The sequence below is a fragment of the Adiantum capillus-veneris genome, chromosome 25 (genome assembly GCF_014529385.1).
Source record: "Adiantum capillus-veneris isolate H3 chromosome 25, ASM1452938v2, whole genome shotgun sequence".
Taxonomy (NCBI): domain Eukaryota; kingdom Viridiplantae; phylum Streptophyta; class Polypodiopsida; order Polypodiales; family Pteridaceae; genus Adiantum; species Adiantum capillus-veneris.
This window is the reverse complement of record NC_140955.1, coordinates 97,998,564-98,142,742: the sequence shown is the minus strand read 5'-3', so window position 1 is coordinate 98,142,742 and position 144,179 is coordinate 97,998,564. Positions and strand designations below refer to the sequence as shown.

At 43.0% G+C, this 144,179-nt stretch overlaps 1 protein-coding gene across 1 annotated transcript; it reads right to left on the bottom strand.

Annotated features, from left to right (window-relative positions):
* Positions 1-29,882: 29,882 nt before the first annotated feature.
* LOC147425355 (aquaporin SIP1-2-like) lies at positions 29,883-92,069 on the bottom strand. Its single transcript, XM_086499834.1, has 4 exons — positions 91,569-92,069; positions 90,780-91,052; positions 90,443-90,664; positions 29,883-30,229 (listed from the first exon to the last, which is right to left on the bottom strand). The coding sequence occupies exons 1-3, from the start codon at positions 91,911-91,913 to the stop codon at positions 90,515-90,517; spliced, it is 768 nt and encodes a 255-aa protein (XP_086355960.1). The 5' UTR covers positions 91,914-92,069; the 3' UTR covers positions 29,883-30,229; positions 90,443-90,514.
* Between the last annotated feature and the right edge of the window lie 52,110 nt (positions 92,070-144,179).

Genomic DNA, 144,179 nt, shown 5'->3' with positions numbered 1-144,179 from the left:
TCTTAAGCCTATCCTTCTGTTGGCTTCTTTGGTGTCTGGCTTGGCAGCTACATCATAAATCTCCTTTGGTAGCATTTGCAGTTCTACTTTGTGTCCTTCTTTGCTCTTCAATCTGCCCCTGAAAACAGTGGTGTTGTTTTCTTCAAGCTGCTCTCTTGACAAGTAAGTTGCCTTTGCCGTCTTCACTGAACTTGGATCTAATTGGTAAGTTAGCAACTCTTGTAGATTTTCTTTCTGGGACACACTTTTATTTGCCTTCTTGGCAGCTTGCATTGCTCCTGTTAGGTGAATACAGTGTCAAAGTTAGAAAATTTTGTGAATTCCGCTCCGAAATGCCCTCAGTCTGAATTGCTAACAAATGATGTCCATTTTGTTTCAAATCAATTTTGGAGCATGCATAAATGCATAAAAACATGTAAAGAACAAAATCATACAGTTTAGAAAAAAATTACAACAAAAGTAAATAATCACGATTATTTACAACTGGGAATTTTTTTCAACTTTTTGCAATTTTTGATATCATAGGCTTGAAACATATGGCATTTAGGTGCTCTAAGTGATGTGTGGGCTCATTTGAGTGCACTAGGTGGGAATTGTGCCAGATTTAGGTTTTCAGGCTCTGAAACAGTAAATATAAAGAGATTTTGAGTTTTTGAGATCCAAATTTGCTCAAACTTGATCAGTGGACTTGGGACATTATGTTCTTTGGTCCCATAAGGTCAAAGTTGCAAATTTCGCCCATTTTAGGAAGAAAGAAAATAATCACGAATATTAACTTTTTCATCGAAATGTATAGTTTTTGTTACAACTTGGTTCTAAGCATGATGTAGACTCTGTGTATGAGATATGGGGTGATTTGAATCAAAAAAATGTAACAGATAACTCAAAAATTGGATTGAAAAGACTTTGGTACGTTTTTTTTTTTTTCAATTTCTAAGTTTTTCTTGATCATTTTGGCTCATACTTGAAATGTGGCATGTAATAGATGTGTACAAGTGATAGGTGAAGTAAAGAGATCATTTTCAAGCCAAACAAGCACAAAAGTAAATAATCGTGATTATTTACAGCAATCAATTTTTTTTGTAAGACTTGACAATTTGATGACCTAGACATGTTCAATACATCTAAAACAAGTCCTAAAATGAATTTGGTGAAGTTTTGTCTTGTCACTTCCCTCAAACATAAAGGGGAGAAGTCCAAACATGGTACTTCAACTACCTACTAGACTAGCTATCAATCTTCAAATCATTGTTCAAAGCATTTTTTTAGCATTTCAAGGATGAGAAGACTGATGACAGTCAGCTAGGAATAATTAAATAGATAAATAAGCATGTCAGACAGTTTGTGGAGGAAATTAAATATTTAGCCAAACAATTGTTTTCACCAGGACACAAGAGTCTTAGGGCTTGGTTCCTCAACGAAACATCAATGAAAGAGGTGGCGAACTCAAAAATCACCAATTTTATGTGCACTTTTGAAGAGTTAGTACAAAGATCTATAAAGATGGAGCAAAAAGAGGCAAAGAAGTAAAAAAAGATACAGTTCAAGTGACTCTAGCAGCTTGGAGGATACTAGGAGTTCAAAGGACGAACCGGCTAACAAACATTCCAAGACAAAGGACTGGGAGAAGGAACTTAAAAGACTCAGAAGGTAGAGGAGATGTCAGGAGTACAAACGAAGATGCCGAAGGAGGAGGGATCATGGTGTATCCATTGTTGGGCGAGCAATCATACAACCAGCAAGTGCATAAAGTGTGACAACTGTGAGCACAAAGGACATGAATCCCCTAGGAAATTTAAGTGCTCAAGGTGTGCCAGGAAAGAGGGCCACTTTTCTAGAGAATGCATGGAGTTGTTGTCTCCTCAGTAACCTAACAATCCCATCATATAGGGAAAAATAACAACATAAAAGAAAACTAGTACAACGATCTAGTCTGATCCATTGCTAGTGAGTGAGGTGAGTGGATGCGTGTGTCATCACTCAGGTAGGTAGACCAACTTGATTTCATACAACTATAGTATCACTAGCAAAGATATGTGTATCCGCCAAGGTGTGGCGATGATGATGATTGTCGATGATAGTCATCCAAGGGTCGTACATGTTGAGCTCGACATGTCAAAACTTTTCTTCAAGCTCAATGTCATCTCATATATGCCAAGAATTGCTCAAAATTGTCGTAGCTTCTCCATTCCAAGGGTTTTCATGAAGGTATTTGCAACCTGCTCATCTGTCGCCACGTTCTCAAGGTTGATGTCACTTGCTAGGTTGTCACAATAGATGACAATCGGCCTCTGTACCTATACTCCAAAGTCCTAAAGTAGCAATCCTAACCATGATACCTCACATACTACCATTGCAGTACCCCTATATTTTGCCTCTATACTTGATAGAGAAAATGTAGGTTCCTTCTTGCTGCTCCATGTGATAGCAGCACTCCCAAGTGAAGCCATGAGTCCTTCGATAGACATGCGATCGTATGTGCTACCAACCCAATCCGCATTTGTGTAAACATAGAGCTGCAAATCCACATCAACCCTATTAAAGAGTACATAATCCAAAGTAGCACTCACATATCACAATGTGCACCTCACTATATCCAAGTGTGATATCTTTGGAGACTGCATAAACTGACTTACCAATATAGCTATGTAGCTCAAGTCTAGATGTGAGATAGTCAGGTAGATCAAGCTACCCACAATCTTCCTATAAATGGTAGCATTCATAAGTACTTGATTTAAATCATTCTCGAGCTTCAAGTTTTTTTCTAAGGGCATTGCAATTGGCTTACAATCATCCATACCATACTTTTTCAACATGTCCAAAGCATATTATCTTTGTGAAAACCATACACCCTCTTCTATGCAAACAATTTCAATGCCCAAGAAATACCACAAGTCTCCCAAGTGTTTCATCTAAAACTCCTGCATAAGTAGAGCTTGTACACCCTCTACTTTAGCCACGTTATTGCCTCCAACAATCAATTCTTCCACATAGATGTATATCAACAAATTCATGTCTCATTCTTTTGCTCATACAATGAATGATCTGCATCACATATCTCAAAGCCCAAAGAAATGAGAAATGCCACAATCCTCTCATACCAAGCTCCATGTGCTTGCTTCAGTCCATACAATGCTTTTCTTAAACCTACATACAAGGTCATGTAATGATCATATTCTCATAACCTTGTGTCTGCTCTATATACACAACTTCCTCCAAGTATCCACTCAAGAAAGCATTCTTTACATCCATTTGTTTCAACACCCATCTTAAAGTTGCAGCCACTGCAATAAGCACACGAATGATAGTTATCTTAAAGTTGCAACCACTGCAATAAGCACACGAACGATAGTTATCTTGGCTATGGGGATGAATGTCTCCTAATAATCAATCCCATAAGTCTATGCATTTAACTTTTTTCCACAAACCTGATCTTGTACCTTCTCAAACTACCATTAGCATTATGATTTATTTTGTACACGCATTTACATCCAATCGCCTTCTTTCCCTTTAGTAATGGCACCAACTCCCAGGTTCCATTTTCATCAAGATAGCCATCTCTTCATCCATAGCTTGCCACCGTTTTTCATCTTTAACAACATTCTCAAAACATGTGGTTTGAAACTCTAAACATCATTTTTATTGATGATGGAAGAGCATGTACAATAGCGATATTGAGATATGGCCTCGAGGGGGGTCATTATCTACTAGGGAAGGTGTTTCACTTTTATGTGGACCATTAGGCACTTTTCTTTGTAATTAACAAAATGGTTTTGCTGAAGTTTGAATTTAAATCTTCCATGAGCTAGGTAAAACTCACTGTGATGCTGCAGAAGCATTAAGGAAATTTGAGCTACATCAACAAGAGATGAACTAGTAGATGCTAAAAAAATTTAGAGTATGGCAACAAATGGGCCCGATCTAAAATGGCAAGATGTATATGATTTTCTCCAATATGGAGATTTTCTAGAGGATTGGTCTAAGTCTAGTAAATAGGCTCTGATTATTAAAAGCTTGAATCACTATCATAGTTGGATTCCTACACAAGTTAAGAATTGATGGAGGTCTCAAAAGATCTGTGCCAATACAAGGCAGAATGCAAGTCATTATTGAAGCTCATAGTGGAAGCGCTAGAGGGAAATTTTCCATTGATACCACTTATAAGAAATTTTACATGCAAGATTATGGTGAGAAATCATGATGTCAGATTTTTGCAAACTATGTGATATTTGCCAAACAATGGACAGACCAACACTAGGAATCAAGACACTTCTAACCACAATACAACCATTTTGAATTTTCATGAAATGGGGTTTGGAATTTATGGGACTTTTGAGAAGGTTACTCCCAAAAAGAACATATATATAGTCATGGCAACCTGTTATGCCAGAAAATGGGTGGAAGCCAAAGAAGTTTCTAATAATACTGTCAATTCCACAACTTGCTTTCCATATGAGCACATCATATGTCAATATGGTTGTATAATTGAGATAGTTTCAGATCAAGGAACCCATTTCATCAATGAAACAATTCAAATTTTGAATGAAATCTTCTCAGTTCTAGCTGAAATCTTCTTGATCAAGCATTGGAAATATACACCATATTGTCCCAGGTGCAACGGAAAGGCTGAAAGTAGAACAAGACCATCACTGACAAGATCATTCTAAAAAAGATAGTCCAAATTGAACCCCACGTTTGGGATGAGAGGCTTTAGATGGAACAAGAAAGGCTGAAAGTAGAACAAGACCATCACTGACAAGATCATTCTGAAAAAGATAGTCCAGATTGAACTCCACATTTGGAATGAGAAGCTTCAGATGAAAATATACACCATATTATCCCAGGCGCAACGGAAAGGCTGAAACTATAACAAGACCATCACTGACAAGATCATTCTGAAAAAGATATTCTAGATTGAACCCCACATTTGGGATGAGAAGCTTCAGATGGCATTCTGGGCCTATAGAACAACTCACAAGATCACAAATGGTGTGTCACCATTCAGAATGGTGTAAGGAACTAAAGCAATGGTACCAATGAATCTGCAATCCCCAGCCTTAGAATGGCCATTGAGCATGATGTGGATTATAATTCAGCACTGAAGCAAAGATGAGATGAACTAATGAAGCTAGAAGAAATTACACAAAGAGCAATGCTAGAGCAAGAAGTTGTACAACATTTAATAAAAAAAAGGCATGATAGCAAGTTGAAAGTTAGGGAGTTCAAAAAGGGGGGCTTGGTTTCGCTATATTAGTCAAAGTTACGCCCAAACAAGCCCAATCTTAAGATTGCATGGTCAAGACCATACAAAGTAGATTGGGTATTCTATAATGGCACAAAAAGTTGAAGGATTTATTTGGACTAATGCTACTAGGGGTCTATTGTCAGGACACTGGCAAGGCCGGACTAGAGAAGGTCAAGGCCGGGCTAGGCAGTGTGGAAAGGGAGTCCAACTAGGGCAAAGGGCCAGGGGCCATGCTATATAGTGGGTGGTTGGGAGGTGGACTACTAGCTTCTAGTTCCCCTTGTCTAACATTGGTAACAAGAGCTTGGTTCTTTTTTTGGACATGAGCTTTTGCATGTCAGGGCCAAGGGAGCGTGGAACACACCTCCTGTGAGGAGGACGACAGGCCGAAGCCGTGGGCAACTACCCTTGCAAGGAGAAGCCATCGAGGCGGGACCTGCACCAAACGGTGCCCTTGCGGGCTCTACAGCATCACGCCGACGGGGGGAGTTTTTCCCGTGCCTATAGCAAGCGGAGAAAAGCAACGCATGAGGCGAGGGGAGCTTGGCTTGACCCCTTGCGCTGTCTACAAGCGGCCATAGCCGGTGAGCTTGTCTCTCTACACACTCGACGGGCGCCCAACCCCTTGGGGGTTAGTGGCCAAAGCCTTTTTTTTTTCAAACACAAGGGACGGTACCCACAGTGGGGTACCCCCCCCCCCCCCCTCCTTGTGCGGATTCGGCAAGGCTCGACAAGGCTCAGCATATCGACACGGCCGGCAAGCACTTCAACACACATATTTTTGGTGTATTATCGGCAAAAACTCAGAAATTTAATCAAAGCATCTCGACGGGAGTTCAAAGTGACATTATATATCGAAATCAATTAACGGTTGCACGCATAATTGATTCGGCTACAAGGGATTAAGTAATTCCCTATACGGCGGACGTTCCAAAGCGATTTCCACTTGGATACTATCGACTTTGATGGAATTATATAGCAAGGCTAATTACAATTTGCAAGTGCTCTCAATCTCATGTATTTTTTTGACTATTCCTTGCACCACACTGTGTCGCCATGGATTCAGATATCAATATGACTTTTGATTTTGAGCAAAGTACGCCTGATCCTGCCCATGATGGCCCACGGTCGGGATCCTCTCAAGGAGAGTACCCGCGACGCTACGGCAGGTGATGACACTTATGAATTGCTCAACATTCAAGAATTTCATGCACTTCAAACACGCATGTCAGTCATGGATGAAAATTTTAAGGCTTTAAATGCAAATGCCACTAAACTATCCACATTAGTGATTCAATTAATGCAATAGCAGTCCAAGGGTCGTGCTGACACACACATGCATGAGCATGTTGCTACACAAGGGCAAGATCCAGGGCAAGGCCCAACTGTTGATACTTTGCACACTCTAACTACAAAAGAGGTGGATGAGCTGTTGAAAAACACCAAGCTAGCGACTTTTAAGGGAGAAGACCGACACCACAATAAGGATGCAGTGAATATCTTTCTCAGCTAGTGGAATGGAATTCACGCCTTACGGCGTACTCCAGACGCAGTCAGAGCTCTGCAAACGAGCTTAACTCTGGAAGGCAAGCCCTACCAAAGGTGGATGTCTCTTGAGGAGAAGAATATCATACCACAGAGTTGGGCAGCTTTTGAAGCTATGTTTAGCTAATAATTTTTGCCTACAAATGAAGCAGATCAGAATTGGACGGCTTGGGACACATGTTCCATGCGCCAATACCCATCATTGCTTGAATATATATCTCACTATCGAGATGTTATCCTCAAGTTAGAAGGCTTAGATAACTTTCAATAAGTATGGGGTTTTATACGTGGTCTGACACCAGAGCTTAAGAAGTACGTCAAGACCCAAGACCCTAAAACACTTGAGGAAGCCATAGTGAAAGCACATATTCACGATGATCCAGATGAAAAGAAAGCACATAATATTCACGTGCCTGCTAATATAGATGGTAATACACGCACTCAGTATGGGCACAATCAAAGAAAATTTATAGTATCCAATTCAGAAGCATCTAAAAAACCCAAGGGGTCCATAGGTCCTCTCTCTCCTGAGGACTTTGATAAAGCTAAAAAAGAGAAATTATGTTTTCAATGTTTAGGAAGCGGTCATGGCAAAAAGGATTGTCCCAAGGGGAAATCTGCTGGTCATGGCAGGGAGAAAGCAGTGCACACGGTGCAACTGCTGCCTCTTGAGTCTTCCTCACGATTCTTTACAGTGGAAGTAACACACACCGAGGTGGTGCATGCATGCTGTCTCACAGCTTCCATGTGGCAACAAATATTTGGACCACATGAGTTAGTCCGTATGCACGGATCTAAGCAAGGGCACAAGGTGCGCATCTTGGTAGATGACGGTGCTACTCACAATTTCATCAATTAGGGATTGGTGAAAAAACTCAAATTGCCTCAAACCCCGAGTATCCAACCACCGCTACAAGGTAGCAATGATGAATGAACATGATACCAAAATCTGGGATACCCAATGCCGAGCTGTTCCGTTGGAAGTACAAGGTTACTCCACATGCTTGGATTTTCAGGTTATGAACATGGAGAGGGCAGACGTGCTCCTTGGTAGAGAGTGGTTGCATAGCCTAGGACCATCACTGAAGTGTAGCTATGAGCACAACAGCTTGATGTTTGAATCCCATGGCGCACATGTGTTGTTGTTAGGAGAGAAGGATGTACCTTCTTCACCATTGATTTGTACAGCTGAGCTTATGCAGCTCGTTTCTGATAATGAAATAGATCAAGTTTTCTTGTGTTACTCACTGTCTCATTTTCTCTCTAACATTGAATCTGTTGAACATTCCTCAACGCCACATGCTTCTCTCTCATCTCTTCCACCAATGGCTACTTCCAAACAAGCAAACGTTGCTATTGAGTTACATAAATTATTAAAGGAATTTCAAGATGTTTTTCCTAATGATTTTCCACCAAGATTTCCGCCGACATGATCGGTGCAAATAGTATCGATGTGGTTGTAGGCTGTAAACCTGTCAGTAAATCGCCCTACCGTATGAGTTACTCTGAAGCTTCTTAGGTGGAAGGTCAGCTTCCTGACTACCTTAGCAGAGGGTTTATACAACCCAATTCTTCACCATGGGCTTCTCCTATCCTATTAGTGAAGAAAAAAGACGACAGTATGCGCATGTGCGTACAGTGGCTTAAATGCGGTTACGGTTAAGAACAAGTACCCATTGCCACGAGTGGATAAGTTGTTCAATAAACTCACTCATGCTCGCATTTTTACAAAAATAGACTTGTGGTCAAGTTATCACCAAGTCCGTATGCGACTTGCTGATATACCCAAATCTGCATTCCGAACAAGGTTTGGACACTACGAGTTTTTAGTGATGCCCTTCAGGTTAACCAATGCGCCCGCAACATTCATGACACTTATGAATCGTGTCTTGAAGCCGTACTTGGACAAATTTGTCATCGTTTTTTTCGATGACATTCTAGTCTACAGTGCTTCTGAAGAAGAATACTTACAACATCTCAGGTAGGTGTTCGAGTTGTTGCGAACAAACAAATTATATGCCAAGGAATCTAAGTGTGATTTTTTGAAAAAAGAAATTCACTATTTAGGGCATGTTATTTTAGCTAATGGGCTATATGTGGATCAATCCAAAGTGGATACCATCCAGAAATGGCCTTCTCCTAAAAATCTGGAAGAGTTACAGATTTTTAAAGGATTTGTAGGTTTTTACCGAAGGTTCGTTAAAAACTATGCTAATATTGTTGTTCCCATGACGGATTAACTGAAAGGCAAAGGCAAAGCTTTTCAGTGGGGACCCGCTCAACAACACAGTTTCGATATACTAAAGGATGCATTAGCTACAACTCCCATACTAGCTATTGTAGATCCTTTGAAACCATTCGTTTTGGAAACGGATGCCAGTGACCGTGTTATTGAAGCAGTCCTGTTACAAGACGGACAACCAATTGCATTTGAAAGCAAGAAGCTTGATGCAGCTCATCAAAACTACTCTGCTTATGAGCACGAACTCTATGCAATAGTGTCTGCCTTAAAAACATGGCGGCATTATGTGTATGGTGCTCAGTTTAAGATTATGTTTGACCATGAAAGCATCAAAAGGTTTACACATCAAAAGGATTTGAAGAGTCGGAAAGCCAGGTGAGTCGAGATTCTTCAGGAATATGACGCCAAGCTCATGTATCGTAAAGGTCGATACAATGTGGTGGGTGACGCTCCAAGTCATATACCGGAGATCAATTCTCGCTTGTTCATGAAACTTCGTAGTGAATTTTTGGATTCTCTCAAAGGCAAATATGAGCATGATGAAGCATATTCCAAAGTGTGGAGTCATGTACAAATGAGGGATCCTTCTCACTCCGATGATGGTAGTGTAATGTTAACCTCCACACCTAGTTCTCCTCTATCGAGTGATGAACTACAACGATGGAAGCATTTCACTATCGACAATGGGTACCTACTCCATAAGGGGAGAGTTTGTGTACCGACGGACACAGACATTCGGCGCCAAATTCTTTATGAATGTCATGATAGTCCAAGTGCAGAACACCAGGGTATTAGAAAAACTTATGCTCTCGTACGACGACAGTTTTACTGACCAAGTATACATGGCTTTGTTTCAATCTTATAGTTTGCATTGCAAAAAATGTCAAGTTAACAAACCAAAGTGCCTGAAAGCAAGAGGACTCTTACATCCTTTAGAGATTCTCAATGAAAAATGGAAAAGCATCTCTATGGACTTTATTGTGGGTTTACCAACCACTGTACGAGGTCATGACTCGGTATGGGTGGTCATAGACCGGTTGACTAAACTATATAAGTTTATTCCAACCAAATCAACGGTTAAGACACCAGAACTAGCCAAGTTATTTGTCGACAATCTATACAAGTTGTATGGTTTTCCAAGTAACATTGTGAGTGACTGTGATCCCAAGTTTAATAGCCACTTCTGAAGGGCTGTGTTTAAACGATTGGGTACACATCTAAACCTCAGTACAACCGATCATTCAAAAAGAGATGGTCAAACTAAACGAGTTAACCAAGTGCTAGAGGATATGCTAAGAGCATACATCAGTAAAAAACTGTCAGACTGGGAAGAATACTTACCTATTCTCGAATTTGTCTACAACAGTGCTAAGCATGTTACAACTGGATTTAGTCCTTTCATGCTCATGTATGGGTTTCAACGTAGGTCACCTGTTACGGTGGGGTTGGCAACCGAAAAGCTCCAACAGATTAAGGATTTTCTCTAAGACCACATGGATATGCTGAAATATTTTGTCATATTGTAAAAATGAATTCCATTTGATTTGTTTTAACTCTTATGGCTGCTCAAGACTTGAATCTTGAGTAAATGGATGTAAATATGTCATTCCCTTCACGGCGACTTGGAGGATGAGACTTGAATGATTCAACCAAAGGGGTATGAAGAAAAGGGCATAGAGAAAATAGTATGCATATTAAGAAAGATCTAGCTTGTATGGTTTAAACCAAGCAACAAGACAGCGGTACTAAAATTTGACCAATGGATTCAAACAATGCAAGTCAAATCACAGTGTATACACAAAGAATTTGAAGGATGGGAAATTTATAATCCTAATGTTGTATATTAGTGCAAGTGCTAACATGCAGGATGTAAAAGATCTAAATAGAGAGTTGTTAAATATTTTTCAATGAAACATTTAGATGTTGCAAAATGAAAACTTGGGTATGAAAATATCAAGGGACACGTTGAAGAAGACACTAATACTAACTCTAGAGGATTACATCAAGAAGGTACTAGAAAGGTTTGGGATGCAAAATGTAAAACCATTTTCTACACCTTTGACTAATCACTTTAAACTAGATAAGGATATGTGTCCAAAGACACAAGAGGGGATATTTTATATTTCTAAAGTTCCATTTGCGATAGCAATAGGCTCTCTAATGTATGCTATGGTCTCGACAAGGTCAGATATTGCACTTGTCGGCAGTGGAAGTTATGAGTAGAATCCTAGAGAATCCAAGTAAAGAAATCTGGCAAGCTGTGAAATGGATACTTAGGTATCTAAAAGAGACAACAACAAATGCTTTATGTGCGAAGGTATTGATATTTTCATGCAAGGATATTATAATGCAGATATGGCATGTGATAAAGATACTCAAAGAACCATTATTGGATATGTCTTCACCATTGGAGGCACAATAGTAATCTGGGCTTAAAAATTGCAAAAAGTGGTTTCGTTATCTACCACAAAATCTTTTCAAAGAGGGAGAATTAAAGCTTGGAGAGGTGCACACACTACAATACGTTGCACAAAAATCATCATGGATATTGACGGGTTAAAGTTTGTTTTAAAAATAGAAAACCATGGTATAAGCATCGGTACAAACCTGAAAATTTGCCTATGTCCCATGTCACTGCACAAGTTCATCAAGCCGTTTTGAAACTCAAACGGAATCCAATTGCTAGGAAACTTTAGGAGGAGGTCTAAGACAACTAAGGGCACAATCCTACCAAGCTTAGTCACAATCTGATGAGGTACCAAAATCATGATCCATCATGCGTAAGGTCCTAAAATTGCAACAAAACATATCAGAAAGGTCACCCTATGGAGAAAGAGGACTTCTTTATCTCTCCTCTCTAACAATGCATCTTTGGTAGTGACCTTGTAGAAGCGACAACTTGCCTTGAAAGTCCAAGAGACAAACCAAAATGATGAGACTAAGAAGAGCAGAAAGTTATCAATGTACTGTCTTGAAGCGATTTTCTCTCTTAAACGATTTAAAGCTGAGTGTGAATTACTTAGGTGATAACAAGAGCCCACACAAGAGATCTATAAAGTTTCTCATTTACATTTACAATACCTACGATAAGTCACAATTAAGAAAATAACATTATAATTTCTAAATTTATTTACACAAAAATATAAAAAACTAATTATAAAATAACATAAATCAAAATAAATATTTCTTTAAGGATCAAAGGTCGTTATTTTTCTTTGTTAATGATGATTTTTAATTAATATTATTTATAAAATAACAAAGGTTATATTTTCTTTCTTTTTCTGTGTGTGTCGTATATAGTGTGTTTATATTGTTTAATGTTCATTTTTGTTACTTGCATGCATGCTTATGTGAATGTGTGTGTATGTGTGTGTGTGTGTGTGTGTGTGTGTGTGTGTGTGTGTGTGTGTGTGTGTGTGTGTGTGTGTGTGTGTATGCGACAAAAGAGAATGATGGAGCACTCACATGCGGCCTATTTGAGCAAGAAACACTTGAAGAAATGTTGCCAAACCTGCAAAAAAAAAAACACACACACACACACACTATGTTACTCACATACACAAAAAAAACAACAAATTTACTATGAATCTTGAAAAGAAGCTTACCTTGTTGATAGGCAGCAGCGTATAAGTGAAAATTCAAGTCCAACAAGCCATGTGGCAGCAGATCTGCAACAAGTGAGGAGGAAGGTAAGAGAGGAAGAGAAAAACGAGTGAAATGAGCAGGAGAAACATGGAGCTTAATTTTGCAGATTCCATCGCCGTCGGTACAGGCGTCGGTATACTCATCAAAATGCACGCCGAAATAAGCCTCAGTATAAGCATCAAGATCAGCGCCACTTTACGCACCGATATCTACGTCGGAAATTTGAATTTTTAAAAAAAAATTGATCTCTCTATAGATTTACATACACATATACCGACGCCCGCCATTCACGTCGATAATCTGACGTCGAACTAAGCGATCTCTTGTAGTGACACAATCCAAAATCATGTTGACATGTTGAAAAAAGTGGTTAACAAGGAAAAGCTTTTACTCATCTTCGGTTGACATTCAAGGGTAAGAAGCAAGAACGGAAATCAATTATAGGTTTGGTGGAGATTTGTCTCCAAGTGGAAGATTTTTAAGTATGGAGCTTGATTTATCCTAGTATTTTTAATTATAGAAATGCACATTTGTAAGGCCCCCGTTATGAGGAGAAGACATCACACGTAAGAAAAATCACTCGACGAAAAACAAAAAATTCATACTCGACCTTGACCTTTGCTCAAGACAAAAATCCACCCAAAATATCATGGTCAAACAATGGTCAAAGATCAAAAAACAATCGGCAGACACATGACCAATGGTTGGTGGTCTATAGCCGGTGTTTGGTAGCATCGGAAGGTCACTTAATAATTATGTGATTGTCATGTGAGTGCAATAAAAGATGTTATTAATTTTGTTTTTCTCACTTTTACACATATAGAAGGGTATTGTAAAATGGAATTGAATTTATAGATTGAATAGGACAAGGGTGTATTATAGTTTTCAAAAACCCATAGATATTCCTTAAACGCACATGATATACACAATTTATATATAGTGACCTCACCCCCCCCCCCCCCCCCCTCAGCAAGCCGGTGGCCAAAATTCAATGGACGGTGGATAGTGTTCAAAGGTCAGCGGCCAAGTTTTAGGTAGACTTGTCTAGACATGGCGCATCTACACATGGACGTGTTGGGGTATAAAGCCCAATGTGGCCGCCCAGGTAAGTGGGCGGGCCGCCAGGTATGTACACATATTCTTTTGTAAAAACTTAATAAGAACTCACTATGCTCTACACATTACAGTAGAGCAAGTTCACCATATCGTCGTGCTCTTCTTCTCGCACTCTCTCTCGCGTCGCACTTCCGCTCGTACTCCTTCAACTGGTATTAGAGCTCAGATCGAGGCTCGGGGCAGCACTGCAGGAGGCTAGAGTCACCAGCTCATATTGGAGTGAAATTCGACAGGCGAAGACACGGCCCCAAATCCTAAGGGAAGACCCGAAGGGCTCGGTGTTCTCAGATTTTCATTCTGAGGTCATCTCGGCCACCATTCGGCTTCGACAAAGGTCTACGCAGGCCATTTTCGACTACGTGGTCTTGGCAGGTGCAAATCCGACTCTGCAAATTTGGGGTTTTCGGCCTACGACTTCAAGTGTTGAGGATATCAACACTCCCAGAGTGTTGATTTGTGGCTGTCTACACATCGAAGGATGGCTCACAGTTCTTGGAGGCGTGTCACATACGACACGGGCGCATCTACACACAGTCTGTAGGCGACATCCACTAGTTCATCAGGTAGCTTGTGTTTGCTGCTTGATATTCCAGATTTCATCCTGACATTGCAGGTACTTCCACATGGGATATATTGTCAGAGATGATGTATATCTGTTGAGGGTTTGCTGGCTGTGAGTCACGCAGCAAACAACCGTCGCAGCGGTTACAACATACAGTGGGAAATTTGTGGATGTATGACTTTGTGGGAAGTCTATATACTATCAGATCTACTGCAGCCTTTGTTGAGGGTCGAGTGAGGTTTTATTGAGCTGGGGGATTCTCGAATGTTGAGATCCTTTCGGTGATACAGGTCTTGGAGCGATCCCTCGAGCACCCTTAGATAGGCAGCTAGGATGTATTGACTGTGAGTTAGACAGTTGGGATTGCATCTTTGCTTTACTGCCGTTGAGGCATTGTCGCAGTCTATGCTTACAGGACAGTGACAGGACAGTCAGAGACAGTACAGGTGCAGGACAGGTTTACCCGCAGCTTACAGTGTCAGAGAGACAATGTTTTTGAGTTGTTTTTTGGTCTGTTTTTGAGTACACCGGAGCCATTTTACAAAGGAGACTCTGCCGAAATTTATGCAGAATCTGAAGCTTTTTTGGTTCATTTGACAGGTTGATATTGGTTCAGAGGTCAGTTTACAGGGGAAACTCTGCCGGATTTTTCCCAGGAAAGTAAACCATTGTGAAGCGTAGCTATGGCTGGATCACAGGACACTGCTCTTTACAATATCAAGAAGCTGGATGGAACCAATTTCCCATTGTGGAAGAAGCAGATTTGGCACGTGTTGGTACAAAAGAAGCAGATAAAACCTATAAAGCTCAAAGGGATAAAACCAGAAGATATGGACGAAGATGAATGGAGCGAAATGGATGAATTGGCACTTTCTACCATTATGCTGACTTTGGCAGAAAGCGTTTACTTCAATGTAGCAGACGAGATGTCGGCTTATCAAGCATGGATAAAGCTGAGTGATCTTTATGAGAAGCAGAGTGCAGCTTCACAGGTATACTGGCTTAAGAAGCTTGTTGATTTGAAGATGAAAGAAGGGACACCTATGTCCAATCATCTGAATGAATTCAACACAATCTACAGTCAGTTGTCAGCTCAAGGTGTCAAGTTTGATGAAACTGTTAGAGCTATGTTCCTGTTGATCACATTGCCGGAAAGTTGGGACACTTTTCGCACAGCTTTGAGTAATTCTGCACCTCCAGATAGCAAGTGTAGAAGGAAGTCTGCTTACTGAAGAAACCAATAGAAAGACAATGGACAAAGGCAAAGGAACAGCCTTAGTTATCAGGGGAAGGACCAAAGAAAAGTACAAAGGTGGAAAGAGGAATCAGTCTCGTAGCAAGTCCCGCAGTGCTAAAGGCAAGAGTGACATAGAATGCTACCATTGTGGCAAGAAGGGTCACATGAAAAGAGACTGCAGTGAATGGAAGCAGAAAAAGGCAAAGAGAAAGCTGAAGACCATGGTGAGAAGAACAAGTCCTCAGTGAAGATTCAAGAAATAAATGTGACAAACACTGTTGCAGAGGATGACAGTCTAGTGTCAGGAGTCATCTACTTCTTGAAGAATACAATGGACTCAGCTCTTCTTACAGCATCTGATGGAAATGCACTGAGTGACTGGATTATAGACTCACGGGCATCACTTCATGTGTCTCCAAACAAGGAGTGGTTTACTTCTTATGTGACCACTAAAGATCATGTTCGGCTAGGCAATGGGCAGACATGTGAGATCTTAGGTGTTGGAGATGTTCAATTGAAGTTTCAGAATGGCTCTTCTTTCACGCTAAAGAATGTGAGACATGTTCCCGCAATTACAAAGAGCTTGATCAGCACAGGTTTACTTGATGATGCTGGCTACGTCACCACTTTTGGACAGAACATGTGGAAGATATCCAAGGGTTCTATGACAGTAGCACATGGAGTAAAGTCTGGAGGACTTTACATGATTTATGTATCAAATGTCTCTAAAAATGTAATCAATGTAACCGAGCAGCCGAACATTTCTTTGTGGCATAGCCGGTTAGGACATATGTCCAAGAAGGGAATGGAAATCTTGTCTCGTTTTGGTTATTTGCCTGGCTTTTCATTTAATGATTTTGAATTCTGTGAACATTGTCTGTATGGTAAGCAAACACAGCAGCCACATAAGCATAGAAGCAGTAGAAGAGATACACAGTTGGCACTTGTTCATAGTGATTTGTGTGGACCTATGCCTAACCTATCTCTAGGGGGAGCTTCTTACTTTATGACATTTATAGATGATTACTCGAGGAAAGTATGGGTTTACTTTCTCAAGCACAAGGATGAAGCGTTTAGTGTTTTCAAAACGTTTGTGACACTTGTGGAGAATCAGAGTGGCAAGAAGCTTAAATGCTTACGCACTGACAATGGTGGAGAGTATGTTTCAAAGGCCTTTCAGGACTTTTGTGAGTCAAAAGGTATAAAACGTGAACTTACTGCTCCTTACAATCCTCCTCAAAATGGTGTTGCTGAGAGGATGAATAGGACCATACAAGAGAAGGTCAGAAGTATGTTGTCTAATGCACAGCTGCCAAATGGGTTTTGGGCTGAAGCTGTATCAATAGCTGTTCATCTTGTAAATAGATCTCCTAGCAAGGTTTTGCAGAAGGATTCAGTGCCAGAGATGGTATGGTCAGGCAAGGTGCCCTCATACAAGCATCTCAGAGTCTTTGGCTGTGAGGCATATACTCACGTTGCAAAGGAATTTAGGAACAAACTTGAGCCAAAGAGTAGAAAGTGCATCTTTCTAGGCTATGGTAATTCTAGTGAGATGGGGTACAGACTTTGGGATCCCGAATCCAGAAAGGTTGTTCGCAGCAATGATGTTCACTTTAATGAATCCAAATATCATTCTAAACCAGAGAGGGTTGAGGAGATTAGAAGAGTTGTCTTCCAAGAAGATGGACCTGAACGTGCAAGACAAAATGTCAGGGCTCAAGAGGAGCAAGGACATGATAGAGTGGAACCACAGGTTGTGGCTGAGCCTGAGCCACCTATTGTGCGTAGATCTGGACGTGTCACGCGACGCTCTGATAGGTTTGTTCCATCTATGAACTATGTCATGTTGACTGATTGCAATGAGCCTTCATGTTACAAGGAAGCAGTGCAAATGAAGGACTCCGGGAATTGGCAATTGGCCATGCAGTCAGAGATGACAGCTCTGCATAAAAACCAGACATGGAAGCTAGTTAAATTACCACGGGGCAAAAAGGCTCTACCCTGTAAATGGGTTTACAGGTATAAGATCACCGCTCATGATAGTCAGCCAAAGTACAAAGCAAGGCTTGTTGCCAAGGGCTTTAAGCAAGAACAAGGCATTGACTTTGATGAAGTCTTCTCTCCGGTGGTCAAGATGACTACATTGAGATGCTTTCTTGCATTGGTTGCCATATTATATTTGGTGTTGCACCAAATGGATGTCAAGACAGCGTTCTTGCATGGTGATTTAGATGTGGAAATTTACATGCAGCAGCTAGAAGGGTTTGTTGAGAAAGGCAAGGAAGATTGGGTATGCCAGTTGTTAAAGAGTCTTTATGGCTTAAAACAATCACCGAGGGCATGGTACCATAAATTCCACAAGTATATGCTTTCTCAAGTCTACAAACGTAGTGAGTTCGATCACTGTCTATATACAAAGAAGGCTAAGGATGGCAGTTGGTTCTTAAAGGAGGCTAAGGATGAAAGCTTTGTATAGTAGCTTCTCTCACACTTAAAGTACCACATTGGAATTTAAGTGGGAGGTTGTTGGGGTATAAATCCCAATGTGGTCGCCCACATAAGTGGGCGGGCCGCCAGGTATGTACACATATTCTTTTGTAAAAACCTAATAAGAACTCACTATGCTCTACACATTACAATAGAGCGAGTTCACCATATCGTCATGCTCTTCTTCTCGCACTCTCTCTCGCGTCGCACTTCCGCTCGTACTCCTTCAGGACGAAAGCCTCTCATGAGAGTGGGTAGCCCATAGAGACTCATTTACATATATAAAAGGAGGCCTCTTCTACACACAAAAATGTGGTGGAAGAGAGTGGAGCAAGGAAAAGCGAGAAGAAGCAAGAAGTGCAAAGTAGAGAGAGAATGAGACGGGATGAGGGTCATAAGGGTTTTAAGCGCTTTGTAAACTACTTCAAGTTTGAAGGGTAAAGCCATTGAGTAGCGGCTTTCCCATGGATGTAGTCCACACATGGGTGAACCATGTACATCTTATGTGCTCTCTCTCTCTCTCTCTCTCTCTCTCTCTCTCTCTCTCTCTCTCTCTCTCTCTCTCTCGTGTATGTCATATATTTCTCCATTAAGTACACCACTCTAATTTCTACTTAGTACACCATAATCCTAACAATTTTCACAACTTACATCCAAAGGACTCAATTTTGAGATGAAATCTCTTTTCTTTTTATGTTCTTTCTCTGTATCATGGGATGCATTTAATAGTGTCGCTTGTTTTCAATGATGTTACTAATACTTTGCTCAAAAAAGAGATTAGATATTAGTTTCTTGACACTATTGGGCATGGTGATGCATATATGGTTGGTGATGGTCGTCCCAGGCAAAGAGGTCATAGTCCTCATAGTCAATCACAGAATTCCAAGAATGCTTGTAGCAAGAGTTATGAACATGACTAGTGCAATGTGGAATGCTATCATTGCCACAAGAAGGGCCATTTGAAGAAATATTGTCACATTTTGCAATGTGAAAAGGGTAAATCCATTGTCTCCCAAAAGCAGTGTGAAGGTTAAAGAGCTCAATGTAGTTGAGTCTCCGTCAACTGAGATTGTTCCTAATGTGCCAAAATTGTCAGAAGTCTTGATCGCTTCTAATTTGAGTCCGTATGCATTGTTAAATATTGATGAATGTGAACAACTGGATCATTGATTTGTGCCAATTTCCATGCTATTCTCCATAGAGAATTATGCTTCTATGCATGGCCGGGTCAATCTTGGCGACTCGTATTAGCTTGACATTTGTGGCTCTTGGATGATTTGAAAATAGAATTTGGTCATCTTGAAAGGCCAAAATTCTAGCTCATTGTACTCTTTCTATGTCTCTAGTGTGAAAGAAAATTCCATCTATGTTGTCAAGTTGCCTTCTACTGAGTTGTGGCATAGACGTCTTGGCCATATAACTCAGAAAAGGAATGAAACAACTTTAGTATCTGGGCTACTCACCTATCTTAAACTATTCTAATTCTAGTTTGTGTGAGAATTTCATATATGGCAAACATACTAGGGTTACCAATCTACCATTGAATAGAGAATTGGGGAATCCTCTATTTGGTACAGAGTGATCTATGTCTCATGTCTCTAGAGGAGGAATTATATTTCCTAATATTTAAAGACGACTTACTTGAGAGGTGTTGGTCTACCTCTTGAAGAGGAAAGACAAAGCTTTTTTTGTGTTTTCAAAATTCCTTGCAATGGTAGAGAATTAGTCATGCAAGAAGTTGAAGGCTTTACAAAATGAGGGAAAAAATACATCTCCATTGAGTTCAATGATTTTTGTATCAAAAGAGGCATTAGACAACACTTTATTGTGCTATACACACGTGCTCAAAATGGCATTGCTAAGTATATGAATAGGAAAATTCAAGAGAGAGTCACGGCCATGTTTTTTATGGAAAACTTATCTCTAGAGTTTTAGGAAGAGGCTGTTGTTACAATAATTTCCATCATCAATCAATCGCTTAGTACACCATTAAACTATAAGATTCCATAGGAGATGTGAACTCCAGTAAGAAGCCAAACTATGATGGATTACGCATATTTGGGTGAGGCATTACAACATGTCCCTAAAGAGCTATGTAATAAGCTCAATCCCAAATCACACAAATGCATCTCAATTGGATATGGTACAGATGGAGAGATGGGCTATCTTCTTTGGCACTTGAAATCTAGAAAATCATTTACAACTCAAGAGTTATCTTCAATGAGTCAAAGATGCATAGACAATCTTCCAACGATGTTGAGTATCACAAGGTCAGATTCAAGGGTATAGCCTCAGATGGAGAGATGGGCTATCATCTTTGGCACTTGAAATCTAGAAAAGTCATTTACAACTCAAGACTTATCTTCAATGAGTCAATGATGCATAGACAATCTTCCAACGATGTTGAGTATCACAAGGTCAGATTCAAGGGAATAGCCTCAAGTAAAATCAAACAAACAGCTCAATCTACTAAAGCCATTCCTACCAGTAGTAGTGCTCCATAGAGAATAGAGTCTAGTCATCACGTAGTGAGGAGATCTATGCAAGGCTCTTGTGTCCGTGGGAATTTTCATCTAGGATTAGACTATTTGTTGGTCACTGACTACGAAGATCCTAATTACTACCAAGAGGCTATTCAAATGGAAGATAGCATGAAGTGGATTAGGCTATGCAATCGAGATGCAATTTAAGTACAGCTCAATTATGGAAGATGAGACTTGGAAAGTGCCAGAGTTGCCAGAGTTGTGTCCGTGGGAATTTTCATCTAGGATTAGACTATTTGTTGGTCACTGACTACAAAGATCCTAATTACTACCAAGAGGCTATTCAAATGGAAGATAGCATGAAGTGGATTAGGCTATGCAATCAAGATGCAATTTAAGTATAGCTCAATTATGGAAGATGAGACTTGGAAAGTGCCAGAGTTGCCAAAGGACAAACAAGCCTTGCCTTGTAAGAAGAAATACACCACAAAAGATCCTGAGCCTAAATATAAGGCTAGATTGGTCCCTAAGGAATTCAAGTAGAAAAAAGGTGCGGACTTTTATCTCTCTAATAGTCAAGGTGACTACATTGCATCTTGTGCTTGGACTAGTAGACACTTAGGACATGGAACTTATGTAGATGGACGTGAAGACGGCTTTCCTTCATGGGGATCTAGAAGAAGACGTCTACATGAAATAGCCAAAGAGTTTTGAAGTTGAACCTCAAAAAACTATGAGGGTTGAACTAGTGTGTAGATTGTGTAAGGCATTGTATGGCCTAAAGCAAGTCTCAAGGGAGTGGTACTAGAAATTTGACAAGTATGTAAGATCCCCGATTTTTGGGTCTCTTTTTTTAATTTTTTAAAAAAATATTCTAATGTTTGTTTCGTAATATTTTGGTTTTGAATGCTTATTTGGCAATGTTGTAAGGTTCTAAAAATAAAAGCAAGGTCGTTTTCATGTTTCGGTAGTTAGACGAATGTTTGGTTCAATTTTTTTTAAAAAAATATTTTTTTTAGCTTTTTCATGCTTTTTCTGCTTTCAATGCTTTTTTGCAAAAAGCAAGGCCAGATCCTTAATCTACGAGTCCCAAGGAGCTATGGTTCAATTTTGCAAAAATCTGCTTTCGGATGCTTTTAACACTATTTTTTGCTTTCATGATTTTTCATACTTTTTAGTGAAAAGCAAGTCCATTTTCTTATTCCGGTAGACGAGGGGAACCCGTGATTCAATTTTACACAAAAAAAAAAATCTTTCCTTTTTATGTCATTTTTAGATTTTTGTGCTTTTCAGGGTTTTTAAAAAGCGACGTGCTTCTTAGGATACCATAAACATAAAAATATTATTTTTAGTCACCGTCGGATCTAAAAACAATCACCTGAAGAAAAAAGGGATTAAATGGGATTTTTATGAGAATTATCAATATAAAAATGACACCGTAAATACGTCGGAATGGTACAAGAAAGTTATAATTAGGACGGGGCATCACAATGCAGCATAGTCTAGGCACGGTCACAATAGTTGTAAGGATACTGTCCCATTAGTTAGTTTTTACTGTAAAAATTGAATGGTAAGTCGGAGAGCTGAATGCCAAAAGATGTGCTATGTTTTTAGCAAAGTGTTCAAAAGCATGCAGCTATTCCTAGCAAAGAAGGTAGTGCAACTTGTTTGCCTTGGGCATCACTCTGGCTTGGCAAAACACTTATAAATTGACCTACAGGTCTCAATTTTCAGTGTCGACAATTGCGTCTACTATCGCACGGCAATACGTAACCACTATACGGAGCGATGCAAACTCTCCATCTCCATCTCCATAAGATCTTCTCTCTTTTTTGCAGGAAGAAGAAGAAGAAGAACATTCTCTCTCTACTTATTATCTTCTCTTCTCTTTTCTCGGTGTATACGCTCTTCAATGGCTTCATGGTGAAAACCTCTACATAGCTCTCATCACCACTCTCTTGCAGCAAAGCAAGAAGCCTCTCGACATCCATGATCAATCCTAAAGCACGGTAAGAAGCTCTAAACTCCATAGCCGTCGTCTCTTTCTCTCTCTACGTCGTTTTTTGAGTAGCTACCCTCTCAGTGGTTTCTTTTTCGTGTACGAGGGCATGCATGGACTTGTCGGGTGTGTATGAGGCTGCTCCATGGTGTGTTTAGCACACTGATTTATGCACACGATGTGTTTATGGTCACGTGTGTACATTAAAAGTGCTTTTCATTTCACGTCATGTAGGCGATAGGAACACTATTTTGGTCATATTTCACAAACCGCTATGAATCAAGTCAAACCCTTCAAACTAGTCATAAAAAACCTCATTTAGAACATTTTCTCTCTTGGGCATCATGTGGAATTCCGCACAAGCTACTAGTTATGGTAAAAAACCAGCTTGTTGTCCACTGCACAGTCAAAATTTTAGACCCGAGGCTCCTTAGAGAACCACTATTGACTCATCAAATGAACGAAACCACTTAGCCCAAATGAAACCTTGATTAAAATCGCTGAAAAATGTATTTATACCTCTAAGATCACTTCATGAGTGTGAGTTATTAACTATACTATGTACGGGTTTACCTACGCATGTAGGAGTGCTACCAAGGGAGGGTACCATATGGCGTCGTGAGTTGGACGAGTTGTTCATATATGATTTATGGGTTTTCTTAATGAGTTTACTGAAAGTGTTTGATGTAAATAAACTTATATGGGAATATATGGTTATTCAACCCGAACTGTATATGCAAATATGAATAAAGTGGCTTTCTTTTCGTATTTGCATGAGTCTCATATGGGCAAAGTGATGTGATAAGGTGTTAGTATATATTATGGGTCTGAGCTTGATTCATTGGATTTAGGTCAAATACGTTCATTTACGTGTTATGCATGCGCCCAAAAATGACAAAAAAGTTGTTTTTTGCATATATGTGATGTTATGGTTTATGGTTGATCAAAGTGACGAGGCTGTTTTGCATCATGTCAAGTGATATATGGAACCTCATGGATGGATGTGGACATATCGTGTGCATATGTATGTTGTTTTTCACCCTTCTAGGTCAAAACTAGCTCTATGTGCTAGCGGGTGAGATGCAGTCATAGTGCATCATTTATGCATGATTGGGTGTTGTCAAAATTGGATTTTGATATCATATTTATTTTATGGTCAAACTTATTTTATTCATAAAAAGTTCATGTCTCAAGGGCCATGTGTGTGGGCTCAATTTGATTGTAGTGGATATTGCAAACTCCAAGTGTGGGAGTCGGTTCAATATGGAATATGGTTTATGGTCAAGGGCTGAGATCCCTCATGAATTATGGTTTTGATTTTGATTGTGAAAGCCAGTGTGGCTCTTGGAACTTCTTTTTGGGATATGGTTGTGCTGCCGAAATTTTTGCAACCATGTTATGTGCTAAAGTAGTTTTGTAGGATTGGATGTGCATCACCCTGAATTGGGTGGAGAGCTCACCCATGTGATGTGATTGGATTCTGGTTTATGGTTTTTGAGATTGGATCAAGAAGTGGTTTTGGATATACATTGAAGAGGCATGGCGATAAATTTGTATGGTTGGTGTTGATACCTACCACCTGTTGATATTTGGAATTATTTCAGAGCTCGCGTTCATGGAGGGAGGTGAAGCAGTTGGCTCAGGTAGGTTGGAGGTGTTCTTGGCTCGCTCCCGACAAAGTGAAATTCTCGTTGTCCGTAGTAGAGCGAAAGTGGATGGGTGGACCGGTCGATTCCTACACATGTGCTTTGCTAGTCCTTTTATATTTTTGATGTTATGGTATACCTAGATTTTGTTATTGCATTAATGCATGATTGCCTATTTCATTTAGATGGGGCATTTAAAGATTCTTTTTTTTCATCCTTTTGTGTCTCTGTGCACTCTATTTTACCCTCCACTATTCTCAAAATAGTCCTTAAAATTACCAAATGAATAAAAATGCAGCAAAAGTACCATGGATTGTGTCAACGTAGCACCCAAGACAAAACCGCAAATACCTTAAGACTCAAAATTTAGTAATAAGAAAGTACCAAATTAGTTTAAGAAAGTACCAAATTAAATAAAGAAACAATATAAAGTACCAAGGAAAGTACCTGGATAGCATCTAGTGTTAACCAAAGTACAAAAATAGTAAGAGAAAGAAGCAAAACAGTTCAAGAAAGTCCCAAAAACACCTAAAAATGTCAGCAAATAAACCACTCAAGAAGGGGGTTTTTTGGGCCACTCCTGGCAAAGTGAGATCCTATATGTATGTAGTAGGAGTTGACGGATGGGTAGAGTAGTTGATCCCATGCAAGGTTCGATGCTCTTATAAATCATTTTTGGTTTGAGGTTATGATGTACTCAATGTTGATAGGATAAATTCATGGTTCTGTGTGTTTTAGTTTAGTTGGACATTGAAAGTTCTCTCATATATCATCTTATAAGTGAAAATGTATACAAGAATATGCCATTTGAGCTATAACATAAGTGCACAACCTTTATGAAAAATTCCATTTGATTATTGTTATCTTGCAAATCAAGTGTAAAGTCAAACTTCATTTGTCCATACATGTAAATTAAACTTAATTTTTCCATACATGTTTACATTTGGCGTGATGCGCAAGACTCACGAAAACATCAAAAAACACAAGAGAAGAAGCATCACCCTAACCTCATTTTCTTGGTATCTTTGGCTTACACTTGTTGGACATTGATACTCCCTCTTGACTTTTGGAAAAGTCTCCTTGTCAACCTCAATGAGATCTATCTTGATAGGACTTTCCTCAGGGATGAAATCCCTACACCAATAGCAAAAGGAAGCTATCTCATACTGAGGTGTTTCAATATATCAAATCATGCACTGAGGTGTTGCAGCAGTTCCATATTGTACGTGGGTGGAACAATGAGAGATCCCAAGGTGACACCTATAATTAGGGGCCATTAATCTCATTTTGGGGACCATTAAGTGATCATTTGTGATCATTGTATTCCATTTGTATCACTTTGAGCTTGAGCTTGATCCCGAGTTGTCAGTCAATCCCATTCAGAGTCTCTTATCCATTGTATCATTGAGTATGAGTGTGAGTATGAATTAGTTTAAATTCATTTGTGCTCATCATTGTAATTAGAATCATGTTATTATCATCATTGTGATTTGAATCATGATGTTATCATCATTGTAATTAGTATCATGCTTTTAATTGGATCCTATTTAGTGACTCTATAATGCGAACTCGTCCAGGTAGTCGATTCAAGTAATTAGTCTATTTTGGTATTCTATGCTCTAGTCATGAGTTCCACTAGTCTCTACAGTCTCACGTCTGACTCTTTTGAATTTGTATATCCAGTAGCTAAATTTATGCCTTGTCTGATTTTGTCTCATCTGGCCGTCTGATAATTAAGGGTCTGAACCTCTATTAGATCTTAACAATTTACGTGATATTCAAAATTTATAACTAGTCACTCTGATCCTATCTTTGGAAGAGTTGTTAAGCTCTAGTTCTTTCCATTTTGCCAATCACGGTGGTGAGCTGATGGTTCTTAACAACATCCAATCTCCCACTTGTGACACACTAGAATTCACATACCTCCAGACACACTACCAGGAAAGGCAAGTCAAAGTAAGCAATTGAAACTAGTGAATCTACAAAAGCAACATGTTGTTCTTAATAATATCAAAGAAGAAAATTGGGTAGATTATTTTCCTCAAACACTAAAGGATCCATCCTACCACAACCTAATAAGTAAGTTGAAATCTTATTCTAAATTAAAGAAGGCCTGCATCCTTGAATACAATGAGAATAGAGGAGATGAGGACGTCTTATGTGAATTAGAAAAATTACAACAAGGAAAATTATTAATAAGAATCTACATAGAGGAAATTAAGGACCTCACCAAGAAACTTACATGAACTACCATCAAAGAAGAGAATGAGAGCTTGGTTTTTGAATGGCAACGAAACTAAGAAGCTAAGGAAGCAGGAAGTGCCAACTTCAACAAAGAAGTTCAATAAAAATTGGAATAGCAACCTAAGAAAGAAAAGACAAAGAGACAAGTCCAATTCTAGTTACAATGGAAGTTCTTCAAAAGAAACATCATCAACTTCTAGTTTATAAAAAATTAAGAGCTTTAAAGATTAAGGAGTGTCTCATAGGAAAAAAAGAAATAGGATTGGACTAGGAAGATTGAAGAATTGTCCAAGCAAATTCATAAAATTTTGAAGACTAGACCATCCTTAGCAAAGTATAGACCTAGTGTGTTGGGAGCCTATTTTTTGCGAGCTCCTAATTTAGATCTTTTTTTTATCATCATGCTAGGTTTCCATTGTGATTGCAATCAATGCACTATTGATCATTATACACTGATACACTTGGATTCAAGACAAAAACCTTAATCTACTCTCTATTATTTTTTTGATAGAAAACCATTTTAAAGTAAACTCTAATATATACAAAGGATAGGCATAGCTAGTGATTATGATTAGCAATTAAATGCCACAAACCATTGTTCTAAGGGCTCCTCAAGAGGCTTATGTAGTATACTTTGTTAAATTAGTATTTAGAAGGCCAAGATGCTACCTTTTCACTAAGCAAGAGAAAAATAGTAAAATTCAAAGAAATTATGATCTTCATATGCATCTACCAACGTAGAAGGAGAACACCTTGGACTTCACAACTTGTAGTAGCCTAAATGGTGCCTCTATTGTGTCTTTTACAACCAAACTCTTCTTCTATACTGCCGAAGTTCAATTTATGTTCTTCATGTTACGCACTGAGTTGTGAGTGTATTAAACGAAGCTACATTGTTAGAAACTACTATGTGAAGGGAGTGTAAATGGTGTCTCTATTGTGTCATTCACAACCAAACTCTTCTTCTATATTATGAAAGTTCACTTTAAGTTCTTCATGATCTACACTAGGTTGTGAGCGTACTAAACAAAGCTACATTGTTAGGAATTACTATATAAATGGAACTATTGACTTTAGAGATAAGCACCCAGAATTGTGAGGAGAGAGAAAACACTAGGTTGGTAACCTAACAAGACATAGTGTTCTTTCAAGGTTTGGGAAAAAACTTACAATACCATAGGAGATCTATAAAAAAAAAAAATCCTCTCTTAAGCTTATAGTTCAAGGACCACTACATAGGCAAAAAATGAGTAACTTGTAAAATATCTCACATACTAGCCATGGCAAGTCTCCAAAGTGCATGTACCACTGCATTTCGCTCACAATAGCCATTTCTTGAAATCTATCGCATACTAAGAAGACTTGGGATTTAAATTGCCCATGAGATAATGAGATAAATTTTCCCACAAACTTTTATGGGTTGGTCATTAAGAGAAATTTGGACTCAATTTTGGGCCATGTAAGAAATGTCAACTCACCATAGAGAGAGGTAATCCTAGAAAATACAAAATAGTTTTTTGGAATTATATTTCTCATAGTACATACATAAAAGTTTACTTGATCACTTAAATGCATGGTCGTATAAAATGTTTTTCGAGAGCTCAACTTAAGTGTACACAAAAATCCATGTCCGTGAATCGTAATGAGTGATGTGATGTGAAATAAGAGAAAAGACATGAGAGATGTTTTCAAAATATAAACATAATGCCATATATACATCTGGAATGTCCAAAAATCTTAGAATAGCACTTTAAAACGTTGAAATCTGACTTCTCTAGCTCAAGATATAGCATTTAAGCTTAGAGTCTCATGAGGTCAGAACCAAGCGAATAGAGGCTCAAGACACCGCTCATGGGCCTCTATTTGCTTGGTTCTTAGCCCTTCATAGTTTTAAATAGTACCTATCAATCGCTATCAAGTACGATACGTTCAAATTTGGATTGCGAGTAGCTCATAAAAAGGTGATTGATGCTTATGCGAAATGCATACGTACAAGTACCTCACTTTATAGGATAGCAACAGAGGTTCATAAAAAGGCGCTCAACGCTTGTGCAAGATGTCACTATCAAGCGCCTTACTTTTCTAATAACAGTGACAATTTCACCAAAATGGTTTTCATAAACATTTTCAAAAATGAAAAAAAAAAGTTTTTTCTACATAACATTATCCTTCTTCCTATTGGCTAAGGAGCATTCTCTCACTAGAGCTAAAAGGTCCGAAAATGAGTCCATTTCTTTCCAAATGCATCAAAACTTATGGTTCTCTTAGACTCACCATATTTTTTAAGGACATAGAATTAAGTACAAAAAAGTAGCATTTTTTCCATTATGTAGATATATCGTCAAAGTTTATATTGCCATGCTCAATATTGTCAATATCTACATGCTCTTTTTTAATATAAAGATCCCCGAAGAAATACCATTCATAACAGAGAAATAGTATAGCCACAACCAAAGGCATTGCCAAAGATGTCAAATTGAGCTAATCCACAAAAAAAAAAGAAAAAAAACTAGTCAATTACAAAAAATAAGAAACACTTTGCAGATACGGATGATTACAAGCACGCACACTACTGTCTTTCCATGGTTTCCAATGGACTAATTATCAGCGGGGAAGAGGCCTTGGCAAGTGCCTTGGACAAAGTATCACACGACTTTGTGTCTAACTAGTACTTCCAAAGAATTTTTTTGGTTTAATGCTTGCCCCATTTCTATAAAAATGTTTGATAGGTGCGATTAATATTAGGTAGAGCATGTATTTTCCATAAAACAAGTGGACCACCATAGTGACCTTAGTAAGAACTAAGGCCTCGTTCAACCTGCACAAGAAGCTTTTCACGCAATCTACAACACTACAAATGAGAGGCATGTGGGATATACATTCTTCAAAAATGATGCAAGGAACTGAGGATGAATGGCATTCACAAGCTTCTTTTGACATGCTTTTTGGCTTGCAGAAGGCATTTGTAGACTCCTAAACTTTTGGGAGCAATTGTAGATCATTAGATTGGGCCGTTTGTGAATATTGTGGACCATTCGATGAAGGTTCTTAAATAGGGCCACATAGAAACGTCAATTATATTTTTCATTTTTGTTAAGAGAGGCACTGATTGGGTGGGTACCACTCTCTCTCTCTCTCTCTCTCTCTCTCTCTCTCTCTCTCTCTCTCTCTCTCTCTCTCATCATCTTAATTTGTTTTGGGAGCAATTCTAGACCATTGGATTAAGCCCTTTTGTGGACCATTGGAGTAAGCTTCTGGAATAGGAACAGATGGCAAAGTCAATGCTAAGATACTTAGAGGACATAGCTGCCTTTAAAGATCAAGGGAAGAAGTTTATCATCAGGAAGATGTAAATATCTAACAAAGATTTTTTCACACACAGAGAGAGAGAGAGAGAGAGAGAGAGAGAGAGAGAGAGAGAGAGACCTCTGTTGGTGCTAATGTACATTCAGGTTTCAACTAGGTACATTAGGTTTTCAATTAGCTAATGTTGGCAAAAGGATGGGTTTATTGAGGCGTGTATCACCGCCAACTATAATCTCCATAGGAGAACATGTGCTTGATGAATCCATATACACCTGGCTAATTATTGGCAGGCATAATTGCCTTCAATAACCAAAAAAAAAGGCCATCCAGAGCACACATTCCAAGAGGCTAAGGAGTATTAACCACCCTCCACTCTCCAATTTAAGAAATGAACTTCTAAGCACACAATCTGTGCCTCCTCAATATTCAGACAATGCTATAAATGTAGACAACCGCTTGCTCCATTGATAATCTGCAAGCAAGAAAGAGAGCATCCAATAAAACTTAGTATGTCCAAAGCCATTCAAAGAGACTTTTTTGTTTTTGTTTTCAGGGCACGCCCGACCGCTCCCCTCATACACCAAAAAAGTATACAAGAAGAACGACCAGGACTATGCACCCAGAAACCGAAGGCAGACACTTTTGAGCCATTCCAAGACGCTAGAGTCTCCCTGAATATAATCAAGCTCTCTCTCTCTCTCTCTCTCTCTCTCTCTCTCTCTCTCTCTCTCAAACAGAGCATACACAAGTAACACAATATTTTCACAAACAAACCTGAAAGCTAGTACATGAAAATACAATACCCAAGATTCACTTTACGGCCACATAACCTGCTTTAAAGAAATCGCCCACTAATGTTTGCAGACGCAGGAAAATGCCAAGCATGGTGCAAATGTTTGCACACATTTGCATGACCATGCAAGTGAGTTTCTAAGTAACTATGTTTTGCGCTTTAATCCGAGCGGAAGAGACATCCCACAAGCCAATCAAGCCAATAATCATCCTTTGCAACAGGTGATATATTGAAGAAGAAGGAACGAAAATGGGAAATGGCCATTCACTATCATTATATATTGGCATCTAATGGGCATGGAATAGGAAACAAACAGCCATTTTCAGACCACCTTCCACTTTTGGTGTGGTGTTAGATTTTGCTGGTCTTCCCCAGAATCTCCCTGCTGTGGAGCTGAATTGCAAAGAAGTTCTCACAATCTAATTCAATTTCGCCTTGTTTAGTATGAAAATCAATATAGTAAACCCTTCGTACTAGTGACATTACCTGCATCTCCATAGCCCAAAAGATTCTTAAGAAGATGCTCAAATGCCTTGCACCAACCACTTCAATGGGATTTCATAGTGGTGGTTTCATAAGAACATAAAAAATCCTCACTTTTAATAGGGAAACCGAGTGGGCCCAAGCTGTAAGGCCTCCACTCGCCAATCTCCTCCTCAAAACCGAGAAGGACAGAACACGAGAGAGAGAGAGAGAGAGAGAGAGAGAGAGAGAGAGAGAGAGAGAGAGAGAGATTCACAGAGGTCAGATATGACCTATGGACCAAAAGCAAAACACAAAGCATTACGGAGGGTTCCTTCAAAGTAGAGGAGTTGTGAGATACATCTCAATTAAGGGCCGACGGTCCAAAGATGGGTAAAAAGGAAAAAAGAACTAAACCTAAGGAGGGGCAGGTGGGAAGGGGAGCCGGTTTGGGAGTTCGAGACTCTTAGATAATGCCTTTATCTCCTCCATATACTGCCCATTTCCCTGCTGTGCACGCTTCTTTTGGAGTTCTACATTTTTTTTGTTTGAGTTGGGTGGGTGTAAGATCTTTTGCAAACCAAAGCTTAGTGCCTCTGAGAAGCCTAGATTGCTCAAGGAGTTTGATTTGGTCTTGAGAGTGACGGTCGCATGGTTGGTGCGATGTTCGAGTCTAAGAGTGGTGATTGTTGTTTGATCCCATCGTACCATGGGGATTGTTGTTTAAATTCGGGATTGAACTTGAGGTCGTCCCCCCCTTTCCAATCGTTAGGAAGCCCACCAATGCCAACATTGAGGGCGATATCTTCTTGTCGTTATCATCGTTCACCTAGCGCGGATGCCACCCGATCTTCAACCTTGCTGGAGACAACCCCCTGTAGTTGAGTATTGACCTCCTTTGTGAGTGTGGTCTCTACCTCCACCCTGGCTTTAGAAAACATGGCTTCCATCTATTCCTTTCCTTCATTCATGAATTTCTCCAGTGTGGTGAGACAAGCCTCGACTGCAGCAACTCGCCGTTCTCCTTGAAGAGTCTCTCGACTCCATTATGAAGGCAAGCGTTGTTATCAAGCTTTGGGGGTGTTGCCACGACCCCAGCGAAGGTGCAATTGCCTCGAGATGAGGCCCAAGTGGCCATGGCCTCGCCGGTGGAAGCGGGTTCTGTTGGAGCTCAGATGTCGCAGCCTTGAAGTGGGCACCTACTGAGGTCGGCCCCCCAACATTGAGGGCGATAACTTCTTGTCGTTGTCGTCGTTGTCGTTTACATAGCGCGGATGCCACCTGATCTTCAATCTTGCTGGAGACAACCTCCTGTAGTTGAGTCTTGACCTCCTTTGTGAGTGTGGTCTCTACCTCCACCCTGGCTTTAGAAAACATGGCTTCCATCTATTCCTTTTCTTCATTCATGAATTTCTCCAATGTGGTGAGACAAGCCTCGACTGCAGCGAGTCTCTGTTCTCCTTGCAGAGTCTCTCGACTCCATTTGAAGGCAAGCGCTGTTATCGAGCTTTGGGGGTGTTGCCACAACCCCAGCGAAGGTGCACTTGCCTCGAGATGAGGCCCGAGTGGCCATGGCCTCACTGATGGAAGAGGGCTTTGTTAGAGCTCAGATGTCGCAGCGTTGAAGTGGGCAAAGTCGGGCTTAGTAGTTTGACAAGGCAACGAGCTGGGCGCGAGTGGAATGACAAAGTCAATGAAGTGGGGATACTTAGCTTTCAAAGCTCTAACCGATACCCTAGTAGCTAACCTTTCAGATTGACCCTTCAATTTAATTAAGTACTCATCATAAGCTTTTTAGCGCAAATGACTATTACGATGATCTAGAACGGCCTCTCGTTTTTGAGGAATATACTCAGTTTGCACATCTTGCCATGCATTTTCCTCGATACGCACAACAATGTCAGCTTCGCCTAACTTTTCTTTAAGGCGGCTGACATGAAACACTGGATGCACACTAACATCCAAAGGAAGAGCCAGTTTATAGGCAACCTGGCCAATTTTCTTTGTGATCAAGAATGGACCACAAAATCTAGCTAAAAGCTTATAATGCTTTCCAATTCGCATAGTCTTAAAATCCTTGGGTATCTTCAAATAGACCCATTGTCCTACCCTTGGAGATCTCTTTTGATTAACATAAGTAGTAACTCAATCACGAGCCGTCCTTATACTATCCTTAGCCAATCCGAGCATTTTCTGCATATCATACAAGAAATCTTGAGTCTGGCGATCTTTGACTTTCTCTAAGCCAATAGCAAATAGAGAATTTAGGCTCAAATCCATACATCATCATGAATGGGCTAAATCCAGTAGCCGAATGCTTGCTACTATTATAGGCAAGCTCTAATTGTGGAAGATACCTTTCCCAATCAGATTGCCTGTGAGAGACATAAACTCTCAACATGTCCTCTAATGTCTGATTCATCCTTTCAATCTGTCCATCGGACTCGGGATGGTCAGAGGATGACATACTCAACCTTGTCCGAAGGTGAGCGAACGCATCTTGCCAAAATGGCCCAGTGAACTTAGTATCTCGATCACTGACGATATCCTCTGGCAGACCATACAGCTTATAAAGCTAATCGACAAATTAAACTGCTAACTCATGGCTTTTTACTGTCGACTTCGTTGATAAAAACTTCACCATTTTTGTGAGTCTGTAACAGACTTGGACACTCCAAGTCGAGAATCTACCGCAACACCGCAAATAGTCACTTCAAAACAGTTCACAGTTCACAATTGATTCGACATTGGCCCGGCGGAGTTCCGTGCCTAGAGATATTGGCCCCAAAGATTGGCGCCCCTTTCGATATTTCTTTTTGTACTAATCTGTGTTCAAAGTACAAGAGTGTAGGTAGGCGCTCACACTCAGACTCTGCATCCGAGTTGTGAAGCCCTGCCCACATATTTAAAGATTACAAGGGATGCTAAAAGCAGAGCCCCAAAAGCTGAAAATCAAAGCTTTTTAAAAATAAAGAAAAATCTCTTCAATAATAAAGCAAGATAGGCTTCTCTCTCTCTCTGAATCCTCTTGCGTGGAATAAGCAGCCACGCAAAAGCTAGCCAAAAATCCTGCCGCAAAAAGTGCCGCGATTTGCGGACGTCCGTATAGCTGTCCACATGGCAAGTCTTCCGCCATTTCCGAGCAGCCAGCCACGTCAGCATTTAAAGATCTCCCAAGGTTCCCACACGGCAGAGTGTGTACTGGGCAGCCACGTCACAGTTTGTGACATACCCCCCTCTTGAAAGCATTGTAATCGCCCTCAATTACACCTGCAAAACAGACAGAAGCCATAAACTGTCTTACCAAACACTGACTGTTAGTACCGACGCACTAGGAACACACATCTAGCACATGTACCAATTGACAATCACATCACAAGACATCACTTGACATCACAGGACATCACATGACAAATCACATTCAAAATTCATTCGGATCTCAGACCATGATTTATCGGCACTGCAATTAGCAATTGCATCTAGATCCATCAGGACCTCCTAGATGCCCGATTGACTAATCCCTATTGCAACCATGTCTATCGAGATCATTCATACCAAAATGCTGCAGTCATTTCGTCTATCAGTTCCTGGACTTAAAAACAAGTCAAGAACAAATCACACGACATCACAAGACATCACTTGACATCACATGACAAATCACATTCAAAATTCATTCGGATCTCAGACCATGATTTATCGGCAATGCAATTAGCAATCGCCATCAGGACCTCCTAGATGCCCAATTGACTAATCCCTATTGCAACCATGTCTATCGAGATCATTCATACCAAAATGTTGCAGTCATTTCATCTATCAGTTCCTGCACTTAAAAACAAGTCAAGAACAAATCAGTTTCATATTTTCCGGAATTCCATTTCATAAAGTCATACAGCAGAATACTGTCAGCTCTCGGTATCCCTGAAGCTCAAAGAGACATCAGTGACTCTAGTATTAAAAAATCAAGACATCTGTTGACAAAGGAGTGGAGTAACTCCCCTCTTGTGCAACCCACTGCACCAGATCTACGGCCAAGCTGAATTCGGGGTTCCATTTGGAGTAGACTATGCTAAACCAAAAGCTTCGAGGTAAAGTTTCACAATCTGAGGAGTATCTGCTAGGTCCTCCTCCTCCATCCACTTCGCAATGCAGGATAGTGTCTGAATTTAACCAAGAACTCGTGTTGTTGTAGGAAAATTCCACCAAACTTTTGTTGGGAAACTGGGTAGAGCAATTTGACAAGCAAGTATGTAAGGAAACCTACCGCTAGCACTTTCTCGTAGAAGAGGCAGCAGGGGCTTGTGTCCAACAGTGCACCTTCTCAAGCAAGACCCCGGTAGTCAACCTAGCGTTTTCAGCCATCACCAAGAACCAGCGCTTTCATGCAATTGCAGAGCAGCCAAGCATTTTGCAACTTGCAGATCAACCTGGCAACAGCAGGACACATCAGATCACTAGCGTTTTTGCATCAGGCATAGATTTAGCCCTAGCGTTTTTGGAGCAGCACATCAGCCCAGCGTTTTGCAATTCCTTCGTGACAGAACCCCCAGAAGAATCAGCGTTTTCAGTTTTCAGCAGTCAGACTCCGCAGTAGAGCCCCCAAACCTCGCAGATCTCACCTTCCCGCAACAAATCCTCGCCGCACGGTCAGATCAGCCATAGTTTGCAGTTTCAGCCCGGAAAACGCAAATTTCAACATCTGCGTTTTCAGCGCGTCGTCGTCGCATCGCCGTCGTCACCGACATAGAGTCAAAGTTCAGCACATAAAGATTTGCAGATTTCAGCCATTAGCGTTTTCAGATTTCAGCCCGTCTCGTCGTCGTCCTCATCATCGTCGACATCGTCGGCAAGTCCATTGCATTGTAGAGATTTGTGCAATCAATAGTAGACCTATTAGGTGCAGCGGAATGAATGTTGTATTTCTCAAGATTAGTGATCTTTATTGCTCAAGGTTCCTTTTAGTTCTTAGGGAAAGAGAGAGCTTTCCGTCTTATGGAGAGTGCTATGATCACGAACAAAGTGAATGGATATTGTGCGTGCAAGTGAATGAGACTGAGAGAAGGAGAGACAAGAGATACGACACCGAGAGGTTGTAAAACCCTCCTCCGAAGGCCCCACTCTCGTCGGCGAGAGTGGTCTACTTTGATTGCACAAAGGTGTACAATGCGCATGCAATGGACTGATGCAAGTTGGACTATGCCGATGACGACGACGATGATGATGACGACAAGGTGGCTGAAATCTGTGATCTTCTATATGCTGAATTTCTTGGACTGTTTCGGGGCTGAAATGGATTGCTTTACTGCTGTGCTTATGGCTGAAAACTGCTAGTATCTAACTACTGAATTCTGCATTTTGAGTTTGCGTTTTTACATGGCTGAAAAACGCTGGTTGTAGTAGGTCTATTCCATGCTGAAAATGGCTAATCTGTTGCAGATGCCTAGCGTTAGTAAAAACGCTGAATAGGCCAGGCTGTTGGTGAGCAAAATCGCTACAAGGCTAATGGGGCTGGCGATGATGCAAGGGGGAAATGCTGGGGATATGGTGTTGCCCGCGGTAACTGCAAGAGGACACGCCGGGCTGATGTCTGTATCCAAAACGCTAGGGCTTTGATGGTGTAGGTGAGGTGGGAACTCCAAAACGCCAAGTGATGGAGGTACTACTGAGAAGTTGCCTGTTGAGCGGGAAGCTCCTGCTGTCTCTTCTGCCAGAAAGTGCTGACTTGGGTTTTCTTATATATTGACTTAGCAAAATTGCCCTACCTACTTTTGTTGGAAAATCACTTAAAAATAATAAGTGAAAATAACCAAAAATAGGAAAATAGGCTAAATGCACTGGAAAATTCCCCTAACTGATGCTAATGGATTCTGATGGGAATTCCGATGATCATGTTGTGTGCAACCGGAGGATAATCATCTATGCTAAGTGACTGGGCATGCACGGTCTACAAATAGACTCACAAAGTGCCAGATCACTACTAATCCAGATACCTGTTGACTTGAGTGCGTGAAAGTGAACTCCGAGTATTGGCTTCTCCTGATCACTTGCAAGTTTCCGCCGCTAGTTCTCCTTGCTGCTAGCATTGGGGCTTCTGGGAAACTGAGAGAGAGGGGGTTGCTTTTATAGGCTCCCGCACCCGACAGGAATAGCCGGTGAGGAGCTGGTCAAGTGTTCTTTCTTTCAGCAAGCACTGGGTTTTTTTAGAGGGCTTGGTTTTATTTAAAGAGGGCTGCTATTATTAAGTGGGCGGCCAGTCACTTTTAAAAAATATATGAACCTGGACAAAACTCAATAAAATTGAGTGAGCTGAAAATTGATGCTATACAATCACATTCTAGGCGTCCCCAGATGCAAATCTCAGGCACAGATGCAATGCAAACATAAATTCCTCACGAGAAAGCGTTTGCTCTTCTCGGAAAATACTTAAAGAAATACTCCGCTTTTTAGAAAAAGCTTCTCAAAACCCATCTTTATTCTTGTGCTTGCATCTTTACGCGTATTCCTTTTTCCGGTTCGGATTACCTGCCATATCATGGAATATTCCCTTTCCAATGCTCCCGCACCCATCACGTGACGCATCAGGCATACCCGTTTCCCGATCTCTCCAATAAAACTAAGGTACAACCCCTTCACGATGCTTAATGTCACCCATCATATGACACATCAAAGTTGTTCGTTCCAGATGCCTTTTAATAATTCCAATAGATCTAAGGTTCCTAACCTTACGGTTCAAGTACACATATTTAAATATCCTAATTTCAATAAGAAGAAATTACTTTGAAAAATAAGAAAATAGTCCATTTAGCAACATGTAGGCACTGGGGATTGTCTCCATACAAAAGCATTAGTACCCGGCCTCGGTAGTATTTGCCAATCTCTTTGCGTAGACCACAACAAAACCGCTCAACCTACTGCTTGAAGGTAATTTTCTTGAAAAGAAGAGACTGATAGAAAAGTATCCCGAAACCTTTGGTAGTAAGTGCCTCAAGGTATCTTCTTCAGTCATCCACAGATGATGCCAAGCCGTGATGACATCCTCTTCATATTCCTCTAGAGGTAAGCCATACCGAAGTAAAGACGTGTTTGAATTTGAACCATTTTGTAGGTGCTTCCCTACGCAACAGACTACAGTAGAGTAGTCCACCATGCCTAGGCGTTACTCTTCAGATAAGACGCCCCTCTTCGTACTTTAGAGTGTTCTGAGAAACAACCTCCCAGAAAGACGATGTCAAACTGCTATATGAATGCAAGGGCTCGATGGGTGTCTTTGTAGCCTAAAAACGTATCAAACTTGAGTGCCCACCCTCCTTGAAATCTTTGGTCATCTTGCCCTTTTTCTCGAGATGGTTAAACTAATTCAACTTGCATTTGCTTGCTTCCTCGAAAGTAGACTTCCGACCAACCCAAATAGCTAGGATAGTCTGTTGTACAGCTCTTCTTTTGAGAGGTCTTAATAGTCTTTATCGGTTTATGGACCTTATGCTCAAGAGCATTATCAAATTCTTCTTGCCAGTACAGCTTTTGCTTGTCTACACTAGGCTTTGCTTTCTGCTTCATAGTAGACTTGAGAGGCGACTGGATGGCAGCACGCTATCTTGAATGAACCTCGTTAAGTGGATGATTCTTCGAAAACTTTGCATATTGTAGATCCTTGTGTTAGAGTTACACCACCGTTGCTTCGCCATTTTGTATGGCTAGTGATTGTCCCGGGTTGGCCACCCATTGCACATCATGTAGATTGCATGGGCAGACACTTTTAGCACGTGTCCAGCCGGTCATTTCTGAGCCTAGCTGGGTGCACATTTTTAGCCATTTTTGGGCTTTTATGTTTTTTGCACCAGTTACACATTTTTGCCCTACCTCAACCTAAGATTCCATAAATAGAATGCTTAGGGTCTTGTAGTCATTCAGAGATTGTGTATTGAGAGTATCATTTGCAGAGCACTTGTATTTTCTCTCTCTCTCTCTCTCCCTCCAACGTTTTCGGCGCGCGTGTCTCACTCTTTCCGCAACTCACTCTCACATGGTATCAGTCGCCAAGAACGGAGAATTTGCATTGATCTCTCCTCCAGAGGCTAGCGCTTGCAATTCTAGCTCCTTCCATCGCGGAAAACTGCAAAATTTCAGCCTAGCGTTTTTCAACAACCTAGCATTTTTCCAGATTCAGCCAGCGTTTTTGCACTTGCGGCCTTGATCTACATCCCTCTCCCTAGCGCTTCCCTCCTGCAGCACAATCGCACCAAGCCTGGCACCAAAAATTTGCTAGCATTTTTGCAACACCTAGCGTTTTTGGACAGATATGCGTTTTGCAGATCTTGCTGCGTTTCTTCCGTGCTTTGTTGGCGTTTTTGGTGATTTGCCACGTTTTACACAAAAAGCTGATCTTGTGCACCTATGGGAGCGGCCAAGGAACACCTAGAAGTCTTCTACACTGCCTGGAACTTGCAGATCTACACCTTGGACAGGTATCTACACCCAATCGGCACCATTTTCGGTACTTATTACTTGCTGTTTTTTCTCTGTTTTCAACCCCTCGACGGTTGAAAAGTGTGCGAACCCTCTCCTCTGACACTCTGCGACGCTCCCGCACCGACCGGTGGCATACAGGCACGCTGAAATCTCTATTACAACAGCGTTTTCAGCACCCTTCGCAGCGTTTTTTGGGATAACGGCACGCTGAATTTTTACCTTTTGTGCGGTTGAACCATCCCTTGCTCGTCAGGACACCATCCGGTGGTTGTCCGTGCAGTTATCTTGGACTGCTCCAGCCTTGGGAACAGTACCTTCATCAACAACTTGCGATCTTATCGATCTACCTTTGGGACTTCTCTCTAAGCACGCGACATGTCGACTCCAAAGCAGAAGGGACAACAACAGTCCCAGAAGGGGGCCACTATGTCTTTTGCGACTACGGCCACTTCCACTTCTACGACTACATCGGCATCTGCCAACGCTACATCCAACAATTATGTCCTCACCCAGTTTGCTAAGGAGAAGAAGTTGGATTTACACAACTATTTTGTGTGAAGGACACGAGTCCGCACAATTATTGCCTACCATCGACTCTGGGAATGGTTGAATGATTTCACCCATTCGGCTACTCAGCCTTCCCTTCCCACCGCCACTCAGGCCCAGATCGACGAGTGGGTGGATTGGGACATATGAGTCTTCACCTTTCTTATGATAACCTCTCAGACCGCATCACGAAGAAAGTTTCCAAAGAGGACCGTGCACATCCATTGTGGAGATGGATTCTTGACCAGTTTGAGGAGACCTCGTTTGCTAGACAGACCACACTTGAACGGGAGTTGTACAACCTCGGAAGAAGTTGGATTTACACAACTATTTTGTGTGAAGGACACAAGTCCGCACAATTATTGCCTCCGATCGACTCTGGGAATGGTTGAATGATTTCACCCATTCGGCTACTCCCCACCGCCACTCAGGCCCAGATCGACGAATGGGTGGATTGGGACATATGAGTCTTCACCTTTCTTATGATGAACCTATCACGAAGGAAGTTTCCAAAGAGGACCATGCACATCCATTGTGGAGACGGATTCTTAACCAATTTGAGGTGACCTCGGTTGCCAGACAGACCACACTTGAACGGGAGTTGTACAACCTCGAGCTCAAGGATTTCCACTCACTTGATTGGTTGACCCACCGCATGCAGGAACTCTAGGACGATCTTGTCTCTGCCGGAGGCGACATCACCTCGACATGTGTGGCTAGCCTCTTACTATTAAAGCTTCCCCCACGCTTTGATCCCTACTTTCAGAGTTTGCTCACATCTGGATGTACCTCTTTTCCCACTTGGGACGAGATTCTCCCTTCCCTTAGATAGATTGAGGGGTGTTACCATATACATGTGGTAGTGATGTGTGTAAACACACTAGGACCGCCGGGGCATTTTTTCCCTCTTTAGGAGGTTTTTTCCCCCGTGCATTGTATATACGCCCATCACTCTAGGGCTATCTATCTTTCCATTGCACACTAAGTAGCACACTCTCTATTGTGTGCCTTGAGCTTCCTTCGTCTTCTCAGAATTTTGATTTGGGCTCATTTCGGCCTCCGTTTCCACTACAGGCAGTATTGCACAGGCTATTTCGTCATTTTGTGCAGAATTTCTGTCAGTGCCATTTTCTGCATAACAGGTGCCATATAGTCTTCTACGGTTTGTGCTATATAGCACAGGTTGTTCCCGCTCCGTTTCTCCTATTTTCGGGCAGTTTTCACATCAGGTACAGCATTTACCATGGCTGACAACAACAACACAGCTGTGTTCAAGATGTTTGCTGCTGAGGACAGGTTGGATGGGGACAACTACTCTATGTGGGCTTATATGATGCAACATGTTCTTGTGTCAAAGGGTGTCTGGAACATTGTGCAGGGCATTGATGTACGTCTTGGTTCTGAGGATGTAGGCGATGTTGAGGATGTTGCAGGTCTTGCTGCAGGGATTGCAGCTATTAGAGTTGTTTTGCCTACGGCAGAACAAGCTCGTTGGGATGTTAAGGATGCGCAGGCTCATGCATTGATTGCGTTGACTGTGAAGCGCACCATTGTTCCTCACATCCGTTCAGCAAAATCTACAAAACAAGCTTGGGATATTCTAGCAGGTCTTTATGCAAGCCGCAATGAGGCTAAAATTGCTTTTTGCTACGTAAAGAGCTAGAGTCCAAGATTATGCATGAGGAAGATGATATGGACACTTTCCTTGCTAGTGTCAACGATATCAATGAGCAACTTATTTCTGCAGGTGAAGTTATTTCAGACAATTCCCTTGTGCAGACTGTTCTTGATGCCTTACCAGATTCTTACCAAACTTTTGCTAGTACTTGGAGACTTATAACCCAAGGAGATCCAGAAGTTGTCAAGTTTGATGCATTATGCACATTGTAGTTGCGTGCAGTTGAACAGGCTTTTATTGCTTCTCAAAGAAAGGGTGGTAACAGCAATGCAGCCACTTCTTATGGTTCTGCTGCGAGTGGAAAAAATTATGTTCCGAATGCTTCTGCTGGCAGCAATTCGTCTGGAAATTCTGGTGATAAGGGCAAAAAGAAGATGCGTTGCCATTATTGTAAAGCCAATGATCACTTGATCAAGTCGTGTCCTAAGTTGAAGGCCAAAGAGGCTAAGAAGAAAGAGGGTGGTTCCACTACAAATGCTGGTTCCACTACAAATGCAGCCATTGTTGAGTCTTCTGTGAAAGAAGACTGTGTTGTTGATGTTGATGCAGAATGGGCTTTTAGCGCAGAGTGCACTTACAATCCTGCTGTCCACGATGCATGCTTGTCAATTGCTGCAGATTCACATGTGTGGTATTTCGACAGTGGTGCCACAAAGCACATTACCTCACATCGTGAATTGTTTACTTCTCTCGAGTCTGTCCCTCATGGGAATTCAGTCACTTGTGCCAACAATGCCTCTTATCCAGTTCAGGGAGTTGGAAAGATTGTGCTCACTGCTGCTAATGGCAGTTCCTTCACACTTGTTGATGCACTTTATGTACCTGGGATCAAGAAGAATCTCTTGTCTGTATCCGCACTTGCTAGACTTGGACTTGTAGTCAAATTTGTGGATGACAAATGTACAGTTCATGATCTCAGTTTTGGTGATGAAATTGTTGCATCTGGGCTTTTGTGCCGTGGGCTGTATAAGCTCACTTTGTATGACAAGTGTGGACAAAATTTTACAAATGCTGTTGCAGATTCAAGGGCTATTTCAGATGCAAAACTTTGGCATGCACCTTTTGGTCATCTGAATTTTGCCAGTTTGCTGCGTTTGCAGAAATCTGATATGGTTGCTTCTTTGCTGTCTCTTGAAGCACCTGTCAAACATGTTTGTGAAGGCTGTATTTTGGGTAAGATGCAGTGTTCTAAATTTCCAAAATATGGTTCAGTTCGGGCCACATGCAGGTTGCAGCTTATGCATAGTGATGTTTGTGGGCCCATGCAAACTCCGTCCTTGGGCAATTACCTGTACTTCGTGACTTTCATTGATGATTACTCCAGGCATGCATGGGTATTTCCGCTTAAAGAGAAGTCCAAAGTTTTTATGTGCTTCAAACAATTTCTGGCTATGGCTGAAAATGTCTCGAAATGTACTATGGGCACCCTCCGTTCCGATCGAGGGGGGGAGTATATGTCTCATTAATTTAATGCATTTCTGGCTAGTCGTGGGATAAAACACCAATGTACAGTGCCTTATACACCTCAGCAAAATGTGTTGCTGAGAGGAAAAATAGGTCACTGACGGAAATGGCACGATGTATGGTCAAAAGTCAAGCTTTGCCGCATTCTTTTTGGCTTGAGGCCATCATGTGTGCCACTTATATACTTAACATGTGTCCTACGAAAGCTTTGCAGTCTATTACTCCATATGAAGCATGGCATGATAGAAAGCCTTCTATTGAGCACATGGGTGTTTTTGGTTGTTTGGCATATGCTTTGGTGCCACAAGTGCAGCGCAGAAAATTGGATGATAAGGCTGTCAAATATATTTTTGTTGGTTTTAGTGCTGAAAGCAAAGGTTACAGGTTGTATCATCCGCAAACAAAACGTATTCTGGTTTCTCGGGATGTAGTGTTTGTGGAAGATTCTGTTCAGCCCTTGCTGTCATGTACTAGAGATAGTAATGTAAGCTCACAGGACATTTATGACACTTTGTTGCCTCTTTTCAGTGGTGGAAATACGAATGTAAGTTCCAATGAGGCAAATGTACAACCTATGGGGGTTTCTGAAAATGTTTTAGATCAGCCTATTACTGATGTAGATGTACATGATGTACTTGATGAGGAAAGGGCTGAAAATGAGAAGGCTAGAGGTATGCCAAAATGGTTGGTGCACACTTTGCGTGAATTGGATGCACCTTTGTTTAGTCGTACTCGTTCAGGCTCTCGCCATGCATCTTATGCATCAGATTGTTATGCTTTGGCTGTGTCTAGCTTACATGACGTTGAGGAGCCTCTGTCTTTTGATGAAGCACAGAATTCAAAAAATTGGATGGCTGCCATGCAATCAGAATATGATGCACTTATAAAAAATGACACGTGGACTTTATGTGATTTGCCTCCTGGCAAAAAGGCCATTGGTCTGAAGTGGGTTTACAAGTTGAAACGCAAGCCGGATGGTGAGATCGATCACCATAAGGCTCGACTTGTTGCAAAAGGTTAAGCACAACAAAAAGGCATAGATTATGAAAAGACTTTTGCTCCCACTTGTCGTATGACTACTATACGTTTTCTATGTGCATTGGCAGCTCATTTTGGTTGGGATGTACATCAATCAGACATTGTTACTGCTTTCTTGAATGGTGACATATTTGAGGAAGTTTATGTAACGCAGCCTCGCGGTTTTGTCATAAAAGGACAAGAGGACAAAGTGTGCAGATGTAAGAAGGCTTTGTATGGGTTGAAGCAATCTCCTCATGCTTGGTATGAGAAAGCTGACACTCATTTGGTTAAACGAGGCTTTCGTAACAGTCCAACAGAAAGCACATTGTATGTAAAGCGTGAGGGTGATGTACTTCTCATTGTGGTTCTTTATGTTGATGATTTGCTGATCACTAGACCAAATGAGAGACATATTGCTGAATTTAAGGCTGATTTGAATGCTACTTTCAAGATGAAAGATTTGGGGCTGTTGCATCATTATTTGGGTATACAGTTTAAGCAGTGTAATGGTGTATTGCCTTGTGTCAGAAAAGTTACATAGAGACATTGCTATGTAAGTTTGGACTTGAGGATTGCAAACCTATTGCCACTCCCATGGAAACAGGTTTGAAGTTGAGTCTACATGATGCTGGCGATCCTGCTGATGTCACTCTTTACCAAACTGTTGTTGGCTGCCTCATTTATGTATGCAACACGAGGCCGGATATTCAGTTTGCAGTCTCACAGGTCAGCAGATTTACGCATAGCCCAGGATCTAAGCATTGGCAGGCTGTCAAGAGGATTTTCCGCTACCTTAGTGGCACTTTACATCTTGGCTTGTTTTATCCAAAGGGGGGATCATTGCCACCAGACTTACATGCTTTTTCGGACTCAGATTGGGCGAGTGTCCACAAGTGGTTTTTGTTTCATGCTTGGCAGTTCATGTATATCATGGTTGAGAAAAAAGAAACCTACTGTGGCCACTTCAAGTTGTGAGACTGAGTACAGGGCAGTCTTCACAGCTACGGTTGAGTGTGTATGGCTCAAACGCCTTATGGCTGATTTGGGTGTTGGACAGGACATTGCCAACACTATCTACACTGACAGTCAGAGCGCATTGGCAGTTGCGATGAAACCAGTTTTTCATGCTCGCACAAAGCACATTGAGGTGCATTACCACTATGTCAGGGAGAGGCTCTCAGCAGGAGAGATCAGCTTGGCTTATGTGCCAACACAGGACAACCTTGCAGATCTTTTCACAAAGGCATTGTCTCGTGAGAAGCTTGAAGCTTTCCGCAAAGCTTTGGGCTTACTCCCCTTTGTGGACTGATCCTGTCCTCAGGGCATGGCACTTCCCTTTACTTATGTGCCAGCTCTCCTTCACCGCATCACTCCAGGGGGGATTTGTTACCATATACATGTGGTAGTGATGTGTGTGAACACACTAGGACCGCCGGGGCATTTTTTCCCTCTTTAGGAGGTTTTTTCCCCCGTGCATTGTATATACGCCCATCACTCTAGGGCTATCTATCTTTCCATTGCACACGAAGTAGCACACTCTCTATTGTGTGCCTTGAGCTTCCTTCGTCTTCTCCAAGCTGTGTGTGTTTCTCTGCAACCCTAATTCCAACATGGGGCACTCTACATTCCGAGCGAGAGGTGCTGTTGATACAGAAGGAGCTTTGATAGCTCAAGGAGGTAACAAGAAAGGTAAAGGTAAGAAGAAGAAGAAGAACAAGGACATTGAATGTTACCATTGCCACAAGAAAGGGCACAGAGAATCAGAATGCAGAAAGAAGAAGCGAGACGAGGCCAACAAGGAGAAACAGACAGCCTCGATTGCAGTAGTAGCCTCTCACGAGACGACGGGGACAGCTCTTGTCGAGACAACAGACCACGCTCTTGCTACATCGCAATCAGGTACTTGGGTTGTTGACAATGGAGCCACCACTCACATGACTCCCCAACAGTCATGGTTTAGCTCTCTCATGGAGACTCATGGGCAGACCGTCACTATGGGTGACAATCATGAGATTCCAGTGTCTGGCACAAGCCAGATTACCCTCTTACGTTCTACCTCAGACCCGAAGTTCAGTCCGGTGGAGGCGCTTTACGTTCCGGACATGGCCTTCAACCTCCTCTCTATGTCGAGTTTGGACTCTCAGGGAGCTGCCATACACTTTGGGAGAGACACAGTCACCATTTCTGATTCTACGACAGGTACAATCCTTGCACGCGGTGAGCGCGATGGTTCCCTATATCGCCTCACTGCTCTTTTGTCTAGGACCACGGAGTCTTCTTCTCTATGGCATGCACGATTTGGACATCTATGTTATCAGCAGCTTCAGCAGGCTGCTAGGACCTCTACGGTGGAGGGTTTACCAGCGATACGCTCCTCATCAGGCGTATGCGAGGCTTGCCAGGTGGGCAAGCAACACAGGGTTGCTTTTCCGAAGCAGGCATCCAGCAGAGCTTCGGCACCACTTACACTAGTTCACACTCATCTATGTGGCCCAATGAGCACTCATTCATTTTCTGGCTCACAGTTTTTGCGTGTGCTTGTGGATGATTTCAGCAGGTATACTTGGGCTTGGTTCCTAAAGCTCAAGTCGGAGGCTTTCAGATTCGTTCGAAATTGGAAGACGATGGTTGAAAAGGAGGAGAACTTGCACATCAAATGTATTCGCTCAGACAGAGGGGGTGAGTTCACCTCGAAGGTGTCACGTGACACATCCAACCCTATGTGTCAGTGGACAAGCTACAGCATGACCAGGGTTCAGTTCAGTCAAGTCAGCCTAGAATAGGAAGTGATCTGGCACTTTTGTGAGTCTGCTCGCAGACTGTGCATGACCAGGCACTTAGATTAGATGCATATCCTCCGATTGCCACAGCATAATCATCAGCATTCCCATCAGAATCCATCAGGGAAATTTTCCAATACATTAAACCTATTTTCCCTATTTTTGACATTTTTCACTTATTATTTTTAAGTGACTTTTGTTGGAAACTATGTAGGGCAACTTTGCTAAGATAAAATATAAGCAACCCAAGGCTAGCACTATCTGGCAGAAGAAGAAGAGCATCCGGCACTCAAGTGCAGCAGGCCTCTGGAGACCCTTCTCAAGCAAGACCTCCCGAACCAAGCTGGCGTTTTCTCTCCAGCAAGCATCAACGTTTTCAGACCTTAAGCCTTGGCGTTTTCCTCAACGAGAACCCCCAGCACATTCCCAGCATTTTCTTCAACCAAACGCTGAGGCAAGCTTTTCCATGCATGGGAACCCCCCATATTTTTTTTCTCTTTTACCAAAAATATTTCCTATTATATAAGTTACTTTTGATTTTTTCTTCCCTTTTTCACAAACGTTTTAGCCTTTATTAAATAAATAAGACTTATGCTAATCAATCACAATGTAGCATAAATAAGTAAGCTTTCTTTGTTGATCTCTCTTTTGACCTTAAATATTAAATATATATATTCTAAATTACATTATATATTTTAGTATTTTCTAATATATTTTTCATGTATGTATATTATTTCACCCTACCAAATATTTTATTCACTAGTTTTCATTTTCAAACCTCAACCCCACTTTCAAATTTCAATAATACCTCCATCTAGATGATTGTCAATCTTTTCAAAACTCTAGGTCATGTTTTCATACACATGAAGGAGCTCACACTTGAAGGCAAGAGAGAAGTCCACTCAAAGGGGACCACCAAAAGACCTTTGCAGCCACAAATAATACATTATTTGGCTGAATTTTTTAAGTAGAGAAGAACCCCGAATCTGAAGGAGCGTTCAACATGAAAGATGTAGCTCGTGATCTCAACTTTTAGCTCAATTTTTTTCAGAATTTTTGGAGTTATGAACACGGAGATATGATTTTTGTAGTGGACCCCAGTTTTCAGTTTTCTCGTGTAATGGTGACACAGACCATCCCCAATTTTCTTCCCTCTAGAATGGCTATGGTTCTACAAGTCTTCAAGCATGATTACAAGAGACAAGGCTCTTTTAATGAGGTCTTGGCAAGTCTAGAGTGATTCTATCACCATTTTTGGAGGATCCATCCTCATCAACAACTATCCACCTTTGACAATCTCTCTTGTAAATTTCTTACCTCTCTCTTCTCTCCCTAATAAGCTTATGTCTAGCCAAAGCTAGACTATTGTAAATATCTCCTATCCTCTACATCCTACCCACATTCTCTCATCTTCTCTCTCTATTGACTCTGGTATTGTAAATAATGAGGAGACAAGATGGGAGCCACAGTCACATGCACCCCATTTTCCTAGTCACCAAAGAGGGACACTCACCTCAAATAGAAATATTGCTAAATCCTCCCCTCCTTCCCTATATAAGAAGGCCATGAGAGCTCACTAAGGGGGAGAACACACACACACACACACACACCTATCCATACACACTCTTGTGCTACATGCTTGTAGCATGAACCCTAATCACATAATCACAACACCATCACCATGCACAAAAGATGAGCACCACACCTCCACACCACTTGTAATTAAGGGTTGAAGGCACAATTTCAAGAAGAAGAAGGGTGGACACACTCATGATATTCCTCGCCATCAACTCCCATCTCTCCATTATGCCTCCTACGATCTTGTCCCCTTCTCATTTTCCTGCCATACGCTACCTATTGTATTCATCTTTTGCAAGCAATCAACACACTCCATCTTGGTGCCATGCTTTGTGTCGCTTTGGATACATCTCATTGTGAGTATGGTATATGCTTGTTCCTTGCCTTTTTTTTTTCTGCTTATGTAAAGGTGTGCGGATTCGCCACCATACACACACACTCTCTCTCTCCCTCTCATATTCCTATCATCTTGCTACTTCCATCTTGAGGTGTGCAGATTCGCCACCTCTTGTATGATAAGTGAGCATACTCGCAAGTTTCCCCTACCTCATTATCTTCCTTACTAACATGCACGAGTAGCAATCCCATTCTCACTCATTCACCACTCCTCTCACCTTATTCTCCGACCACCCCATTCCACATTTGGGCGTGGATCTTGAAATTGTTTTCCATGGCATGCTTCATTGTGTATATGTATACGTCCTAGCCCCATATCTTGCTAGGTGGTGTCCTTATTGTGTATCCCCCATGATGAGGCCATTGTGCATAGTCTTGGTGTAGAGGCCACCGGGTCTATTTTTCACTTCCGCCTCTCAACACCAACACATCAATAGCGTTTTCAGCCTCAATAGACCAGTGTTTTCAGCTTCAGTAGACCAACATTTTCAGCCAGCGTTTTCAGCCTCAAAAAACTAGCATTTCAGCAACCCTTAGCCAGCGTTTCCAGCCCCATTTGGACAGCGATTTCAGCCATAGATAGCTGTCCAAAACAGCCATCAAATCCATCGACTTTCAGCCGTCAGATTCAGTTTTCAGCCATAGTCTCGTCCTCGTCGTCCACCCCGTCGGCATCGACATAGCCATTAGACTTGCATCAGCATCATTGTATCAGATTATGCAATCAATAGTAGACCACTCTCGCCATCGAGAGTGGGGCCCTTGGAGGAGGATTTTACAACGTCTCTGGTGTCATATTCTCTTCTCTCTCTCTCAGTCTCATGCACTTCCATTCACAGTGTCCATTCACTTTGTTTGTCCATTGCACTCTCTCACTAAAGGAACGGAAGGCTCTCCCTTCCATAAGTAAAAGGAGCCTTGAGCACAGTTTGGAGCACTGATCTTGAGCAAAGTTCAACATTCACTTCCGCTGCATCTTACAGAAGGACTTTGCACAGTGGTGCAAGTCAGAGGGCATCCAGTGTCGGCTGACTACTCCTTCCAAGACGGAGTTGTTGAGCAGAAGAATCGAACTATCATGGAGATGGCTCGTGCGATGCTTGCGCATGCTTCTTTGCCCCGGGTTTACTGGGCAGAGGCATGCAACCGACGGTTTACATCCAGAACCGTTCTCCTACCCCATGCTTTGCAGGATATGACTCCTTATCAGGCTTACTATGGGTGCAAACCCTCGGTCTCACACTTTCGAGTTTTTTGGGTGTCCGTCCTTTGTCCATGTGCCAAAGGAGAAGCGCCAGAAGTTAGACTTCAAGGCAAAGAAGCTTGTCACAAACCTGTGACGTGACGTACCCACAACACACACACATACACTCTCTGTTGCAGGCTGACGTGGCTGCCCATACCACACGCAAGAAATGATGACGTGGTTGGCTGGCTAAAGTGATGGCGTGGCTGCACAGTACGGTCAGGCCCGCAGTTTGCGGCGTAAATCCCAGAAGGCAACATACAGATAAGCTGGTGCGTGGAGAGTTGTACGGCAGGTTCTTTCTATGCGAGTGCTGGCTGTTTTTTGTTATGCAAACGTTGGCTGAAAGTCTACGCAAAGCTTTTGTTGCTTTATTTTCTACGTAATTGCAAGAGAGAGAGAAAGGGCTTTTAATTTTTAAAGAAGCTTTAAAAATTGAAAGCCTAAGGGTAGAATTTTATGGCAAGCTTTTTAAATAAGCTTTTGGGGCTCTGCTTTTGGCATCCTTTGTACCTTTAAATAAGCTAGCAGGGCTTCTCACAACTCAGAGTATCTGGACGCAGAGTCTAAGTGTGAGCGCCTGCCCGCACTCTTGTACTTTGAACTCAGATTAATATAAAAAGAAATACCGAAAGGGGCGCCAGTCTTTGGGGCCAATATCTCTAGGCACAGAACTCCGCCGGGCCAGTGTCGAATAAATTGTGAACTGTGAACTGTTAAGAAGTGGTTATTTGGTGCTGTCGCGGTAGATTCTTGACTTGGAGTGTCCAAGTCTGTTACAGTGGTATCAGAGCACGGCTGATTTCTCTTCTACAGGAAATCCGATCCCAATTTTTTTTCCATGGCACCTATGGCTTCAGGCAAAGATTAGTCGACTCCCTCTGCATCCGAAATGCGGGAAGGGATCACAATGAAGATTCAGGCAAAGAGTATGGCCCGCCTCAACCTCCTCAGGCGGACCGTCGAGAGATGGAGCGTCAACGATTGATCGACGACGCAACAAAGATAATGCTTAATTTTGCCAAGGACCCGAAAATGTAGTATATATGAGCAAGACCTCTCTGGAGGAGGTGCACATGCAGTGGCAGAAAACCACAACACCACCCTCAAAACCCGTTCTCAAGAAACCTCCTGCTCCCGAAGAAGTATTCAGAGAAGGAATTAGAAGAGGTGGTTGATGCACGAATTGCTCAGCTTTTTGACGCGCAAAACAAAGCTCAAAAGCACGGCAAAAAGCAGAAGAAAGGCACTAACTTCCCGGGCTATTTGGGTCGTCAGTCAACTTTTGAAAAGGCAAAGAAACAGAAGAAGCGTGTTCGATTTGAAGGAGTACCCAGTTCTTCTTCTTCTTCTTCTTCTTCTTCTTCTTCTTCTGACAGTTCTTCTAGCTCATTTGACTCGAGCGAAGAAGACCGACAAGGCAAAAAGCGAAGCAAGAAACAACGCTTCGGAAAGGGCAAGAAAAAGGCAAAGAAGTCTAAATCTCACCCAATGAGTGACAGTTCTACAGAGGGCTCGTCTACAGACAGTTCAGACTCTGGCGACAACAACTTTTATGCAAAGGAGAAGAATTTTTACAGAGCCAACCAGTATGACTTTCTGGAAGACAAAAGCAAGAAAGTCCAAGAGTTTAAGGAAGTGGGCAGTCAATTGACACGTTTTCGGGATATAGAGATGCTTCAAAGGCTTTTGTCTTTTGTACAGCAGTTTGACATCGCTTTCGTGGGAGGACGTTACTCAGAGCACTCTAAGATTCGGAGAGCTGCCTCTTACTTTAAGCACGGTGGACGAGAGTACAGAACTTTGCCGAGCTTGGGACAAAGTGAAAGAGCAAGAAGCCCTGATCTTCTTTGATGGAGGAGCCAAGGCCAACTTCATTTCACTGGAATTGGCGGCGTGGCTCGAGATCACTCCCGATCGGATGGGACCACTTGCGGAGGCAATTCTAGCGGCACACGACAGGGACGTAGCCATTACACCTGTCATTGGCAAACTTCATTTACATAATGCTTTTGGAAGGTTGTGATGTTCTCTTGGGAATTCCCTGGTACCACAAGAACAACGCCGTGGTCGACTATCGGGCAAGGAAAGCGACATTGACTACAGAGAAGGGCAAAAGCATTGTACTTGACATTAAACTTTAGGGCGAGTCTGTTCCTATTGTATCGGCTTCGGCCATTTCAAAGTTAATGAAATCCAGTCTCTTTGTTTACTCGATCTTTTTGAAAGAGTTGAGTGATGAGGATAGGACAAATATGTCTCAACTTGATAAAGAACGCCAAGATTTTCTCCACTCTCATGCTGATTGCTTCTCAAAGGGCCTGCCAGGCGAGTTACCACCTGCTCGTCCTGAAGATCGTACCATTGATTTGATTCCTGGAAGCACACCACCGAACCAGCCACTTACCGTGTGAGGCGAGCACAGAACGAAGAGATTATGAACCAAGTGAAAGACCTCTTGGAAAAGGGTCTTGTCCAGCCTAGTACTTCACCGTATTGCTCTTCAGTGTTGTTGGTTTTGAAGAAAGACGGATCTTGGAGAATGTGCATCGATTATAGAGCTCTCAACAAAATCACCATCAAGAATAGATTTCCAATCCTAGGATCGATAATATACTCTACAGATTACAGGGATCCTCGTGTTTTAGCAGGATTGATTTGAAGAGTGGATATCATCAAATCCGAATCGCACCGGGAGACGTCTACAAGATAGCCTTTTGAACGACTTTTGGGTTATTTGAGTTTTTGGTGATGCCTTTTGGCTTAACCAATGGTCCTGCGACATTTAACCGGATGATGGACAGGATTTTTCGAGAGCACAGGCTGTTTGTTGGCACTTTCTTTGATGATATCATTATTTTCTCCAAGAATGAGGAAAAACATAGAGATCATATAAAAGCTGACAATGATGCTAAACAGATTAGTGCTTTCTACTATGTGCTTGGAGACTTCTACAGAGCCCGTTGTAAAGCTTAATACAGAACCTGGTTCTTAAGATTTCGCTAAAGCCACTGGACGCGCTCGTTGTTGCTGTGCTAACCCCATCGCTCCCACCCTCCCCCCAGCGTTGCAGCTGCCCCCCCCCCCCCCCCGCGCACGCTACCCTCCTCAGCTGGCTGCCTCCCCACCCCCCCCCCCCCCGCCTGCCCTCAGTCCCCTGCTGCCCCCCCTCGCGCTGCCATTATCCCTGTCCGCCCGCTCGCCCCCAGCCCAGCTGCCGCCTCAGTCCCCCGCTGCCCCCCCTCGCGCTACCCTTATCCATACCTACCCGTTGCACCAACCCCCCCCCCCCCCCCCCCCTCGGCCTTGGCCCGCTAGCCCGCCCATGGGGTTCCTCCGCATCGACAACTCTCTGCAAATCGACACCTTCGGCACCTGTTTCATTTCTTTGGAGCAGTGGTTGGCGCGCCGAATTGCACCGCCCTCCCGTCGTCGCCACCTTCTTACGCCACAGCAGTAGACACAGATGGAGACTCCAGCTTCACCACAGAGGGACTCGCCAGAAGCCCCCTCGCCCGACCCCACCGAGTCCACCATTCGACTTGCTCTATCGCCTACAGAGCAAGCGAGCCTTGTCGCAAAGGTAGAGAGATTGCAGGCGACTTCGGTCATCTGCAAGGTTCTCGGCACCCGACCTAGCAGAGGAGAGCTGCGAGACCTTCTCCAGGCCCGCCTTCTCGCAGAGGTGGGCAAGATCGTGGATGTCCAGATTCTCGGACGGGGGTACTACCAGATCGAGTTCGAGACCTCCAAGATGGCTTCCAAGGTCATTGCTATGAGTCCACTGGCCATCCGAGCATCACGCGCCCACTTTCGACAGTGGCGACATGGTTTTGACCCGACTTCGGACGTGCTAGTAGAGGAGGCAGACATCCCCATCTCAGTCTGCTTTCCGGGTTTACGGAGGGAGTACCTACCACTTCTCTCCAGGATTGGCTCCGCCATCGGGACTGTCCTGGAGTCACCTCGCACGGCGGCATCAGTAGCTGCCAAGGCGGCTGGCATTCCCTCAGTTCGAGTTTTGGTCAGAGATACCCACACGCTCCCGAAGGCCATCCTTCTGCCTCGGGTGAGTGGGGGTTGGTTTAGACAGAGTGTTGAGTACTCGGGTCTCCCGAACCAGTGCTTCATTAACAAACAGATGGGTCACTTAGCGAAGGCCTGTCCACGGAGGAGGCCTCGACCTACACCTCAGCCTCAGCCTCAGCCCTAGCCTGCCAAGGCTGGGCCGCAGCCACAGCCAGCGGCGCAGCACACAGATTCAGAGCCACCCTCCGAGCCTGGGGCTCCAGCGGAGGAGGGGTGGCAGCAGGCCCGTGGCAGTCGACGCCAGGGGCCACAGCGACAGCCTGGCCCTCAGAGTGGCCCGCAGGTGCCTACTCAGCAGCAGTGGGTTCCCACGGGGAACCGTTTTGGCCCTCTTGAGCAGGAGGAGCCCCCTACGCCAGCCTCCACCTCCACTTCACCCTCGCCAGCTGCCCCACCTTCAGAGTTCCCCTCATCCTCCCCCCCACCATCTGCTCCCGCCCACTCCCCTCCTCGCCCTTCTACTTCTACCGCCCCACTCCGCTTCTCTTTCCCTCCACCCCCCCCCTGCTCCTTCTCCCCTCCTCGCCCTTCTACTTCTACCGCCCCACTCCGCTTCTCTTTCCCTCCACCCCCCCCTGCTCCTTCTCCCCCCCCCTCCTGCTCCAGTTCCACAGTCGACTCGGGAGACTGGTCCCTTGCCGGCGGCTAGGAGATCTCTTGGCAGCGCCTTTACCACGAGTCGCCTAGCGAGAGAGGGTCTGCCCTTCTTGCGACCCCCTCTGCAGATTCAGACTTCTTCCCTTACAGCCATCCCCCGTGGTCTGACGAGCATTGACCTCCGACGCCGCTGGGATTTCTTCGACTACGGGTTCACTCGCTTTCTCGGCGATTCCGCAGCAGACCACGAGGCAACCTGCTTCAGGGTCCACGCTTTGTTCCTCGCAGCTAGGGGGGCAGAGGCCTTGGACTCAGCAATTGGTTTCTCCTTCCCCCTCTGTGGTAGGACCGAGACAGAGTGGTCCCTCGACTCAGTGGTGGGATGGTTGCATACACAGGTTCTCGAGTTCTCTCACCACATGGGTGAACTTGGAGTTACAGATTTGTTGCAGACTTTGTGGCCACTGGCCAAGTTTGCGGTGACACCCCCAGACTCAGCAGGATGTAGGCACATTGTGGTGTACTTTTTTGCTGATACGCAGTGTTTGCCTTGCTATGTATACATTCATGAGGACTCCTGGACAGAGGAGGTTGCTTTACGCACGGCTCGCTCTACCTGGGCTTGGGCTAGGCACTCACTGCAGTCTCGCCTATCTAGAGGACGCTCGGATGCGGATTACTCCCCATCCAAGCCAGCCTCGAAGATATCCCGTCTTGCTGCTGCGGCAGCATCTGTTCTCTCTCGTTCCCCATGAGGATCGTCTCGTGGAACGTGCAGGGACTAGGTGGGCCCAAGTTTCAGCGACAGCGGGGCCGATTGCGTCAGGAGCTTCAGCGCTGCCTTGTGGGTGGAGAGATTGATCTCCTCATGCTTCAGGAGCACCATTTGTCTGAGAGCCGCATTCGGCGTTGTGGTCAGATTTTGCGTGGACGATATGACACCTTTTGGTCAGCTGCTTTTGGACCTGGAGGTATCCAGGGTGGGGTATATATGACTATTGCGGACTCATTGCAGCAGGCCATTGTGGCCAAAGGGATTATTGTGCCAGGCAGGGCTCAGTGGATCACTATGCAGGTTCAGGGTGGCCTTGTGGGCTTCCTGAACATCTATGAGCCCAATGCGGCGAGTGCTCGTGCAGAGTTTTGGTCGCAGATTGTTGAGTCTTTGCCACAAGCTGACCATTGGTGTGTAGGAGGGGACTTCAACATGTTGGAGGACCCTTCTGACAGGATTGGAGGCAGCCATGCTACTGTGCATGGAGTGGAGTTAGCAGCTTGGGAGAGGTTTTGTTTGACTTTGAGGGTCTCGGATACATGGCAGCACTCTGGCTTTGTGAGGCCTCCAGAGAGTCTTGCTTTCTCTAGATCGGACCGCAGAGTGGGAGGAGTAAATCTATCGCGGATAGATCGCTTCTACACTAGTGATCACTTCAGTGACTTGGGGGGATCAGTGGGCATCCTGGCAAGGACATCCTTCTCGGACCATGCACCCGTGATCCTCACAGTGGCAGACAGGCAGAGGAGTGGGAGCACGATGCTTCGCATCCCAGAGCGGGTCTTGTTGGACTCAGCACTCAGAGAGCGGGTAGAGGCTCTCTGGACAGAGGGCATGGACAGCGAGGCTCTTCCTGCAGACAGAGTGGCCTCAGGCCTAGCTCAACTTAGCCATTTTTTTCTCCAGGAGTCTTTGGCTCGACGGGCTGTAGTGAGAGAGGAGCAGCAGCGTCTCAGACAAGGCATTGCTTCACTACAGAGGATGCAGGAGCAGCATCCAGACAATCCATGGTTGGAGGAGCAGTTACAGCAAGCTCGACAGGAGCTTGCTTGCACAGAGGAGAGGCGTCATGAGTTTGCCTTTCACCGACAGGCATCTCAGTGGACTCAGGTGGGTGACAGAGTGACAGGTGCTTTCTTTGAGACAGTGGGACCTCGGCACTCGCATGCCAAGGTCAATCAGTTGAGGAGACCTGATGGGTCAGTCGTTTGTGAGCCCGAGGATATGCGTGCAATTGCTACTGACTTTTACCGTGAGTTACTGCCGGCTGAGCCCCAGTCAGAGCGGCAGGATGCATGCAGGGAGCAAGTTTGGGCACAGATGCCTTGTCTTGTGACAGAGGAGATGCGCCAGAGGCTAGAGCTGCCACTTCACCTTGAGGAGCTGCACACGGCTCTTAGGGACCTTCCTCGTGGTAGCTGTCCAGGTGAGGATGGGTTGACTCCCAGCTTTTTCTTGGAGTACTGGGACCTGCTTGGCCCAGATCTTTGCAGTGCCTTTCAATACATTTTGCACACAAGAGTGATGCCTAATAGCATGAGTGAGGGCCTGATTTACCTCATTCCTAAGGAGGGTGGCTCCTTGGATGAGATTCGACAGTGGCGCCCCATCACCATCCTCAACTCAGCCTACAAAATTCTTGCCAAGGCTCTGAGTTTGAGGATTCAGCCACTTTTGGAGAGCCTTATACATGGGACTCAGACAGGTTTTGTCAAGAAACGCAGTATCCTTGACAACATCTTCACTTTTTGGGAGGCTTCTGCCTTGGCACGGCTCCGTGGGGAGGACCTTGTGATTCTTCTTCTCGATTTTGAGAAGGCATACGAAAGAGTTGACTGGGACTTTCTAGAGGGCACTTTACGCAGGATGGGCTTCTCTGATGCTTGGATCAGAGGGGTGTCAACTTTGTACAGACAGGCTCACAGTCAGGTGCTTTTGGCAGGAGGTAGAGGTGAGCGTTTCATGCTCACACGATCGGTCAGACAGGGTTGTCCTCTTGCCCCCTTCCTCTTTCTGTTCTATGCGGAGGCGATGAGCAGATCTTTGGTGTCACAGCAGGTTGGTCTGAGGGGCTTAGCACTCCCTATACGGGGAGATGAGCTTCTGGACGCTGAGTTTGCCGACGATTCAGCCTTGTACTTAGAGGGCCAGGAGGCCAATCTTCACAGATGTGAGCAGGCTTTAAAGACCTTCTGTTGTGCATCGGGCGCACTGATCAACTAGAGAAAGACAGTGGCTTTCTCAGTTGGCAGTGCTCCTGTGCCAGATTGGATGCCAGGAGAGGGTTTTAGATGGATTCCCCCAGGGACTGCAGTTCGATACTTGGGTTGTCAGGTTAGCCTAGACTTGTCCCCCGAGCAGCAGATTGCTCCACTTCTCCTGTCCATCAGGAGAAAGCTGTTACATTGGAGCTCAGCACGCCTTTCGCTGGCTGGCAGAGTAGTAGTTGCCAATCAGGTGCTGTTGGCGATTATGTGGTACATCACTTTGTGCTGGATCTTCTCGAGTTCTTGTATCAGCCAGGTAGAGAGGCTGATCAGGAACTTCCTTTGGTCAAGTCATGACACCCAGATTGCCCGAGCCAAGGTGGCTTGGTCAGTCATCACACTTCCTTGTTCTCAGGGAGGGCTTGGGATCATTGATCCAGCACAGCAGAGCAGAGCCCTTCTTGGGAAGTTCGTTGTCAGAGGACTTCTTCCAGGCGAGGAGCCCTGAAAGGAGTTCTTGCTGCAGAGGCTTCGTGCCAGGGTGCCTCAGTCAGGAGGCCCTTGGCAACCTTCGACCAGATGGATCTTTACAGAGATGCGCCGAGTTGGTTTGAGCAGGAGACTGGAGGACCGCTTCGCTGTGAGTTTGCTTCGATCTTGGGAGCTCCTACGGCGTGGCCTAGAGCAGAGATAGCCGACGTGCATGGAGGTGCGCCTACGACAGCCCCTCGTCTGGAACCCCATGGTTAGCACTCAGAGAGGCCACTTGGTTGGGAGTCGGCCTCATGTTTCTTGGGGTCCCATGGCAGGTCCAGCGCGCTCTCTAGGTGACTGGCTAGAGTTCACAGACTTGTCAGAGGAGGTGCAGGGTCTCCAACTGCAGGGCATGAGAGGGGTGCAGAGCATGTGTCAGGACATCTCAGAGTCAGTTCCAACTGAGTGGCTCACGCCTCTCGAGCCAGTAGCACCCAGGTGGATGGGAGCCTTCACTCGACTGGAGGTTCTCATTTCAGTCAGAGCCTGCTCAGAGACTGTCCCAGCCCTGTTCTTTGAGCTCCAGAGTGGGGGACGATTACAGCGAGTTGCAGTAGAGGCCCCGCAGGTAGCAGAGTGCTGTTTCCAGAGGATTCGAGTTGTGGGCATCTGTGGGAGGACTTGCGTCATAGACCCTGACCCAGTAGCTCTTGAGACTGGACACTGGAGGCTATGGGCTTGGGAGTGTTGTCCACTAGCACGAGTACAGTGGGATCCTGGTGAGTGGCTATGGAGGGACCCCTTCTCTTCTGTAGACCGCCCAGGAGTCCCTTTCTTTCAGTACACTGTTCGGCTTGGACGTCATATACTTGCCGCACAGAGAGAGGCTCGCCCCGCTGCAGCACGTCATTGGCAGGAGGAGGGCCTCACAGTCGATTTCTTGGCAGCCTTTTGGCAGAGGCTGTGGGACTCCAGATAGCCGAGGCGCGTCACTTTGTTTCAGTGGCTGGTTGCACACAGAGCCACAGCAGTAGGGAGCTGGCTTGTACATAGTGGTCTCTCGGCCTCATGTGCAGCCTGTGACCAGTTGGTGGAGAGTCAGCGGCATTGTCTTTGGGACTGTCCCTCGGCCCAGCAGGTGTGGCTACGAGTTCTTCGGCTGATGCCTGCCCTCTCCACGGCTCGACAGTACACTTGGGGGGCAGCGGCTTGGTCCACCCTCACGGGCCCGGCACTCCAGTTTGAGCTATCTTCCACCAGCAGGATGATAGCAATGCAGGGGGGGCGACCTACACTCCATCCTGCTACAGAGCTTACTCCACAGGAGTGGTGCAGTGAGAGAGATGAGTGTTGGGAGCTCATCAATGACCTGACTCTTTGGTTCATCTGGCGGGCCCGCTGTTTTTGCATCTTTGAGGCTCGCCCTGTACCACCAGCAGAGACTGTTCGTGACTTTTGGCTAGAGCTGATCCATACTCTCAGAGGACAGCTTGAGGGACTACAGGGTAGCTCCGACCGCATGCGAGAGCGCCGCGAGGCTTTCCTTGGACTCTGGCGCCCGGGCCTTTCTTCACCATAGTCCAGGGGGTGCTCAGATGGCACTACTGTCCACCTGTGTGGCTCTTCCCTCCTCCCATTTCTTGATTTAGCCTCATTGTACATATGCTGCTTTTTTTCACTGGGAGAGTCTCCCATCATTCTTGTTGTAGCCCTCTCTTGGAGAGGTGGATGTAGCCCTACAGGCAGTTCTCATTAACTAATAGAAGGATCTTTTTCTCGGGAAAAAAAAAAAAACATAGAGATCATCTGCTTCAGGTCTTTCGGGCATTACGAGATCACAAGTTAGTGATTAATGCGAAGAAAAGTGAATTCTTCCTACCAGAGATACACATTTTAAGACACATTGTGTCAGCAGATGGATCCGGCCAAGATAGAGACTATCCGTGATTGGCCTGTTTTGAAGAATGTCCATGAAGTTAGAAGCTTCTTGGGATTGTGTTCGTACTACACGCGGTTCATTCGAAAGTTTGCAGAGGTTGCTTCCCCTTTGCATATCTTGATACAAAAAGGAGTCCCTTTCTCATGGGGACCCACAAAGGTGACTGCCTTTCATACTTTGAAAGAGAATTTGACTATGGGACCAGTTTTGACTTTGCCGGACTTGCAGAAGTCATTTGAAATATATTGTGATGCTTGTGGTCGTAGTCTGGGTGCCATGTCATTGCTTACGAGAGCCGATTGTTCTCAAGGCCGGAATTGACAGTACAGATTTATGAGAAAGAGCTTTTGGCGGTTATCCATGCTCTTACTCAATGGTGGCACTACCTACTCGGAGTGAATTTTACTGTCTTTACAGACCATCAGGGTTTACGCTACTTCTTGTCACAGAAGCAACTATTGGAAAAGCAGATGCGGTGGGCGAACATCTTGTCATATTTTCACTTCCGGATTGTCCATGTTCAAGGACAGAAGAATTAGGTGGCAGATGCTTTGTCTCGGAAGCCGTTGGTTCTGGCTATTTCTGTGATACATCATAGGAGCTTCGAGGATATGGTCGACCAGTATGCCACAGATCCAGATTTTGCAGACGTTTTTGCACGGATACAGGATGGGGAGACAGTAGCGGGATATTCCATTTGCGATGGCTACTTGATGAGGAAAACCATGTTGTGCGTTACACAGCCGTTGAGGGAAAAGGTTATGACTAAATGCTGATGTCCGCCTTTTTCGGGTCACCACGGCATTGATACCACCATGAAAGGGATAGAGAGATACTTCTTTTGGCCGAGACTCGGGAAGGATGTGGACGAGTTTGTGCGTAGGTGCTTGGTATGCCAGGAGGTCAAGTTTGACAGGCATAAAACACAGGGATTGTTACAGCCTTTGCCCATACCACCCGCCCCTGGGAAAGTATTGCAATGGATTTCATTTTTGATCTCCCGAGAACACAGAGTGGTTACGATGGTATCTGGACTATCATTGATAGATTTAGCAAACAGGCTCATTTCATTCCAATGAAGAAGACAATCAAGCCGGATCACTTAGCGAGACTGTTCGTGGCCCAGATTTTCAGATTACATGGCATGCTTGAGACGATTGTCTCCGATAGGGACCCCAGATTTACGAGTTTGTTTTGTAAGGCAATTTGGAAGAACATTGGCACGCGGTTGCAGTTCTCGTCATCTCTCCACCCGCAGACTGACGAGCAATCTGAGATTGTCAATTCAGTGGTTTTAGATTTATTGAAGTCTTATACCTCAGATCAGAAGAATCAATGGGAAAAGTATCTACCTTTGGTGGAATTTGCCTACAATAACACGATACACTCTTCGACGGGGAAGGCGTCATTTGAGATTGTTGAAGGTGTTGCGAAGGTTCCACCCTTCTTAAGCACGAAAGATAAGATTTTTGAAGCGGATGAATACACGCGCGACTTAGATACGGCTTTTGCCAAAGTCCGCAAGGCTTTGCAGAAATCTCAAGAACGAAAGAAAAAGGCAGCGGATCGCCATCGACGCGATTTGAAATTGAAGGAGGATAATTGGGTGCTCTTACGTTTTGAGAAGGCACGCCTGAGAAAGAAAAAGGGAAAGGAGAGGCTTTTTCCAAAGCTTAGTATGCGATACTACGGACCTTTCCAGATCTCTGAAAAGATAAATGATGTCTCCTTCCGACTGAAACTGCCTGACACTTGGAGGATTCACAATGCGTTTCATGTCAGTCTCTTGAAACCTTTCAAAGGTGATGTGCCTGATGATGGGGAGCCCGATGAGCAACCCGAAGTGGAGGAAAACGAGAAGATCCTTGTTCCTGAACAGATTTTGGCACATAAGGACACAAAGAATAAGGGTAAAGTAAGAAGGCAGTTCTTGGTTAAGTTCAAGAACTATCCTGCATTGGATGCGAAGTGGATAGAGGAGGAGGACCTAGCAGATACTCCTCAGATTGTGAACTTTTACCTTGAAGCTTTTGGTTTAGCATAGTCTACTCCAAATGGAACCCAGAATTCAGCTTGGCCGCAGATCTGCTGCAGTGGGATGCACAAGAGGGGAGTTACTTCGCTCCTTTGTCAACAGATGCCTTGATTTTTAGAATAATAGAGTCACTAATGTCTCTTTGAGCTTCAGGGATACTTAGAGCTGACAGTATTCTGCTGTATGACTTTATGAAATGAAATTTCGGAATATGAAACTGATTTGTTCTTGACCTGTTTTTAAGTGCAGGAACTGATAGACGAAATGACTGCAACATTTTGGTCTAAATGATCTCGAATAGACATGGTTGCAATAGGGGTTAGTTAATTGGGCATCTATATCTATGAGGTCCCGATTGGATCTAGATGTGATTGCTAGCTACATTGCCGCCTAAGATCCGAAAGAATGTTGAATGTCATGTGATGTCCTATGATGTCGTGTGATGTGACTGTCGCTTGGTACATGTGCTAGATGTGTGTTCCTAGTGCGTAGGTACTAACAGTCAATGTCTGCTAAGGCAGTTTATCGTTTCTGTCTGTTTTGCAGGCGTAATCGAGGGCGATTACAATGCTTTCAAGAGGGGGGTATGTCACAAACCTGTGACGTGGCGTGCCCACAACACACACACATACACTCTCTGTTGCAGGCTGACGTGGCTGCCCATACCACACGCAAGAAATGATGACGTGGTTGGCTGGCTGAAGTGATGACGTAGTTGCACAGTACGGTCAGGCCCACAATTTGCGGCGTAAATCCGGGAAGGCAACATACGGATAAGCTGGTACGTGGAGAGTTGTACGGCAGGTTCTTTCTACGCGAGTGCTGGCTGTTTTTTATTACGCAAACGTTGGCTGAAAGTCTACACAAAGCTTTTGTTGCTTTATTTTCTACGTAATTGAAAGAGAGAGAGAAAGGGCTTTTAATTTTTAAAGAAGCTTTAAAATTGAAAGCCTAAGGGCAGAATTTTATGGCAAGCTTTTTAAATAAGCTTTTTGGGCTCTGCTTTTGGCATCCTTTGTACCGAAAGGGGTGCCATTCTTTGGGGCCAATATCTCTAGGCACGGAAGTCCGTCGGGCCAATGTCGAATTAATTGTGAACTGTGAACTGTTTTGAAGTGGTTATTTGGTGCTGTTGCGGTAGATTCTTGACTTGGAGTGTCCAAGTCTGTTACAAAACTCATCTTCCTAGGCTATTCACGAGAGTCTGACGGATATCGGCTTTATGATCCTGACGCCAAGACCACCACAGTTAGCCGTGATGTGACTTTCATGGAGCTCTTCAGCACACCTGCAGAGGGGGCAGCATCCAAGCCTATACCTTCCCTACCTCCTCCTCGTCCACCTCCTACCTGTTCCTGTTCCTGTTCCTGTTCCTGTTCCTGTTCCTGTTCCTGTTCCTGTTCCTGTTCCTGTTCCTGTTCCGCAGCCAGTTACTTCACCCGATCATGCCATGTCAGAATTAAATTCTGATGTGAATGATGGTTCTCCTTGGGTGGAGGAAGCCCCACCTCGCAAGGAGAAGTTAGTTCATGTTGGCTCTACTCTACGGTTTCTTCCTCTGGAGTCATGAAGGTACCAGACCCGCCAAACCCTGGACAGCCTCGACATTCTGCACGCCTCAAGGACAGGCAAGTTTATGATGGCACAGAGTTCGTGAACTTTACTCTCATGTCTCAGATTCAAGCTTCACCAGTTGAGCCTTCCTCGGTGGAGGAAGCACTCCAGCATGATTGCTGGAAGCGTGCCATGCAGACAGAGATGGACGCTTCACAATCCTTCCCCACGGATTGACTTGGAGCAGTACAGGAGTTGTTGGCTGCCTCGTATGGCTGACTTATTCCCGACCAGACATCTATTACATAGTTTCTGTCCTCGGTTCCTTCAACATCCAACCTCATCAGCGACATTGGCAGTGTGCCCAACGTACTTTGCGGTACATCAGTGGCACCTTGGACCATGGTGTGTTCTATGGTCGCTCCAAGGGTTGCACCTACTTGGTTGGTGCGATTCAGATTGGGCAGGAAATCCAGATACTCAGCGCTCTACTACAGGAGTACTTTTCACACGGCTCGGGACCCATTTCATGGAGCAGCAAGTGGCAACCCACCGTTGCCCTATCTTCTACAGAGGTGGAGTACAGAGCAGCTTGCTATGCTGCTTGTGAGGCCATATGGCTACGGAGATTACTAGGAGAGTTGTGTTTTCCCCAGACTGCTACGACTTGTCTTTTGTGCGACAATCAGAGTTGCATTGCTATTGCCAAGAACCCTATCTTTCACGCTCGGACAAAGAACATTGAGGTGCACTACCACTATGTGCGAGAGCGGGTTTTCGCTAGAGATCTTCATTTGGAGTATGTTCCTACAGCGGACAATGCAGCAGACATCTTCACGAAGGCTGAACCTCAGTGGAATTTGGCCTCTCACCTTCGACTCCTCTGTGTTGTCTCAACATTCGGTGCTGAGAGGGGGTGTTAGAGTCACACCACCGTTGCTTCGCCATTTTGTACGGCTAGTGATTGTCCCGGGTTGGCCACCGATCGCACATGATGTAGATTGCATGGGGCAGACACTTTTAGCACGTGTTCGGCTAGTCATTATCTGAGCCTGGCTGGGTGTACACATTTTTAGCCATTTTTGGGCTTTTATGTTTTTTGCACCAGTTACACATTTTTGCCCAACCTCAACCTAAGATTCTATAAATAGAATGCTTAGGGCCTTGTAGTCATTCAAAGATTGTGTATTGAGAGTATCATTTGCAAAGCACTTCTGTTTTCTCTCTCTCTCGCTCGAGCGTTTTCGGCACGCGTGGCTCACACTCTTTCCGCTACTCACTCTCACAACTTGATCATTTATTTAGCACACGTGTCAACTTGCAGTCAACGCTCGTACTCCATCTTGTCAGATTCGCTTGGCGGGAACGAGTCACGCTCTTCCCTCCATTCCTCGGAAAGAGGCCTCCCTCCCGTCATAAGTCCCATTGGTATCTATTGAACCCCCACTACGGTTGGGGTTGACTTCATCATCACGCAGTTGGGTAGTCAATGGAACACCTCTCTGTTCTCCGGACGCACTGCGAGAATCCATGTGTGTTGCAGAAAAAGGGATCAGATCTTCCCCAGAGGAAGAATTGTCTGAGCTCGGATACCACTGTGATAGATCTAACAAAAAGTGAGGCCTTGACTCTGTATTTAAAGGCCCCTGGCTTATCCAAAAGCAGTTACAATGAAAAGCCACACTTCTAAAAGCATGAAGTCCAAAATCTGGTGCCCCTTGGGCAGCAATGCAAAATCCGGAAACTCCGTACAATCAACGCGAATTCTGGGCGTGTCCGTACAATACGCCACGTCAACATAGTTTACGCAATGTTGGGTTCCTGCTTTATGTTAAAAGGTTTTAGGCCCCTCAATCGGGTTCTGTAAGTTAGTAGGGCTAGGTTTTTAACCCTAACCCCTCTTAGGGCTACTTAGCCAAATTCTACAAGTTAGGAGATGCCACATCACAACTGTCACAAACTGCTGACGTGTCGACGACTCGACCCACTGAAGAACGGAGAAATTGTACGGATCTCCGCAATCTGCGTTGATTTGATGACATGGCAACTATACGAAAACCCCTGATTTTGCGTTGACATGATGACGTGGCAGATTGTACGGATTTCCGCGTCTCGGGCTAACTGTTGACATGGCAGTTGTACGGATTTCCGTGATTTACAATGGCAGCATTTGGGCATCGCTTTTGGACCAGATGCTTTTGAGTTTGAAGCTTTTCACTGTAAATGCTTTTAATAGCCAAGGGCGTTTAAATATGGGGCTAGGGCTCATTCTTTGGCATGCTTCCTAGAGAAGGTGCAGAGTTTGGAGTACCGGCTTGTACTGTGTTGATGCAATATAAAGAAATACCGAAAGGGGTGCCAAGGTTTGGGGCCAATACTCTTTGGGGTGGAATTTCGCCACTCCGTGTCGCGTGTCGTGTCTCTCTTTCAATTTAGTTGCTATTGAAGTGCTAAAAGTCCATTTAGTCTGTTCTTTTCTATTGGCACGTGGTGCTCGTATTGTGACAACAACTTTGTGACAAACCGTAGCCTATGTGTAAGGACCGCCCCATATCTGATTGGCTACCCGTATTGTTGTGCATCTCTCCAACTACCGCTCATGGTTGGCTGCCCAAAAAAAGGCAAGTGTGGGAGGCTGCCCGAAAACGCTAGGGCTGCCCCCCCCTGCCTCTTGCCTGCCGGCCTCCATCTGAAAGCCCACATGGGCATCCAAGGGAGGGCGCTCCCCTCTAGGGCTGATCTGCTATGCTAACGAGGTCCCCCCTAGATGCCCCAAGGGGGGGGGGGACCCCTAAAGCCAAGGAGCCTACATGGATATGGAACAAAGTCAAAACCCTAGGCTAGACATGGCTAAAGTATCCTGACCTAAGAAAACTGCCTCACACTGGCTGGGCACAGCCACAAAACAGCCCTGTCCCTAGGAGAAAATGGGACCGACTGAACCAATCTAGAGTGATGCTATCACTCTAACTTCTTAACACCTGTCCCTGGGAGAAACTGGGACTGATTGAACGAATCTAGAGAGATGCTAACAACACGAGCACGGGAACACGTGAGAACACAAGAGAAGTGAAGTCGGTAACTCACTAACTCCAAAGGCAGACTGATACAAGATGACTAAAGAGTGGACATGGGTTGCACTAGACTTTGTAGCACCTCCTCTTCTATGTCGTATTGTAAAATATTGAGTTGGTGGCACTATCGTGTATCGAGTGCCATGTCATCACTTTGTGATAGTGTAGGTGGATGTGTAGGCAAAAAGTAACGCACAAGGGTTTTAGGAAGTTGCTTTTTGTTCTAACTTTCAGAGAGTAGAGCCAAACTTCTTTCAAGAGACAGTCGTCACATAGAATCACACGTAAAAAGCCTAAAAGTGTCACGTGACACATCCAACCCTATGTGTCTGTGGACAAGCTACATCACGACAAGGGTTCAGTCAGTCCAGTCAGTCTAGATTTAGAAGTGAGCTGGCACTTTTGTGAGTCTATTCGTAGACCGTGAATGCCCAGTCACTTAGTGTAGATGAATATCGTCTGGTTGCACACAGCATGATCATAAGCATTCCCATCAGAATCCATCAGAATCCTTCAGGGAAATTTTCCAGTGCATTTAGCCTATTTTCCCTATTTTTCACTTATTATTTTTAAGTGACTTTTGTTGAAAAGTAGGTAGGGCAAATTGAGTAGGTTTGTATATAAGCAAACCTAGACTAGCACTAATTGGCAGAAGAGGAAGCAGGAGCACTCGCTCAACAGGCAACTTCTCAGCAGAACCCAAGAGGCCTAGCGTTTTGTGCATCAGCAGGACAACCCTAGCGTTTTTCATCTACAAGACCAGCCTTGGCGATTTGTGCATAGCAGATCAGCCCGGCGTCAACACGACGCAGTAGACCAGCCTAGCGTTTCGCATTTGCAAAACATCCGACGACAGCAAACCCATTTTCAGCCTAGCGTTTTTTATTTGCAGATCAGCCCCAACGTTTTGCAGATTCACCGCGACGGAACACCAAGAAGCATCAGCATTTTCAGTTTTCAGCCCTTAGACACCGCAGATCAAGTCCCGAACCTCGCAGATCTCACCTTCCCGCAGCACATCCTCGCCGCACGGTCAGATCCCGCAAGGTTTACAGTTTCATCCCGGAAAACGCAGATTTCAGCATCTGCGTTTTCAGTGCGTCGTCGTTGCATCGTTGTCATCGCTGTCATCATCGACATAGAGTCAGAATTCAGCAAATACAAGATTTCCAGATTTCAGCCGTCTCGTCGTCGTCCTCAACGTCGTCGACATTGTCGGCAAGTCCAAGCATTGTAGAGATTTGTGCAATCAATAGTAGACCACTCTCGCCGACAAGAGTGGGGCCTTACGAGGAGGGTTTTACAACATCTTGGTGTCGTATTTCCTTCTCTCTCTATCTCTCAGTCTCATACACTTGCACGCACAGTGTCCATTCACTTTGTTGTGATCATTGCACTCTCTCATTAAGAACGGAAGGCTCTTTCTTCCATAAGAACAAAAAGGAACCTTGAGTACAGTTCGGAGCACTCATCTTGAGCAAAGTTCAAACATTCATTCCGCTGCACCTAACATTGGTATCAGAGCTTTGGCAGTGTTCTGTATCACTCAAGGAAAGAACCACAAGAATCACAACAATTTTTTTTGCTTGTTGAGGTCGCATGAACCCAAGTTCGCTTGGGCGTGTGGATTCCTAATCGTGTTTTTGAAGAGTGACAGGAATCCCAAGAAAGAAGGGCTTGTCCAACCTCCCCTTGTGCCTCTTTTCACTCATTGAGAGCGGACCGTGCACTTAGCAGCCGGCCAATCAACGTGAGGTGGGAAAAAGCAACCTTGGTGTGGGCGCAAGGCCGCCAAGGGGTGCGCCCGTGGTAAAGAGCAGAACTCGGGTGAAGAGAAGATGCTTCTCGAACACAGATTGCAAGCTACAGAAGAACCTCAAGAACTCAAGAACCCTAAGAACTAAGATCCCCAAGAACCCAAGTTCCTCGTGAACTTAAGAACCCAAGACCACAAGAACCCACGACTTCAGAATGGTCATCACTCAAAGCGGAATGGATACTTCGCTTAGAGGTGATGAGCATGAGAGAGGCGAAGAAGAATTTTCCCCACCAGGAGGTTTTTCCGACCCTCCCCCTTCCCCATCTACGTCAAGGATTGCACTAACTCCTATGGAGGCTTTCGACAAGATGGTGATGGACATGAAGTTAGAACGCGAAGCAAGACACGCAAAAAGAAAAGTAGAAATGGATCGCAGACACACAGAAAGAAAAGCAGAAATGGATCGCAGACACGCAGAAAGCAAAGTAGAAAGAGAAGCAGAAAGAAAGGCAGCCAAAGCAAGACAAGAACAGAGCGACCGACACATGCAAGAGTTCTTGCGACTCTTTTCTCAAGTGCACGCACAGATGCAAGAGATTCAGGAGACAGAGACTCTCTCAGTCTCTTCTTCTCCCAAGCATGAGACACAGAATTTGCATGATAATTTGAATGACAATGATTTGCATGATGGTTTGAATGACAATGATATGCATGATGATTTGGATGATAATGATGAGCATGATGATTTGGATATTAATGATGAGCATGATGATTTGTATGATCAAGATGTGATTTCCCACAAGCATGATGATTTGCATGAAGATGACGTGATTGTTCATAAGGATGATGAGTTAGTTGATGCTTTTTCTAGGAAGCTAACCTCGTTGCAGATTCGATCAATCACGAAGGATCGATCTTGGCTCTCAAGCCTAGGTCCAAAGAACCCCTTCAGGAAGAACCGATCTTGGCTCTCGAGCCTAGGTCCACGAACCCTCACAGGAAGTATTATGTGTTCGCATGATTAGTACGCACGCGTTGTTCGAGTGTTTCATTCGTGATCGTTTCCTGTATTTTAGTCAGCGTCTTTATGTGATCCCTTTTCCTAGGCATGACATATTGTACGTTGAGCACGTTTCACTCATGAATGAGCACTAATGTATGCGGATTGTTCATGAAAAGCTGAAAAGTATGCATTCAAGGAAGTCACATTCCATGTCTCTCCCTTAGCACGACACAGTTGTCGAAAGAGCACATGAAAGTATGAGCACCAAGCATGGGCATTTCCATTGTGAATTGCCACAGTTGATTGCTTTACATCATAAGAGAAAGATTCGATCTCATTGTTTGTGTGTGTGTGTGGTGAACGGTTTGGCACTCCGTCTCTTTGTTCATCTACATTGCATGCACAGTCTTTGAGGAAGACGAGATTTTTTCCAATCACTTTACATAGAATAGGTATGTTCATGGTTTTGTGTTGGAAATGGGTTCAGAAATTTTCAGCCATGGAGATTCTTGAAGAAGAAAGAAGCATGACACTCGACGAAGTTGAAGCATCGAAGGAGCCACAAGAGACTTTGTGTCGCTTTCGGCGCGGCCCAAAGAAGCAAGCGTTGTAGACCTTTATGAAGTTCAAGTACCGCACGACCCACACATCAGAGTGGGCCAACGAAGAGTCCCTTCCAAGATTCCGGATGCTATTGGCGATCTCCCTCGACGCCATACAGTTCGGTACCAGTACCTCACTTTGAAAAGGAGGGGATGTCACGTGACACATCCAACCCTATGTGTCCGTGGACAAGCTACAGCATGACAAGGGTTCAGTTAGTCCAATCAGTCTAGATTTAGAAGTGATCTGGCACTTTTGTGAATCTATTCGTAGACCGTGCATGGCCAGTCACTTAGTGTAGATGCATATCCTCTGGTTGCACACAGCATGATCATAAGCATTCCCATCAGAATCCTTCAGAGGAATTTTCCAGTGCATGTAGCCTATTTTCCCTATTTTTGATATTTTTCACTTATTATTTTTAAGTGACTTTTGTTGGAAAGTAGGTAGGGCAAATTGAGTTAGTTTGTATATAAGCAAACCTAAACTAGCACTAATTGGCAGAAGCGACAACAAGAGCACTCGCTCAACAGACAACTTAATAGGCAACTTCTCGACAGAACCCAAGAGGCCTAGCGTTTTCTGCATCAGCAGGACAACCCTAGCGATTTTTATCTACAAGACCAGCCTTGGCGATTTGTGCACAGCAGATCAGCCCGGCGTCAACACGACACAGCAGATCAACCTAGCGTTTTGCATTTGCAGAACATCCGACGACAGCAAAACCATTTTCAGCCTAGCGTTTTTTATTTGCAGATCAGCCCCAACGTTTTGCAGATTCACCGCAATGGAACACCAAGAAGCATCAGCGTTTTCAGTTTTCAGCCCTTAGACACCGCAGATCAAGTCCCGAACCTCACAGATCTCACCTTCCCGCACCAGATCCTCGCCGCACGGTCAGATCCCGCAAGGTTTACAGTTTCAGCCCGGAAAACGCAGATTTCAGCATTTGCGTTTTCAGTGCGTCGTCGTTGCATCGTCATCATTGACATAGAGTCAGAATTCAGCAGATACAAGATTTGCAGATTTCAGCCGTCTCGTCGTCATCCTCATCATCGTCGACATCGTTGGCAAGTCCAAGCATTGTAGAGATTTGTGCAATCAATAGTAGACCACTCTCGCCGACAAGAGTGGGGCCTTCGGAGGAGGGTTTTACAACGTCTTGGTGTCGTATTTCCTTCTCTCTCTATCTCTCAGTCTCATACACTTGCACGCACAGTGTCCGTTCACTTTGTTGTGATCATTGCACTCTCTTATTAAGAACGGAAGGCTCTTTCTTCCATAAGAACAAAAAAGAACCTTGAGCACAGTTTGGAGCACTCATCTTGAGCAAAGTTCAAACATTCATTCCGCTGCACCTTACAAAAAGACAGCACTCAAACTCACATCAAAATCAAATTTTATATCAACATGTTTTAAACATAGTCAATCGAAGCACTAATTGCTCCACCTTCCTCATGCAACACTAATTTATCCAATCACTATCACTGTGAATTCTGAGAATAGAGACTTTATTGATGGTTAATTTTCAACTTGCTTAATCCACACTCGCAGATTTTGATTCTTAGTAAAGGAAAAAACCCACCGGCCTTATGTGAAAAATCTCCCAACAGTATAAGATAATAGTTTGAACAATTAAGTGAATGCACTTCCATGAATCCTACAAGATCCAAACGGACAAGTTCTAGAAAATGAGATGGAAGCCTGTAAGCGAGTTTGTGTGTTGTTTGTCTTCAGCACAAGAAGAACAAACATGATGAGGCTGGCGAAGCTTGTGCAAACCAACAACCCTTACTCTCATCCTCATGGATAGCACCTTAGAGAGAGCAACCAGTTCGTCCAAGGTTTGTGTGTCACAAAGTGCTAACATGGATTTTGTATGGACGACTAGAATGCCAATGTGGCACCTTGTACGGCCAGCTCAGTCTATAGACACTGGATTGACAACATTGCAGGTTATACAGATACATTTGATGACCTAGCAAGCTGTACGGATGCAAAGATGACGTGGCTGTTTTTAAAAAGCAGCCATCACATATACTTTTTGTGCACCCCTTGGGCCAGCTATTGGTCAGAAAAGTTGCTTTACTTGTCAAGCTGTTTTAGAAGTTTCTCTACTTGTTGCTTTTAGCAACCAACCCTAAATAAATGAGGCCAGTGTGCCAGTAGTTACTAGATTGGCCACTCAAAGAAAAAGAGAGAGCAGTTAAACTCTAAAATGCTGGATAACAAATTAAAGAAATACCGCCAAAGGTCTCCAGTTTAGGGCCAATTCGTGTCAGAAGGGAACATGGCCCCTCTTTGTCTCTATGCCCAGGTGTTTTGAAAGTTTCAATTTTTTCAGCTCTGTTTAGATCACAGCCAGTTTGAATGGTATCAAGGGGCAGCTGATTGCTCTTAAGTAGGCAATCTCATCCAGTTTTTCTCAACAGCTTCAAACGTTACAGAGACGTGCAGGAAACTAACAAAAATCGAAATGAGGCATATGAAGAAGTGGATATAAGGAAGAGGTTGAGCTCAAAATCCCGGAGGAGGACACCAAACAGCCATAACAAGGCTCCAAACAGTGACTAAAAGAGAAAAGCAGAGGTAGAAAATCTCTTGAACAACTTGGAATTTCCTAGAGATCCCAGGCACATCAGCATATGGGGGGGGCATGAAGATACTCTTGAGGTAGTGAAAGGATTTGGCACGGACTTTGAAACCACAGATTAGGGCCACATAGAAGAAAGTAAAGACTCCCCAAGAGTCTAAGCATCTTTGGCAACCGCATCGGCAGCAGAAAGCACTAATGTCCCTGGGTACAGGAAAGTAGTGCCTGAATTCGCTGCAAAGGTTGAGAGAGGAAGACCTTGGATGTTTTATGTAGGGTATGGGAATTTTCAAGGCATGAGGAATGTGTAGTACAATCTTGCTGCAATATTCTTTCAAGAAATGAGTGACACCATCTTTTTGCTCTACCTTTGGGGGAGCGGGGAATACCTGGCTGAGGCTGACTCCCTATGATCAGCTTACAATATTAGGAGCGCGGAAGGACTACAAGGAGGATGGTTAGTTTCCAAAGTTTAACTCCTTCCATGGTCCACAGGACATGCAGAGGGCTTTGGCTTCAATACAGCAGTTGGATGCAACCTTCTCAGGAGGCAACTTCATGGAAGCCTCCAGGGTTAGAAAGCCTTCTTCTTTCTAGAAGGGCGATGCTCAACAGTGGTCGTGTACGCTTTTGTTGGAAGGTCAAGCCCCGATGACCTCACGACACATACCTACAAGACGACTTGACTTCCATCAAATTCACCATTGCTGGGTATGCATGACTCCCCCGGGGGGTCCACTGTATAATCATGTAATATACCACGTGAGTTCAATAGGAGGGGTTTTCTAATTTTGAAAACTTAAACAATTTAACACTGATACACTAACAGAAAGGGGTTTTCTTAATCCATTTTGGAAATAATTCATCAAAAGAGAGGGGTCAATCTATTCATGTCAACATTTTTAAGGGGTTTTTAAGTACCCTACGAACGCACTTTATATAGGGGAGTTCTTACTAGTGGACCCCCTAAGCATGGCTTTCTCATCAGAAAGTTCGAACAACCGTTTGCCTCCCTCTGGCCTACACCTACCTTTGAGGCAGATGTCTCTCACCATAAAACCAATTATGTTTTGACATTTTACAAGATTACGATCAAAAGTATTTGAATGCTGATCTCCCTGTGGCTTCCTTCAAATTGGCCACTCTAGAGAAAGTGTTGCTAAATTGGCTTTATCTGACAGGAAAATAATTCTAAATGAATTATTGGATTTATAAGTCAGAGGGTTTTCTCTCTTGGAACACCAAGGAAAAATAATTCTAAATGAATTATTGGAATTTTAAGAGTGAGGGTTCTTCTCACTGGAGACATCCGAGTACAACGTATTCCTTATGCGTCATTCAGAGTATTGACGGGAGCACTGAGAACGGGAATATCTGTAAGGCCACCAGGAACAGGTACTTCTGATGTGTCACATTGGATGGGTGGTAGGGAGCATCAGGAAGTATCCAACCATCCGGGAACGGACATCTCTGATGCGTCATAGGATGGGTGACATAGAGCATCATGAAGGAGATTGTACTGTAAGTTCGGTGGGAAAGGACTAGGTGATGGGTATTCCTGATACGTCACAAGGTGGGTGATGAGTACATCGGAAAGGGAATATCCATAGTCAGAAGGAAATTCCGAGCTGTGTTAGAATTGTGCACAAGGAAAAGCAAGCAATTGAATGAAGATGGGTTCAGAGGAAACTTTGAGGAAAAACAGATGCTTTCTAAGAAAGCGGGCTTGCTTTTCGGGAAAGCATCTCACGAGGAAGTCTATGTCTGCATTGCAACTAAGCATGTGATTGCATCCAGGGACGCCTGGAAAGTGCTGTGAAAGCATTGTTTTTAACTCATAAGGTTTTATTGAGTTTTTGTACAGATTCATACTATTTTTAAAATCGCCGGCCGCCCACTTAATAAGTGGGCAGCCATCTCATAAATAAGGCAACAAATCAGCCAACGTTTTCTCTCTCTCTTTTTTTTGGCTGAACAGCGCAAAAAAAAAAAAAAAAAAAAAAAAGCCACGATCTCTATGCGAGCAGCCAATGCTCTGCTATCTTTGCCGTGGCCAGGGAGCTATAAAAGCATCACACAACCCCTCTCCCGGAGAGAGGATCAGTTTTTGCAAGAAGGAGATGCAGCTGCAGAGTTCACCCGCAAAGAAGATGTTTGCCGGTGATGCCCATGACTGCCCCAAGTGTACCAGACGCCAAGACCCAGTGCACGAGTTCCCTCGCGAAGAAGTGCCTACGGAGTGTGTTTCCATCGTGACAAGCTGCTGCTTTTCTCTGTTTTCAACCCATAAACGTCGTAGATGGAGCTGATTTACGAGAAGGAAACCAAGAACACACCTCTTTTGTGTGTAGGATTGGAAGAGAGGATTTTCTATGTAGAGATCTCTTCCGGGAAATTGCTTTTCAAGAACCGAGTTGCGTTTTGAGCTTCGAGACTTTGAAGGTAACGATTTTCATGTTATGATCTCTAAGTATTTGTTTGCAGGTGTACTTTCTCTTGGTGAGGGAGTAGGAGCAGAGGAAGGCATGAGCCTCTGTAGGAGAAAGCGCTCTGAGGAACTAGAGCCAGATAAGCCCAAGGGTTTCGTACCCGAGTTCGGGAAGTAGATCCACGGATCCGAGAGTGGTAGACTCTCGAGATGTGATTCGGAAGTTGAGATTCTCAAGGAAGGACTTCGCGTCCGGGAAAGAAGAGTTGTTCTGCGAGAAAAGGACTCTAGAAACAGAGTCGAAAAAGAGTTGTAGGGATGTCATGCCCTAAGTCTGGAAGGTGAGATCCAGAGGCGAGAACCTTGATTCTCGAGGATTTGGAATAAGGAACGGAAGTTCCTTCGAATAGGGTTTTGCCCTAGGAATAGGAAGTTGAGGCTTCCAGGAACCATCAAGTCTTATTCTAGAACGAACGTGGTAATACGTTCGGTTCAAGTGCTTGTATAGACTTCTCCTCAGTAATAAAGATACTACTATGGGGGGGGGGACCAGCCCATCTTCTGGTCCCCAGTACTATGTCGATCTTCTCACTCTCCATCTCTCTCCCTCTCTCTCTATCTATTCTCTCTATATCCTTTGGCTTCAATAATAAGTGACAAATTCTATTTATCCGAGTCTATTTTATATTGCTATGCCCTCCCGTTTGTGACAGTGATATTAGAGCATGGTCTCCTCTCTTTCTCTGTTCTAGGAAGATACGAGAAGAAGCCATGACAAGCCAAGAGAGAAGTAAGCAGGCGGAACACTAAGCCCTGCATGAAAAGCTCGCAAAATTGGGAAAATTTTCTCTACAAGAAGTCAACAAAAGACTTGGGATTCTCTGAGTGTCACGTGACACATCCCAACCCTATGTGTCCGTGGATAAGCTACACCATAGCAGGGTTCAGTCAATCCGATCAAGTTAGATTAGCAGTGATCTGGCACTTTTGTGAGTCTATTCATAGACCGTGCATGCCAAGTCACTTAGCATAGATGCATATCCTCCGGTTGCACACAGCATGATCATCGGAATTCCCATCAGAATCCATTAGCATCAGTTAGGGGAATTTTCCAGTGCATTTAGCCTATTTTCCTATTTATTGGTATTTTCACTTATTATTTTTAAGTGACTTTCCTACAAAAGTAGGTAGGGAAATTTTGCTAAGTTAATATATAAGCAAATCAAAGTTCACACTTTCTGGAGAAGAGGCAACAGGAGCTTCCCGCTAAACAGGCAACTTCTTAGCAGAACCCCCCCCCCCCGCTGTAGACCCTCACCATTCCCATCCCTCCCTTGGCGTTTTCCCCACAGCATCAGCCTCGCAGTCCTGAGTCAATTGGCTTTGCCTAGCGACTTCCTGTAGGCAATTCAGCCAGCGTTTTCATTGCCAAGCAACCCTACTTTAGCCCAGCGTTTTTGATGCAAAAACGCCAGCAAGACAGCAGCTTTCCTCAGCGATTTCAGTCCAACACTAACGCTAAGAGAGCTGCAGATTTCAGCAGTGAGAAAACGCAGGTTTCCAACAGTTAGAACAGTAGCAGATTCCCCCATTCAGTTGCAGATGATCCCCCAAGTTTAGCCCAAGAAAACGCAGCCAAAACAGTCCATTTTCAGCCTTGAAACAGTCCAAGGAATTCAGCATCTAGAAGATCTCATATTTCAGCCCAAGTCGCCGTCGTCATCACCGTCGTCGTCATCGGCATAGTCCCATTGCATCAGTCCATTGCATATGCATTGTACACCTTTGTGCAATCAAGTTAGACCACTCTCACCGACGAGAGTGGGGCCTTTGGAGAAGGGTTTTACAACCTCTCGGTGTCGTATCTCTTCTCTCTCCTTCTCTCAGTCTCATTCACTTGCACGCACAAGATCCACTCACTTTGTTCGTGATCACAGCACTCTCTATAAGACAGAAAGCTCTCTCTTTCCCTAAGAACTAAAAGGAACCTTGAGCAGTAAAGATCACTAATCTTGAGAAAATACAACATTCATTCCGCTACACCTAACATTGGTATTAGAGTTTTGGAAGTGTTCTGCATTACTCAAGGAAAGAACCACAAGAATTTTTTTTTGCTTGTTGCGATCGCACGAACCCAAGTTTACTTGGGCGTGGCGATTCCTAATCGTGTTTTGTTGAAGAGTGACAGGAATCCCAAGAAAGAAGGGCTTGTCCAGCCTCCCCTTGTGTCTCTTTTCACTCATTGAGAGTGGACCGTGCACTTAGCGGCCGGCCAATCGACGTGAGGTGGGAAAAAGCAACCTTGGTGTGAGCGTAAGGCCGCCAAGGGGTGCGCCCGCAGAAAGGAGTAGAACTCGGGTGAAGAGAAGATCCTTCTCCAACGCGATTTGCAAGCGAAAGAAAACCTCAAGAACCCCAAGAACCTCAAGAACCCAAGATTCTCACGAATCAAGGACCTCAAGAACCTCAAGAACCCAAGTTCCTCGTGAACTTAAGAACCCAAGACCCACAAGAACCCACGATTGCAGAATGGTCATCACTCGAAGCGGAATGGATACTTCGCTTGGAGGTGATGAGCATGAGAGAGGCGAAGAAGAATTTTCCCCACCAGGAGGTTTTTTCGACCCTCCCCCTTTTCCATCTACGACAAAGATTGCACTCATTCCTATGGAGGACTTGGACCAAGAAAGAGAAGCAGAAAGAAAAGCCTACGAAGAAGACATGGCAACCATCGAGCGTAAGTACAAAGAAAGAAGGGCAGCCATAGCGCGTGAGTACGAGCAAGCACGTTTGGAAGAAAAAGAAAGACAAGCAGAATTTTATCGCGAGAACAAAGCACGAATGCAAGAGATGTTGCGACTCTTTTCTCAAGTGTCGACACCGATGCAAAAGATTCGGGAAAAGAAGACTCTCTCAGTCTCTTCTTCTCCAACGCATGATACACAAGATTTGCATGATTGTGTGAAGCATGATGATGATTTGATTGACAATGACTTGCATGATGATTTGAATGACAAGGATAAGCATAATGATTTGGATGACAATGACGAGCATGATGATTTGCATGATCAAGATGTGATTTCTCACAAGCATGATGAGTTGCATAAAGATGATGTGATTGTTCACAAGGATGATGTGTTAGTTGATTCTTTTTCTAGCGAAGCTAACCTCATTGCAGATTCGATCGATCACAAAGAACCGATCTTGGCTTTCGAGTCGAGGTCCACAGATCCTCCACAAGAAGATTCGATAGATCCCGAAGAAGCGATCTTGGCTCTCGAGCCTTGGTCCAAAGAACCCTCACAGGAAGTATTATGTGTTCGCATGATTGATACGCACGCATTGTTCGAGTGTTTCATTCGTGACAGTTTCCTGTATTTTAGTCAACATCATTATGTGATCCCTTTTACTAGGCATGACATATTGTATGTTGTGTCACAAAGTGATGACGTGGCGGACAGCAAAAACCCTAATTTCTGCCAGAAACCCTAAAATTCCTGCAAACCCTAATTTTTGCCAAAAACCCTAAATTCCGGAAATCGCGGAGGCGGAATATTAAAAAAAAACCAAAAAAATTTATTTTTTTTTTTTGGAAAATGATGAGCGACGCGAATTTTGCTGTTGCTTTTTTTTATAAAAAAAAGAGAAAAGACTCTCAAGAGAGAGAGAGAACTGATGCTTTTGATTTTAAAAGCTTTTGGGGCTCTGCTTTTGGGCATCCCTTGTAACCTTTAAATTAGTGGTGAGGGCCTTACTTCTCAGAGCATCTGGACGCAGAGTCTGAGAGTGAAACCCTAACCGCTCTCTTGTACTTTGATGATTGATTAATACAAAAAGAAATACCGAAAGGGGCGCCAGTCTTTGGGGCCAATATCTCTAGGCACGGAACTCCGCCTGGCCAGTGCAAATCTATTGTGATCTGTGAATTGTTTTGAAGTGGTTATTTGGTGCTGTCGCGGTTGATTCTTGACTTGGAGTGTCCAAGTTTGTTACAGTGGTATCAGAGCACGGCCGATTTCTCTTCTACGGGAAATCCGATCCCCGAATTTTTTTCCGCGGCACCTATGGCTTCAGGCAATGATCAGTCGACTCCCTCTGCATCTGGAGATGCGGGCTGGGATCACAACGAAGATTCAGGCAGAGAGTATGGCCCGCCTTGGCCTACTTAGGCGGAGCGGCGAGAGATAGAGCGTCGCCAATTGATCAGCGATGCAACAATGATGATGCTCAATTTTGCCAAGGACCCGAAGATGGCAAAATATATGAACCAGACCTCTTTGGAAGAGGTACAGATGGAGTGGCAGAGAACCACAACACCACTCCCGAAACCCGCTCTCAAGAAACCTTCTGCCTCCAAGAAATATACGGAGAAGGAACTGGAGAACGTGGTTGATGCACGGATTGCTCAGCTTTTTGACACGCAAAAGAAAGCCAAAAAGCACGGCAAAAAGCAAAAGAAAGGCACTGACTTCCCGAGATATTTGGATCGTCGGTCGACATTTGACAAGGCAAAGAAATTGAAGAAGCGCGTCAAGTTTGAAGACCTACCCAGTTCTTCTTCTTCTTCTTCTGACAGTTCTTCTAGCTCCTCGGATTCGAGCGAAGAAGACAGAAAAGGTAAAAAGCGAAGCAAGAAGCAACGCTTTGGAAAGGGCAAGAGAAAGGCAAAGAAGGCTAAATCTCGCCCAGAGACTAACAGTTCTACTGAGGACTCGTCTACAGACAGCTCAGATTCCGATGACGGAAAGTTTTATGCGAACAAGAAGAATTTTTACAAAGCCAACCAGTATGACTTTCTCGAAGATAAAAGCAAGAAAGTCCGAGAGTTTAAGGAAGGTGGCCACTCGATCAAGTTTGATACTTTTCAGGATACTCAGATGCTTCGAAGGCTTTGTCTTTTATACACCAGTTTGACATCGCTTTCGCGGGAGGACGCTATTCAGAGCACTCCAAGATTCGGAGAGCTGCCTCTTACTTTAAGGGGAATGCTCGTACTTGGTGGTCCACGCTTCTATTAAGCAAGACTGTGCCAGTTACATGGCTGAAATTCAAGAGGCTTTTTATTTCTTCTTGGTTGACTCAAGAGTTTGAGCGAGATATACGAGCTACTTGGAACCATCTCCGGATGACCAAGAGCGATACAGTGAATTCTTATTGTGAAAGATTCTGGAGCTCTTCATTCAAGAAGATCTCGTTCAGAGAACAGATTGAGCGGTTTACCTTGGGTCTACCTACAGAGATCCGAGATCGCTGCTTGGAACAGAAGTCAGCTTCTATTCAGGAGTTGATGAGTCATGCGAAGCGGGGCTTTGCCATTCACTCTGGCAGTCTGACCTACCCCACAGATGAGGCCATGACACAACGAACCGAACAGACTTCTGGGAATGAAAGTAGAATGAAAAAGAGCAACCAAGAGAAAAAAAAAGGATGCACGACCCAAGCTTACTCCTGAGGAGAGAGCTCGCTTCATCAGAGAGGGGAAGTGCTTTGGATGCGGGGAACATGGACATATTTCCGCAAAGTGCCCTGATAAGGCACAGAAAGAACAGAATGATAAAGACGACGACAGGTCTGAGAGTTCGAGAGCAGCTGAGGAATGTGGCAGAAAAGGCAGATAGAAAAGCAGAACTGGTACCACATGGCGTGGGACCTGCACCGAATCTAATGAATGAAAGTACAAGCTTTGCCGCTTTCGGGGCAAAGCGAAGGATCAGGAAGCTCTTTTGAAGGAGCCAAGGCCAACTTCTTTTCACTTGGAATTGGCGGCTCGATTTGGAACTACGCCCGACAGACTGACGCCACAGGCGGAGGTAGTTCGACTGGCACCCGGATGGGATGTTGCCATTACACCGAGCATTGGCAAACTTCGTTTGCAATGACAGGGGTGTTCAGGGCACGCGAGTGACGTTCTACTCACGATCCCTTGGTACCACAAGAACTACGCCGTGGTTGACTACCGGGCCGAGAAAGCGACTTTGATAAATAAATGAAGGGCTTAGAGATTGTACTTGATGAACTTCAGTTTTCTTACTCATTCTTTTGGGAGAACTGAACGATGGATAAAAGTTGAATATGTTTTGACCTGAAGAAAAGAACGCCAAGATTTTTTTTCTCCACGCTCATGCCGATTGCTTTTGAGAGGACTTGAAGATCATACCATTGATCTGATATCTGGAAGCACGCCACCGAATCGGCCACCTTATCGTGTGAGCCGAGTACAGAATGAAAAGATTATGAACTCAGTGAAAGACCTCTTGGAAAAGGGTCTTGTCCAGCCTAGTACTTCACCGTATTGCTCTCCAGTGTTGTTGGTTTTGAAGAAAGACGGATCTTGGAGAATGTGCATCGATTATAGCACTCTCAACGAAATCACCATCAAGAACAAATTTCCGATTCCTAGGATCGATGATATACTCGACAGGTTACAGGGATCCTCGTGCTTTAGCAGGATTGACTTGAAGAGTGGATATCATCAGATCAGGATAGCGCCAGGAGATGTCTACAAGACAGCTTTTCGGACGACTTTTGGGTTATTTGAGTTTTTGGTGATGCCTTTTGGCTTAACCAATGCTCCTGCGACATTTAACCGGATGATGGATAGGATTTTTCGAGAGTACAGGCTTTTTTTTTTTTGGCACTTTCTTTGACGACATCATTGTTTTCTCCAAGAATGAGGCAGAACACAGAGATCATCTGCTTCAAGTCTTTCAGGCATTACGAGATCACACGTTAGTGATTAATGCAAAGAAAAGTGAATTTTTCCTACCAGAGATACACTTTTTGGGACACATTGTGTCAACAGCAGGAGTGCAAATGAACCCGGCCAAGATAGAGACTATCCGTGATTGGCCCGGTTTGAGGAATGTCCATGAAGTTAGAAGCTTCTTGGGACTGTGTTCGTACTACAGGCGGTTCATACGAAAGTTTGCAGAGGTTGCTTCCCCTTTGCATACCTTGACACAGAAAGGAGTACCTTTTTCGTGGGGACCCACAGAGGTGACTGCCTTTCGGACATTGAAAGAGAAATTGACTACGGGACCTATTTTGACTTTGCTGGACTTGCAGAAGTCATTTGAAGTATATTGTGATGCTTGTGGTCGTAGTCTGGGTGCGGTCTTGATGCAAGAAGGCCATGTCATAGCTTACGAGAGCCGTTTGTTCTCTAGGCCGGAGATGACAGCACAGATTTATGAGAAAGAGCTTTTGGCGGTTATCCATGCTCTTACTCAGTGGCGGCATTACCTACTCGGAGCGGATTTTACTGTCTTTACAAACCATCAGAGTTTGCGCTACTTCTTGTCACAGAAGCAGCTTTCGGAAAAGCAGATGCGGTGGGTGAACATCTTGTCACAGTTCCACTTCCAGATTGTCCATGTGCAGGGACAGAAGAATGTGGTGGCAGATGCTTTGTCTCGGAAACCGTTGGTTCTGGCTATTTCCGCGATACATCATAGGAGCTTCGAGGATATGGTCGATCAGTATGCCACAGTTACAGGTTTTGCAGATATTTTCACACGGATACGGGATGGGGAGACAGTAGCTGGATACTCCCTTCGGGAAGGCTACTTGATGAAAAAGACTATGTTGTGCGTTACACAGCCGTTGAGGGAAAAGGTTATGACTGATTGCCACTGTCCACCTTTTACGGGTCACCGCGGCATTGCTACCACCATGAAAGGGGTAGAGAGATATTTCTTTTGGCGGAGACTGAAGAAGGATGTGGAAGAGTTTGTGCGCAGTTGCTTGGTATGCCAGAAGGTCAAGTTTGACAGGCATAAGGCACAGGGATTGTTACAGCCTTTACCCATACCCACCCGCCCCTGGGAAAATATTGAAATGGAATTCCTGATTATGATACTGATTTGTTCTTGACTTCTTGTGAGTGCAGGAACTGATAGCCGAAATGACTGCAGCATTTTGGTCTGATTGATCTCGAATAGACATGGTTGCAATAGGGGTTAGTCAATCGGGCATCGATGAGGTCCCGATTGGACCTAGATGTGATTGCTAGCTACATTGCCGATAAATCATGGTCTAAGATCCGAATGAATGTTGAATGTCATGTGATGTCCTGTGATGTCTGGTGATGTCCTGTGATGTCGTGTGATGTGACTGTCGATTTTGTACATGTGCTAGATGTGTGTTCCTAGTACGAAGGTACTAACAGTCAGTGTCTGCTAAGACAGTTTATGGCTTTTGTCGGTTTTGCAGGCGTAATCGCGGTCGATTACAATGCTTTCAAGAGGGGGGTATGTCACAAAGTGATGACGTGGCGGACAACAAAAACCCTAATTTCTGCCAGAAACCCTAAAATTCCTGCAAACCCTAATTTTTGCCAAAAACCCTAAATTCCGGAAATCGCGGAGGCGGAATATTAAAAAAAAACAAAAAAAAAATTTTTTTTTTTTTGGAAAATGATGAGCGACGCGAATTTTGCTGTTGCTTTTTTTTATAAAAAAAAGAGAAAAGACTCTCAAGAGAGAGAGAGAACTGATGCTTTTGATTTTAAAAGCTTTTGGGGCTCTGCTTTTGGGCATCCCTTGTAACCTTTAAATTAGTGGTGAGGGCCTCACTTCTCAGAGCATCTGGACGCAGAGTCTGAGAGTGAAACCCTAACCGCTCTCTTGTACTTTGATGATTGATTAATACAAAAAGAAATACCGAAAGGGGCGCCAGGCTTTGGGGCCAATATCTCTAGGCACGGAACTCCGCCGGGCCAGTGCAAATCTATTGTGATCTGTGAATTGTTTTGAAGTGGTTATTTGGTGCTGTCGCGGTTGATTCTTGACTTGGAGTGTCCAAGTTTGTTACATGTTGAGCACGTTTCTCTCATGGATGAGCATGAATGTATGCGGATTGTTCATGAAAAGTTGAAAAGTTTGTATGTCAGGAAGTCGCATTCCATGTCTCTTCCTTGGCATGACAAAGTTTCCGAACGAGCACATGATTGTATGAGCACCAAGCATGGGCATTTCCATTGTGATTTGCCACAGTTGATTGATTTCGATCAAACAGAAAAGATTCGACCGCATTGTTTGCATGTGTTTGATGAACGGGTTGTCACTCCGTCTCTATGTTCATCTACATTGCATGCACAGTCTGTAGAGAAGACAATATTTTTTTTCTTCACTTTACATGGAATGGGTATGTTCATGGTTTTGTGTTGGAGATGGTTTCAGGAATTTTCAGCCATGGAGATTCTTGAAGACAAAAGAAGCAGGACTCTAGACGAAGTTGAAGCATCAAAGGAGATTCAGAAGACTTTGAGTCGCTTTCGGCGCGGCCCAAAGAAGCAAGCGTTGCAGACCTTTATGAAGTTCAAGTACCGCTCGACCCACACAGCAAAGTGGGCCGGCGAAGAGTCCCTTCCAGGATTCCGGATGTTGTTGGCGATCTCCCTCGACGCCATACAGTTCGGTACCAGTACCTCACTTTGAAAAGGATGGAATGTCACATGACACATCTCAACCCTATGTGTCCGTGGACAAGCTACACCACAGCAGGGTTCAGTCAATCCGATCAAGTTAGATTAGCAGTGATCTGGCACTTTTGTGAGTCTATTCGTAGACCATGCATGCCCAGTCACTTAGCATAGATACATATCCTCCGGTTGCACACAGCATGATCATCGGAATTCCCATCAGAATCCATTAGCATCATTTAGGGGAATTTTCCAGTGCATTTAGCCTATTTTCCTATTTATTGGTATTTTCACTTATTATTTTTAAGTGACTTTCCTACAAAAGTAGGTAGGGCAATTTTGCTAAGTTAATATATAAGCAAACCAAAGTTCACACTTTCTGGAGAAGAGGCAGTAGGAGCTTCCCGCTCAACAGGAAACTTCTCACCAGAAAACCACCCCCCCCCCCCCCCCCCCCCCCCCCCCCCCCGCCGTAGACCCTCGCCATTCCCATCCCTCCCTTGGCGTTTTCCCCACAGCATCAGCCTCGTAGTCCTGAGTCAATTGGCTTTGCCTAGCGACTTCCTGCAGGCAATTCAGCCAGCGTTTTCATTGCCAAGCAACCCTACTTTCAGCCCAGCGTTTTTGATGCAAAAACGCCAGCAAGACAGCAGCTTTCCTCAGCGATTTCAGTCCAACACTGACGCTAAGAGAGCTGCAGATTTCAGCAGTGAGAAAACGCAGGTTTCCAACAGTTAGAACAGTAGCAGATTCCCCCATTCAGTTGCAGATGATCCCCCAAGTTTAGCCCAAGAAAACGCAGCCAAAACAGTCCATTTTCAGCCTTGAAACAGTCCAAGAAATTCAGCATCTAGAAGATCTCAGATTTCAGCCCAAGTCGCCGTCGTCATCACCGTCGTCGTCATCGGCATAGTCCCATTGCATCAGTCCATTGCATACCCATTGTACACCTTTGTGCAATCAAGTTAGACCACTCTCGCCGACGAGAGTGGGGCCTTCGGAGGAGGGTTTTACAACCTCTCGGTGTCGTATCTCTTCTCTCTCCTCCTCTCAGTCTCATTCACTTGAACGCACAAGATCCACTCACTTTGTTCGTGATCACAGCACTCTCTATAAGACGGAAAGCTCTCTCTTTCCCTAAGAACTAAAAGGAACCTTGAGCAGTAAAGATCACTAATCTTGAGAAAATACAACATTCATTCCGTTGCACCTAACACTGAGAATTTGACAAGAGCATGATGCTCAAGAACCTAGAGAATCCAAGGAGCGGAATTCTCAAGATCGTTCAGAACCCAAAAGATATCCATGAACATCAATCCAAAACCATAGCCAAGAAATCCCGTCATTTGGGGAAGGATATGAATAAGGTCTCTAGACCTAGGAACACTCTAGTCAAGTTTGATACTTTTGACAGAAGGGAAGACGTCCTGAAAGCTACTGCTTTCATTCGACAGTTTGAAGTTGTCTTTGCAAACGGCAATTTCTGAGAAGTGTCGAAGGTGAGGCATGTGACCAAACACCTCAAGGGGGATTGCAAGTACTTGGTGGTATACCAAAGCTCTGCAAGGAACTTACAACAAGACTTGGATTCAATTCAAGGCTGAATTTTCCGACAAAGTTTTTTTTCCTTTACGATTTGAGGAAGTCATCCAAGAAGATTGGGATCGGTTTGCCCAATAGGAACACAAGCGAGTCAAAGCAAGTAGTGGAAAACACTGCTAGTGGTAATAACTCGCAAGAGGAAAAGATTGGAAAGAAGTGCCGCCGTGCACAAGGAATCTTCGGATTGGAACCGTCCGCCTACGTTGAGCGACGGTCCGGAACAAGAATCTTCTTTAATGTGATCGCAAACTCTGTTTGTGAAAGAAAGACATCGAGCTTAATGCTCTATGACTTGGGCATTCCCAATGTGGGAGAACACAAGAGGTTTAATACCCTCAGGACTAACAACGCAGGATTATGCGCAAGGACAGAGATCTAGATTGATTTCTAGGAGGATTATTCTTCTCAGGATTAAGAAGGCGAAAGTGAGTTAACAGATTCTCGGATGAGGGAACTTCCGATCTGCTGAAAGACGCGAATAACGAGTTCTTACATGGCTCGTAAGTTTGATGATTGGTGAAGGATATCCTTGAGCTACTAGAGGAAGGACGTGAACCGGTAAGGTAAGTATTGTATTATTGAATTTTTAAGTAATTTAATTTTTAAGTTCTCTTTTGAGAAAGGACTAGCTCAACTCACAATTGAGCAAGATTTGGAATGTTTCCAGTTTCTCCCCGGCAGTTCAGTTGGATCTCTACAATTGAGGACAACTGTTTATAAGTGAGAGGGATGTTGCTAAATTAGCTTTATCTGACAGGAAAATAATTCTAAATGAATTATTGGATTTATAAGTGAGAGGGTTTTCTCGCTTGGAACACCAAGGAAAAATAATTCTTAATTAAATTATTGGAATTTTAAGTGAGAGGGTTTTTCTCACTGGAGACATCCGAGTACAACATATTCCCAGTGCGTCATTCAGAGTAATGACGGGAGCACTGAGGAGCACTGAGAACAGGAATATCTGTAAGGCCACCAGAAACGGGTACTTCTGATGTGTCACATCGGATGGGTGACAGGGAGCAACGGGAAGAAGTATCCGACCGTCCGGGAACGGACATCTCTGATGCGTCATAGGATGGGTGACATAGAGCATCGTGAAGGAGATTGTACCGTAAGTTCGGTAGGAAAGGACTAGGTGATGGGCATTCCTCATACGTCACAAGGTGGGTGATGAGTACATCGGAAAGGGAATATCCGTAGTCAGGAGGAAATTTTGAACTGTGTTAGAATTGTGCACAAGGAAAAGCAAGCACTTGAATGAAGATGGGTTCAAAGGAAACTTTGAGGAAAAACAGATGCCTTTTGAGAAAGCGGGATTGCTTTTCGGGAAAGCAGATACTTTCCCACGAGGAAGTCTATGTGTGAGGTGCAGCGGATTGAATTGTTTGAACTTTGCTCAAGATGAGTGCTCCGAATTGTGCTCAAGGTTCCTTTTGTCCTTATGGAAGGGAGAGCCTTCCGTTCTTAATGAGAGAGTGCTATGATCACAAACAAAGTGAATGGACACTGTGCATGCAAGTGTATGAGACTGAGAGATAGAGAGAGAAGAGAAATACGACACCAGAGACGTTGTAAAACCCTCCTCCGAAGGCCCCACTCTCGTCGGCGAGAGTGGTCTACTATTGATTGCACAAACTGGTACAATGAGGATGCATATGACTGATGCAAGTCTAAGCTACATCGATGACGACGATGGGGATGGCGAGACCGATCTAAGGGCTGAAAACTGACGCTTCCTATCTGCTGTCCAAAAATGCTAAGGGCTGAATTCTGTTGCTGATTCGCTGCTGTCCCAAAACCGCTGATGGCTGAAATGTTCAGGCACCAAAAACGCTGAAATGGGCTGGTTCTTAATGGCTGAAAACTGCTGGTCTTTATGGCTGAAAATCTGCTGCTATTGTGGGGCTGAAATGGCTATGAAAAGGGGCTGAAAACAACCTACTGAAAATCGCCAATTGCTGAAATTTGCAGCGGATACTATCTGGATGAAAAACGCTAGGCTGGATGAAAGCTTGGCGATGATGATCTGCTGAAAACGCTGTCTTGTGGTGGCTTGGCAGTGAAGATCTACTGAAAACGCTATGTTGAGGGAGGCTAGGCGATGCAAACCAAAAACACTAGGACCTGCTTGAGGGGAAATCGCCCATGAGAGGGAGTCTTGCTGAGAAGTTGCCTGTTGAGCGATGGAGCTTCTGTTGCCTCTTCTGCCAATTAGTGCTAGCATAGGTTTGCTTATATAAAAACTTACTCAATTTGCCCTACCTACTTTCCAACAAAAGTCACTTAAAAATAATAAGTGAAAAATGTAAAAAATAGGGAAAATAGGCTAAATGCACTGGAAAATTCCCTTGAAGGATTCTGATGGATTCTAATGGGAATGCTTATGATCATGCTTTGTGCAACCAGAGGATATGCATCTACACTAAGCGACTGGACATGCATGGTCTGCGAACAGACTCACAAAAGTGCCAGATCACTTCTAAATCTAGACTAACTGGACTGACTGAACCCTGATCATGTTGTAGCTTGTCCACGGACACATAGGGTTGGATGTGTCACGTGACACTATGTCTGCATTGCAACTATGCATGTGATTGCATCCAAGGACGCCTGGGAAGTGCTGTGAAAGCATTGTTTTTAACTTATAAGGTTTTATTGAGTTTTTGGGCAGATTTAAACTATTTTTAGAATCGTCGGCCGCCCACTTAATAAGTGGGCAGCCATCTGATAAATAAGGCAACAAATCAGCCAATGTTTTCTCTCTCTCTTTTCCTGGCAAAATAGCGCCAAAAAAAAAAAAAAAAAAACGGACGCGATCTCTACGCGAGAAGCCAATGCTCTGCTATCTTTGTCGTGGCCAAGGAGCTATAAAAGCATGACACGCCCCCTCTCCTGGAGAGAGGATCAGTTTTTGCAAGAAGGAGATGCTGCTGCAGAGTTCACCCGCAAAGAAGACGTTTTCCGGTGATGCCCATGACTGCCCCAAGTGTACCAGATGTCGCCAAGACCCAGTGCGCGGTTCCCTCGCGAAGAAGTGCCTACGGAGCGTGTTTCCATCGCGACAAGCTGCTGTTTTTCTCTGTTTTCAGCCCATAAATGTCATAGAAGGGGCTGATTTACGAGAAGAACCCAAGAACACACCTCTTTTGTGTGTAGGATTGGAAGAGAGGATTTTCTATGTAGAGATCTCTTCCGGGAAATTGCTTTTCGAGAACCGAGTTGCGTTTCGAGCGTCGAGACTTTGAAGGTAACGATTTTCATGTTATGATCTCAAGTATTTATTTGCAGGTGTACTTCCTCTTGGTGAGGGAGTAGGAGCAGAGGAAGGCATGAGCCTCTGTAGGAGAAAGCGCTCTGAGGAACTAGAGCCAGATAAGCCCAAGGGTTTCGTACCCGAGTTTGGGAAGTAGATCCACGGATCCGAGAGTGGTAGACTCTCAAGGTGTGATCCGGAAGTTGAGATTCCCAAGAAAGGACTTTGCGTCCAGGAAAGCAGAGTTGTTCTGTGTGAAGAGGACTCTAGAAACAGAGTCGGAAAAGAGTTGTAGGGATGTCATGCCTTGAGTCTGGAAGGTGAGATCCAGAGGCGAGAACCTTGATTCTCGGGTTTTGCCTTAGGAATAGGAAGCTGAGGCTTCCAAGAACCATCAAGTCTTATTCTAGAACGAACGTGGTAATACGTTCGGTTCAAGTGCTTGTATAGACTTCTCCTCAGTAATAAAGATACTACTAGGGGGGGGACCAGCCCATCTTCTGGTCCCCAGTACTATGTCGATCTTCTCACTCTCTATCTCTCTCCCTCTCTCTCTATCTATTCTCTCTATATCCTCTGGCTTCAATAATAAGCAAATTCTATTTATCCGAGTCTATTTTATATTGCTATGCCCTCCCGTTTGTGACAGAAAGCAATTGGAGAAATATTGTTGTGGGCTTCCTCCAGAGCTGAAGAGTTCTCATTAGAAGCAATAATCAGCACATGATGACCAGATGGGTAAGATAATTGACTATCAGTTCGAAGAAGAACATTGAAAGACATGCCTTTTAACAGCAGCTCATTTCATTTGATTAAAAATATAAAGCAATCGATAGAGAAAACAACATACCAAATCCTTCGCATGTTACGCATGAAGAGCTCCAAATGAATGCTGCTATCTTCTGCAGCTTCAAAGTAATCTTCAGGCTTTTTTCTCCTTCACTTTGGAAAATACTAAAGTTGTTCTCACTACCCATGCTGCAGCCAATGTGGCAAGTATCGGGGCAATCCAATACACATAAATGTGCTCCCAGGTGTTATGTTGATTCTTCAAATAAGCCCAGCTAAAGGCCTGCATTGTAAGATATGAACAAGTCAAATACACTAAATAATTTATGTAAGATATAGCGGTCTGAAATCCAGACGAAAAAAGCAGGAGGAGGAGGAAAAGGAGGAAAGAGCGAGACATTTGCCGGGTTCATGGCAGGGCCAGTATATTCAGCACCGAGAACACTAAGAGACACCCTCGAAATGCTTGTGATCCAGGTTCTTCGAATGCCGCTCTTTGGGCCTTTCAGGCTTGTAGCTAGAGCGATAAACACCACGGCAAATGTAAGGACTCCTTCAACCATGGCACCGACATGGCGATCGACGCGTAAAAATGGCCCTGTCATCATAGGCTCATATATGGCTGGCGAACTTGAAACAGCTGCAGAAGCACCAAACATAGCTCCTACAATCTGCAAAAGACACGACAATATCTTTTAGTAAATGACATTTCTGTAAACAATGTTGAGAAAATCCATGTTTGGCAGATGGTTACTCTAAAAATGCAACCGCGACTGGTATAGCATGAAGCTGATCTCGTTTTGCCCCGTTTTTTGTGGATTAGAGTCTCTTTCCAACATTATGGCTAGGATTTTGCGACATTTCCATACAGCCAATCACTTCACAAGAACCACAAAATAGCTTTCTCTCCATCAATCTGTCAATAACATGGATGATTGATGCCATATCTACATAATTTTTTGCTTAAAACCATTTAGCTTGGTCCACCCCAATCAACAGAAAGAGGATCACTCTGCGTTATGCATCTCCATCTCCTTAGCGACGTCAAGTGCACAATGTTCACTTTAGCAGCATTCTTCATGAGCCCACATAAATTGGTCTCTGTGCATGATAAAAAGCCCCTCATTTTTTCCTTGCCAATCCATTTGGCTCTAATACGTGTAGAAGAAAAGGAGATTTAGTCTAACCTGTGCAGGTATCCGAAGAGACAGGACGGAGAGGGAATGGTGGGTGATGCCAGCAGCCGAATATGCAAGGACAGTGATGGGATTGTAGGTGGCGCCATTAGTGAGCTTGGACAAGCCGTAGAAGAGAAAGAGGAGCCCAACCACGAAGCCCTTCTTCAGAAACTGCTTGGCCGCACCGTCGAGGTAAGTGAAACCCAAATCCACTGCTACGCGCGCCATTGCATTTAAGAAGACCCAAAGAAACGCCGTAGCCATGTCTGCAACCACCAAAAAACCATAGCTTGTCGACGTCCGTATCGTTACCTTCCCACCTCCTGCCATCTCTCTGCCCTCTCTTGCGCACATGCGATGGGTCCCGGTGCCTTGCCGATCGAGTCATGAACTTCACCACCCGTCGGCACTATGCGCACATGCTCCAGCCACGGCCGTAATGACGATGCAGATCATAAAAGTCAACTCTCTCAGTCGCCCTGTCATCCGTCGCAGCCAATAAAACATTTTCCCTCTATGCAATCGGCTCTCACCGCGGGTCACCGTTTGACCGTTAAGGCAACACGGGTGATGGCGATGGTGACTCTGATGGTGAGAGTCACGGTGGCTGGGTGCAAGAGCGTGGCGGGCCTATGGTGGGCTTAGAGCACTTTTTGGCCGAGAGAAGCCACCGCTGGTAGGCATGTGTGTATGCTATCTGTCCCGCAAGTCAAACACCGTGACATTAGGCCTGTGTTAAGAAAAACCCGACCTACGGTGAATTTCAGTGTAGATAGAATCTAGGGAATTACCAAAATACCCCTCTAATTTGTGGAAATTCCCAAAACACCCCTCAAATTTCAAAAATTCCCAAAATACGTTTGTATCTATTTTTGTTCAAGATTTTCTAATCTTTATTCCTTTTTGACAATTGAGATCCGTTTTTGAGTCCTTAGCATTTAACTTGTCACAAAATACCTCGCAAAAGAAGGCAATTATGTTTAAAATAATGAAGCAATTAATCTCCACAACCTACAAAACCAACTCAAATTCTACTTTTAGCATCTTGTATAATAGACAATCAGTCTTCTTTTGGAAATTTTTATTTTTGGAGAAATTTACTCTCACAACCAGGGGTATTTTGGGAGTTTTTAAAAATTTAAAGGGCATTTTGGAAATTTTCACAAATTAGAGGGGTATTTTGGTAATTTTCCCTAGAATCTATCTATACCTATATCTATCTATTTATATATACATCTATTTACTCTATTATGGGGGGCCATATTTTGGCACTCCATGTGGCTGCAAGTGGTATAAGCCCGGAGTAAGGATGTCAGTCGTCGCAAGGAGAAGGGGATCCCGGTAGGGGAAGGGAGACACCTCGCAACAAATGCAAGGTCTGGCCACCTAGATATCAATCCCCTGAGTGACGGGCCGCTAAGCGCACTCTGTCCAGTGTTTTCAGCTTCTAAGGCATTCGGAGCTATTATGACTATCCAGCCTTGGAGCTAGTGACGGCAAAAAACAGTCCACACGCTGCCGCATACAACCAAAGAGAGAGGAAGAGGTGTGTGCTCCCATCTAGATTCTCTTTTACTCTTTTTGGCCGTTAGAGTGTGTACATTAATGCACACCAGCATTACGCCAGCACCAATATGGGCATGCTGCATCCTCTTCTCTGGTTCTATCTACTCATCCAAGCTCTCCACATGGCTCAAAGCATGAAAGCACTGAGATACAGGACCAAGGTCAGTCCGGGATATTCATAAGCACGAGGTCAATCCAGGGTGGTGAGCTGGCCACTTGTAGGAGCATGCATGCATGGGAGGAGGAGAGGTCGGCAACTGTATGTGAAGGGGACGAAGGAAGCATTTGAGAGCTTTGTTGAGATTTCAAGCTTGGCGCAACTAGAGTACACCCATGCGGAGAGAAACCATGCTCTCTCTCTCTCTCTCTCTCTCTCTCTCTCTCTCTCTCTCTCTCTCTCTCTCTCTCTCTCTCTCTCTCTCTATGTGTGTGTGTGTGTGTGTGTTAAGTGAGTTGCAGTTGAGGTCCATCTGCGGTACTTTGCAACATGCTCTTATAGTTGAAGCTAATTGGCTGGGTTGGGAGCTTACAAGTTGTTCCAGGAATTGAAAAGCGCAAGATGAGTATTTGCTCCTTGGATCAAAATGGAGAGGCTGTATTGAAGGGGACGAAGGAAGGATTTGAGAGCTTTGTTGAGATTGCAAGCTTGACGCAACTAGAGTACACCCATGCGGAGAGCAACCATGCTCTCTCTCTCTCTCTCTCTCTCTCTCTCTCTCTCTCTCATGGGAATGGTCTATGAACTTTGAGAATAGAGGAATTAAGAGAATTAAGGTGATAATTTTTGTGAGATCACTTTGAGAACATAGAAGGTGAACTTAATTGATGGTAGCAACATAAACATAGTACTTAATTAACTTGGCAAGAACAATACTTTTGCAAGAGAGAGAGTATTAGAGAACATGATAATAGTTGAGGACCGGATTTACTTGAAACCGGTCCCCCCTCCAAAAGGCGTTTGTATTATAGATTCTCCCATCAAGAGAGACTTTGTCACAATACAATCTTTGTGTTCCTTGTGACCTTGGTGATGCTATGAAGATGGAAAGCTTCATGCATCACGAGCTTAACATAAACTTTGCAAAAAGCATTAACTATCCCAAGCCTCAGTCCCAAGGCCTAAAACACCTTCGAAGGTGGAGAGAGCTAGCAGGGAATGAGGGTAGGGAAGAGGAAGAAGAAACATTCCATAGGAGAAAGAAATAGTTCCTCATTTATCATCACTCTTCTTGCTTACCATAGCATAATAGTATAGTAATAAAGATGAAGAAGATGGCAAGCTTAACCATTGAAGCATGGCTCTTGGTTGGATTTGCATTCCATAGCCAATAGTGTTGGTGTAGGCTCTCCAATTCTCCACAAACTTGGAGAAGGAGATGGAGCTCTTGCATTTTGCACTCCACATAATGAGAGAATGTGTGTGTGTGTGTGTGTGTGTGTGTGTGTGTGAGAGAGAGAGAGAGAGAGAGTATACCCCCCTCTCATGCTTGGTCCACCTCTCTCTCTCTCTCTTGTATTATTTTATTATTTCATTTGTACATGTGTCCTCTTTTTTCTCTTTGAGAGAAAGAGCTTAATTATTTATTTTTATGTATCTAAATTCTCATTGGACCCTTTAAAACCTATCCAATAGCATTTAAGCACATCAACACATCATGAGGGCCACATGTGGAGGATCATTTGAACATGTGTCTTTTATGCTTATTAAGTCATTTGGTTGAATTGAATTCTTCAAGGACTTAGTCAATCAAGTAAGCATGTGTCTTTTATGCTTCTTAAATCATTCGTTTTGAATTAAATACTTGAAGCCTTAGTCAATCAAGCATGGACGTTCATTCCTCTTTAGAATTTATCTTTGAATTTAACATTTCAAAAACCTTAGTCATTTAAGCATAAAAATTACCTCAAGCTTTGGGCAAGGTTCCCACAACCACTTTAAGCATCTTAGCACCTCATGCTTGGGTACGATTCCCACCTCGAGGTTAGCCCTAGCTTGCGTAAGGTCAAATGACTTTTTAACACTAACTTTTGGAAGTCTTTAATGAAGCTAACCCTAAGGTCTTTTAAGCTCCATAAGATGCACGTTGCTCTTTGATAGACTACCGTCATTTAGACCCCTTAAAAGATGTAACCATCTTTTTTCTTCGTCCCTTAGGTAAATCTAGAAGCACTTATTGCACATTGCTCTTTTGGTAGACCGTCTCCTTTTGGACCCCTATTGAGATGCAACCATTCCTCCTCCCGGTCCTTTGTTGAGATAGGTCTAGAAGCACATATATATATATACTAACTTTTGTTCCCCTTTTATCTTCTTATATTAAATGATCAGTTTAATATGACTAAATCATTTGGTAAAGTTAGATATTATATATTATGACATTACCTCTCTCTTGAAATGATAGTCGTCCTCGATTATGAGGTAGAGAAGATAAAGCCCAGTCATTAGTCCATGTTTCTTAGCGGGTAGAGGATCCCTTTTTACCCTACGACGTCATTCTAGATATGATTAATCCATTTGGTGCTCGGGAAACTTAGCTGCCGCAAGCATGTCTGCTCTTTAGTCCACATCATACTTCCAAAGTAGAGTGACAAGTTCTACTTGGTGTTTGGGAGACATCGTCACCACAAACATGATCCTAAGCATGCATACTTTTTAAATTTTGTGCACAATAAAAGAAAGAGAATGAGTCTCACAAGACAAAACATTGTTCATTTAAAATGCATTTTCATTTGCTTAGTTTAGTTTAGCATTGTAAGCATTGACAAGGTTCATATTATCCTTAAGCTAGGTTCCTTATCCATCCAGCATCTTTAAAAGGATAATTCTTAAACTTAACAAGATATCATTGGATAATCTTATCATTTCTTAATACCTTGTCTTCGTGTCAAAGAATCGATTCGGGCTGCAACACCTCTTGTTGATCTTCGATCTCTGGCGGGTCCTTCATTATTGGTTCTTTTGGTGGCTCTCCTTTGTAAGGCTTGAGTAGGCTCACATGGTTAGCATTGTGAATGAGCCAATGGTTGGGCAACTTTGATTGATAAGCCATCTCATTGATTGGCTTAAAAATTTAAAAAGGACCATAATATCTTTTTGCTAGTTTAGCATAATACTCTTGGTGGCCCGTAAGAATCTTACCCGTAGTATGCCTTAGATGAGCCTTGAGAAACTTTAGCAAGACCCAATCATTTCTCTTAAAGGCTAAGGCTCTTCTGTGCTTATTAGCAGCAACCCTTTTTGCCTTTGCTGTAAGATGGATATAGCCCTTTTTACTCTTTGGAAAATATTCTTTAAGACTCGGCTATATTCATCAGCAGTGAAGATCTTCCCATATACTTTAAGTAGTAAGGGACTTTTGGAACTTCCCTCTTTAACCTCAAAAGGTGCTTTACCCATAGAAGTATGTACAATGTCATTGTACGCATACTCTATAAGAGGTAGGTACTTCTCTCATTGAGAACATTGATCTACTTTCATGACATAGGCTTTTAGTAGATTCAAGAATCGTTAGATTAGTTATTTCACTTTTGGTCATCCGTTTGTGGATGATAGGCCAAAAGAGAAATTTAATCTACTTCCTAGATTCTCAAAGAGACCCTTCTAGAAATTACTGGTCATTCTAGGATCTTTGTCCAACACTATGGATATTGGCAAGCCATGATACTTGAAAATTTTAGATTTAAAGAGGGTTGCCGTTTGATGTGCCTTAATAGTCTTTTTACAGGCATAGAGTGTGTTTTCTTGCTAAGCCTGTTGACTTAAACAATCCAATTTTCTTCCCTCGATCAAATTTCAATTTTTGGTACACCATGCATTTTGAAACATACTCTTGTATGTTTACTTTTCATGGTAGACCAACATAAATACATTTCTACTCCTTGAAGAGTAAATTATGGAATCCTTCTTTGCCCCATATAAGGAGTAGCATAAGATTCATACATGACTTTCTTATTGTATGGGTGAGTAACACATAGCCTATTGCCGTTTGGAAGATAACCATCCTTCAAGGTGAATGGTTTTTTTTTTCTTCCCTAATGCAAAGGATGTAATTACCTACTTAAAGTCTTGGTCAGTAGCATACTCATCTCTCATAAAAGATAGATCATTGTGAGTTGCTATAGACACCACATTTACCCTTGGCCGTTGTGAAAGTGCATTGACCACTTGATTGTGCTTGCCAGCAATGTGAGCAATATGAAATTTAAATTGCGAAAGAAAATTTTCCCACCTCATTTGTTTGTCGGAAAGCTTGGTTTTCGTCATGAAGTACTTGAGACTTTTTGATCCATTTGTAGGATGAATGGAGTCCCAAAGAGATAGTGCTTCCACATGTCTAGGATATGTAGAACAGCTAAAAGCTCTTTTTCGTATATGCTCAAGACCCGTTCATCGGCATTGAGCCTTCGGCTTTGATATGCTATGGCATGCCCTTCTTGAAGCAAAACTGCTCCTAGGCAATCACCACTAGCATCACATTGGACCTCAGATGGCTTTGAGAGATCCGGAAGGCCTGGGGACTAGTTGAGAGGTAAGCTTCTCTTTGAGCTTGTCAAAAGCATTTTTCTCCTTAGCAGTCCATGAATACTTAACATTCTTCTTTGTTAAGTCATGTAAGCGTCCTGCTATTTCAGAAAATTTTGCTATGAAGCATCTATAGTATGCACACATACTAATAAAGCTTTTTAGCTCATGTAGATTCCTTGGATTAGGCCATGCTTTTATTACCTCTCACTTTGATGGATTCATATGGATACCATCTTGAGAGATAATACGACCTAAATATTGAATCTAAACATCACTTTTCTTCTAATTAATGAAAAAACTTATTCTCTCTCACAACTTGAAAGATTACCTGGAGGTGTCACTTGTACTCCTCAAGAGAATTTGAGTGGCCTGCATATTCTTGTCCATTGTGAGTTTGAAAATGGCTGGAGCATTTTTCAAGCCAAAACTTGTAGCTAATCAAATAGATCTTCTACCCGCGGCACGGGAAATCTTTTCTTTTTTGTAACGATCCTTTTTAGTGCTCTATAGTCGACACACATGTGATATGCGCCATCTTTCTTTTGCATAAAAGTACTGGTGAACAGAATGGAGAGGAGCTAGGCTTCACCATCCCTTTTTCCACCAATTCATGCACTTGCCTCATGATCTCCTCTTGTTGAGCTTGTGAAACTCAATAAGGAGGTTTATTAGGCGATGAGCTTCCTAGTAGAAGCTCTATTGCATGGTCATCATCCTCTCATTTTGGAGGTAGCTCACTAGGGATGTCATCAATGAAAACATCTTGGAATCCATTTAGGAAATTAGAAAACTCTAATTTCTCTTGATTCCCTTTATTGCTACTTGTGAAAACATTAGAATCATTTACAGATTCTCTAACAAAAATCATATACGCAAAAATAGAGCTTTTCATTTACTTATAAAAAGCAAGCGTATGTACCAGGGATATGGTGTTCCCCAAATCATTAGCATCTATGTACATGCTCTTTTCCCTGTAGGTGAAATAGATTCTCCTTTCATGGAACTTCATGTTGGTAGCTATGTGGTTGAACCATGGTGCCCCTAGGATAACATCCTCATGTTGGAAAGGAGAGATAAAACAAGTCTTCTTTGTTGACGTAGCTTTGGACATGAAGCCTTAACTTCCCAATCAAGGGAGTAACGGAGGCTTGTTGTCCCTTGAAAGCTGTGTCAGCAGTTACAGTATCTCCCATCTCAAAAGCTTGAATGCCAACTTGGTGACCAACTCCGTTGATATGAATTTGTGAGTAAAGCAAGGGTCAAACAAGATGAAGGCATCATGCTCCCTTACTTTTCCCCAAGCATAGGAGAGTAATGAGCCTTTGCAATGAGTATCCTCTTTTAGAGCTTCAATCATGGAAGCTCTAGGAGTGTCATTGAGTACATTTCTTTTGGGGCAAGAGCGATAACCATGTCCTTGCTCCCCACACTTAAAGCATTTATGGTCTTTACAAAAAGCCTCTAATTCTTTGGGACAGAGCTTTTTTTTTTACCTTTGTAAGATCCTTTCTCCTTGGCCTTGTTGTTGTTGGTGCTGGTGCTGCCTTGGGAAGAGTTGTGAGCATTGCTCTTCCCTTTAGCTTCATTTCGATCCTTGTTTTCCATGGGCTTGAAATTTCTTCTCGCCCCTTGTTGGAAATTGATCCTTGAAGCAACCATGGTGTGGTGGATGACTTTGGTGATAGTGCTAGGCCATTGTGAGTTGACATACTCGGCCATTTCTTTAGATAATACCACACAAAATTATTTCTTTTGTTCGGCAAAGTCTATCCTTTGAAAGAATGTACCTTTGAGATGTAAATCCCAAAACTTGTCTACATATTTGTGTAGAGACTCGTTGAAGAGCAGCTTCAAAAATCGCCATTCGGTGAGCACTTTGTCCTTGGCATCGCTTGAAACAAGGAATTGCTTCATGAAGGAAACTCGTAGAGTTTTCCATGTCTTTGGGGCCTCGCCATTGCCACAAAGGCTAGCCCACCATTGACGAGTAGGATTTTGGAAGTGTATAGCTCATGGTGTAGCTTGGAGGACTCCGTTAAGATCTCGTCTCCAAAGGCTGCATCCAATTGTTGGATGAAAGCCAATACTTTGTCTGTGGCACCAAAGTGCCATCACATAGGTGAGAAAAGAGATACTCTTTCCTCCCTCTTTGAACTTCTTGAGCTTGGGACCTTAGCCATGCTAGATAAGTTTTGCGATGTCCTCTCCTCTTGTATTCTCTAAGAGAATAAATATTGCTTTCGTCGGAAGAGGAGGAAGGTGAAAAAGAAGGAGAAGAGGGTGACCTCTTTCTTGCCTTTTTATTTCTTTGTTTCCTTTCTTTTCTTTTGGGGTGACAAGGAGAAGGAATATGGGTTGATCGTTTCCTCTTGGGAGGAGTTGGCGATAGTCTAGACCGCCGTCTTCATGGAGCCACATCTTTAGAGGAACTTAGGGATTCACTTATTTCTTGTTCTTTAGATTCCTCCTCTCTTATGGGAGAGATTGTTCTTTCGGGAGTCTCATCAAGAGGCCTCCTAAACTCTCTCTCCTCTTGGAGAGGAAGGGAAATCCCATAAGCACGAAGTTATTGGGTAACTTTGGCTTGCAAAGTAGGGTTGCACATCGCTTGATGCAACCTAGTAACAAGATAATTGATAAACATGGGGGCATCATCATTAGCACCTTCATCTGCAAAATCAAAGTTATCAGTGTTCATTCTACTCTCTTGGTTATTGTCAGCCATGCTAATTATACTTATGTGTTTACTTAGCGTATTCTTTGGAAACTCAAAACCTTAGTTTCTACTCCTGTTAGCCTTTGAAAATAAGCACTTAAGTATCTACACCCACGGCTCAAATTGGTTAATTATAGAGACAGTGGGGTGGGTCTAACATAGCAAAATTGCCGAGGGATAGCTCCTTTCGGACTTCTTATGGCTCAATGATGGTAAAGCCGTAGGCAAGTCTAAAAAGACCCCATTATTAAGACCAAAGCTCCCGAGGTGTGCACCATATCCCACATAGTGGGCTCAACAAAACCGATAATAGATCTCACTCGCACTTACCCTAATATAATTAACAAAATCCACCATTAATAGGCTACTTGAGGACCTCTCTTCTTAAGCAAGAAAAGAGAAACCAAATGCTCTGATACCAATGTAATGGGAATGGCCTATGAACTTTGAGAATAACGGAATTAAGAGAATTAAAGTGAGCATTTTTGTGAGATCACTTTCAGAACATAGAGGGTGAACTTAATTGATGGTGGCAACATAAACATAGTACTTAATTAACTTGGCATGAAAAATACTTTTGCAAAAGAGAGAGTATTAGAGAACATGACAATAGTTGATGACCGGATTTACTTGGAACCGGTCCCCCCTCCAAAAGGCGTTTGTATTATGGATTCTCCCATCAAGAGAGACTTTGTTACAATACAATCTTTGTGTTCCTTGTGACCTTGGTGATGCTATGAATATGGAAAGCTTCATGCATCACGAGCTTAACATAAACTTTGCTAAAAGCATTAACTATCCCAAGCCTCAATCCCAAGGCCTAAAACACCTTCGAAGGTGGAGAGAGCTAGCAGGGAATGAGGGTAGGGAAGAGAAAGAAGAAACATTCCATATGAGAAAGAAATAGTTCCTCATTTATCATCACTCTTCTTGCTTACCATAGCATAATAGCATAGTAATGAAGATGAAGAAGATGGCAAGCTTAAGCATTGAAGCATGGCTCTTGGTTGGATTTACATTCCATAGCCAAGAGTGTTGGTGTAGGCTCTCCAATTCTCCACAAACTTGCAGAAGGAGATGGAGCTCTTGCATTTTGCACTCCACATAATGAGAGAATGTGTGTGTGTGTGTGTGTGTGTGTGGGAGAGTATACCCCCCTCTCATGCTTGGTCCACACCTCTCTCTCTCTCTCTCTCTCTCTCTCTCTCTCTCTCTCTCTCTCTCTCTCTCTCTCTCTCTCTCTCTCGTTTTTGTATTATTTTATTATTTCATTTGTACATGTGTCCTCTTTTTCCTCTTTGAGAGAAAGAGATTAATTAATTATTTTAATTATTTTTAATGAAGCTAAACCTAAGGTCTTTTAATCTCCATTAGATGCATGTTTCTCTTTGATAGACTATCTCCGTTTGGACCCCTTTTGAGATGTAACCATCTCTCCTCCATGTCCCCTGCTGAGGTAAAGCACTTATTGCACATTGCTCTTTGGTAGACCGTCTCCTTTTGGACCCCTATTGAGATGCAACCATTTCTCCTCTTGGTCCTCTGTTGAGATAGGTCTAGAAGCACATATATATATACTAACTCTTGTTCCCCTTTTATCTTCCCATATTAAGTGATCAGTTGAATATGAGAAAATCATTTGGTGAAGTTAGATATTATATTTTATGACACTCTGTGTGTGTGTGTATGTGTGTGTGTTGAGTGCGTTGCAATTGAGGTCCATCTGTGGTACTTTGCAACATGCTCTTACACTTGAAGCTAATTGGTTGGAAGCATAGAGGCTACTCTCAAGAATTGAAAAGCGCGAGATGAATATTCAATTTTCTCCTTGGATCGGAATGATAAGAAAACCTGCACGTTTTGGTTCTTGCTTCAAGGTATCAATTCAATACACGACTCTTAAGGTTGTAGCCTATGGAACCTACACCAACAATTATAACTCATAGCCTGAATTTTTTGTGCAGCAAGTTGCTACTAGAGGAGTTCGACTCAAAGTGGTAGTCGTCCACATGCAAATTTCATGTGAGTTTTCATGAGCTCTACATGTGCTTCACAAACCAATGGACATGCTCCAGTTGCTGCTCCGAGCTAGACCTTTTCTGCTTCCTTGCTCAAGAAACCTTCCAGATCATACAATATTTGCTCATCATTGCCATTAGTACGACCATCACCATCACCTCAATTCACATCCCTCTCTCTCTCTCTCTCTCTCTCCATATATATATATATATATATATATATATAATAAAGGAGATCGACAACTAACGCCAAATTTAAGCTTGCATAGCAGCAGCTTTAGCCAAATCACTTTAACAGAGAATATCATATGCAAAACATTGTTTGGTTTTAAATTTGATGTTGCTAACGCTTGGCACATGCAAGATGAGATTAAAAATTTGAATTTGTGAGCTTTTGTAGCCTTCTTATACCTCTTGGGTTGTGTACATGCTTTTGGATATTGACACTAGCATGGAGCAAGAAAAGAAGATGAGGAGACTCATTTTGATGGGGAGGGAAATTACTTATTTACTCTATTATGGGAGGCCATATTCAGGCATTCCACGTGAGTGCACTGCGGTATAAACCCAGAGCGTGGATGTTAGTCGTTTGCAAGGAATTTATCTAGGACTCGAAAGCTTCCAGGGGAAGGCGAACAGGCAGGGCTTGGACGCAAGTGGCAATTTGCAAACAAGTAAGGCAATGAGGCATTCGAAGAGGCAACAGAGAGAGAGAGAGAGAGAGAGAGAGAGAGAGAGAGAGAGAGAGAGAGAGAGAGAGAGAGAGAGAGAGAGAGAGAGAGAGAGAGGGATTAGTAAAGTGATGTAAAAGGAGAGTATAGTTGCTTGCGGGTCTCCTCGTAGGCTTGGATAGTACATGGGAGCTCTCTCTCTCTCTCTCTCTCTCTCTCTCTCTCTCTCTCTCTCTCTCTCTCTCTCTCTCTCTCACACACACACACACACACACACACAATAATGTACAGATATGTAGTCATCACCTTTGTCGTGATTGATATCATTGTCAAAACTCTAGGCATGTTGTGCTTGATGGGACTATTTTAATATCACAGATCATCGAGTGGGTGTCTCACAAGCTCAAGCTAAAGTCTTCCCTCAATGCTTTTCACAGATGATGAGTGAAGTAGACTCCCACTTTATTTGACGTCCACTATCTATAGGTGGACGCACTTTTTCACAATATCCATATGCCCTTCCTCGACAACGTGCTTCTATACAACAGCCATTTGCGCTTCCTCAACAAGGCGCTCATGAGGATGACGATGACCAGTTCGTGCGGCATGCAGATGAGGAACAATAGCAACTAATTTTTTGGATTGAGTTGGTGCTTACTCCAAAATTGTTGTTGTAACGTTCCCAATATGCTTCCTTAAGACCCTTACCATTGGATCAAACAGCACGTGTTGCATTGCAAATAACAGTTGGCTTTGAATGCCTATATACAAATGTACCCCCACTCGATTGCACTCTTGCCTCATATAATTTTTTGCATTATTATGTACTCTACTCAATATATTTCTTCCCTCTTAATGTTGTATAAACTGTCCCAACCATTGGCTTCCTCCCGGTAGTGAAGGGGTAGAGAGAGGGGTGTTTTAACAAAAGTGGCACCATCTCACCAGGGAGGGGAGACATTGGCACAAAAAATCATGAGTAAAAAGCAGGCCTGTGGAAGGTGACCAAGTTGCTTGGTGTTCATGACCTTTTTTCTCAGTGCCCTCCTTTCCTGCGATGAGCTAGCATTGTTGTTTTTTATTCCCACACCTTAGCAGCCATAATTTTTGTTGGTTCACAGCACCCCAACCAAGACTCATGTTCCTTTCTCCAAGAGATTGCTCCAATATGTAGCATAGGCTAAGGGCAACAAAGGAAACATTGGGGGCAAACAGAGGGCAGCCGTCCAACAATATTAGTAGCCCAACATTAGGTGCCAACTTGCAGGCGAGTAGCCTAGAGCAAGAAAGCAAGAGAAGTACCACTACAATGTGGGGTTTTTGCCACTCTCGGCAAGCACAAAGAAAGAAGGTTGACTACAACTATGGAAGCTAAAGTGCAAAGATATGAATCCCTTGCATGCGTAGTCACATCCTCCCGAGACCCTCCCCAATAGGGCCTAAGAGAGAGAAGCAAGGAGTTCAACAATCAACTATGTGTGTGTGTGTGTGAAGTTGCTTTACTTATATAATAAAACATAAATGCACTTTTAAGTTCAAAAGACAGTTGGCTTTAGACAAGTGACAATGATTAATACAAAAAAAACTTAGTCTTAGAATTATTTTTGTACAGTGCTATAAGAATGAGGTCTCATTCTAGTTTAGAAGTACAATAGATGATCTAAAAATGTATGTTTTAAGAAGAGGTAAGAGCTTGGAATGTCAAGGACAGACATTAGCTTCACAAAAAAAATCCAAGAAAGGATAGAGTCCTCACCTGCATCCATTCAAACAAGACAACAAATACTTTAGCCTTGAATGTGTTTTAAAGGTGTCAATGGACTATATTGTTGGAATTTGGGTTGTAGAGAAACACACACAGCTTGGAGAAGACGAAGGAAGCTCAAGGCACATAATAGAGAGTGTGTTACTTAGTGTGCAATGGAAAGATGGATAGCCCTAGAGTGATGGGCGTATATACAATGCTCGAGGAAAAAAACCTCCTAAAGAGGGAAAAAATGCCCCGGCGGTCCTAGTGTGTTCACACACATCACTACCACATGTATATGGTAACAAATCCCCCCGGAGTGATGCGGTGAATGAGAGCTGGCACATGAGTAAAGGGAAGTGCCATGCCCTGAGGACATGATCAGTCCACAAAGGGGAGTAAGCCCAAAGATTTGTGGAAAGCTTCTCACGAGAAAATGCCTTTGTGAAAAGATATGCAAGGTTGTCCTCTGTTGGCACATAAGCCAAGCTGATCTCTCCTGCTGAGAGCCTCTCCCTGACATTGTGGTAATGCACCTCAATGTGCTTTGTGCGAGCATGAAAAACTGGGTTCCTCCCAATTGCCAATGCGCTCTGACTGTCAGTGTAGATAGTGTTGGCAGTGTCCTGTCCAACAACCAAATCAGCCATAAGGCGTCTGAGCCATACACAGTCAACCGTAGCTGTGACGAATGCCCTGTACTCAGCCTCACAACTCAAAGTGGCCACAGTAGGTTGCTTCTTGCTCAACCATGATATACATGAACTGCCAAGCATGAAAAAAAAACCACTTGCAGACACTTCCGTGCCAAAAAAACCAGCCTAATCTAAGTCCGAAAAAGCATGTAAGTCTAGAGGCAATGATCCCCCCTTGGGATAAAACAAGCTAAGATGTAAAGTACCACTAATGTAGCAGAAAATCCTCTTGACAGCCTGCCAATGCTTAGACCCTGGGCTATGCATAAATCTGCTAACCTGTGAGATTGCAAACTAAATATCCGGACTTGTGTTGCATACATAAATGAGGTAGCCAACAATAGTTTGATAAAGAGTGACATCAGCAGGATCGCCAGCATCATGTAGACGCAACTTCAAACCTGTATCCAGGGGAGTGGCGATAGGTTTGCAATCCTCAAGTCCAAACTTACATAGCAATGTCTCTATGTAACTTTTCTGACAGAAGGCAATACCACCATCACACTGCTTAAACTCTATACCCAAGTAATGATGCAGCAGCCCCAAATCTTTCATCTTGAAAGTAGCATTCAAATCAACCTTAAATTCAACAATATGTCTCTCATTTGGTCCAGTGATAAATAACTCATCGACATAAAGAACCACAATGAGAAGTACATCACCCTCACGCTTTACATACAATGTGATTTCTGTTGGACTGTTACAAAAGCCTCGTTTGACCAAATGAGTGTCAGCTTTCTCATACCAAGCACGAGGAGATTGCTTCAACCCATACAAAGCCTTCTTACATCTGCATAGTTTGTCCTCTTGTCCTTTTATGAAAAAACCGCGAGGCTGCGTTACATAAACTTCCTCAAATATGTCACCATTCAAGAAAGCAGTAACAATGTCTGATTGATGTACATCCCAACCAAAATGAGCTGCTAATGCACATAGAAAACACATAGTAGTCATACAACAAGTGGGAGCAAAAGTCTCTTTATAATCTATGCCTTTTTGCTGTGCATAACCCTTTGCAACAAGTCGAGCCTTATGGCGATCGATCTCACCATCCAGCTTGCGTTTCAACTTGTAAACCCACTTCGTACCAATGGCCTTTTTGCCAGGAGGCAAATCACATAAAGTCCACGTGTCATTTTCTATAAGTGCATCATATTCTGATTGCATGGCAGCCATCCAATTTTTTGAATTATGTGCTTCATCAAAAGACAGAGGCTCCTCAACATCATGTAAGCTAGACACAGCCAAAGCATAACAATCTGATGCATAAGATGCATCGCAAGAGCCTGAACGAGTACGACTAGACAAAGGTGCATCCAATTTATTGTCACTCAAAGTGTGCACCAGCCATTTTGGCATACCTCTAGCCTGCTCATTTTCAGCCCTTTCCTCATCAAAGTGTGCACCAACCATTTTGGCATACCTCTAGCCTGCTCATTTTCAGCCCTTTCCTCATCAAGTACATCCTGTATATCTGCCTCACTAATAGGCTGATCTGTAACATTTTTAGAAACCCCCATAGGTTGTACATTTTCCTCATTGGAACTTATATTTGTATTTCCACCATAGAAAAGAGGCAACAAAGTGTCATAAATGTCCTGCGATCTTACATTACTGTCTCTAGTACATGACAACAAGAGCTGAACAGAATCTTCCACAAACACTACATCCCGTGAAACCAGAATACGTTTTGTTTGCGGATGATACAACCTATAACCTTTGCTTTCAGCACTATAACCTACAAAAATACATTTGACAGCCTTATCATCCAATTTTTTGCGTTGTGTTTGTGGCACCAAAGCATATGCCAAACAACCAAAAACACGCATGTGCTCAATATAAGGCTTTCTATCATGCCATGGTTCATATGGAGTAATAGACTGCAAAGCTTTCATAGGACACCTGTTTAGTACATAAGTGGCACACATGATGGCCTCAAGCCAAAAAGAATGCGGCAAACCTTGACTTTTGACCATACATCGTGTCATTTCCGTAAGTGACCTGTTTTTCCTCTCAGCAACACCATTTTGCTGAGGTGTATAAGGCACTGTACATTGGTGTTTTATCCCACGACTAGCCAGAAATGCATTGAATTCATGAGACATATACTCCCCCCCTCAATCGGAACGGAGGGTGCCCATAGTACATTTAGAGACATTTTCAGCCATAGCCAGAAATTGTTTGAAGCACATAAAAACTTCGGACTTCTCTTTAACACTAGGTTGGTAACCTAACAGGACATAAAAGTGTCCTTTCAGGGTTTTGAAAAAAACCTCCAAAACCATAGTAGATCCACTTATTTTGTAAAATCCTTTCATGAGGTTATAGTTCAAGGCCTACTACACATGGAAAAAATAAAAAACTTGTAAACTTTCTCATCTTTTGGTCACACCAAACCTCCAAAGTCGATGGACCGGTACATTTTCATCAAAACAGTCATTTCTTACGTTTTGTTGCATAAAAATAAGATTAGGGATTTTTGTAGGACTTGAGATAAACCTAGTTAACTTCAATGGGTTGGTGATCAGAAAATATGATTGCTTCTCACTAACTATTTTTTGTTTTTCCAAAAGAAATAGATACAAAAAGTTTAATTTTTACCATTCTGCAAACCTATCATCAAAGTTTCTATAGCCACGCTCAATACAAATAATGTATGCATGTTTTATTAGTTCCCTATTGTCCTTTAGGTTCATAAGGAGCTATGGACCATGTCAAAAGAATAATACATCTCTTACCAAGGGGAATTTTGGGGACAAAGATGAAGTGCTAAATACAGCAAACATGAAAAAACTGGGTTCAACATTATGAGTTGTAGAATCCCATAGAAACTATTCAATATCTAGCCAAATTTGATCCTTATGACTGGATATGGTTACTACCTACAAAATGCATGTAGTTGTCACAAGAAACTAATAATATTGAAAAAGCTATACTTGATATACTAGAATGTTTCGTTTTCTTCTATAATTGAAAAAATAAACCATCGATGTCTACTATAAAAAATAGGGTATTAGGTGCCCCAAAACTCAAGGAATATCAGCTTTATGTTCCAATATGCGAGATAGAAAATCAAAACTGCATTTGGATATCATGAAAGCCACCAAAAAAATCATAGAAGAGCTAAAATTGGCTAAAAAACGGGATTTGACAATTTTTATAATTTTTTCATAACTTACAACTTTAACATTTATTTCTCCCTAGAAGCATCAGGACATGTTGAGGACTACTAAAGATAGTTCTCTAGCATTATAGACCTCACAAACATGAATTCTAGAGTGGTATAGTTGCAAAAAGTTGAAAAAAGCCAAAAACAGGACCCATTTTTTCACACAGTTTAGGTTGTGAAATGTTGTGCAAGGACAAGGTTAAAGATGGAATTGATATTCCAAAAAAATGTCGAGTTTTTTTCAGCTCATGAGACAACTTTCTAGACAGATAGCACCTCAAAATCCATTTTGAAACTCTTGACATAATTCAAGGAAAATGGTCACTTAACAGGACATAAAAGTGTCCCAGGACATAAAAGTGTCCCATTACCAACCTAGTGTTAAGCGGAAATACCCATGCATGCCTGGAGTAATCATCAATGAAAGTCACGAAGTAAAGGTAATTGCTCAAGGACGGAGTTTGCATGGGTCCACAAACATCACTATGCACAATCTGCAACCTGCATGTGGCCCGAACTGAACCATCCTTTGGAAACTTAGAACGCTGCATCTTACCCAAAATATAGCCTTCACAAACATGTTTGGCAGGTGCTTCAAGAGGCGGCAAAGAAGCAACCATATCAGATTTCTGCAAACGCAGCAAACTGGCAAAATTCAGATGACCAAAACGTGGATGCCAAAGCTTTTCATTTGAAATAGCCCTTGAATCTGAAGGAGTACGAGCGGAAGTGCGACGCGAGAGAGAGTGCGAGGAGAAGAGCATGACGATATGGTGAACTCGCTCTACTGTAATGTGTAGAGCATAGTGAGTTCTTATTAGGTTTTTACAAAAGAATATGTGTACATAATTGGCGGCCCGCCCACTTACCTGGGCGACCACATTGGGCTTTATACCCCAAAAACTTCCCACTTAAAGTGCAATGTGGTACTTTAAGTGTGAGAGAAGCTACTATAGAAGCTAATATACAAGAGATGTAGAGAAGTGATGTACTACCCTACACCTAACTGCTTGCAAAAATGCGCAAATCTCTCTGAGGGAAGTCCTTTTGTAAGTAGATCAGCAGGATTTTCTGTAGTGTGAACTTTGACAAGCTGAAGTTGCTTATCCTCAAGCATTTCCCTGATGAAATGATACTTCACATCCACATGCTTGGTCTTTGAGTGATAAACTGGATTGCGAGCCAATTGTATAGCACTTTGACTATCACAATACAACATAGGCATCTCTTCTTTGATTCCCAAATCTGTTACTAGTCGATTAAGCCAAATTGATTCTTTGCATGCCTCTGATGCTGCAACATATTCAACCTCTGTAGTAGACCGAGTAACACAATCTTGTAATCTAGAACGCCATGATACTGCTCCACCAGCCAATGTAAAGACATACCCTGACATAGACCTTCTGTTGTCTAAGTCACGTGTATAATCTGAGTCTATAAAACCCTTTACACTTAGCTCCTGACTCCCATAGCATATACGCATACTCTTTGTAGCTTTCAGGTATCTCAATATTCCTTTCACTGCCTCCCAATGTTTCTTGCCTAGGTTTGACATGTATCGACTTACTACTCCCACTGCAAATGCAATGTATGGGCGAGTAGCAATCATTGCATACATCAAACTACCCACTGCAGACACATATGGAATCTTATCCATTTCAGCATGTTCTTCCTCAGACACAGGACAATCTTGTTTGCTAAGTTTCACATATGGTGGCAATGGAACACTCAATGCCTTTCCCTTCTCCATATTGAAACGTTGCAAAACCTTGTCAATATACTCTGTTTGAGATAACCAAATCAACTTCTTTGATCTGTCTCTCTCAATGCGCATACCAAGTATATGACTTGCCTCACCCATGTCTTTCATGTCAAACGATTTTGCCATCTTTGACTTCAAAGCTGAAATTTCTTCCAAGTGCTTGCCAGCAATCAACATGTCATCCACATACAAAATAAGGATAAGCCAACTGCCATCCTTAGCCTTCTTTGTATATAGACAGTGATCAAACTCACTACGTTTGTAGCCTTGAGAAAGCATAAACTTGTGGAACTTATGGTACCATGCCCTCGGTGATTGTTTTAAGCCATAAAGACTCTTTAACAACTAGCATACCAAATCTTCCTTGCCTTTCTCAACAAACCCTTCTGGCTACTGCATGTAAATTTCCACATCTAAATCACCATGCAAGAACGCTGTCTTGACATCCATTTGGTGCAACACCAAATCTAATATGGCAACCAATGCAAGAAAGCATCTCAATGTAGTCATCTTGACCACCGGAGAGAAGACTTCATCAAAGTCAATGCCTTGTTCTTGCTTAAAGCCCTTGGCAACAATCCTTGCTTTGTACTTTGGCTGACTATCATGAGCGGTGATCTTATACCTGTAAACCCATTTACAAGGTAGAGCCTTTTTGCCCTTTGGTAATTTAACTAGCTTCCATGTCTGGTTTTTATGCAGAGCTGTCATCTCTGACTGCATGGCCAATTGCCAATTCCCGGAGTCCTTCATTTGCACTGCTTCCTTGTAACATGAAGGCTCATTGCAATCAGTCAACATGACATAGTTCATAGATGGAACAAACCTATCAGGAGGTCACGTGATACGTCGAGATCTACGCACAATAGGTGGCTCAGGCTCAGCCACAACCTGTGGTTCCACTCTATCCTGTCCTTGCTCCTCTTGAGCCCTGACATTTTGTCTTGCACGTTCAGGTCCATCTTCTTGGAAGACAACTCTTCTAATCTCCTCAACCCTCTCTGGTTTAGAATGATATTTGGCTTCATTAAAGTGAACATCATTGCTGCGGATAACCTTTCTGGATTCGGGATCCCAAAGTCTGTACCCCATTTCACCAGAATTACCATAGCCTAGAAAGATGCACTGTCTACTCTTTGGCTCAAGTTTGTTCCTAAATTTTTTTGCAACGTGAGTATATGCCTCACAGCCAAAGACTCTGAGATGCTTGTATGAGGGCACCTTGCCTGACCATACCATCTCTGCCACTAAATCCTTCTGCAAAACCTTGCTAGGATATCTATTTATAAGATGAACAGTTATTAATACAGCTTCAGCCCAAAACCCATTTGGTAGATGTGCATTAGACAACATACTTCTGACCTTCTCTTGTATGGTCCTATTCATCCTCTCAGCAACACCATTTTGAGGAGGATTGTAAGGAGCAATAAGTTCACGTTTTATACCTTTTGACTCACAAAAGTCCTGAAAGGCCTTTGAAACATACTCTCCACCATTGTCAGTGCGTAAGCATTTAAGCTTCTTGCCACTCTGATTCTCCACAAGTGTCACAAACGTTTTGAAAACACTAAACGCTTCATCCTTGTGCTTAAGAAAGTAAACCCATACTTTCCTCGAGTAATCATCTATACATGTCATTGTTGAAAGGTCAACCTTTCAACAACGCTTCCACAAAGATTCCATAAAGATCCCTCAAAGATTCTCTAAAGATTCCAAATAAAGATGTTGATGAAGTGATGAAGACGAAGATGGATGCTGTAATGTGAAGATACAAGCTCATGGACATCATCAAATATCCCGTTATTATCATTTTGAGCCATTACGGCCACTTTTGTAATGTTTACGGGAACTTCATATTTTAAGTTAGCAATTGTATTGAGGCCACATATGCTTGTCGGATGAGCAAAGCCAGCTCACGGTGTTGTAATTAAGCTCTATAGAAGCCTAGGGACAAATAAGGTCATTTTGGTCGGACATAAGGTTTTCTAAGGCTTAGTATATAAGCCAAAACCTAAAGCTTTGTAAAGAGACTTCTAATAAATCTGATCTTCTGTGTCGTTGGGAGACTGCGAGAGAGTGTGTGTGTGTGCCACAGGAGCTACGGTGGTCGGAATCGCAAATGGAGAGCAGCAGTGTGTTGCCCACGAGGAGAGCTACGCATTGATGCTTACATCACGCGCGTTCGTCTGTGTTTTGGCAGATTCACCCGTGAGCTACTTTTGGAGTTTCGGTGAGTAACTGTTGTCCGTTTTTGCATTTCAGCATATCCACGCGATCAGAGCGAGTAGAGCTACACATTAGGCACTTTAGTTTTTGGAAACTTCGACCTGCAAAAACCGGCCAGACATCCTACGCGTTTTCTACACGGAGGGTATTGAGTAGGTTTTTTTGGTCATGGACCTTAGGGAGAGTGGCCTATTAGTGTTGATAGGATATCCCTCAAGTTTCATAACGTTTCGAGAATGTCTAATGGGCTTTTGGCTTGCGGTAGCATCATAGGAGACTCTCACATTCACAGAACCGATGGCATGTAGAGTTGATATCTCTGTAGGAAGTAGTCATTACTCGGTCGAGTAGAGGTTGACACCCTTTGCTTGCTTCCACGCCCCTGTGGGTCGAGCTTCGTTCTCAGTTGACATTATATGTTAGGTGAGTTCTCGCTATGCTGACGTCTGTCGCGGCGTATCCGTCCAACATTGGCACCGCTGCCGGGGATACGCCGCGACGGACGTCAGCATAGAGAGAACTCACCTAACATATAATGTCAACTGAGGACGAAGCTCGACCCGCAGGCGCGTGGAAGCAAGCAAAGGGTGTCAACCTCTACTCGACCGACTAATGACTACTTCCTACAGAGATATCAACTCTACATGCCATCGGTTCTGTGAATGTGGGAGTCTCCTATGATGCTACCGCAAGCCAAAAGCCCATTAGACGTTCTCGAAACGTTACAAAACTTGAGGGATATCCTATCAACACCAATAGGCCACTCTCCATAAGGTCCGTGACCAAAAAAACCTACTCAATACCCTCCGTGCAGAAAACGCGTAGGATGTCTGGCTGATTTTTGCAGGTTGACGTTTCCGAAAACTAAAGTGCCTAATGTGTAGCTCTACTCGCTCTGATCGCGTGGATATGCTGAAATGCAAAAACGGACAACAATTACTCACCGAAACTCCAAAAGTAGCTCACGGGTGAATCTGCCAAAACACAGACGAACGCACGTGATGTAAGCATCAATGCGTAGCTCTCCTCGTGGGCAACACATTGCTGCTCTCCGTTTGCGATTCCGACCACTGTAGCTCCTGTAGCACACACACACACTCTCTCACTCTCTCGCAGTCTCCCAACGACACAGAAGATCAGATTTATTAGAAGTCTCTTTACAAAGCTTTAGGTTTTGGCTTATATACTAAGCCTGAAAAAATCTAATGTCCGACCAAAATGACCTTATTTGTCCCTAGGCTTCTATAGAGCTTAATTACAACACCGTGAGTTGGCTTTGCTCATCCAACAAGCATCTGTGGCCTCAATACAATTGCTGACTTAAAATATGAAGTTCCCGTAAACATTACAAAAGTGGCCGTAATGGCTCAAAATGATAATAACGGGATATTTGATGATGTCCATGAGCTTGTATCTTCACATTACAGCATCCATCTTCGTCTTCATCACTTCATCAACATCTTTATTTGGAATCTTTAGAGAATCTTTGAGGGATCTTTATGGAATCTTTGTGGAAGCGTTGTTGAAAGGTTGACCTTTCAACACTCTCCCCCTCCGAAGTCTTGTCGTCCCCGACAAGACCCTATGTCTGCAGTGGCCTTGGCGAGTGGTTTATGTTTTGGTGTTCGTTGAATCTTTTGTTGTTGCAGTTGCTTCTACCAGATGCTTTGTATGTTATAGAGTTACCTTTTTCTTATACATGTAGTGTAGTTGAAGCCATAGCTCTCCCCCTCCGATTGGTTGTTGTAGGGTGAATAGGTTGAGTGAGGTTTGTTGTTGCAGCAAGTTTTTATCTTGGCAGCTCCGTATTGTTTGTTCTTTGGGTGTCATCCTGCATGTGTACCTGTAATCTTGAAGCCTTTTTGAATTGTTTCTGGGCCGCTCCCCTTGGATCTTGGATAGGACTAGAGGGAAAAACCCAGTGGAAAAAAAATTCCTTTAGTCGCCATTAAATGTGAGGCTACATGTACTTATGTTTGATGTAACTGTTGAATTAAAGTACTTATGGCCGTATGGCTACTATTACTGGATATACAGTGGATAAGTGTTAGTAGCTTGAAGTCAGAGTCATTGTTGTTGAGAAAATGCTTATGAAACCTGTTACCACTTCGTCATCGTTATTTTGTTGTGTAAGTGCATGGGCGGAACACAAATCGTGTCAAATGCAAATGTCCAATGATGGGACGTTATATATGCTTGCACAGATAGATGCATGGGAAACAATATGCGGTGCGAGAGGAGTTCGAATGGGTGCTTCCAGGAGTGAACGTAGCTAGAGAAGCAAAAAAATTTATTTGACTTCAAGAGCTGCCGTTACTCACAAGAAGGGTTTTTGTCGACGAGGTTTTTTCCACTCTCCTCACTGTGTTCATGTGCGTGAGTGTTTTCTGGACTACTCCGCCACTCCACCATTTAAAATAGTAGACTTTGACTCTTATGCTCACCTCTTCCAGCATGAGTGACATGACTTTATGTATGCTCAACTCTCCAGCTTGAGCTTTAATCTAAATATCTAGACTCATAGACCACAAAGAATATTAAGACATGAAGCTTGGGTCTGACGCTTGCTCATTTCATGGCTCAGCTGCCCGACTCTTGTGACTCTTATGCCATGATTTTTATGGCGACTTGACTTACTCTCGGGAGCTTTCGACCAAGAATAGGCTTTGAAATTCAAAACTCCCATCCTCGAAGAGAGGATTTGTAAAGGAACATACTGGCAATATTGGTTTCTTTTGCCATACCTGGGTGACCTTGGTTGTCAAAATTTCTTTTTGTTGTTGTTGGTCCCTTGGTTGAGAAGATTGGCTTGCTCCATTCCCCGTAACACTTTGTCTATCATGTCTTGACATTTCTTGAGAGCTAGAGATGACTTCAATCTTCTTCAGTATTTGTTTTTCTTTTGGCACCCATTTGTATCTGCATCGTGTGATTAGCGTGTCTTTGCAGATATCCTTTGCCTTGAGTGTGACATTGTCCTTGATTTTGCCTTCTGTGAAATTGCGATTATCTTCAAGCTGAAGTCGTCTGATTGAAGAATGTTTACCTGGCATCCTTGGTAGCCAGATTCTTCGATTTCCTTGATAGTAACCTTGTGCTTGAAGAATTCTAGATGGCACTTCCCATGATGTTTTTGATGTCGTATTGAGATGTACAAGAGTGCCATTTTTGGGATTATTTATCGATGAAGTCCTATGTTGGTATGAAGGCCAGTTGGATTTGAAATTTCCTGCATCCCTTTGGCGAGCCTTGTTGGTTGGTCTCCTTTGGCGATATAAATATGATCTTTGTTGCTTTTGGGGACGCTTTTTGAAACCTTTATCCACCACATAAGCCGAGGTATGTGGTTTTGGTAACTAAAGTTTCTTTTGACCCTCATAATAGCCTTGCTCTGCTAAGCTGTAGTGGGAAGCTATCCATCCCATGTGTTTACCTTTCGTCTATCGGCTAGGCTCATTTACCCATATTGGGTCCTTGACCTTGATTTCTTCAGCTTTGATGTAGACCTTTGAAGATTTTTGTCGACGATGATCTCGCAGTGTAGGGTATTTTGGTTGAAAGATTTTCTTTGGATTCTGTCTTTCATGTGGAAGCATGTGGTCAGTTGATGTCGAAGCTCTGTCTTGCACTTTTCGGGGCTGGATTGAAGACTCTGATTTAAGGGGCTGCTTCTGTTGGTAGGACATTTGTGGGCTCATTTTGGCTTTGGCTTTGTCGGAAGCCGATAATGTTGGAGCAGTAGTAGGTTGGATTTCTTGAGAGCTAGTTGTGATGACCATTGTTGAAAATCGAGGTTCTTCTGCCAATGTTTTTGCCCAGTGCTTGGATAAAATCAAATGTGTATTCATTTTGGAGGAATCCACCACTAGGAATTTGTCTTTGATTATCTTTGACCGTAGTTTAAGGGTAGCTTTCGCAATCCCTAAACTTGTGACGGCTATTCCATGTGATATAGGAACCTGTACCTATATTTCATACAGTTCTGGCTTACCTAGAAGTAACCATATCCCATAAGACATGACATTAGTCGTGGTAGTGCAATCTATCTCTGCCTTAAAATTGAATTTCAGTTTCTCATGCACATCCAATGAGAATTTAATCTTCTTGTTGGCTACCAAGTAACTGATGTCCTCTTTGCTTTTGGTACTTGTCTTGGACTTTTGTGCCTTGAAGTCTTTGTCATCCTCTTGTATGTTGAAATTCTTTGTCATTTGACTGGTTGTAGCATGTCCCAAGTGCTTACTATCTTCTGTTGTAGCTGCTTGTTGGTGTTCATTGCTAGTTTCTGACTCTGACGCCTTGATTCTTGATTTCAGAAGCTCTTTGTCACTATTTACTTCTTCTAGCACTTGAAGGTCATTCAATGGTGACTTTTCTTCTTGGAAATGTTTTGAAGCTTGTGTAGCAGGATGTTGAGGTTTACTCTCTTCTTCTGATGCAATGGTCACCGTGGCCTTTGGTTTCCATTGTTCCATGGGTTTTTGTAGGGTCTCTTCTCGAAAATATTCATTCATATCCTGTATTGCTTGTCCTTCGTAGTCAATCTTGGACTCAGTCATTTTCTATTCTTCTGTGCATTGTATGTCTTCAGTTACATCTTCTTTTAGCTTCTCATACTCTTTGATTTGTTCAATCACCAATGAAGAGTCCACAATAGAAAATTTATTTGGTAGACTTTCAGCTTCATCCATTGACTCTATTTGCATGTCTTCCACTTGTGACTTAGCACTAAGAATTTTTGTTACCTCTGCCACCTCTTCTTGTGTTGGCTCACTATCGTCAGAATCTTGGCTTCTTTTGCTCTCGAACCTTGAACTATGAGCTTCATCTTCATCACCTTGTGGATGCTCTGACTTATCCTCACTGAGGTTCCTTAAACGATCTTGAATCAGCTGATTCAATTGATCTTTTTTGAAAGCCTGATTCTCTATGATAATGTCGTTGACACCCTTGACTTCAAGCAACTGTGTCTTGAGCCTATCTTTTGTGCTCTCCGACAAGATCTGGTTCTTTTCCGGAGATCTTGTTGGGGATTCTTTCTTCCGTTCCCTTGTTGTAATTGTCTGAACTTTGCTTTTGGCTTGTTGCTTCTTCTTTTCCATGTAGAGCTTTACTGGGCAGTCCTTCACTAAATGACCAATGGCACATTGGTCGCAATATGTTGTTATCTCAACATGTGCACCCTTTGGACGAGGTAGCTCTCCATAATAGTGCTGATAATGGTTTGTAGTGGTATCTAGATATAGATATGACCTCTTCTTTGCATGCATGAACCTGTAGATTACGACTGACTTAGGTGTATCCACTGGCTTTGTCTCTTTATCCTTCATCGTCTTGTCCTTGAGAAGCTGAAAATAGCTTCCATTATTGCTTGCATACAAGATCAAATCACTATTCATGCTTTCTAGCAGTTGTGATGCAAATTCTTCCATCAGTATATGGTCTTTGACGTGGGGCTTCTGCATAGCCTTAGGGCTATGCTTCCGAGTTGATTTTGGCGAGTTCTGCATCGAGGGTGAAGATTGAACCGAATCTTTGTTTTCTGTTTCCCTTGATGGTGCTTTTGGACGGGGTCAAGGTATGTGACTTACAGGTTGCCCACAATTGCTAAACTCATCCATATTTTTCACATCGGCTATTTCAAAGTGCCTATCGTATTTGTCGACCAGAATGACATCTTGACCTGACCTTCTACATTGGGCATTGTGAATTTCCAGTGGTCTCTCCTCCGGCTCGGCATCTTCCAATGCTTCTTGAATTCCACTTGGACTCCTGAAAAGGACACTGCTTCTTGTAAAACTGGACTTCTTAATCCCACTCTTGAAGATATAGGGTCTCTTTGTTGAGTTTGAACTCCCCGCATCCGAGAGTGTTCCATATCTGATGTTAGCATCTGTTCAATGCCTGATGATATGACTTCTTGTGCTTTGTTAAGTAGCTCTTGAGACCGAGCTAGTTCTTTTTGAAGTTGTGCTATCTTCATAGGTGATACTTCCGGCGTATTCCCTGTTTGTGCAATTTGGTGTGTTTGAGCTTTGTCTTGTGCTGGTGCGGTGCACGAGACTTGTGTCGTGGCTTTCCATGTGGTGTCTTGTGTTGTGCCTTGTTGTGTGTCATGTGGTGTGTCACTCATTTGTGTAGTGACAGCCGTAGGTGTTAGTTCTTCCAGGCGCGTAGTTAGAGGTAAACCCATGACGAGATGGTATACATTACCACCTTTAGACATGTAGTCTTCTCCTCTTGAGCCAAACGCTTCTGCTATAAAGTAATGATTGTTTTCTACAGGAACTTCATGACTTGTGACAACCCTGTAGTATCGACCGTCTTCATCTCCATAGAGTGTACCAAATTTCTGTTTTCCATCTTGTGCTTTGTACAGAAAAATACTTGGAGGATATGCGTAGAGTTCTGTAAGTTGATCCTTGTACAACATTTCTATCTCATTGTCGATGTATTTTCCGTGCCTCATGTAAATTGATCCCAGACAGTCTTTCATGAAATTTGGATGTGGGTGTAGTACATTCTTCGCTGTTTCAACTTCCACATATTGAGATGTCCGAGTTTCCTCTGTATCTTTCTTTGTCTTGATGTACAAATTCCGATTGACATCTTCATAGCATGGCAGTCCTTTGTAGTATCCAATCAGATAGATCTGAATTTTCTCTCTTGTAATATTTGTGGATGTACTTGAAGCTTCTTCCTGACTGGTCTGATTCCTTTGAGACGCCATTGCTTTCGTCTTGACTCCCTTATTGTACCTGTTCAGTGATAGCTCTAATTGCTTGCCTCAATGCTAATAAAAATTATTAGCACCCTTGTGTGAGTCTTTTTTGCTTGAGGTCCTTCAGCTTTTGTGGATGCCTTAATCTCTGAGTTTTCTGAATTGGGATTTGCTTGAACTTCTTAGCTTCCTTGCTTGCCAAGGCTGATACTGTCTTGTCTGGCTGCTTGCTTTTCCTAGAGCTTTTTAGTAGGCCTCGATCTAGTGGAAGCACTGTGATAAGTTATGCAACTTACCACTATACTGCAACGACTGCTCCCTTTGTAGCGTTTCTTGAGTCGAGCTAACCTGTGTTCACTTTAGCACACAATCTGCAAAATTCTATTTAGCTGGCAAACTTTTTCACAATGAATGCAAAAATCCTTGATGTACCTTTGATGGCCACACTTGTTCCTTGAGCACCTTCCATCAGGTGACCAATGGTTTTCCCAAAAGATATTTCAATCTGCTAACTTAGCATTCTTCAAAAACCGTGACCGTTGTCTCACAATTCTTTCGAATTGTCTGTTTTAGACACCCCAGACTTCCGGATGCATTTTGAGGCCTTAAACGATGTTTTTTTTCAATATTGAACTAAAAGGTTGCCGTAGGCATCATTTAGTTCATGTTTTTCTCTTAGATCTGTAGAGTCGCTCTCAGGTTACGTTTTGATATAAAAACTTTTCCGATCCGATACCGTTTGTGAAAGTTATGGCCAAAACAGTGAAATGCAGTTTAGACTGGTCAAAATGAGTCCAAATTCAATTTTGAAAGAAGATTTGGGATCTATGTGACACTGTGAACACTCCTGTATGGTCAAAAGTACAGTTGGACCCTAAAACTGGCTTGGAGACATCCTACGCGTAGGATGTCTATATGCTCAGAATTTAACAAAATTTGGTCCAGAGACTCCCCTTAAGTCCAGCAACACAATGGTATGCTCAGAATTACATTTGGACCTAAAAATGGCCTTGAGACATCCTACGCGTAGGATGTCTTTTTGCTCAGAATGAGTTGAAATTTTCACCCCAGCTTCTTCTTGAGATGTTGATCACAGTGGTGTGCTCATAGGTTGGTTTGGAGTCCTAAATCAAGCTAGAGACATCCTACGTGTAGGATGTCTAACTGCTCAGATTTTGTCCAAACTTGCACTGTAGCTTCCCCTTGATGTGCTAAACTCAAAGCTATTTTTATTTTTTGATTATGACACCTATAGGTTGGTCAAATGATCAAGAATCTCCTCCAGAAGCCTGATGTCTGTTCTGATGAATTTCCAAGTCAAATCAGCTCCAAATTGGATCAAATTTGACTAGGAGGCTTGCCTAAGGCTATACAACACCCTGCTATGTCCACAGTTTGAATTTGGACTCTAAATCATGCCTTAGACATCCTACACGTAGGATGTCTAACTGCTCAGAATTGCCCCAAATTTGAACCACAGACTCTCCTTAAGGTGTTGATCACTGTGGTATGCTCAAAATTAAGTTTGGACTGCAAAATCACACATATGACATCCTACGCGTAGGATGTCTTTTTGGCCTGTTTGACCCCAGACTTGACCCAAAGCTTCCCCTTGATATCAGCAACCCAGTGGTATGCTCAGATTTTGGTTTGGATTTCAAAAGACCCCAATTTTAGCTGTTCTAGTCTTTTTCAGTCAAAAGTGCTAAAGTCTACTTAGGACCCCCTTTTCTTCCCCAAATGAGATGAAAACTCTCTCAGTCACTCAATATATCATGCAGATCATGCTCCTGCAGCCATCCTATGGTTTTGGTCTTGGAATAATGCCTTGGCACAATTTGGGTAGGATGTTTGGCAATTTCAGTCTATCTGGCCTTATCCTGTCAGGATATGGTCAAATTTCCACTTTCCAAGTGAAAATAGGGTAAAACCTACCTTCTGAACACACTGGTCAACTCAGAATTTCAAAATTTACACCAAATCACCCTGTAGACATCGTACGCGTAGGATGTCTTTTTTTCTCAGAATGGACTTCTATTTCTACCCAAGGTGCTGCTTGATGCATATAACAAGAATATGTGATCACAACAAATTTTGGATGTCAAAATTGCTCAGAATCACCACTTTTGGGAAAATATTTCTCTGAAAGAGTAACATCCCCTTAACTCTCAGTCTATATGTCCAAATGACATGAGCTTTGCTGTGTGTGTCCAACACAACATGCAGAATATGGGTATGATGCCAAAACTTGATTTTTGCTTCCAGAATCACTCTCTAGACATCCTACGCGTAGGATGTCTACTGATGAAATTTGTGGCAGAATTCATCCACAGGCATCCCCAAGTCTTCAGCACTACTTTTCAAGCATTCCTACTAGTTTTTATGCAAAATTGTGCTCAGAATCTTAAGTTTCTTGTTTTCGCATTTTTGACACTCCGTCTTTGGTCTTTTGGGTGTCAAGAGTTGGTCAAAACTTTAGTTTCAATGTATACTTAGGGTAAACCCCCCCTTTTGAACACATTGGTAACCTCAGTTTTCCCAAATTCCCTTCCAAAAGTGCCCTGAAGACATCCTACGCGTAGGATGTTTACTATCTTAAAATGCAATTTTTTTCTGGCAGTAGTATTCCCTATGCTCTCTAGAGCTCTCAGCAATAATCACAGAAACTTTTGGACTTCAAATCAACTTCCAAACACAATTTACCGTCTTTCCTACTTAGCGTTTTCCACTTTTCTGATGAGCCTAACAGCAAATAAGACATGCATAAAGTACTCTAGATCAACAATCAAGATGTCCTACTTACCCTACTCCTACTCATCAATGTGAGATGGTGATTTTGATGTCTTGGTTGCTTCCTAGCCTCACACGGACTCTCAAGTCAACCTACCACCACATCTACCACTCCAACTCCTACTCTCTACACCACAACCTACTACTACATAATACTACCTAAGACGAAGGATCTAAGCCAGACACACGCTCCCTAGACTCCCTCTAAGACCAAAAGAGTCCACCACTCTCCGATCCTATCTAAAAGAATGAATATACTCTGGCAAGCCAGAGGGACCTCTATCCTCAAGGACTAGTCTCGATCACCTACTTAGGGCCCTCGTCCCCGACAGCGGCGCCAATGTTGGACGGATACGCCGCGACCGACGTCAGCATAGCGAGAACTCACCTAACATATAATGTCAACTGAGGACGAAGCTCGACCCACATGCGCGTGGAAGCAAGCAAAGGGTGTCAACCTCTACTCGACCGACTAATGACTACTTCCTACAGAGATATCAACTCTACATGCCATCGGTTCTGTGAATGTGAGAGTCTCCTATGATGCTACCGCAAGCCAAAAGCCCATTAGACGTTCTCGAAACGTTATGAAACTTGAGGGATATCCTATCAACACCAATAGGCCACTCTCCCTAAGGTCCGTGACCAAAAAAACCTACTCAATACCCTCCGTGCAAAAAACGCATAGGATGTCTGGCTGGTTTTTGCAGGTCGACGTTTCCGAAAACTAAAGTGCCTAATGTGTAGCTCTACTCGCTCTGATCGCGTGGATATGCTGAAATGCAAAAACGGACAACAGTTACTCACCGAAACTCCAAAAGTAGCTCACGGGTGAATCTGCCAAAACACAGACGAACACGCGTGATGTAAGCATCAATGCGTAGCTCTCCTCGTGGGCAACACACTGCTGCTCTTCGTTTGCGATTCCGACCATCGTAGCTCCTGTAGCACACACACACACACACACACACACACACACACTCACTCTCTCGCAGTCTCCCAACGACACAGAAGATCAGATTTATTAGAAGTCTCTTTACAAAGCTTTAGGTTTTGGCTTATATACTAAGCCTTAGAAAACCTAATGTCCGACCAAAATGACCTTATTTGTCCCTAGGCTTCTATAAAGCTTAATTACAACACCGTGAGTTGGCTTTGCTCATCCAACAAACATCTGTGGCCTCAATACAATTGCTGACTTAAAATATGAAGTTCCCGTAAACATTACAAAAGTGGCCGTAATGGCTCAAAATAATAATAACGGGATATTTGATGATGTCCATGAGCTTGTATCTTCACATTACAGCATCCATCTTCGTCTTCATCACTTCATCAACATCTTTATTTGGAATCTTTAGAGAATCTTTGAGGGATCTTTATGGAATCTTTGTGGAAGCGTTGTTGAAAGGTTGACCTTTCAACAGTCATAAAGTAAGAAGCTCCCCCTAGAGATAAGTTAGGTATAGGTCCACACAAATCACTATGAACAAGTGCCAACTGTGTATCTCTTCTACTGCTTCTATGCTTATGTGGCTGCTGTGTTTGCTTACCATACAGACAATGTTCACATAATTCAAAATCATTAAATGACAAGCCAGGCAAATAACCAGAACGAGACAAGATTTCCATTCCCTTCTTGGACATATGTCCTAACCGGCTATGCCACAAAGAAACGTTCGGCTGCTCGGTTACATTGATTACATTTTTAGAGACATTTGATACATAAATCATGTAAAGTCCTCCAGACTTCACTCCATGTGCTACTGTCATAGAACCCTTGGATATCTTCCACATGTTCTGTCCAAAAGTGGTGACGTAGCCAGCATCATCAAGTAAACCTGTGTTGATCAAGCTCTTTGTAATTGTGGGAACATGTCTCACATTCTTCAGCGTGAAAGAAGAGCCATTCTGAAACTTCAATTGAACATCTCCAACACCTAAGATCTCACATGTCTGCCCATTGCCTAGCCGAACATGATCTTTAGTGGTCACATAAGAGGTAAACCACTTCTTGTTTGGAGACACATGAAGTGATGCCCCTGAGTCTATAATCCAATCACTCAGTGCATTTCCATCAGATGTTGTAAGAAGAGCTGAGTCCATTGTATTCTTCAAGACGTAGATGTCTCCTGACACTAGACTGTCATCCTCTGCAACATTGTTTGTCACATTTATTTCTTGAATCTTCATTGAGGACTTGTTCTTCTCACCATGGTCTTCTGCTTTCTCTTTGCCTTTTTCTGCTTTCCATTCTCTGCAGTCTCTTTTCATGTGACCCTTCTTGCCACAATGGTAGCATTCTATGTCACTCTTGCCTTTAGCACTGCGGGACTTGCTACGAGACTGATCCCTCTTTCCACCTTTGTACTTTTCTTTGGTCCTTCCCCTGACAACTAAGACTGTTCCTTTGCCTTTGTCCATTGTCTTTCTGTTGGTTTCTTCAGTAAGCAGACTGCCTTCTACACCTGCTATGGTCAAACCATATGGAAGTGCAGAATTACTCAAAGCTGTGCGAAAAGTGTCCCAACTTTTCGGCAATGTGATCAACAGGAACATAGCTCTAACAGGTTCATCAAACTTGACACCTTGAGCTGACAACTGACTGTAGATGGTGTTGAATTCATTCAGATGATTGGACATAGGTGTCCCTTCTTTCATCTTCAAGTCAACAAGCTTGTTAAGGGAGTATACCTGTGAAGATGCACTCTGCTTCTCGTAAAGATCACTCAGCTTTGTCCATGCTTGATAAGCCGACATCTCGTCTGGTACATTGAAGTAAACGCTTTCTGCCAAAGTCAGCATAATGGTAGAAAGTGCCAATTCATCCATTTCGCTCCATTTATCTTCGTCCATATCTTGTGGTTTTATCCCCTTGAGCTTTATAGGTTTTATCTGCTTCTTTTGTACCAACACATGCCAAATCTGCTTCTTCCACAATGGGAAATTGGTTCCATCCAGCTTCTTGATATTGTAAAGAGCAGTGTCCTGTGATCCAGCCATAGCTACGCTTCACAGTAGTTTACTTTCCTGGGAAAAATTCGGCAGAGTTTCTCCTGTAAACTGACCTCTGAACCAATATCAACCTGTCAAATGAACCAATAAAGCTTCAGATTCTGCATAAATTTTGGCAGAGTCTCCTTTGTAAAATGGCTTGGTGTACTCAAAAACAGACCAAAAATAGCTCAAAAAACCACTGTCTCTCTAACACTGTAAGCTGTGGGTAAACCTGTCCTGCACCTATACTGTCTGTCACTGTCCTGTAAGCATAGACCGCGACAATGCCTCAACGGCAGTAAAGCAAAGATGCAATCCCAACTGTCTAACTCACAGTCAATACATCCTAGCTGCCTATCTAAGGGTGCTCGAGGGATCGCTCCAAGACCTGTATCACCGAAAGGATCTCAACATTCGAGAATCCCCCAGCTCAATAAAACCTCACTTGACCCTCAACAAAGGCTGCAGTAAATCTGACAGTACATAGACTTCCCACAAAGTCATACATCCACAAATTTCCCACTGTATGCTGTAACCGCTGCGGCGGTTGTTTGCTGCGTGACTCACAGCCAGCAAACCCTCAACAGACATACATCATCTCTGAGAATACATCCCATGTGGAAGTACCTGCAATGTAAGGATGAAACCTGGAATATCAAGCAGCAAACACAAGCTACCTGATGAACGGGTGGATGTTGCCTACTGTCTGTGTGTAGGTGCGCACGTGTCGTATGTGACACGCCTCCAAGAACTGTAAGCCGATCTTCGTTGTGTAGATAGCCACAAATCAGCACTCTGGAAGTGGAGATATCCTCAGCACTTTCAGTTGTAAGCCGAAACCCCAAAATTGCAGAGTCGGATCTGCACCCGCTGAGACCACGTAGTCGAAAATGGCATGCGCAGATCTTTGTCGAAGCCGAACGGTGGCCGAGATGACCTCAGAATGAAATTCTGAAAACACCTAGCCCTTTGGGCTCTCCCACAGGATTTGGGGCCGTCTCTTCGCCTGTCAAATCTCACTCCAATCTGAGCAGGTGACTCTGGCTACCTGTAAATGCTGCCCCGAGCCTCGATCTGAGCTCTGATACCACTTGAAGGAGTACGAGCGGAAGTGCGACGTGAGAGAGAGTGCGAGAAGAAGAGCACGACGATATGGTAAACTCGCTCTACTGTAATGTGTAGAGCATAGTGAGTTCTTATTAGGTTTTTACAAAAGAATATGTGTACATACCTGGCGGCCCGCCCACTTACCTGGGTGACCACATTGGGCTTTATACCCCAACAGAATCTACAACTGCATTTGCAAAATTTTGTTCACACTTGTCATACAAAGTGAGCTTATACAGCCCACGGCACAAAAGGCCAGATGCAACAATTTCATCACCAAAACTGAGATCACGAATTGTACATCTGTCATCCACAAATGTGACTACAAGTCCAAGTCTAGCAAGTGCGGATACAGACAATAGATTTTTCTTGATCCCAGGTACATAAAGTGCATCAACAAGTGTGAAAGAACTGCTGTTTGTAGCAGTAAGCACAATCTTTCCAACTCCCTGAACCGGATAAGAGGCATTGTTGACACAAGTGACTGAATTCCCATGAGGTACAGACTCGAGAGAGGTGAACAATTCACGATGTGAGGTAATGTGCTTTGTAGCACCACTGTCGAAATACCACACATGTGAATCTGCAGCAACTGACAAGCATGCATCATGGAAAACAGGATTGTAAGTGCACTCTGCACTAAAAGCCCATTCAGCATCAACATCAGCATCACAGTCTCCTTTCACAAAAGACTCAACAATGGCTGCATTTGTAGTGGAACTAGCATTTGTAGTGGAACCACCCTCTTTCTTCTTAGCCTCTTTGGCCTTCAACTTAAGACACTGCTTGATCAAGTGATCATTTGCTTTACAATAATGGCAATGCATCTTCTTTTTGCCCTTATCACCAGAGTTTCCAGATGAATTGCTGCCAGCAGAAGCATTAGGCACATAATTTTTACCACTCGCAGTAGAACCATAAGAAGTGGCTGCATAGCTATTACCACCCTTTCTTTGAAAAGCAATAAAAGCCTGTTCAACTGCATGCTGCCTAGTCCTGTTTTTTCTAGAAAGTGACTCTTGCAACAGCAATGTGCATAATGCATCAAACTTGACAACTTCAGGATTTCCTTGGGTCATAAGTCTCCAAGTACTAGCAAAAGTCTGGTAAGAATCTGGTAAGGCATCAAGAACAGTCTGCACAAGGGAATTGTCTGAAATGACTTCACCTGTAGAAATTAGTTGCTCATTGATATCCTTGACACCAGCAAGAAAAGTGTCCATATCATCTTCCTCATATCATCTTGCATAAAGACCTGCTAGAATATCCCAAGCCTGTTTTGCAGATTTTGCTGAACGAATGTGAGGAACAATGGTGCGCTTTACAGACAACGCAATCAATGTGTGAGCTTGCACATCCTTTACATCCCAATGAGATTGTTCTGCCATAGGCAAAACAACTCTATTAGCAGCAATCCTTGCAGCAAGACCTGCAACATCCTCAACATCGCCTTCATCCTCAGAACCAGGACGTACATCAATGCCCTGCACAATATTCCAGACGCCCTTTGATACAAGAACATGTTGCATCATGTAATCCCACATAGGGTAATCGTCCCCATCCAACCTGTCCTCAACAACAAACATCTAGAACACATCTGTGTTGTTGTTAGCCATGGTAAATGCTGCACCTGATGTGAAAACTGCCCGAAATAGGAGAAACAGAGCGGGAACAACACGTGCTATATAGCACAAACCATAGAAGGCTATAAGGCCAGGTATGCAAAAATTGGCACTGACAAAAATTCTGCACAAAATGACGAAATCGCATGTGTAGACCTGCTTGTAGTTAAACGGAGGCCGAAATGAGCCCGAATCAGAAATTTGAGCAGACAGAACTCTATGAGCCTACCCAAAATATTTTTTGACCTATGAAAGCTCGCCAAAACTTACTGTAATCAGAGAAAGTGAGAAGGCGTGTGCTGGAGAAGCTGGCGAATAAGCCAGGGAGGATGTAACCTGCTCTGATACCAATTGTTGGAATTAGGGTTGTAGAGAAACACACACAGCTTGGAGAAGACGAAGGAAGCTCAAGGCACACAATAGAGAGTGTGTTACTTAGTGTGCAATGGAAAGATGGATAGCCCTAGAGTGATGGGTGTATATACAATGCTCGGGGGAAAAAACCTCCTAAAGAGGGAAAAAATGCCCCGGCGGTCCTAGTGTGTTCACACACATCACTACCACATGTATATGGTAACATATCTCAGTTGTTATCCATGTCCAACTTACAACTTTTTTAACTTAAAACAAATGTCCAAAGAGCTCATGTAATTCAGATTCATTTTACTGTTTGTAAAAAAGTATTTTTTCTTTGATTATGGAAACAATTATAAATATGGTTTCAATATAGCCTCAACTTTTATTAGTCCTTAAATAAATATTATCATACATATCATTTTGATCAGAAGGCCACCACCCCTTTTAATCCAAGTGTCTTAATAAACATATCGGCACAAAAGAATCAGCCCTTCAATTATTGCAGAAATTATCTAATTCTTTCTTTAATCAGTCGAGGAAATTCAAATCTTTTTAGCGAGGAAAAAAAACCTTTTATTGCTTTTTCTTAAAGGCCATTTAAATGTGACCTAATCTTCGACATCGGATACCCACTAAGAAATACATTCGCATGGTTTAGTCATTAGACTTAGCCTAAGTAAATCAAGCAAAAAATTGAACTTATAAAGCCCCTCAATTGGATCAGAGGTATCCCATCATACCTTGGATTTTATCCATAAGTGTCATACCAAATGAAGAGATTTTATTTTAACCATTCTACACAGCCATAAGGATTACAATAAAAGGCCGACTTCTGGTGAGCCAAAAAGGAAAAAAGCGGCATCCTTATTTCACAAGCAGCTCGACAGTTAGCACAATAAAAGATGGTATCAATAGTATGTAGCCAACAGAGCGGCATAAACCATGAACCCCAAACTAGAGGTGAGTCAAAAAGAAAAAGGTGACATCCTTATTTCACAGGCAGCTCGACAATTAGCTCAATAAAAGATGGTATCAATAGTACGTGGTTAACAGAGTAGCATAAACCATCAAACCTAAACCAAAGGCCAGATATCTGACGCCCCTTGGCGCACGGAGCACCAACACTCATTACATAATATTGCATCATTGTCCCTGCAAATGCCAAGGGAAAACAATACCAACCCTCGACCTCACTCCCCTTTTATTTATTGACAAACTGTCAGCGCAGTAAATTTCAAATCATTTATGCAGTATTATGTCAGAGTACTTTTACAGGTCTAGTCAACTTGTACATGGAAAAAACACCATTAATCCAAAACCTCCCATCATAATTTTAAGTCACCGATTGGTATTCATACCAAGGAGTATCAACAAGTAGCAACCTTTAGGTGGTGCAGAATACTGTAAAGAATGTAGTAGTAAAAAACAAATCTATTATGGCTTAGTACCAACCTGTGAAGCCTCCTTATGTTCAATTATCTTCATAGCCACATAGGAAGCAAATCTTCATGGCCTCAAAAAATTCTCTTTCACATACACACACAAAAAATGCAAGAGCCAAGGCTAAGTGAGGGGCATAGAGCAACCCTCACCTGGTTTTAAATACCCAATTGGTAAATGTTGAGGAGCCACAATCTTGGAGAATCATCTTAGTATATGCTATCCGCGACGGCAGCCGCCATGGTTAATCCAGTTGGGGGGGGGGGGGGGGGGGGGGGGGGGGGGGGGGGGGAAACAAAAAAAAACAGAGAACAAATCTAAGGGTAAACGCGGGGAGTGATGCTAGAGTAGACGCGGCATAGAGTGGGGAGTGCTGTCAGTGTAAACACATCATAATTCCGGGTTAGAGAGGAAAAGAGTCACGCTTCGATAAGGGGGGGGTTTGTGTGGATTAAGCCCGAAAGGCAAAAACCTACTATGGTAGTGTATCCCAAGTAGGGTGGAAAAAACAAAAACATTACTGCCTGATGTCAAGGGGAGGCCTTCAAAATATTAATAAGCTGTTATAGTCTAATAGTTGTATCCGTACTTAAGTGTGTGTGTGTGTGTGTGTGTGTGTGTGTGTGTGTGTGTGTGTGTGTGTGTGTGTGGTTAGAGCGGCTGAATTGCAAGCCAGGTAAGTCATTCCAAGAAATAGTCTTTATGATTTTGTTGATTAAGTTACTCCTCTTGAATCCATCAAGGCAAATTTTTTGTATAAGAAGTTTAATGTCTTCCCATGCTAAGAATACAGGATCAAGTAAAGGAGGCTGATGCATGTATTAAGAGTAGCTCTATAAGGTCGATTACTATTCTTTTTTATGAAATCTATGGGAGGGATATTCAATAGGTCTCTTTTCCAAGTCAAACAGTAGTCATAGCCACCATTACAGGGGTTATGAAGTGTAATTGTAAAGTTAAGGAATTGTGCAGAGGTAGAAAAGAAGCGAGATGTTGTAGTAAAACCTTGACCATAAGTTGGTTCAATCTTAAGGCAGTTAGGGTAAATAAGATTAATCTCTTCTGAAAAAAGATTTATTGTTGAGGCTTAGGATGTCGTCCATTTATCTGTATGTATGCTTAAATAGGGAGAGTTTATGACAGCTATCCTTATGTTTCATGGTTTTGAGAAGCCATTTGTATTCAAAGAAGGCTAAATATAAACTACACATAAGGGGTGAGCAAGAAAATCCCATAGGGATGGCTAAGCTCTGGTTCAAGCATTGGACTTCGAAGAGTATAATACAGTTGTCAAGAATCTAGGTAATTATATTTACTAGTTTGTTCTCATTAAAGATGAGTGGGGGTTTTAAATCCATCTTGGTTTACTAGTGAGGGAAATGTAGAAAAACCCTTTCATCTTAGCATGCATAAATGCTATCCCAATCATTTGTAATAAGTACTCTTTAGCCCTATCTCTCCATTCAGAGGTATATTTTTGTAGCATTGAGTGATGTCTGCTGTAAAGGAGAAACCAGTGGAGTTTCATTTATCCCTCATCTGTTCTTGGTTGGAAGGCCAAGCTAAACAACTAGTGGTTGCTCAAATTTCTTTTAATATTTTTCACGGGCTAATGCTGGGTATATCCTTAAAGAGCTCAAATCTGATGAACCAGGGACATATCTAACCACTTATGCCAACTATAAAGGTGTCAAAATCATCACTAGTCTACTCAAGCCTTGTATTGAAGATGATGTTTCTCCTTCACTGAAAAGATCTAACTCTTTAACCACCCCCAATAACTCTTTCACATCTTTTTTAACCCCAAGTAATTTCTCCAATTATAACAGGGGAGAGTCTCGTAGCTTTACCAGGGAAAGAGGAAAAAATACTCCCATCTGACACCTCCTTGACTTATGATCATCTATACTATGCAGGTTTATTTTGGCCCTTGTGGAAGGATGCATCTTACGAAGAAGACCTCTACTAGGGAGATTATCTATTTGCACTACCTGTTCCAAAATGAACTTTTGGATTGGGTTCACCCCAAAACAATATTATGTGAGTGCTTTGACTTACTTTTTGGCATCATGAAATACTTGATAATGTGCTTATTGGCTGAAGGTATCAACAACCTATCAAGAATCTTGTCTACGATAATGATTTTTTACGTCACAACACTGTCTCGGAATGTGCTTGTGATAAATAGGCACTTTTTGTAAAGATTTTGGTGATTTTGGCAAACATGTGTGCACTTGTGATCTTAATTTGATTAGTGACACCACAATCCGAAAAATCTTGGCTAAAGGACTGAATCACATCCCTAATTTTTCAAAAAAATCCATATCTTTCTCTATCAGCTTTACTTAGCTGCTTAATTGACCCTGCCAGTTCTCTCCGACCGGAGAAGACAACCATACTGGACTTGACTAAACTAGTTGAAGAATGTTTTTTTTAAAAAAACTCTTTCATACCATACAAATGACTATCCATGAAGAGTACTTGGATCATACCACACCTAGGAGTTGAATTTCAAAAACTTGCACATAATTGGTTTGTAGTAGGGCTTGATAAAAGATCCAATTGTCCTACTCTATGTGCAAAAACTTGGCTTGGAAAGCAGCTTGCTCTCGACTATCTAGGAGGGAATTCACATTGCTAAACCATTCTCCTAGTATGGTTACTAATAGGACCTCTAAGTATCTTTTTAATATTGGGTATTCTCTTAAGACTATCAAGCTTTCTGTGCTTTTCCCCACATATAAACATCTTAAGCATAAATTCAGGTGGATATCTACTGACATTACAAAAGATATCACCCTTTGCCTTGACCTTGTACTTTCAAAGTTTGAATCCGTATGTGCAACAAAACAAAAAATTTGTTAGAACTTCCTCAAGATACAACATAACCCCTTTTGGCTAGTTAAAAACTCTACTTAGTTCACTCTCAACTTCCCCAAACAATATTCCATCTCTTTACATCAAGGTGCTCAAGGATATACCAGATAGCATGGTTGAACCACATGATGCTTGATCCATACAAGGCTTTGGTGTCAAGAAATTTGTAGGCACATTTTAGATACGACCGAAATACATTCCAGATTGATTCAGTGTAGAAGTCGGGATTTATTTTAGCAAACTCCATGTTACCTTTTGTACGAATGTACAATCCTGCATTAGAGGAGCACTTAGAATGGTCAATAAAGTTAAGGTTCAAGGGTACTTTGATGAGTTCCCCTTTCTCTAGTAACTGTCTGATGTGCTTGGATGGAGAGTGTGAGAGAGGGAAGAAGAAAGGGGAAGGGAAGAACAGTACACAGAGTTCTTTGGTGGAGCTTGTGACCTCTCACACTCCTTATTGTCCACTATTACCAAAACAATAAGTGGGCGGTCGCCCGGCCGGCCATAACTGGCCAGGCATGAAACCCAACAAACTCCCACTTGAAGGCCAACCTGGCCCAAGTGGCTAAAGAATGTAGGGGCTATTATGTACAAATGTACAAACCCGTGAAGTATGATTGTGGCTTCACTGTACACCCATCATCTCTATGCAATGTGAAAACCGCTCTGAGGCTAGGCTCTTTGTTAGAGCATTCGTTGGGTTTTCATCCGTGTGAACTTTGACTAACTCAAGGTGTTTGCTAGCCAAAATATCCCGTACCACATGATACTTGACCTCTATGTGTTCCAACTTGGAGTGAAACACGGGGTTCTTTGCTAACGCAATCTGACTGTCACAATGTAGCAATGGAGTCTGGTGTTTACCAAAATCTCCCACTAGACGAGATAACCACATAGCTTCCTTAATGGAACTAGAAATTGCAACATACTCTGCCTTAGTGGTGGAAGAAAAAGTGCAATTATGGATACATGATCTCCTAGAAACTGGCGCTCCAGCAAACAAGAAAATGTAGCTAGATGTGGATCGCCTAGTGTCCACACAACCCAAAAAGTCTAAATCGGTGTATCCAACTATGGTTGCCTCAGTGTTCCCAAAGCATAAGCACTTTCCAGATGAGACCTTGATGTAGCCCAAGATGTGCTTCACTACTTCCCAATGCTTTTTGCCTGGATTTTCCATAAACCTGCTGACCACTCCCACTGCATATGCAATGCCCGGTCGTATGCTAACCATGGCGAACACAAGACTGCCAACTACCAAAGAATACGTCACCTTTGCCATCTCTACCTTTTTAGCATCTAATTTGGTACAATCATGCTTGCTAAGTCTTTTGTATGTAGCCATAGGGGTATTCGATGTTTTGCACCCTTGCATATTAAAATGTTGCAAGACCTTGCGAATATCTCTTCCTGCGAAAGTCTAAGTATACCACGTTTGCAATCTCTCTTGATATGCATACCGAGGAAGTGATGTGCATCACCCAAATCTTTCATAGCAAACTGCTTGCTAAGGGCATCCTTGAGAAGTGCAATCTCATCTTTTGACTTCCCAGCTATGAGCATATCATCCACATACAAAATGAGAATGATGAGGGAACCATTGTTCAACCTCTTTGTATACAAGCAGTGATCCTCTTGGCTCCGTATGTAACCTTGGGATTGAATGGACTTATCAAACTTGATGTACCATTTCCTTTTGCCTTGCTTTAATCCATACAAAGCTTTCTTGAGTCTACACACCAATTCTGTCCGTGTCGTCTTCGCAGGCTTTATCGCAAAACCCTCTGGCTGTTTCATGTAAACATCCTCTTCAAGATACCTATTGATGTGCTTGGATGGAGAGTGCAAGAGAGGGAAGGAGAAGGTGGAAGGGAAGAATAGTACACAGATTTCTTTGGTGGATCTTGTAGAGAATACCTCTCACAATTCTTATTGTTCACTATTACCAAAACAATAAGTGGGAAATCGCCTGCTCGGCCATAACTCAAGTTTTGCTAAGGATAGGTGCCAAAAAGGTTTTGTTAGGTAGAACCTAGAGCTGATGGTCCACACCAAAGGATTCAACTATAGTTTGTCTAACTAGTAAAAAAGGAAAAACTTTGGGTACAATTTCTAAAAGGTTATATTTGCTGAGGGAGCATCAATTGTTTTGAAATTCCTTGACGGCTTTAAGAGCAGCACTATCTCTACAGAAGATGCCGCCTGTTTGAGGGATAGCTGGAGTAGCGGGGGTATTGATAAAAGTTGGGTTGAGGCCACATAATTTTTTAAGAAAGTTAGATAGCTCAGCTCCATTTTAAATAGAACTGGGCTAACTCTTGTTGGTATTGTAAAGAAAGTATGGGTAGTTGGGCTATGTATTGGGAAATCATAGCTACCCCATCTTTGGAGTCCTTGTCCAAGGTTGCCAAGATCTTGACCCAATCATTAAAAGAAAGCATGTGCAAGATAGAATAATTTTTAATCATAACTAAGGCCGAATCATAAATCAGTTGAGAAGCATCCAAGCTGATAATACATCTGAGGACAAGGGAGGTTGCCATACAGAGAGGTTCAGAGGTTAATCCCAAGCCTTGCAAAAGACCAAGGATATGCAATAGACAAAACTGTTAGTTAACAAGAGATTACTTAGGGTAAGATGTAACAATGCTTTTGGCATGTCAAGCTAGAAAAGGTCTAATTCTAACATCCATGGCTTTTTTTGGAGGATAGTCAGTCCTTTAGGTAAAACCTAATTTGTTCTAAAATTGTTGTATGCTTCTCGGGTCGTGGATAACTCTCATGTGAGTAGTCAGTTTATAATGTTTGTGATCCTAAAAGTTAATAGAAAGTTAAGGTTAGTACTATGGGATGGACATGCAACCCTTAAACAAGAAAAGTAAAAAAATACTATGATAGCCGTGAGCAGGTATCCAAAATTATAGTCTAAGAGGGACTACCTAACACCAGTCAACCTAAACAAGAATTATAGATAGTGGGTCCAACCTAGCACTATAATTCAAGCAAGTTTTTAAAGCCACGGTCTTGGTTTTCCCAAAGAGTTGGGAAAACCTTATGTATAGGAGGTGTGTGTAGCTGCTTTAGTTATATAATAAAACATAAATGAGCTTTTAAGTTCAAAAGACAGCTAGGTTTAGACAAATGAAAATGATTAATACAAAAGCAACTTAGTCAAAATTATTTTTGTACATTACTATAAGAATGAGGTCTCATTCTAGTGTGGAAGTACAATAGATGATCTAAAATGTATGTTCCAAGAAGTGGTAATTGACTGGAATGTCAAGGACAAACATTTGATTCAAGCCAAAAAAAATTCCAAGAAAGGATAGAGTTCTCACGTGCATCCATTCAAACAAGACAACAGATACTTTAGCCTTGAATGCGTTTTACACTTGGGGGGTTCACCATTCACAGTACGCCCTTATATAACGTGTGTCCATGGGGTATTAGAAAAACGCATCTTGTAACATGTCTGAATGAAAAAAATGACCCCTTATTTTAAGTTCTTTTTCAAAATTGAATATAAAAAGTCCTCATTTTAATGTATCTCTATTAAATTGCATAGTTTTTTTCATTTTAAAACCGCTCCTTTCAAACTCACGTTATACATTAACATGATTACGTAGTGCACCCCCGGAGGTTTTACAGGTGTCAATGGACTATATCATTTATTATCCATATCCAACTTACAACTTTTTTAACTTAAAACAAATGTCCAAAGAGCTTATGTAATCCAAATTCATTTTATTGTTTGTAAAAAAATATTTTTCCTTTGATTTATGGAAACAATTATAAATATGGTTTTTATATAGCCTCAATATTTATTAGTCCTGAAATAAATATTACATACATATCATTTTGATAAGAAGGCCACCACCCCTTCTGATCCAAGTGTCTTAATACCCCTTCGATTACCTTTTTACAAAAATTGTCTAGTTCTTTCCTTAATCAGTCGAGGAAATTCAAATCCTTTTAGTGAGGAAAAAAACACCTTTTATTACTTTTTTTAAAGGCCATTTAAAAGTGACCTAATTTTTGATATCGAACACCCATTAAGAAATACCTTTGCATGGTTTAGTCATCAGATTAGTCTAAGTAAATCAAGAAAAAAATTGAACTTATAAAGCCCCTTAATTGGGTCAGAGGTATTCCATCATACCTTGGATTGTATCCATAAGTGTCATACCAAATGAAGAGACTTTATTTTACCCATTCTAATGAGCCATAAGGATTACAATAAAAGGCCGACTTCTGGTGAGCCAAAAAGGAAAAAAGTGGCATCCTTATTTCACAAGCAGGTCGACAATTAGCACAATAAAAAATGGTATCAATAGTACATAGTCAATAGAGCGGCGTATGTTACCATATACATGCGGTAATGATGTGTGTGAACACAATAGGACCGCCGGGGCATTTTTTCCCTCTTTAGGAGGTTTTTTCCGCCGTGCATTGTATATACGCCCATCACTCTAGGGCTATCTATCTTTCCATTGCACACTAAGTAACACACTCTCTATTGTGTGCCTTGAGCTTCCTTCGTCTTCTCCAAGATGTGTGTGTTTCTCTGCAACCCTAATTCCAACAATACCACCATCACACTGCTTAAATTGTATACCCAAGTAATGATGCAACAGCCCCAAATCTTTCATCTTGAAAGTAGCATTCAAATTAGCCTTAAATTCAGCAATATGTCTCTCATTTGGTCCAGTGATCAGCAAATCATCAACATAAAGAACCACAATGAGAAGTACATCACCCTCACGCTTTATACAATGTGCTTTCTGTTGGACTGTTACGAAGGCCTCGTTTAACCAAATGAGTGTCAACGCACGAGGAGATTGCTTCAACCCATACAAAGCCTTCTTACATCTGCACACTTTGTCCTCTTGTCCTTTTATGACAAAACCGCGAGGCTGCGTTACATAAAATTCCTCAAATATGTCACCATTCAAGAAAGCAGTAACAATGTCTGATTGATGTACATCCCCACCAAAATGAGCTACCAATGCACATAGAAAACGTACAGTAGTCATACGACAAGTGGGAGCAAAAGTCTCTTCATAATCTATGCCTTTTTGCTGTGCATAACCTTTTGCAACAATTCGAGCCTTATGGCGATCGATCTCACCATCCGGCTCGAGTTCAACTTGTAAACCCACTTTGTACCAATGGCCTTTTTGCGAGGTGGCAAATCACATAAAGTCCATGTGTCATTTTCTATAAGTGCATCATATTCTGATTGCATGGCAACCATCCAATTTTCTGAATTCTGTGCTTCATCAAAAGACAGAGGCTCCTCAACATCATGTAAGCTAGACACAGCCAAATCATAAAAATATGATGCATAAGATGCATGGCGAGAGCCTGAACGAGTACGACTAGACAAAGGTGCATCCAATATACTGTCACGCAAAGTGTGTACTAGCCATTTTGGCATACCTCTAGCCTGCTCATTTTCAGCCCTTTCCTCATCAAGTACATCATGTACATCTGCATCAGTAATAGGCTGATCTAAAACATTTTCAAAAACCCCCATAGGCTGTACATTTGCCTCATTGGAACTGTAATGGCTATTGCCTGCACAAGAGCAATAGGCATTACGGGAATGATTACCCGCAACTACATTATGTGAACATCAACACATAGAATGACGATAGAAGAAAGTACACAGTACACAGGCATAGAACACCTCTTGCTTCATTCATGTGCAATCTAGACACAGAGTTACAACAACAGATGCCATGAACAACATAGAGATTGGCTGGGTTACATCAAAAGATAGGTATGCCCCTCCATATACAACCACTGCTCCAACGCAGATCGGGAACGGTGCACACACTCTTGTCCCATGATATCTTGTGAAGAACTGCCACCACGGCCGCTGCATACCGCATGACTCCTGATCCGCAGTGTCCAGACCTCCACAGGACCGCATGTGCGACTAATGCCGTAACACCTGGCATGCACGGTGGATTGCGCGAACCCACACTCAGCCCCTCCGGTTGGAAGGTTCCGGTTGTTGCTCTTAGAACTGTTTTGGTGAAGAGGAAGTATCAATGTAGCCAAAGCCCCTAAAATCTGAAGTGTGTGCCCGATAGACCTCATCCAACAGATGTGGATCTATCTCAATATGTTCCGGCCAAGGAGCCCGAGGAATAAACTGTGTTGGTAAAGAAATAGATTGCGGTGCCTGTGGCAAAGGAGCAAGAGGCATATGTAAAGGATAATAGCGAGAAAGGTATCTATTAAGAGCAGACCAAAATGGAGGGCAAGGTGGTAGACTGAGAGAGAAAGAATGAGCCAAGGTCTCCACCCAAAAACAGACCCTGCGCCGCTTCTTACGAAATCGACGAATCATTTTCTGCAAACAAGATACATGAGCCTGGGCTTCAGCACAATCCTCTGTAGCTTGCGCCCAATCAGCAACATCAAAACCTTCGAGAACAACACTCTTACCTCTGTCAGTGTTGGATGACTCAGGTTGCTGCACCATAACCTTCTGAGTGGGTGGCTGTGCTCTCACCTCAGCAAATAAGCGTGTGCTCCAGCTTTGTAGTTGATTGTCCAAAAAGACACGGAGATCCTGTTGCATCTCCACTGCCAACGCATCCAAATCATTCATACTGATCATTACATCACCAAGGTGCGAGACTAAGTATGAGGCAAGGCTATGCTGCGTTCTCAATTGAAGTAGTTCCGCTTGAATAAAATCCACAAACGCAGCATTAGCCCCCCTAAGCATTTGTATTTCTGCATCGTGCTGTGCTGGCGAGTTGTTGCAGTCAAATCTTCATTTTGGTTGGTTAACACGGTAGTGCGAGCCTGCAAGGCCGTTACCTGCGCCTCCAGCTCATTAACTCTACCCTCTATTACAGGGGCTGGCATGGCCGCACGAATAGACTCTGCAAGTCTGCTAAAAAAAGTGCCGCACGCCTGTATTTGGTCAGCAGGGTTTGCTGCCGTAGCCTCCCAGGGTAGCGCTGCGGAAAGAGTACTTCCCGTCGAGGCAGCCGCATTGGTAGTTCCAGAAGTTTTTGGTTGCGAGGGAACGTTCGCATCTGGAGAGCCCGTCCTCAGCGGAGTAGCACTTGCCACTCTCTCTTGCATTCGGCGGCGCCAGCGTGCCACCGCAGAATCCTCTTGCGCAGGAGATGCAGCCACCGGAGGTGGTGTAGAAAATTGATGTTCCTCTCTGCTGCGCTTACGAGTTGCTGATCCTGCACCTGCAGTGGCCATCTCTTGGGCTCCAGAGGATACCACTACCGTCGATGGACCCGGAAAATCCCCAGTGCCAACATTCTGCTGCTGTGTTTCCCCCCCAGCAGGAATTGCCAAAATTTGTGTTTGCGATAGAGGGGCAATAGTCCCTTGGACCACCAATCTGTCATCTTCAAAGTGGCATAGAGGACGCAGGGCAAGAGGAAAAACTTCCCTTAAGGGAAAGATCAGTGTGAGCAGTTGGCCAACTTTTGTATTGGTTGGGGTATTTCGCCCCAACTATGCCATCACTCTTTGGCATTCCGCCAGCAGTCTTTCTTTGACAACTGCTGCCCAAGCCACTGGCCCAAAGTTGGCCGAATGCAAAACATTTCTTGCTCTGGTCGAGATGGTATAGGTTTTGGCCTGTAGCCAAATTGCCTCGAGAAACCATCGATACGCATCCCTGGTTGCTACATCTGACAACCCTGAAATTTTATATTCACCTTTTACTTTTAAGAAAAACTCCTGCTCGACATCTGCAGAGCAGGAATCACATGAGACGCGCGCACGACGCCATCGTTGGGCAAACATCAACACCTGGAGATCCTTTCTGCTATCAACTGAATCTGTTGATATTCAGCACCACAATATCTCCAGCAGCCAGTTGCTCAATCAAACCTGCTGACTGCGGGTGAACAAGTATCCCTTGCCAATCCAAGTTGGCGAACACTCGTAGCCGCTAGTCTTGCAGCCAGGTGTCCACTCGTCGAAGCGCTAGCTACTGTACGAGAGTGAAGGGGATACATTGCAGGAGAGCAGCCGTCATGGCGACGATGAGATGCAGCAGCAGATATAGAGCTAAGGACGCGCGATACACAAAACATGAGAAGCACAACAATAATCGTCTGCATGTAGTAACCCTCTCACAATGAGTTCCCAAAATAGGGCGAGCCACAGTGTCGCAACCATCATAGCTCCTTTCCCGCTTTCCAAGATTGCATGCAAAAGAATCCCCAATCATGATTAGGGCGGCTTCCAGCTCTTGTACCATAGCAAAGGGGCACTGAATCGGGGTAGGTGAAACATAATGGTGCAGTCTGAAACCATTGACTGACACAGAAATAACCTCCCCCCACAAATCTGCCAAATAAAAAGAGATGGGCCCGCATGCTTGAAAAATCCAGAATGGTCCTGACCACCGTATTTTAAGCTTCCCCGTCATCTTCCCGAGGCGGGAATTAAAGACAAGGACCAGCTGTCCCCGAACAAATTGCCGTGCTTTCAGGCGATCCAGCCATTTTTTTCACCTAGACTGCAGATCCTGCAGCATTGCAAAGCTATGCAACCGCTCTTCGTCCAGTTCCTACAAAACATCCAATCAATAAATCACAGAATCTTCCGGAAGAAGCCGATCCGCAATCAGCATCCGCAGACTTGGAATCACATGCTCCACCAGGGTGATTGCCTCCATGCCAAATGCCAACTTAAAAGGATTCAATCCTGTTGCCACTTTATAAGCTGTCTGGTAGGCCCATAAGGCGGAAGGAAGTTTCACATCCCAATCTGTTCGATGCATATTCACTAACTTTGTTAAAATCCGAATCAATTTCTTATTAGTTGATTCTGCTTGCCCATTCGCTTGAGGATAATATGGAGAAGATTTCCTGTGCAATACAAAATAAAACCGTAGCATTCTCTCCATCACCTTATTCAAAAAATAAATTCCCCTGTCACTAACCAGCTCAATAGGGCAGCCATATCTAGAAAAGATATCCTTATATAAGCATCCAGCCACAGAAACTGCAGTATTATCTCTCAAAGGCCATGCCTCCACCCATTTGGTAGCGTAATCCGTGGCTGTCAAAATATACTTATTACCTGTGTGAGTTGCAACTGGTTTAAAAGGTCCAACAAAATCCAAACCCCACTTTTGAAAAGGCTCCAAGGGAAAACCGGCTGAAAAGGCATTCTGGACCTTTTGGTAGGTTGCCCCAGCCGCTGACACACATCACACTGTTGCACATAATTTCTCGTATCTTGAAACAATGTGGGCCACCATAATCCTGATTGAAGAACTTTTTGAGTTGTGATTAATGCTGCAAAGTGACCTCCCGCAATACCGGTATGGACTTCCTCCAATACTGCTTCCTGCTCCTGTGGTAGCACACATCTGAGTAATACATCTGCCACCGTACGATAATAGAGCTTCCCCATAATAATCTCAAAATTCCTGCTTCTGATAGCCATATGTTTCCTCTGATGGCTGGACAAGAAGGAAGGCATTTCGCCGCTGTTGAGAAAATGAAACATCTCCTCATACCATGTCCATGGGATGCTAGGGATGACCCTTGCCTGTTGCGGAATTGCTATATCCTCTCCAACTACTCCTGTTAGAAACAGAGACGCATCCGGAAATTCATCAGCTACACCCGTCGGCGGCTCACCGGAATCTAACCTGGATAGGTAGTCAGCCACCGCATGCTGAGCCCCTGGCCGATGTATGACCTCAAAGTCAAATTCCTGCAGCAAAAGCACCCATCTGGCCAATCTTCCCATCAAATTCTGTTGCCTTACCAGGTATAAAAGAGCCGAATGGTCTACATGGAAGAAAAAACATCGGCCCAACAGATAGTGCCGGAATTTCTTCACTGAATAAATCATCCCTAAACATTCCCTTTCGGTTACTGAATAATTTCTTTCTGTGGATAATAATCGTCTACTAGCATAATAGACAGGTCGGAACCATCCTTGAATTTGTTCCTGCATCAGCACGCTGCCAATCGCTCGATCCAAAGCATCCACAAACACATGAAAATCCTGACCCCAATTCGGAGCAAGCATAATCGGAGCTTTGGATAGCTGAAGTTTTAATCTCCGAAAAGCCAAGTCACATTCCTGTGTCCATTCAAAATCTATAGCATGCGCTGCCTGAGTAATCAGGATTGCCAAATGCGCGACAAACCGCAAATTCCTCCCATGCCAATGGACTTGACCCAGGAAAATCTGACACTGTTTCTGGTTCTGCGGTGGAGGCGCTTCCATAATTGCAGCTATTTTATCCGGATCCACGAAAATACCGTCTTCAAAAATTATATGCCCCAATAGCCTGCCACTGCGAATGACAAATGCACACTTTAAAGGATTCAAACTGAATTTAACCTCTTTGCATTTCATAAAGCATAACCGTAATTGCTTCAAATGCTCCAATTGCGCTCCAAAAACACTGAGATTAACCAGAAAAATTCTCATAAAATCCGTCAAATAAGGACCAAAAATTTGGAACATATCCCTTTGAAAAGTTGAAGGCGCATTCCGCAATCCGAACCACATCACTGTGCAGGCAAACACACCCCATGTGGTAATAAAAGTTGTTTTTGGCTGATCCCGCAATGCCATTCGGATTTGGTTATATCCACTAAACCCATCCAAAAAAGTATACATCTCATGTCCTGCAACATCATCCAAAATGGAATCCAAGAATGGAAGAGGAAAAGGATCTGGAACCATAGCCGCATTCAATTTCCGGTAATCCACACAAATTCGGATTTGTTTGTTTTTCTTTGGTACAACCACAATTGGAGAAATCCACTCGGGATTATCAATAGGGGTAATAAAAACCACTTCCAAAAGACGATCAATTCCCATCTTAGCTTGCTTTGCCACATTCGGATTCATCCTATATGAGTGCTGCTTCACTAGCACCGCATCCGGATTCAGATTTATCGTATGCTGATAAAACTTAGGATCCAATCCTTGCATATCCGCATATTCCCATGCGAAAACATCCTTAAATTCTGTCAGTAACTTGATCAAATCATCTCTAAAACTTGCCTCAAGCTGCTTATTAATGTATATGGGCTGCGACTCCGTTTGCTCCCCAAGAAAGACCTTCTCTGATTCATCTTCTTTAACACCCTTGTAATTTTTTCCATTTGTGCCTCAAATGCACGTTCTTGCTGAATAACGTCCTCCAATGATTCAGGACTTGGAAGCACCTGTTGTTGCTCCCCTATTCCTATTGGAGTTCCTGAAACCCCCACCGAGTTCCCTTTCGGAACCAGAGAAATATCCGCAAAATATAAAGAGACCAAATCCAGATTAGCTTTCAGAAATTGTTCCTCTTCATCCTCTTCTAATCCTTCCACCATATTTACTGTTTCTACTATCACCGGCCATGTTGTCTGAACTGGTTGTCTGCATGTTCCCAACATCACCCGCACTTTCCTTCTACCCTTCTTTATTGTAAGCATATTTGCTTCCCAATTATGCTTTACCCTCGCTTGTCGTAACCAGTGTCTCCCCAAGATAATGTGATAATCCCGATTATGATCTTCAATATTCAAGACTACTAAGGAAACAGCAAAGGATAAGCCCGCCACATCCAAGACAATGCCCCGAAGTAACCCCACTGGTT

Excerpts from the sequence above, each read along its gene's own strand:
- LOC147425355 (XM_086499834.1), bottom strand. The coding sequence starts at position 91,913 with ATGTGCGCAAGAGAGGGCAGAGAGATGGCAGGAGGTGGGAAGGTAACG. Across the intron at positions 91,053-91,568 it reads CTCTTCGGATACCTGCACAG|ATTGTAGGAGCTATGTTTGG; the intron begins GTTAGACTAAAT and ends TGTCTTTTGCAG. Across the intron at positions 90,665-90,779 it reads CTGCCATGAACCCGGCAAAT|GCCTTTAGCTGGGCTTATTT; the intron begins GTCTCGCTCTTT and ends CTTACAATGCAG.